We start from the raw sequence: 110,410 nt of genomic DNA on the forward strand, positions 1-110,410 counted from the left end.
TGGAGTTTGCATGTTCTCCCCGTGTCCACGTGGGTTTCCTCCGGGTGCTCCGGTTTCCCCCACAGTCCAAAGACATGCAGGTTAGGCTAACTGGTGACTCTAAATTGACTGTAGGTGTGAATGTGAGTGTGAATGGTTGTCTGTGTCTATGTGTCAGCCCTGTGATGACCTGGTGACTTGTCCAGGGTGTACCCCGCCTTTCGCCCGTAGTCAGCTGGGATAGGCTCCAGCTTGCCTGCGACCCTGTAGAACAGGATAAAGCGGCTAGAGATGATGAGATGAGGTTGTGAATTGGACGCAGTAATCTTAACAGTAGACTTAACATAATGGGAAAACATCTAATGAGTCTCTGTGATCAATGCCATGAAGTTGAGATAGTTGAGCATATTTTCACATCATGCTAAAAATTTAGGTATGAGAGGCAAAAAGTGATGACAGAGCTCCAGAAAATAGGCCAGGTAGAGGACAGTATTAAAAGTATATTGAAATATGGAGACACTGTGAAGGGGAAGAAATGGTTATTTACATTTTCAAGAACAACTGGACTCGAAAGACGGCTTGAAAATGAAGTGATAAGAATATAGAAAAAATCTGTAGATGGCAGTCATGTAACATCGTGGATGCCAGCTGCCGTAAAACCTCGAAGAAGTTGTTGTTGTTGTAGACTTTGTGGGCCACTGTAGTAGGCTGTGGGTATTCGTGGGAAGTGGAGTCCATTGTGGATTCTGGTGCAGCTGTAACAGAGCTCCCCCCTGAGGTGCTCAGATTCTGACATTTTTTTCCCTCAACATTGAGTGATTCCATAATTTCCCCCTCTACTTTATCTGGGGGGAAATGCCATTAATTTCATTTCATGATTTTGAATTATGTTCCATGAAGCCAGAAAGTTCAGCTATTAAAAACTGGTTTTGTGTCATTTCTATGATTTATTTGCTAGAAAATAAAAAAAAAAAAAACTGGGTGAACAGCTGGGTGGACATGAAAGTGATGGCAATATTGGCCTTTCAAGGATTTATTCTGTGGAATAATGATGTTACAACATACATCTTTAACAGAGAAAAAAACCCAATAATTTGGTGCACAGGTTTTAATTTATTTTGGGTTTTCTGAAGTCAACTGTTGAACCTGATCCAGGTTTCAGCCAAGCCATGTTTGGCTGACTTGGCTAAAATTGTAGCAGTTCAGTGTCCAGTTCCTTTCTGTAGACTCATGCACACCTATGAGCAATTTAGAGTAGCCAGTTAACCTAACTGCATATCTTTGGAGGAAACCAGAACACCCAGAAGAGACCCACACAGACACAAAGAGAACATGCGAACTTCACACAGAAAGGCGCCTCCCACCAGCCACTGGGCTTGAACCCAAAACGTTCTTGCTGTGTGGCAACAGCACTAACCACTACACTGCCCTAAAAGTATACCTACAGGGTAATAAATATACATACAGCATACCTATTTATTTCATGAAATATCACCTTGGACAGACATTTTTTTGTAGACATCAACAAGGTTTTGACAGAAAGCTGAGTGGGCAGGTGTGCTTAATTAGTGCAGCAGAAAAGCATTCACCCTGTCATCTGGAGATGGAGTTCAAATCCTGATGTAGTCAAAAGTCAGGAAGGGAGGGGTGTTAGGGCCAATTTATGCTGACAACCCAGTCCTCGCAGATGGCATCTGCGAAGCCCCCCCCCTTCGCAGACGCTCTGCGCGCACCTCCCAAAATTTGTGACCACCACAGACAGCCTCGCAGACAGCATCGCAGACAAGAGGGCTCTGATTGGTCCACTCTACATCCGCTGTACACGCACTTCCGCTTCCCTACTTCCCCGGTTTGGTTTGTTTTCACAACCGCCATTTTTAAAAACATGAGCGAAGATGGAGCAGCACGAAGAGTGGTTGATCGAGGAAGTACGTACATCTATATGACTCCAGTTCAAGTCATTATAAGGACAGCGCATTATAAGGACAGCGGTGTTGAATGACCTGTTGCTCAGTAACCGGAAGATAAACACTCCACTAACCACACCCACCAACTACTCCTAGCGATTTCGCGACTTTGCGCCCCCTTGCATTGTGGCGGTGAATAACATGGCGCATGCCTATACACGCCTATTCTCCCCGCTCAACAATAAATTACAACTGTCTGCGAAAAGCTATCTGCGAAAGCCTTGTCGCAAGAGCATGCAGAGGCCTTTAATCACAAGTAACACTAGCCAAATGTCTGTGAGCTCATACAGTTAGGTCCATATATATTTGGACACTGACACAAATTTTCTTTTTTTACCTGTTTACTGAAACATATTCAAGTTATAGTTATATAATGGACATGGACATAAAGTCCAGACTTTCAGTTTTCATTTGAGGGTATCCACATTAAAATTGGATGAAGGGTTTAGGAGTTTCAGCTCCTTAACATGTGCCACCCTGTTTTTAAAGGGACCAAAAGTAATTGGACAATTGACTCAAAGGCTATTTCATGGGCAGGTGTGGGCAATTGCTTTATGTCATTCTCAATTAAGCAGATAAAAGGCCTGGAGTTGATTTGAGGTGTGGTGCTTGCATTTGGAAGATTTTGCTGTGAAGAAAACATGTGGTCAAAGGAGCTCTCCATACGGGTGAAACAAGCCATCCTTAAGCTGCGAAAACAGAAAAAAAACCATCAGAGAAATTGCTACAATATTAGGAGTGGCAAAATCTACAGTTTGGTACATCCTGAGAAAGAAAGAAAGAAAGCACTGGTGAACTCATCAATGCAAAAAGACCTGGATGCCCACAGAAGACAACAGTAGTGGATGATCGCAGAATAATTTCCATGGTGAAGAGAAACCCCTTCACAACAGCCAACCAAGTGAACAACACTCTCCAGGAGGTAGGCGTATCAATATCCAAATCTACCATAAAGAGAAGACTGCATGAAAGTAAATACAGAGGGTTCACTGCACGGTGCAAGCCACTCATAAGCCTCAAGAATAAAAAGGCTAGCTTGGACTTTGCTAAAAAACATCTAAAAAAGCCAGGACGGTTCTGGAAGAACATTCTTTGGACAGATGAAACCAAGATCAAGCTCTACCAGAATGATGGGAAAAAAAAGTATGGCGAAGGCGTGGTACAGCTCATGATCCAAAGCATACCACATCATCTGTAAAACACGGTGGAGGCAGTGTGATGGCTTGGGCATGCATGGCTGCCAGTGGCACTGGGTCACTAGTGTTTATTGATGATGTGACACAGGACAGAAGCAGCCGGATGAATTCTGAGGTATTCAGAGACATACTGTGTGCTCAAATGCAGCCAAACTGATTGGTCGGCGTTTCATAACACAGATGGACAATGACCCAAAACATAAAGCCAAAGCAACCCAGGAGTTTATTAAAGCAAAGAAGTGGAATATTCTTGAATGGCCAAGTCAGTCACCTGATCTCAACCCAATTGAGCATGCATTTCACTTGTTAAAGACTAAACTTCAGACAGAAAGGCCCACAAACAAACAGCAACTGAAAACCGCTGCAGTAAAGGCCTGGCAGAGCATTAAAAAGGAGGAAATGCAGCGTCTGGTGATGTCCATGAGTTCAAGACTTCAGGCAGTCATTGCCAACAAAGGGTTTTCAACCAAGTATTAGAAATGAACATTTTATTTACAATTATTTAATTTGTCCAATTACTTTTGAGCACATGAAATGAAGGGATTGTGTTTAAAAAATCCTTTAGTTCCTCACATTTTTATGCAATCATTTTGTTCAACCCACTGAATTAAAGCTGAAAGTCTGAACTTCAACTGCATCTGAACTGTTTTGTTCAAAATTCATTGTGGTAATGTACAGAACTAAAATTAGAAAAATGTTGCCTCTGTCCAAATATTTATGGACCTAACTGTACATATGGAAGTAGGTGCATGGGTGCTATGCTGTATGAGCAGCAGTTCAAATAGATGCTGGCTTTCTGTGCCTCAGAGGAGTCTTTATTATTCTGCCCACTTTGTGCTATGCACCAGTTCCACTGGAAGCAAACCAGCCACAGAGAATTTTAACTTCCAGCGGAAAAAAAAGCAGCACAGACGTGTTCAGAACAATCAAACGGGTCCAGGCATGTAATATTACACTTTTTTAAAATGACATTTTCATCTCCCATCTCATTATCTCTAGCCGCTTTATCCTTCTACAGGGTTGCAGGCAAGCTGGAGCCTATCCCAGCTGACTACGGGCGAAAGGCGGGGTACACCCTGGACAAGTCACCAGGTCATCACAGGGCTGACACATAGACACAGACAACCATTCACACTCACATTCACACCTACAGTCAATTTAGAGTCACCAGTTAACCTAACCTGCATGTCTTTGGACTGTGGGGGAAACCGGAGCACCCGGAGGAAACCCACGCGGACACAGGGAGAACATGCAAACTCCACACAGAAAGGCCCTCGCCGGCCCCAGGGCTCGAACCCAGGACCTTCTTGCTGTGAGGCGACAGCGCTAACCACTACACCACCTTGCCGCCTAAAATGACATTTTAATTATGAGTAAAAGTGCGTGAGGGTTGGGATAGGCGTCCTTCACCCTGAAACTCCACTCCAGTCCAGTCCACGTGGTGGCGGTAACGCGTCCAGTAGCTGCTTCTCCAACCGCTAGAAAACACTGGAGAAGAAAAAGCCGCTGCTCGTCTGAGCCGCTTTAGTCCCTCGATTTATAAAAATAAAAACACGTTATTGTGTCTGGCTCTGAGGATTTAAAACCTTGTTCTGCTTTAAAACCCTGAGGTAAGTTAAACTGAAGGTGTGTGGTCGAATCCCAAATATATCTCCACTTTACTGTTTTAGGAACTCCGTTCAGTATGAAATAATGCCATGTGCACCCTAGATAGTGCACTATTTATCCAAGGAGAGATTTGTAGTTTGGCTAACCTGTTTAGTTGTATGTTTAAAGTCTTTAAATAATCTTCACGTCAAGTTAATTTCCATCACGGGTTGTTGTTTTTTTTTCTCTCTTTCTCTAAATTGCGACTTCCTCGCAATTCCAACTTTATTTATCCGAGTTCCAACTTAGAGTAGAGTGGGGGGAAAAAGCCCCCCTTAAAGGAACAGTCCACCGTACTTCCATAATGAAATATGCTCTTATCTGAATTGAGACGAGCTGCTCCGTACCTCTCCTAGGTTTGCGCGACCTCCCAGTCAGTCAGACGCGCTGTCACTCCTGTTAGCAATGTAGCTAGGCTCAGTATGGCCAATGGTATTTTTTGGGGCTGTAGTTAGATGCGACCAAACTCTTCCGCGTTTTTCCTGTTTACATAGGTTTATATGACCAGTGACATGAAACAAGTTCAGTTACACAAATTGAAACGTATTTTCTATGCTATGGAAAGTCCGCACTATAATGACAGGCGTACTAACACCTTCTGCGCGCTTCGGCAGCGCATTGATGCGGAGCTCAGATATCAATGCACTGCTGAAGCACGCAGAAGGTGTTAGTACGCCTGTCATTATAGTGCGGACTTTCCATAGCATAGAAAATCGCTATGTTTCAATTTGTGTAACTGAACTTGTTTCATGTCACTGGTCATATAAACCTAGTCTGTGCCCGGTGACGTAGTTAGAGCGACGAAGAGGCGAAGAAAGACTGTAACGTCAGACGCTGTTCTTTTTTTAAAACGAACTTTCGCTCTAAACTATTCAGAACAGTGTCTAAAGCTTGATCGAAAGTTTGGTTCGTATCGCTCGCCGCCATGTTAAATGTGATCCGTAAACAGTCCCAAATAAACTAAAAGCTTCCGTTTGTCGAGTAGTACGCGTCACTGTCTTTCCACCCCTCCCCACTCTCTGATTGGCTCCCTAACTCAGGCGAGCCTTTAGACCATAGTTTCCATGCTGTCTTTTCAGATCGGAACGATTGTGCAAAGCAGCATGGGATTTCCCAGGCTAATATAAACCTATGTAAACAGGAAAAACGCGGAAGAGTTTGGTCGCATCTGACTACAGCCCCAAAAAATACCATTGGCCATACTGAGCCTAGCTACATTGCTAACAGGAGTGACAGCGTGTCTGACTGCGTCTGACTGACTGGGAGGTCGCGCAAAGCTAGGAGAGGTACGGATCAGCTCGTCTCAATTCAGATAAGAGCATATTTCATTATGGAAGTACGGTGGACTATTCCTTTAAGGAAAATTCAGTTTTTCTCCAAGTTGAAATGAACCATGTGTTTAGTTTTAATCATAGTTTTTGACAACAGTGACATGAACAATAATGACACCTAAAGTTTGCCTAAAGTTAATACTTTTTTTTTTTAACTAAAACAAACATTGTGCCAAGGGGGCCTTTTACCCCCCCCCAGTGGGGTAAAAGGCCCCCTGAGGTGGGGCAATAGGCCCCCTCACTCAAAAAAAGCTGTTTGGATAGCAAAAGTGTTTACTTAAGCCTATAATGTGAAAGAAACAAGAAAATATCCCTGAATTAATGAATAGATGCATTATTTTATTATATTTCGCATTTTAATTTCAATTTTTTTAAAAATTTCAATCATTTTTAATATTAAGTTCAAATTACTTGCTTTACTCAACCAGGTAAGCGAGATGTTATTAAAAACTATGTATCTGCTATTCAGAAATGTATGAAATACAGTAATTATGATAAAAGGAAACGATGCCCCCTGGGGGCCATTTACCCCGCCATTAAGGGGGCGTTTTACCCCACAGATTACACTTTTACAAAAAACGGTCTTACTTTCAAAATGTGATTCAACTTTTTATGCCTAATGTAGTTTTTTTAACGTACTGACTTGTCTACTCATACCACATACACAGCTGTGATATCTGACGAAATAGCAGCTATCTAAATACAGTTTTACTGATATCTGAAAATTATATCACTTACCATGAAATTTGATTTCTCTCCGCTGCGTTGCTGATATGCGATCCACAGTGGATATTTGTATATCCCCGTTGTCAAGCCAGTCCATAGCAACAATAGAAATGTAACTTTGCGCCATCTGGTGGTTATTTTGGGTAAAACAGGCCGGGGGCGTATTACCCCACTCTACTCTATTTCTCAAAATTCCGACTTGATTTCTCAGACTTTTTTCCCTTGGGGTTTTTATTTATTTATTAAAAATGCTGTTGTTATTATTATTATTATTATTATTATTATTATTATTATTATTGTTAAGCTAATAAGGCAGCCTCACCCCCTCAGCAGTGTGTTGAGCAGAAAGCTTTACACACTGAAAATGAAAATGGATGAAATCATAGGGGACTGTTTTAGGCATGGTTTCCTGAACCGGGAGGTCTTGTTGTTGGAAGAATCGTATGGTGTTGAGCTCGAAGCCTCTGATCCCTGGAGAGAGAGAACTGTGTCTAACAATTAGCTCTGGCAGCAATGAAACCTCTTACTTTAACTCAGGGCTAAAGGCCCAACTCACACAGCTCTGCATCCTGTTTTCGCTTTGGTTTTATACACAGAGCCTTTATTTTAAATACATTTCTGAGAGGATAGTATCTCCATCCTTGACTCTTGTATGCTGCATAAATGGGCATTTTAAAAAAAATATATTTTTGAGAGTTAAAATCGACCGCAAAGTTGGCATTCGAGCTGAGCGAGCCAGCCCTGAGTGCGTGATGTCACAGCAATAACCAGTTTTAAAGTGCACATCTTGGGTAAATTCAGGAGCAAGATCAATGTAATTCTCCTATTTTATATTAATCTTTTGTCAAATATCTGTCACATTTTGCATTTTGTGCAATTTTCTTTTACCTTGCATGATACCAGAAAAATTCAGTTGAAATCAAGCCATTTGAGGCGAATTGGTCCGCCTCAGAAAAAACTTGGCATTTGGATTTCCCACCGAACATTGATTTTCGTGACGTCGCGTGCGGGACGCCTCCCTCTGAATCCTACGTCAGCGCTGGTTTGTTTGAGAAACGACCTGGTGGTTTTCTGCAAATTTCTTCAACGTTATCAAGTAATTATTAAAATGGTTAACATGCGTATAGTAACACCAATCATGATGGGATTAGTACTCGTCGTTTTCCAAAAGACCGGACGGTGAGAGAGAAATGGGAGCACTTCACGCGAGGCACGCGGAAAAAGCCGAGGACCAAAGCAGAGCCGAGAAAAAGACCAAGAAAATTGGCAATTCACAAGTCGACTGTTGCCAGGGTAAGAAATGAGAGACTATACTCTAAATTAGGTGTTCCTGTGCTTGTGCGGTACACGGATAATGTTATTTATTGACGCACATGAAAGCGATGGACGATAATACACTTACTTAGATTGGATAGAACTTTATTGATCCCTTTGTGAGGGTTCCCTCAGGGAAATTAAAAAGATACAGTCCACAGCCTGGTAAAAAGCAGTCAAAGTAGAGTCCAAAGTAGCATGGTTAAAGTCCCCAGAAATGATGATAAATGCTTGAGGGTGCTGTGTCTGCAGCCTTGCTGTGACAGAGTGAATCCCCTCACATGCTGCGTCTGCCCTCGGAGGGATGTAAACACAGATGGTGATGCTAGCGGCTCCAAGTCCGGGCAACATAAAACTGTCTTTACGGAGAAATGTCCCGGGTTACACCAGCGGTTGTTCACGTAAATGATGAGTCCCCCACCTTTGCCTTTCCCGCATGCTTTAATGTCTCTGTCGGCTCTCACAGCAGTGAATCCCCGCAGGTCCACGTTAGCATCCAGTACAAGGTGTGTTAGCCTTGTCTCCGTAAAAATCAATAAGCTGGTTGTTCAGTGCGGATAGCTCGTTGACCTTATTCGGCAGCGAGTTCACATTCCCCATGATAATGGAGGGAACGGATGGTTTGTAGCGCTACCGGTTGTCCGCTAGCCTAGCCTTTAGCTTAGCCCCAGCTTTGCAGCCCCTGGGTTTCCTCCTCAGCTCCTCCAGGAGGGGGTGTCGTATCCCGGCTCGTCCCATTGTTTTCAGGGCCAGCATCTCCTCTATCGAATAAGCGAGAAAACTGGCTCCTGGTTGCGTGTTAAAGTTAAAAATATCCATGGGATATGAAGAAAAACACACTGTAAGAAGAGCAGAAAAGTAAAAACATGGAAAAAAAGAGGTTTAAAGAGCTAAAAATTACAGAGCTACTGGAGAGGCAGCCATCTCGCACAGCACCCAAGGTCACATTTTCTTTACATTTTACTTCACATGTATCAAGGGATATGCGTGTCAGGGCTTGAGATCTTGGGACCTGTCAAACACATTAAATGTATATACAACCCTGCTTAGCCGATTCCATGTGTGTAGCTTATGAAATCTTTTTCCTATAGTAGCCAGTACTCTTCTAAATGAAGAAATGTATAAATACATAATAGTAAATAGAAAAAATATGATTTATGTAACAACAGATAGATGAGCATTGATGCATGAATCCATGGGTTTAGAAGCTCAGGCGACAATTCCATATTTCAATGCAAAATCGCTAGCTGCTAAACTTGGTCTACACAGACTGTGCACTGAACCCATGCAAGTTCTCTCAGCCTGCTGGCGGACCCGCACGTGACGTCACGAATCTGGCTCCAGACTCCCTTGGGATTTTTCCAGACGCGTTTTATTTTATTTTTTTCTGCTGTAGACAGATGGCCTTGTGCAAAATTACCCTTCTGGATGAGTGTGTAAAGGGACATACTTTCATATAAAAAAAGCAAAAAAACCCCCATGAAATTGGTCCAGGATATGCACTTTAAGGTCGAGGTCTTTGACAGCTATAGACCAAAGCCAGACTCTGCAGGCGAGAGCGGTTGCAATGGCCTCTTTGCTCGGATTTATTGGAGATTCTTCAGATCCTCAGATAGTAATGCAATAGTCCTGAAATTGGAGTGTGTGTACATGCTACTGCGATACATGTAGAACTGTATCAATTCGAACCATCTGAAAGTGAATCCGATAGGAACACGTCGGCCACGGAGACCCTCACCTTACGAAATAAAGCCAGAGAACAAAGCCGTCTAGAGAACTGGATGGAATTGAACTGACAGTCTTATGTGACTCTCATTAAAACAGGATAGGTGTTATAACTTATGCAATGTACATGCATGCATTTTCACTGAAAACATAAAAGGCTAATTAATCAGATGGACTGAGACAATCACATTCTGAAGCAAATTAAATAATCTTATACCGGTAACTTACACAATACAAGTTACATGGATTAATCTAAATGCAGGTAAACAACATGTTATGAGAGTCGGCGCTTACCCGTCTGTGCTCTCGCTTCTTGAAGGACGATTGTTTCAAAACAATGACTTTCAGTTCTTTGTTCATTCGCTTCTTCCACACAAGGGTAAGAGTGCTGCTCAGGCAAGTATATCCGGTGGAGAAATCTGACGACTGGTCCACTCATTCTCCATTTTCTCCATGCTGAGTACTCCGCCATTACTGCTCGGCTCACACTCCGTGAGAACTGGTGCAACTGAACTTATTTTGTTTTTCTTGTAGTTTTCTTTTCCTTTAATTATTGGTACTGCACCCTCTTTCAATACAAGCTTATAGCCAACGCTCCTCAACAGATCAGAGGTTTTGTACAAGTCATCAGTTAAATGTGCCTGTGAATTTCTCGCAAAATGCGTCCAAATCATTGCCTTTGGGCCATGAATGCAACATGAATCCACCTTCTGTTGTGTTGCTGCACCTACCAGCAACACATCTATGTGGCCTGGTGATAAATGAGCTCAAAATGGAGGATTGAAGTTGCAGTCAGCTCTGTGTTTTAATCCGATAGCCTTCCTGCTGTGATGTCAAGGTCATTCAGTCAGACCTAGGGCCCTATGATTTCCGCGATGTGGAAGACACGGACGGAATCACGGAATCTAGACATAAAAGCGGATTTTTCTGATAAACACGGAATAGCGCGGAATTCGTTCATTTTTCTTTGCCTGAAATAAATTTAATCGCCCTCTTTCTAATTTTAAGACACAAACACTGTTTCTGCCCGATTTTGTCACATCTTTCACTTTCGGTGAGTCCGGGGTTGCCTAGAGACCATATCTTGTTAACCACGTGAGTTTGTTTCCTCACTGATGCGACTGCGAGGGAAATATGTCTAAATGTACAGCCCCTGCTGCAAAACCAGCAGTTTCTAAAAAGTTACGAAATACGCAATTAACTGCCAAGCTTCGAGCAGAGCAATATCCAAACGAAAGGTACAACCCAGCGCTTTCCAGAGATTGCAGCCATTGCCAAATCATACATGTATTTCCCAGTCAGCTCTGTTGACTGTGAAAGGAGCTTTAGCAAATATAAAACACTTCTCACTGACGAGGGACTCTCTGACCGAATACAACACCAAATGCCTCACTGTCCTTTACTTCAATGGCGACGTGTCAAAAAGGTGGGAGATGCCTGGCTGCTCGAGATGTTTAGAATGGACAAATGAATTTTAGCTTGACAGGAGTTGATTAAGTTAAGCTGTATTAAGTTTATTAAGTTATGCTGTATAATTAAGTTGATTACAGCTTTGAGTTGTCATTACTGGGGTCTTAAATTGTTATGCATATCTACTTTTGAATAAACAGTGGCTATAACAAATGTTTCTGTATATGTTAAAATAAAACTGTTAGTTTGACATATGTGGTTGTTTGTCATTGACTTTTAGAGCTAGATATTGATTAAAATTGTAAAAACCCGAAACAACAAAAAACAAATCCGAAAACCCCCCCAAAAAAACGGAATTTGAGAAAACATAAAACGGATTTCATAGGGCCCTACAGACCGCTACCTATATGAATCCTTTTAATCGTAAAAATGACTATTTTAGATTTATTGTTAATGCTTAAAGATCATAGCTGGGATGTGATTTTTCCGCAAATTCGCGGAATTCCGCTTTTATCATCTCAAAACTTGAAAAAAAATTTTTTTTCCGTCATTGAGATGAAACGAGCAGTGTTGCCAGATACTGCTGACGTTTTCTAGCCCAAAATATGTTCAAAACCCGCCGAAATGCACTTAAAACCGCCCAATTAGGCGGCAACCGCCCAATCTGTTACATAGCGATGGGCCAATCATGTACCTCGTTTCAAACGAGGTACGTGATTGGCCCATCGCTCTGTAACAACCAGTGAATGCGCTTGTTAGATAGCTGTACGTAAGCTCGCTTCAAACAAAGAGTTGAAAGATGGCAGCCTCCGTGATCGAGCGTAAAGATACAAATCGAGTTAAAGAAATCAACAGAATAGTGAAAAACAAGTTCCGCTGGGAATGGTTGGAGAAAGAGTTTGCTACAGACGTTGGACATAAGACTGTGAGACATTTGTTCAGCGATTTCGTTCTTTGGGGAGAGGGCAGAGGTCTCTGGCTGTCAAGTTTGGGGATGCTGGGACCTCCCCTGCCCGAGCTACGAGCGTGCAAAGTCGGGCTGGAGCCCGGGATAGAAACGAAACCTAAGCGGAGTGCCGCGGCTTGCCTCGGGGCGAATTACGTCCCGAGGCGCGGGGCTAGCGCGCCCTGCCCGCGCTGGTTCTTTGGGGGGAGGGCAGAGGACTCTGGCTGTCAAGTTTGGGCATGCTGAGACCTCCCCTGCCTGAGCTACGAGCGTGCAAAGTCGGGCTGGAGCCCGGGATAGAAACGAAACCTAAGTGAGTAAACACAGTAGTTGTGAATATCCTTAAGTGAGTGAACACTGTGGAGTTATGATTATCCTTTGGTGAGTGAACACTATAGAGTTATGTATATGAAGTTGACATTGCTAGAGTAGAAACTGCAGAAAAAAAGTGACTGATATGCTGGAACTGGACATGGATGCTAGCATCTTTTTTCTTTGAGAGTTCCTGAAGACTTGTGGATGAATTCTTATGTTGCATCATGTTTGTTTGAAAAGGCACATTTAGGTATGTTCAACTTCTACAGTAATTGAAAGTATAAATTTTGTTTTTCCTTATACAATTTTAATGCAGATGATTTAATTTAGAATGACATTTTTAGGTTTCATGTTTTAGCTTTTTGTCAGTTAATAATCATTGAATTTACTATAGGGGCTCAGAGTTGCATGTTGACCATTAAATTGGCTTGAATTTGTTAATCATGACAAATTTTTTCTTGTGTGTTTGCTTGCCATTTTAGTACAATTTTTAAGTCAGAAAACCCCAGAGCCCAGGAGCTTCGGGGGGCTTCGCCCCCCTTGTCCCCCCACCAGGGCGCTGCCCTGGACCAGCTGGGGGCCTACAGCCCCCAGACCCCCGGCTAAAATTTTCAGATAATTTCACCAGCCCCAAATCACATCCCTGTCATAGGCAACGGTTTTCAATTTATGCATATTTGAAACTTTTATATGTAAAAAAAAAAACCTGTAATTTTCTTCTGGTCCCAAGAAGTATTGTTAATAAGTAATCATTAAAAAAAGTTAGTGCGGGTTGCAGCGAATTTCTGTTCGGTAATTTTCGTGACCACTCGGCGCGTGACGTCATTCAAGACAAACAAACCGCTTGAGTTGAGTCCACTTCCGTTTACTTGCATTGCCGTTTGGCTTGAGTGCAGACATGCATTCGGGAATTTCCAAAGAAAAACCATGCCTTATTGTTGTGCAGTGAACTGTAACAACGGGACTGGTTCAGGAAGAAGTTTTTACTTTTTTCCGAGACAGGAGAAGAGGCTGAGCGAGAGGATTGGCTTTTTCCGAAAAAGAAGAGGCGGAGCGAGTCAAGTCAAGTTTTTGTACAGCGTTTTTAACAATAAACATTGTCGCAAAGCAGCTTTACAGAATTTGAACAACTTAAAACATGAGCTAGTTTTATCCCTAATTTATCCCCAATGAGCAAGCCTGTGGCGACGGTAGCAAGGAAAAACTCCCTCAGATGACATGAGGAAGAAACCTCGAGAGGAACCAGACTCAAAAGGGAACCCATCCTCATTTGGGCAACAACAGACAACATGACTGACGTTAACAGTTTTAACATGAAGTCAGTTTCGTTGATGTTATAAACTCTTCATTGATGGAAACTTGAGTGCAAAACTGTTCATGACAACTGCAGTCCCAAAGTTAGCAAGTCAACTGTAGTCCCAGCGGTCTCAAAAGTAGCCGGTCACCGGCGGCAAATCGCCGGCTGTGGCTTGTTATGCCGCCGGCTATAGATAGTTTTCACATGACGTCACAGAGTCGGGGATTCCCTGGTGGCGGCCATCTTGGAGGGCCAGCTTACCGTACGGGTCACTGAGCACACATTGTAGCGCGCGAGTTACATTGTTATATATTATTTACATTTATAGTTACATTACTACTATTTAAAGCTAGCAATGGTGCACACTTGTATTCACGGCTGTCGTAATAGGTCAGATGATGAAGTCAAGCGGAGCTTTTATCAGGGTGTCCGCGGAGTCTAAAAAAGTCTAAAATTACACATTTTCAATTTTAGGCCTAAAAAAGTCTAAAATGCAGAGATAATTTGCACTGTTGGTCTAAAATCTCATTTGGGTAATTTAAGACCTAGGTTATGTGCAGAATTATTCTGCACGTAGAAAATCTTCCCGGAAGTTCCTTTCAGCACCTAGATGTTACCCGGGATTGGTTAGCATCTAGGTGCTGAAAGGAACTTCCGGGAAGATTTTCTAGTTTCGGTTGTGTTGCCAGATTGGGCGGTTTTAAGTGCGTTTTAGCGGGTTTTGAACATATTTTGGGCTGGAAAACGTCAGGAGTATCTGGCAACACTGCGGAAGATTTCCTGGTTCCGGTTTACAGCGCTGACTCAGTTCGTGCAATTGCTGGTGTTGCGTAGGCTACCGTGTAAGCTCAGTCAATTTCAGCGACAAATTAAAATGGAAGCGGACAAATAGGTTCCTAAAAGAACTAGTAAGGGGTCAGTCATCTGGCATTTTTTGGATATCGCGAGGAGGATGTGGAACAGCAAATGCCAATTTGTAAAGTGTGCAAAAAAAAAAAAACCCTGTCATCACGAAAGGCAGCAGCACTACAAATATGTTCCATCACCTGAAACTCACCCGGTACAGTATGAAGAGTCTCTTAAACTCCGAACTACTTGCACGAGCTAAACAAATGACCATAGTGGCCTCGTTCTCCAAAGCCACCCCATATGAGAAAACGAGTCAGAGATGGAGAGCTATAATGGATGCAATCACTAACGTCATTGCCGAAGACATGATCCCAGTTAGTATAGTGGAAAAACCAGGCTTCCAAAAATTACTAAACACACTCGATCCCAAATATGAGTTGCCTGGTCGTAGACATTTTACAGAGAAGGCAATACCGGAATTATACACATCTGAGAGGCAGAGCCAGAAAACATTCAGTTCAAAAGTGTGCAAAGAGAAAAATTATGTTTTGCAGATCTCGCTCTTCTCTCCCTCTATCTCTCTCTCTATTGTGAATGTTCCAGTGGTTCTCAGTAGTCAGGTTAATAGCTTGGAGATCTATTTTTTTTTTAAATAATTTAATGAATTAGCACTTTTCTTATTTAGGCTAAATGTCTTTCTCAGTGTTGAGCTTGCACTTTATTGATTTGAGCAGCTCTGTATTGTATTGCCCCTTTGTTGCAATTTTCAAGATTGTTTTTGCAGTTTGTGCCACATCTTTGTTGAATAAAAATAGTCTTATTTCAATTCAATTGTGATTAATCACCAACATGAAAATTTAAAATGTGTTGTTGAAAACCACCTGTAAAGTTAACCAAGAATGTTATTTAATCTGCAGGGATTGTAGTGAAAACAGTAAAGAGTAAAAGTTAGATTTCATGGGGTCCTTTAGAGGAGATTTAAATATATCGAGATATATATCGTATATCGTGAAATGGAGAAAATGTATCGGGATATTCATTTTTTCCCATATCGCACAGCCCTATTGTCACGGTTTGTAGCAAAATGGGCAAATGCAAGTTTAACGACTGCTGGCTTGAACGCAATGATTTCGTAGACTGGTTAAAACGTGTACCAAACAATCCGTTTGAGGCATACTGCACATTGTGCAAAAGAACACTCAAACTCTGCACCCTGGGTGTAAAGGTACCGGAATCGCACGCGAAAGCGGAGAAGCACCAGGCTGCCCGTAAAAGTTTGCAACAATCGCATGCCATCACTCAATTTTGTTCCCCGTTGTCAGGTCCAAGCACATCTCGAGACGGTGTATCAGCTAACTCCGTGCAAACTGTAACGCTACAACACGCAAACCGTACGGAATCGAATGCCTCATCCTCAAGTGATTTGCGGGATGTCTTTGGCTCCACTGCAACTTAGTTCCTCATTAATGCAAGAGCGCACCCTAGGGATGTAATGAGTTCATTGGTGAATGATAATAAATTTTGTTATTTCGAAAGTAATTCAGGCTCTCCCAGTTTTCTTTATTTTTTTTGTGCGGCATAAGTCTTAAATTTAACCTGCTATGGTCTTAAAAAGGTCTTAAACAGTCTTAAATTGAACTTGTTCAAGCCTGCAGACACCCTGTTTTATGGAATTCCCACTGTACGGGAGCCCTAAGGCAGCAAACAATCTCAGCATACAAAGGAGAAATCTATGGCTTGCGAGAATCAACCGCAAGAATTATCAGCCTTCCAAACACAGCAAAGTCTGCTCCGATCATTTTATAAGTGGTAAGTTGTTTAAATAAACAATTGTGTTTGTTTGTTTTTGGAAACCAAAACATCATGTGAACACACTCTGGAGAATGCCTAACTGGAACTGCTGAGTGTACATTTACATTGTAATGTACACTTAATATCGCTCGTTAGTCACGTTTCTATTTGACACTTGTCACTTCACTCACGCAAGGGTCATTTTTGAAAAACATTTTAGGTCTATTCTGTATGATTTGATTTGTGTTTGGGATGCAAACAGCGCGCCTTTTGGCGGATGCCACCTGAATCGCGCAGATCCGATCTTTTTTTTGTTTTTTGGGGGGGGCGTTGGAGTGTCTGATTATAATTTCAAAGTAAATTCTGTATTAAAATTACTAAATAAGCAAATCCGTTACAGTCCATGAAACAGGAAGTATAAGGATGAGAAAAAAACAGTTTAAATCGGGAAGCTGTGCACATTTGTGCAACCTGAGCGGTGTGCAGGACTGTGCAAATGTGCGCAGCTTCCCGATTTAAACTTTTTTTTGTTCTGCGCGATTCAGGCGGCATCTGCCAAAAGGCGCGCTGTGAATATATTAAGTTGTATATATCAGACAGCCTTTAAAGTTTGATGAAGTCAGTTTCAGGCTTTGGAGCAGGCTTTGGCAGTTTCAGGCTTTGGCAGCCCTGCATAGTCACTTGAAAATGCATCTTTGTCCACTTCGTAGGGGTCAATTCCCCCAATCAAGGCCAGTTTAGCTGCATACCGTTGTCGTGAGATGTGTATCTATATACTTCTGTTTGCTTGATTTTGCCGACATTGATCTTTATTTTAGAAAACTGACTATATAACTTCATAAATTCGTCCGAGATAACGTAGCCAGTAGTGGTGATGGTCCGTTTTGTTTGCCCACCATCATGGCGGCTGGGGGGCGTTCCCCGGAATGCCGTGACGTCAGTGAAAACTATCTATTGTCAGTCGAGTCGAGAAAAGAAGAGTCAATTTCTCACTTTGACAACGCAACGGCGTGTCGTTTATTGAAACACTCAAAGAAGAAAAAAAACAAAGATGGCGCTCCCCATCAGTTAAACAAACCGAGTTGCCATCCTTAAAGGGGCCGCGTCGCTAATACTCTAACCAGGTAACACATTAAACATGTCGTGCGGAACGCACATCAGATCAGAGGAAAAAGGTATGGTGAATTATGTCCATAATAGATGTCCACTACAACATCAGACTTAAAATTATTATATCATCCATATGTGGATTTCAGTCGGACTACTTATGTGTTTGTTTGCAAATATTTCTGAAATTTGATAAAATGACTGAGGTATGGTTTCATAGGGTTTTTTCTAGAAAAATTTAGTATGAGGGGGCGAAGCGGGGGGGGGGGTGCCGGTTGTCCGCCCCCCCCGCCGTGCCAAGCCTTTGAAAAATTGAGGCTCCAATGGGACATTCTGAGGCTCTCTGAGAGGCAAATTGTAACAAATTGTGTGTCAACATTAAAAAAGAAAGAAGTAATCATCTTCTGCCCCGGACAGTCTTCGCCTTTCTTCCGCTTCGTGCCGCGGGATGACATCTTTAAATGCCCAAGTGTCAACAAAAACAACTTGCGAACTACTTCTGTCAAAAGCTCCCGCGTCAGTGGGTGAAAGGTCATTCAGTCTCGAGAAATCTCGCTCTACAAGTCAGCTGACCTTGTATGTAACCCATGTCAGATCTCGCGAGAGCAGCCGCGACAAGTAAACAACTAAACAACATGGCGCCTCAGTCTGGAAAATGCCAATTTGGATTGTTTTTGCACCGTCTGGCGGTGTATCTACTATGATTGGAATATTTTTGGAGCAATTATAACGTATTTGATGATCAGACACATTGTCACGTGGTGTTGCTGGGATGTTTTCACGGAGTCGGTAAGGGGGCGCACGCCGAGAGTAAGAGGGCGCAGCGCCCCTGTTCCCCCATTTAGACGAAAGCCTGGTTTCATATTTCAAGTTTCCAAATGGTATTGATTACCCTTTATTTTCACTGTTAAAAGTTACCAGAGGCCACCATTTCTCAGTGCATTTCATAATATTTTCCGTGCCCAAAGGGGGGGGGCGCACCCCCTTGAAACCCCCCCTGCACGCTTTGCATGCATTATGTCTGCCGCTGGCAGACATTTTACCATTTTGTACCCTGCTATTCTCCCAAACTTTGAAGCCCCTGTAGTCCTCAGCCATAAAGTAAAAAAAAGTACTGTACTTGATGTACTTGAAAAAAATCAAAACAGGCTATGCATAGCTGCAGTTCTTGCCGTTTCTTAACTCCAGTGACTGCTTTCTGAAACAGAAACACACACCCACAAACAGAGGAAGAACAAGAAGATTAAGAATAAAACAAAAAAAGTGAGGAAAAGCATTAAGAATAACAGCTGTAGTTAAATATACGCAGACTATTGATTTGACAACTTACTGAGCTTAATGTGATGGGTGTGCATGCCTCTGAACACAGTCCTGCAACGTCTGGGTCAATGGTGGTCAGCTTCAGTCTCAGGTTTGGCTCAGCATCCACCCTGCTTCTGTACTTTTGTTTTTATGACAAGTGAAGAGAAGCCTCTCTCGCACAGGTAGGTGGTCACAAAAGGAAGGAGAAATCGCACAGCCTTGTCAGAAAGCACAGGGTATTCACTGTACTGCATTATCCAAAAGTCCAACAGAGTGTGCTTTCTGAAAGATGCCTTCAGTGTTTCGTCACAAGACAGCTCTATTAACCTCTCCTGCTCAACAACAGTTAAGTCCATTAAGGCCATGTGAGAGGTGTCTATGTTGAAAGGGTTTCTCATCCAGCTGCTAGCTTCATATTTAGGCATCACTGGGAAATAATTGCAGAACTGTTGTCTGAGTGATGTGAGGTGTGCAGCGATGTTCACCCTGACTCCATCATCAAGCATCAGGTCATTGTCAGACAAAAAAACTCTCCAAAGCAGGGAAAGCTGAAACATCACCTGTCTTGACTTTGATTTCAAATAACTCCAACTTTTTCAGCAGTGCACTGATTTTGTCCTGCACATCAAAAACATTGGAGAGTCCCTGTAGTCCCAAATTCAGGTCATTTAAACTTGAAAAAATGTCAGACAAGTATGCCAACTGACTGAGCCACACAGTGTCCTCAAAAATGTCTTGCAGGGGGAAATTTGTGTCCTGCAAGAACATCTGGACCTCTCTGTGCAATTCGAAAAGCCTCGAAAGCACCTTTCCTCTTGAAAGCCACCTTACTTCAGTATGAAGCAAGAGTTGGACATGCTCACTGCCCATCTCCTTGCAGAGCACATGAAATAAGCGAGCATTCATCGGTCTGGCCTTGATGAAGTTCAGTTTTTACAGCACAATCCAGCACGGACTTCAGGTCATCAGGCATCTTCTTCACCGTCAGCGCCTCACGATGGATGCTGCAGTGGGTCCAGCGCATCTCGGGTGCCACCTCTCGGATGCGAGCTGCTATCCCGCTGTTGCGACCCGTCATGGCCCTCGCTCTGTCAGTACATACGCCCACATGCTTTTCCCAGTCCAAGCCATGCTCCTGGATGAACTTGTTCAGTAACTGTAATATTTGCTCTGATGTAGTTCTGGTCTCCAGTGATTTACAGAACATAAAGTCCTCTTGCGCCACACCGTCATATTCATTCTCACATAAACAATAAATTGGCCAAATCTGCAACATCTGTAGTCTCATCAAGCTGTATGGCAAAATATCCACTGTTCTTAATGCGCTCAGTGTCTTTTTAACATCGTCAGCCATGTCGTTTATTCTCCTTGACACGATGTCATTTGAAAGCGGCACCAAGTTTAACACTCTGGCAGCTTTCTCTCCACACATGATACGTGTCATCTCTTTGGCTAATGGTAAACACAGCTGTTCCCCGATTGTGTGTGGCTTACCGGCTCTGGCGATCAGGAGGCTGGCACGATATGAAGCTTCCTGTGCTTTGGCTACGGGTGTACCATAGGACAGAGTGGTGGACTTGGACTGCTTCAGTTCATCACGTTTTCGTAAAAAAATAATCCATTGGTTTGTCCTCTAGTGCTGTGTTTTGGTTGTAAGATGCCGTTTGAGATGCGATGGTTTCATGGACTCATTGCTCAGAACGTCGCCACATACAACACACTGCGGCCTGGGCAGCAGCTCTGTCCCGCTCCAAATGAATCCCAGTTTTATGTATTTTTCGTCATACTTCCTCCTCACTGGTTTCTGCCCTTTGCTAGCAATTCTGGGGCTGGTTTTGCCACTGTCGTTAGCATCTGCGCTTGGCTCACACACGTCCTCTTCAGTTCTCCCTCTCTCCTGATCCATGCTCCCATTCGCGGATTTAAGCCACAACAGGAATTTTGTCGTACTCGTCTGTAGTAATCCCTGATGTGGGTGGAGCACGGAAGCACAGCAGGCGAGAGTTGGTGTTCACACAGACACTTTTTATTTTACTTATTTTCATCAGCTTTTCAGCTTCTCACACAATCGCACACGCAACACACGCGTTCTGGTCGGGGGAGACTCTTCTCTGCTCTCCCCCTCCTTTTATACTCCATCCCTGCAACAAACACACACATTAATTGACACCAGGTGTAATGACTTGGCCACTTACCTTCCCTGACCCCGCCCTCTATTCACAGACTGCTGCTTGGCCACGCCCCCGCTGCCACATACCCCCACCGCCCGACTCAGGCCGGGGAGCCGTCCGGCCTGAAGCTGACCCCCCCCTCCCCCGACAGGACAGGAAGTCCGCCACCACCATCTGTGCCCCCGGCCTGTGGATCACCTCGAACTTAAATGGCTGGAGAGCGAGATACCAACGGGTGATCTGCGCATTGGCATCCTTCATGCGGTGGAGCCACTGGAGGGGCGCGTGGTCCGAACAGTGTGAGAAAGTATAGTATCGGAGGGCGAGGACTGCCCACTCGATGGCAAGACGCTCCTTTTCAATTGTGTTGTACTAGCTGTCGATGCGCAAAAGCATTCGGCTGATGTACAGCACCGGGCACTCCTCGCCCTCCACCTCCTGGGACAAAATGGCCCCAACCCCCTGTCTGATGCATCAGTCTGCAAAATAAAGGGGAGAGAGAAGTCAGGGGAGTGTAAAAGTGGCCCCCCAGACAGTGCAGCTTTTACCTCAGAGAAGGCCTGTTGGCACTGCTCCGTCCACTGGACCGCATCTGGAGCCCCCTTTTTAGTGAGGTCGGTTTGCGGGCTGGTGACATCTGAATAGTTGGGTAGAAACCTACGATAATAGCTAGCCAGCCAGCCCCAAGAACAGCCTCACCTCCCTTTTGGTCTTGGGCCTCGGGCAGGCCGCAATCACTGCAGTCTGGTTAATTTGGGGGGACACCTGCCCATGTCCCAAGTGGAACCCCAGATACCGTACTTCCACCCGCCCAATTGCACACTTTTTTGGGTTAGCTGTGAGGCCCGCCCGCCTCAGCAACTTTAGAACAGCCCTCAGGTGTTCCAAGTGTCGCGGCCAATCATGACTGTAGATTAGGGCTGCACGATTATGGAAAAAATGATAATCACGATTATCTTGATCAAAATTGTAATCACGATTATTAATCACGATTATTCTTGATGTTAGGGAAATCACTTACATTTTATTTCACTATATTCAAACAAACAATATGAACAGCTTTCAGTGCAGAATGAAATTTAAAAGAGAAGTTCTGATTTCCAAATGACAAATAAATGAAATTTATCCAAGAAATTACCAAAGGATGAAGGAACTGAAAACTCAATTGCAACAATTACATAGCATTATACTGAGGCCTACAAGTTTTTAGCTAGAAAGACCAGCCTATCAACATGCTCTGGCTTTAAACATGAGCGAAGGCAGGTCACAACATTGCCTCCAGTGCTAAATAGTCTGTTGTTCCGACAGTTAGCTTTTCTCTCTCACCTCAATCTGTTACCTACTCTCACGCCATTAGGGGGCGAACCGACGCATGTAAGGTTTCATTACTCCGCCTAAATAAGCAAGCTTGCTTGCTTATTTAGGCGGAGTAATGAAACCTTACATGCGTCGGTTCGCCCCCTAATGGTTTGGCGGAGTACTGGTCAAAAAGTGCTTGATCAGATGCAGCAGAGCTCGCATTTTAAATGGAAATAAATCGCGATTTTCATTTAATTTAATCGTGGCAGCCAAAATCGCGATTTTCGATTAAATTCAATTAATTGTGCAGCCCTACTGTAGATTAGCATGTCCTCTAGATAGGCGGCCGCGTAGGCAGCATGAGGGCAGAGGACCCTGTCCATAAGCCGCTAGAACATAGCGGGCGCCCCAAACAACCCAAAAGGGAGCGTGACAAATTGGTGTAAGCCAAACGGTATGGAAAAGGCTGTTTTCTCTCGGGATAGAGGAGTCAAGGGGATCTGCCAATATCCCTTTGTTAGATCCAGTGTCGAATAAAAGCGAGCAGCGCCTAACCGATCAAGCAATTCATCAATGCGAGGCATTGGGTACGTGTCAAATTTAGATACTGCATTGACCTTCTATAGTCCACACAGAACCGGACCAACCCATCGGTCTTGGGAACCAGGACCACTGGGCTGCTCCAGTCACTGTGGGACTCCTCGATTATGCCCATTTCGAGCATGGCCTTGAGTTCGTCCCGAACCACCTCTTTCTTTTGTTCGGGCAAGCGGTAAGGGCGGCTACGCACTACCACCCCCGGGAGCGTTTAGATGTGGTGTTTTATGAGGTGGGTATGACCCGGAAGGGGCGAGAACATGTCGGAAAATTCCTTCTGCAACTTGGCTACCTCCGTGAGTTGGGTCAGCGAGAGGTGGTCTCCACAAGGGACCGGAGTGGTCCGAGATGTTATCTTTTTTTACCTCCGGCCCCAGCTCCGCCTTCTCTGGGACTACCGCCGCCAACGCCACGGGGACCCCCTCATTTCCGCGTTTTAAAAGGTTGAGGTGGTAGACTTGCAGTGCCCCACCCCTATCCATTCGTTTCACCTCATAGTCGACGTCCCCGACTCGCCGTGTGACCTCGAAGGGCCCTTGCCACTTGGCGACTAATTTAGAACTCGACGTGGGCAATAATACGAGTACTTTGTCTCCCGGCATGAACTCTCTAAGGCGCGTGCCCCTGTCATACAGCCGGCTTTGATGTTCTTGTGCCTGCTGCAAATTCTCCTGGGTTAGGTGCGTGAGGGTGTGGAGTTTTGCGCGCAGGCCAAGAACGTACTGTATTTCATTTTTACTTGGTGAAGGTCCCTCCTCCCAATTTTCCCGCAGCCCATCCAGAATGCCACGCGGCTTACGCCCATATGATAATTCAAAGGGAGAAAATCCTGTGGAGGCTTGCGGGACCTCTCGTACTGCGAATAACGGGTTCGAGCCACTTATCCCAATTACGCGCATCTTCACTAACGAATTTTCGGATTATGTTTTTGAGTGTCTGGTTAAATCGCTCTACTAATCCATCTGTTTGTGGGTGATAGACACTGGCGCGGATAGACTTGATCCCCAGTAACCCATACAGCTCGCGCAGTGTGCATGACATAAACGAGGTGCCTTGGTCTGTCAGGATTTCTTTCGGAATCCCGACCCGGGAGATAAAGCGGAAGAGCGCTTCCGCAATACTGCATGCTGAGATATTGCGGAGAGGCACTGCTTCCGGATATTGCGTTGCATAGTCTACTAGAACTAAAAGCGATATCCCCATGCTGACCGATCTAATGGCCCGACGAGATCCATCCCGATTTGCTCAAATGGGGTCTCGATTAGAGGAAGAGGGCGCAACGGCACTTTTGGAGCGGCCGCAGGATTTACTAATTGGCATTCACGGCACGCCGCACACCACCGACGGACATCCCCGCGAATCCTTGGCCTATAGAACCGGTCCATTATTCGGGCTAGTGTTTTTTGTCTTGCCCCAAGTGTCCAGCCATGGGATTAAAGTGAGCCGCATGGAACATGAGTTCCCTACGACTCTTTGGGATTAACAACTGGGTTACTTGTTCCTTAGTTTGAGTGTCCTGCGTCACTCGATACAATCTCTCTTTCATAATGGCAAAATAGGGGAAGGTCGGTGCCGCGCGTGGCTGAAGAGTTTGACCATCGATTACTCTCACTTTGTCAAATGCATGCCGCGGAGTCTCGTCTCGCGACTGCTCTAACGGGAAATCCCCGAGAGAGGGAGGAGGAGTGGGTTGCTCCTCACTCTGACGCGGTGTTGACGTAGACGGCTCTGTGACAGCTTCTCCAGCCAATGCCGCACCGGGATCTTCCTGTGACCTACTAGGGCAGGACCCACTACGTGTTAAATACTCCATTAGTTCTTTAAATCCCGGCCAATCAGTACCCAAAATCAACGAGTGGGTAAGACGAGGATTAACCGCCGCCTTTAGTCTATGCGTTTGGCCCTGGAATAGAATATGGACAGACACTAGTGGGTAATGGTGGACATCCCCGTGCATGCACACCTTCACCGCTTATGCTCCCCCCAATGCCTCACCTTGCACCAGGCATTGGTGAATTGAGGTCTGATTACAACCGGAATCCACCAAAGCGTGATATGTATCCCCTTGAATACTCACCAGTATGCGATACGTTCTGGCCCGATCGGGGGCAGTTTCTGGCACGTCTGGGATCTGGATGACAGCACCCATCTCCCTTGTGAAGCTCTGACTCTGGAGATGCTCCGATTCCCCACCGGGGAATCGGAGCATCTCCATCTGGTGGGAGGACACCACGAGTGCGACGGGCCGGCTGGGGAGGAGCCAGCCGCCTTCTTGGCAGGGGAACAGGGTGGAGAGGGGGACAAGAGACAGGAGAGAGAGAAGGAAAAGATAAGTGAGGGGAGACGCCTCATCTACCTGCCGTCGGAGTCGCCTCCAGATGGTCCTCCGCCAGCTCAGTGGCTTGTTCCAGTGACGCCGGACGGTGACACTGGACCCATTCTGCCGTTCTTTCTGGAAGTTGAGGGATAAACTGCTCCAGTGCCGCCAGATTGATGATCTCGGTGTTGCGGTCTTCCGCCCTCACCCACCGGCGGCAGGCGTCCCGGAGTTGCTGACCGAATGCAAATGGCCAGCCGACCTCCTCCAGTGCTAGCGTCCAGGAGCGCTGACGATGTTGCTGCTCTGGGGAGCGGCCGAGCTGCTGCAGATTGGCTTTCTTTAGGTCGGCATAGACCAGTCGGTTGTCAGCAGGGAGCTGCGAGCTGCGCCTCGCCAGTCAGGAGCAGGAGGCAGCCCGCTGCTCCTGCGGCCACCCCCTCGGCTGCCTGCTCAAAGAGAGCGAGAAACGCTTCCGGATCGTCCTGCGGTCCCATCTTCGTGAGGGTGGCGACAGCGGTGGCCGACAGCCCTGCTGACGTGAGCAGGTGCCGGAACGCCTGGTGATCTTCCTGCTGGGCCAGCATCAAGGCTTCGAAGCGCTGCTGCTGCTCCTTCGGGAGGGTGATCAGCGCTTGATGCTGGTTCTGCTGGGCAGCAGCGAGGGCAAGGATGAGCTCTTTGAATGGGGAGGTCTCCATGGGGTGGTTCCCTTCTGTATCTCCCAGGTTTCGGCACCACTGTAGTAATCCCTGATGTGGGTGGAGCACAGAAGCACAGCAGGCGAGAGTTGGTGTTCACAGACACTTTTTTTATTTTGCTTATTTTAATCAGCTTTTCAGCTTCTCTCACTCACACAATCACACACGCGTTCTGGTCTGGGGAGACTCTGCTCTCCCCCTCCTTTTATACTCCATTCCTGCAACAAACAAACGCACATTAATTGACACTAGGTGTAATGACTTGGCCACTTACCTTCCGTGACCCCGCTCTCTATTCACAGACTGCTGCTTGGCCACGCCCCCGCTGCCACATCATCATAATTAGCAAAGCCACCTCCACGTTTTCCTATCACAGCCTCGTCTGTAGCTACCAATGGCGGATAACCGTCTATCAGCAGAACCGGCAGGAATGCGTATGTACGCTACGTATGGCTACCCAGAAGCACTTGCAAACTTTTTTTTAAATTATTAACTTAATTTGTATCACCTTTCATTTTCTTGTCATCGGTTGATAAGATATTTTCATCCGTTCAGATATTATGGATAGTATTTCTCATTTTATTTTCATCTCATCATCTCTAGCCGCTATATCCTGTTCTACAGGGTCGCAGGCAAGCTGGAGCCTATCCCAGCTGACTACGGGCGAAATGCAGGGTACACCCTGGACAAGTCGCCAGGTCATCACAGGGCTGACGCATACACAGACAACCATTCACACACACATTCGCACTTGCGGTCAATTTAGAGTCACCAGTTAACTTAACCTGCATGTCTTTGGACTGTGGGGGAAACCGGAGCACCTGGAGGAAACCCACGCAGTCGTTCTATTTATTTTTTTATTTATATTTAATGAAGTAATTCTTTGGCGTACCACTCGAATGGAGCCCGCGTACCACAGTTTGAGAATCACTGATTTATAGGATAGATTTTACCAGTGTTTCAATGATTTCTGACCTAAATAGTATTAATGTATACACATTTGAAATTTCACCTTAAAGTTCAATATGCAAGTTAAACTGTTTTGTTATCGATTACTTGGGTATATGATAGATTGAAAAATCTACGGGATACCTTAATTATCTATGATCAAGTAGTGTTGTAACAAAAATGTGCATGAAAATATGACCAGTGGTTTGCTCCATCTTATGCAATCCAATGAAGAGAATCGATCATCATGACCTCCTGTTGATCACAAAGGGATCTGAACCCAAGAACTGCCACCTTAAAATAAGTTGCTGTATTACTATAACTAATTTTAGAATGTTTCTGATGCAATTACCGTAACACGTATAACTAATACACTGAAAAGAAAAGTAAGGCAACTGCATATTAAAGTTTAAATTTTGGCACTTTGTTAAATGGACTAGATTAAGAGTAAAACATATTTAAAGGAAAAGAAAACTTAAATGTATGAATTAAGTTTGCAGAAAGAATATGTACAACCCTGATTCCAAAAAAGTTGGGACAAAGTACAAATTGTAAATAAAAACGGAATGCAGTAATTTACAAATCTCAAAAACTGATATTGTATTCACAATAGAACATGGACGACATATCAAATGTTGAAAGTGAGACATTTTGAAATTTCATGCCAAATATTGGCTCATTTGAAGTTTCATGGCAGCAACACATCTCAAAACCGTTGGGACAGGGGCAATAAGAGGCTGGAAAAGTTAAAGGTACAAAAAAGGAACAGCTGGAGGACCAAATTGCAACTCCTCAGGTCAGTTGGCAGTAGGTCATTAACATGACTGGGTATAAAAAAGAGCATCTTGGAGGGGCAGCGGCTCTCAGAAGTAAAGATGGGAAGAGGATCACCAATCCCCCTAATTTTGCGCCGACAAATAGTGGAGCAATATCAGAAAGGAGATCGACAGTGTAAAATTGCAGAGAGTTTGAACATATCATCTCCAGTGCATAATATCAAAAGATTCAGAGAATCTGGAAGAATCTCTGTGCGTAAGGGTCAAGGCCGGAAAACCATACCGGGTGCCCGTGATCTTCGGGCCCTTAGACAGCACTGCATCACATTCAGGCATGCTTCTGTACTGGAAATCACAAAATGGGCTCAGGAATATTTCCAGAGAACGTTATCTGTGAACGCAATTCACCGTGCCAGCCGCCGTTGCCAGCTAAAACTCCTTAGTTCAAAGAAGCAGCCGTATCTAAACATGATCCAGAAGCGCAGACGTCTTCTCTGGGCCAAGGCTCATTTAAAATGGACTGTGGCAAAGTGGAAAACTGTTGTGGTCAGACGAATCAAAATTTGAAGTTCTTTATGGAAATCAGGGACGCCGTGTCATTCGGACTAAAGAGAAGGACGACCCAAGTTGTTGTCGGCGCTCAGTTCAGAAGCCTGCATCTCTGATGGTATGGGGTTGCATTAGTGCGTGTGGCATGGGCAGCTTACACATCTGGAAAGACACCATCAATGCTGAAAGGTATATCCAGGTTCTAGAGCAACATATGCTCCCATCCAGACGACGTCTCTTTCAGGGAAGACCTTGCATTTTCCAACATGACAATGCCAAACCACATACTGCATCAATTACAGCATCATGGCTGCATAGAAGAAGGGTCCGGGTACTGAACTGGCCAGCCTGCAGTCCAGATCTTTCACCCATAGAAAACATTTGGCGCACCATAAAACGGAAGATACGACAAAAAAGACCTAAGACAATTGAGCAACTAGAATCCTACATGAGACAAGAATGGGTTAACATTCCTATCCCTAAACTTGAGCAACTTGTCTCCTCAGTCCCCAGACGTTTACAGACTGTTGTAAAGAGAAAAGGGGATGTCTCTCAGTGGTAAACATGGCCTTGTCCCAACTTTTTTGAGATGTGTTGTTGTCATGAAATTTAAAATCACCTAATTTTTCTCTTTAAATGAAACATTTTCTCAGTTTAAACATTTGATATGTCATCTATGTTCTATTCTGAATAAAATATGGAATTTTGAAACTTCCACATCATTGCATTGTTTTTATTTACAATTTGTACTTTGTCCTAACTTTTTTGGAATCGGGGTTTTGTGTGCGTCTGTGTGAGATCAGTAAGAAGTTCATTAACAGTTCATGCTTCAATGTAATGGTACCTGTGTGATGACTCTGTGCAGGTAGCAGGCAGACAGTTTAGTCTGTCTGTCTGCTCCCTGGCCTTGGCACTGGATTGTCACAGATTAACTAGGCCTGTTGTGAAACTATGAGCTATGCTGTGAGAAATGAGAGCAGCACCTTCCCGAGTGGGATGGATACCGTCCTGCCCTAACAGGTTTGTTGTTTGATCTTTAGCTGTGTGAGGACATGAAAACCGAGACATCCATGGATGGAGAGACCTCAGAAGCCTGTGTGAAGAAAGAGGAGACGCTGGAGCTGAATATTTACAACTATGGAGACGATCTCGACAACCCACCTGAAGGTCTCTCCGTTAAAGTGGAAGATCCTGACGATAAAGACTATCTCTGTAAGACATTAGGCCACTCTGGTGCTCAGTAACACTCACTGTTTATTCTACCCTGCACACTATCTGGTGCACTAAAAGTGCAATACAGTACATTTGGGATGTAGCCTCAGTCTCTCTCATTTTAATCAACAAATTGTGACCTTTAGATTTTTTACTGATTAAAGTATGAACTTTGTTTATAGAGCGTGTAACATGGTAGCGAGGAGTGAGAGAAACTTATTTAAAATACTTTAGTCATTATAAACTGATGTTAACCTGAACAAAATAAGTATGGAATATCACACGATGGGTGTGTGTAAAAATCTATGCCGCGTGATTTTATTTTCATATAACAGCATGGCCCAAAGTGTAGGATTCCCCTCAAACCATCGTGATTTGTTTGTTATTGCAATTTTTAATTTATTAATGAATGACACATTGAATGAATGTTTAATTTGTTTCTGTTTACATTTAATGTGGCCTAATGTCTGTCATTCTCTCCAGCCACTCCTGTGTTCTATTCTGAGACCAAAAAAAAAAAGTGGGATGTCGTGTGACTGAGAAACCAGAAAGCACAAAGTCCTCTGTCTTGAAGATTCTTCCATCTTGGGGAAACGTACTGACTGATATCTGGGTCTCCTTCCATAAATGTTAAATAAATGTGTCCTAACGTCTTCACCACATTAGATGATTATAGTTTTTTGTTTTGTTTTCCTCTTTCTTCCACCTGTTTTTTGTCCAGTGTGGTCACCTGCTAGTATCCACCCACTAGCCAGGTCTCTCTAACTATGTGAGTGAAGGCTAACATGTACTTCCTCCAAGACATGTAAAGGCATCAAACTCCTCTTTTTCAACTGAAGCTCATGCTGTGTGTAAATGACTTATTGACGGTATATAAGCAAGTTAACTACTTCCTGTAAGTTTTATTTTTGTTAGTGCCTTTTACGTTTTCGGGTCTTTTATTTTGAAGCTCTTCTGGCGTACTCTCATCTGAGAGTCAGCAACTTGGCCATAGGTGTTCACACGTGAACGGCAGCTAATTGAAGTGTGTACGGAAGGAAAAGGTGTTTTGAAGACGTTGCCTTGCAATGTAAAGTTTCATTATGGATAATTAATGCCTAGCTGGAAATGGGAACAAGGTATTGTGTGTTTCAACTTGTTTTATGACTGTTTGCTGTGATGTGTTATCCTAATTAACTGCCGAAAGGGTGTTTACGTATATCGTTGTTGTATTAGCCATGCTAAGGTTAGCTTATGCGAAAGGGTGCTACATGGATCAGCTGTAATGTCGGGTTAATGCTGGTTTTCTAGCTTTTCATGTGCTTTGACCGATTTATATGTGAGTGAATATTTGATAAATGTCCACGTGTGGTTAACTGGCATTATGGAAACGTTTATGCTTGTGAGAGCTAATTTTATTTTATTTATCCATATGCAGCTCTTATGGTGTTTGTGAAGAAAGGTTGTGAAGGAAAGGAAGTATATTTGTATTCAAATAAGGGATGACAGCTGAACATAATAAATGCTTCTTGAAACATCAGTAAGCTTCAACATTGGCTGGCTGGGGTTCGCTATAGTAAGAGCTTGCCCTCATCAATCTGACGACTTGCTGCCATTATGATGGGCCATGATGGAGGGTCTTCACGGCGTGCCTGCTGCTACTACTCCACCATGTGCTGTCTACATGGATTCATCATGAACATGTCCCGACGTGTCAGCATGTGATCCACTTCGGCAATCCAGGCAGCGGTTTCATGGATTCGATGCAATGGTCAAGTACGGTCACATTCACTGACATTGAAGCAGAACTGAGAGTACACACCTATAATTACACAGTCTACAGACTGCAACAAGGTGAGCTCCACATGAACAGCCCTTTTAGACTGAACCAGTGAACTTTTCATACTCCTCTTCTCATCTACAGCAAAGGAAAGAAACTGTTGCTTACACTCGCACATGGACACATTCACATACACACTTTTTTTTTATTAAGGATATTTTATATTTTTTGCATGCCAAGTACTTTGAGAAGTGTGTTCGTTACAGTACTTACCTGGACATTTACAGTTGTTTGAGTGTCTGCATGTTAATGCAGCTCTGCTAGTTGTTCATGCTCATATTCTGATATTTGCATTTCAAGTACTTTAAGGTTTGCCTTTATTGTAATACTTTCCTGGATATCTACAGCAACTTTCTGTTTATTGCAAAGGTTCGATCATACTTGAGGTTTCTTCTGACTTAATAATTTCAAATTGAGTTGATAATGTCAAAGTCCGGTAGCTTCAAGGAGACAGAGGAGCAGAGGCCTGGTTCCCAGCACAAAGTTCAAGACTTCCAGAGTGAGCTCCACTCAGTGGCAATTGTATCTGAGACACCTGAGGAACCTGAAGGGCCTCGATGCTCTGAACATGCGTGGAACCTGACAGAGAAAATGCGTGCACTACAAGATGAAGAGGCCAAGAAAAAGGAGAAACGGCTGCTCTCCATGTACAAAAAATGGAAGCTCGACATATGCAAAGCAAGAGATCAGCTGAAGACGTACATGCCAGAGAGTGAGCTCTTGCCTCTCATTGAAGAGCTTAAGAAAGTGAAGGAAGACGTAATGAGCCTGTATTTTGGAATTCGAGATCTTGCCACACTTTTTCCACCGGCGTGAGAAGAGGAGTTGACACTTGATTTCTCTGGTAACTGATTCGCATCGCCATTGCCTACGGCAGAGCAATAGACGAAGAAGGTGAGTTTAATGAGGACATGGAAAGACGCCGCCTTCATGAACTGCTCCACCGTGACTATGCAAAGTCTGTCTATGGATCTGCTGCTTCCTTGACAAGTCACAGCAAGTCTGACCAACACTCCACAGCTTCGTCCATGGCAGCCAAGCGTGCAGCTGCAGAGCTAGCAGTGAAGGAAGCAAATTATGAAATGATGGGGGCAGAAGAAAGACAAAGAGAAGTCATCCGAGTGTTAGAGGAACAACAACAGAAGGCTCTGGAGGCACAAAGGCATGAGTTGGAGCGATTACTGGCAGTGAAGGAAGTGCGGGCAGCTCAAGCTAAGCTAAAGGTATACGATAAAGAGACGGAACATGAAGCTGCTGACTGCGGTAACGATGAAAGGAAACAGTGTGTGCCTGTAACTGCAGTCCCTCTATCTCACGTTGCAACACCCCCTCACACAGATGATTCCCCTCTTGTTCGGGTCTTTCAAGACAGCATAGCCTTAAGTAGGCTCCCTGTTCCAGAGCCATTTGTCTTCAATGGTGATGCAATTCCATTGAATGGAAAGCAGCGTTTACCTCACTCATTGACCAAAGAGCAATCACACCAGTTGAAAAACTATTATTTGAAGAAATACGTTTGTGGTCCAGCATGCCAGGTGCTAGAAGGCACTTTCTTCCGGAATGATGATGAAGCCTATCAGGAGGCCTGGAACAAGCCAAATCGTCGCTTTGGCCAGCCATTCGCCATTCAGAGAGAAGCTCACCAATTGGCCAAGGATTCAACCTAAGGATGTTCAAGGACTCAGAAACTTCTCAGATTTTCTGAATGCCTGTCAAGATGCCATGCCTCACGTCAAGGGTCTTCAGGGTTTTTTCTAGAAAAATTTAGTATGAGGGCGCTCACCATGGCGAGGGAGCGAAGCAGGGGGGTGCCGGTTGTCCCCCCCCCCGCCGCCGTGCAAAGCCTTGGAAAAATGCTCCAATGGGACATTCTGAGGCTATCTGAGAGGGAAATTGTAGCAAATTGTCTGTCAACATTGAAAAAGAAAGAAGTAATCATCTTCTGCCCTGGACAGTCTTTGGCTTTCTTCCGCTTCGTGCCACGGGATGACATCTTTAAATGCCCTAGTGTCAACAAAAAACAACTCACGAACTACTTCTGTCAAATACTCCCGTGCCGGTGGGTGAAAGGTCATTCAGTCTCGAGAAATCTCGCTCTACAAGTCAGCTGACCTTGTATGTTACCCATGTCAAATCTTGCGAGAGCAGCCGCGACAAGTAAACAAACAACATGGCGCCTCAGTCTGGAAAACGCCAATTTGGATTGTTTTTGCACCGTCTGGCAGTGTATCTACTATGATTGGAATATTTTTGGAGCAATTATAACGTATTTGATGATCAGACACATTGTCACGTAGTGTTGCTGGGATGTTTTCACGGAGTCGGTAAGGGGGCGCACGCCGAGAGTAAGAGGGCGCAGCGCCCCTGTTCCCCCGTTTAGACGAAAGCCTGGTCTTGACATACTAAATGACTGTGAGGAGAGCCAGAAGCTTGCGCACAAACTACCAGACTGGGCAGCTTCACACTGGAACCGACAAGTCACCCAGTGCCTGAACGAGAAGCAAGAATTTCCAAGTTTCGAGGACTGTGCAACATTTGTGTCAACTGAAGCTGAGATTGCCTGCAATCCAATTACATCGCTTCATGCTCTTCCTTCATCAGACTCGAACACTGAGAAGAGAAATCTGAGACACAAAGAGAAACAAGGCCAGTGTTCTCACCACTCGCACAGCTACAGACAACACAAATCAAAGGTCAGACCAGAAAAGGGCTAAAGCTCCATGCATCCTTTGTCAAGATAACAGACACCAACTTCATGCATGTCCCAAGTTCACAGGGATGTTGGCAGAATGACGGAACCACGTAAAGGAGAAGAAACCATGTTACGGATGCTTAAAATCTGGACACGGCGCAAAAGATTGTCGTCATAGTCACTTCTGTGACAACTGCAAAGGAAGGCATCCTACAGTCCTCCATGATTACAACCATGGAAAGGAAAGGTGTTCATCTGAAACAGGGATGACTCCAAGTGCTGCTGCTGCAACATCACTCAGTGTAACAAGCGAAGGCTCATCCTACACATCGATGGTAATACCAGTGTGGGTGTCAACTAAAAACAGTTCAACAGCTGAGAAGCTTGTCTATGCTCTACTTGACACTCAAAGTGATAGAACATTCGTCGACCAAGAAGTGAGTGATCGTCTAATTGCTGACAAGTATCCAGTGAAGTTGAAGTTGACCACCATGAGTGGAAAAAACAGTTCTCCAAAGTGAGTGTGTCTCCGGCCTTCGTGTTAGGGGATACAGTTCTGCTATTCAGGTTGATCTTCCAGTTGCCTACACGAAGGATTGCATATCCGTTAACCATGCTCGCATTCCCACTTGTGAGATGGCTAAACAATGGAGTCATCTCAGAGAAATGGCAGACGAAATCCAACCACTAAAGGACTGAAGTAGGACTTCTTATAGGCTACAACTGCTCCAGAGCCATGGCACCAAGGCAGGTCATCCTAGGAGGAGATGAGGAACCCTGTGCAATACGGACAGACTTAGGATGGACTATTGTGGGGCGCTCAGCCCAAGGCCATGATCCGTTGAGCACAAGTTGCCTGTGTCACAAAATCACGGTTAAAGAGCTGCCTCTGGTAACTTCTGCCAATGCTATTCGCATTCTAGAATCTGACTTCAAGGATGGCAGTGAAGACAGCAAAGCAATGTCACAAGACGACATTGCCTTCCTCCATAAGCTAGATGAGGGTATACGGAAAAACACGCATGGCCACTATGAAATGCCCCTGCCTTTCAAAAACGGACCTAGCTTGCCTGATGATAAAGACTCAGCCATGATACGCCTCAACCACCTGAAAAGGAAACTGCAACGTGACGAAAGGTATAAGGAGCAGTATGTCGATTTCATGGATGAGGTAATCGAGAAGGGAGATGCAGAGCAGGTTGAAGATGGTGGGAGTGAAGGTGAGATGGTACGTTCCTCTGCTTCCTCTCCTGGATGCGCAAACTACGGGCTGAAGCATCTAGCTAAAGAGAATAGCAACCTCTACCTTAAAGGCTCCTGGTTCATCATGAGGGATTTTTATGTAGACGATGGGCTTGCCAGTGTTGAAAGCACTGAAGATGCTATTCAGCTTGCCAGAGAAGCTCGCAAACTGTGCACCACGGGTGGTCTGCGACTACACAAGTTTGTGTCGAACGACAGAGACGTCCTAGAGAGTATACCACCCTCAGAACGAGCAACTAATGTGAAAAATATGGACCTCCCCTTCGACAACCTGCCACTTGAGAGAGTCCTAGGGATTCAATGGGATGTGGAATCCAACCAGTTCCGGCTTAACGTTAGCCTAAAGGATCAGCCTGCAACACGCCACAGCATCCTGTCTGTAGTGGCTTCCTTGTATGACCCTCTCGGGTTTGTGGTGCCTGTTCTGCTCAAAGCGAAGATCCATTCTTCAGGAGATGTATAGGCGAGGCACAGGCTGGGACAGTCCTCTCCCAGATGAACTTTGTTCAAAATGGGAACAGTGGAGAAGTGATCTAGCCCAATTAGATAATGTTACCATGTCCCGTACCTACTCACTTGCTGGATTTGGAAAGGTCACAAAGACAGAGCTGCATCATTTCTCGGATGCTAGCCTTAAGGGTTATGGCCAGTGCTCATACTTGAGACTTCAAAATGAAGAGGGACATGTTCACTGTGCCTTAGTTGTAGGAAAGGCACGCGTCTTACCATCCAAGGTTACAAATGTTCCAAGATTGGAACTAACAGCCGCAGTTGTTTCTGTGAAGATGAGCAACATGCTCAAGGACGAATTTGCATCTACTGGGATTGAGGAGTTCTTCTGGACTGATTGTAAGGTGAACTTGGGATACATCAACAATGAAGCATGACGATTCCACACCTTTTGTGGCTAATCGCGTTCAGAAGATTAATCTCGGCTCGGCCCCTCAGCAATGGAGATACGTCCCAACCAATGAGAATCCTGCTGACCATGCTTCTAGGGGCTTGACTCCCAGCGAGCTTCGTTCATCCGCCTGGCTCACTGGACCCAAGTTCTTATGGAACAAGGAAATGAAGCTGCCTGTTGCTGAGATTCCAGAGTTAATGATCGGAGATCCAGAGGTCAGAAGTGCTCTAGTGCTTGGCACAAGAACCACAGAATGTGTAAGCCTTGTTGATCGCTTATCTAAGCTCTCAGCTTGGTCACTGGCTACTCGAGCTGTTGCACGCATACTAAGGTGCATCAGCAAGAACAGATCAAACAGTCTCACCACTGTAACAGAACGAGAACATGCAGAACATTGCATAATCATAGACCTGCAGAAAAATGTGTACCAAGAGGAGTTGAAACGGCTGAGCAAAGGGATCCCCCTACCATCTCAAAATCCATTATACTCACTTGATGCCTTCCTTGACAAAGATGGCATCCTCAGGGTGGGAGGTAGGCCGTGCAGCTCTTCTCTTCCTGACTCCATCAAGCACCCTGCAATCGTCCCCGAGGATCATCACATTGCAAAGATGATCATTGCTCATCACCACGAAAGGATGAAACATCAAGGCAAAGGTCTTGCCATTAATGACCTCAGGTCCCATGGCTACTGGATTCCTGGCATCAATCAGGCAGTAGCATCCTACATTTATCAATGCGTTACCTGTAGACTGCTTCGGAAACCAACGGAAGAGCAAAGGATGGCTGATCTACCCCCCCTGAACGTGTGGAACCATCACCCCCCCTTTACCTTCTGTGGAATGGGCTACTTTGATCCATTTTTCACAAAGCAGGGTAGAAAGGAGAACGAGGTGTATGGTCTTCTCTTCACTTGCCTTAGCTCCAGCGCCATCCATATTGAGATGCTTGATGACATGTCCACCGACGCCCTCATAAATGAGCTATGATGCTTTATTGCCATAAGTGGCACTGTTCGTCAAATCAAGTCTGATCAAGGAAGCAACTTTGTTGGAGCCAAAAATGAACTCAAAGAAGTCAGTGCAGACTGGCTGGCTGCATTTCTTGCTGAGAAACAATGCGAGTTCAGCATGAATGCACCCTATTCAAGCCATGTCGGAGGGGTGTGGGAGAGACAGATTAGTACAGTGAAAGGCATCCTAAGGCCACGCTTGCTCTTTCTTCTGGTAGGCTAAACAATGCTTCACTACGAGCTTTCCTCTATGAAGCTATGGCAGTTGTCAACAGCCGTCCACTGACTGTTAACAACCTCAGTGACCCCACACATACATGCATGCATACATACATACACACACACACACACACACACACAGCCTCAAGCCACTCACCCCAATCATCTCCCAACTATAAAATATGTCAAGGCGTTGCCTCCTCCAGGTGAGTTCATCAGAGAAGACATGTATAGCAAGAAAAGGTGGCAACATGTTCAGTACCTGGCAGAACAGTTTTGGAGTCTATGCCCTCAGACAGCGCTGGCATACTCCCAGGAGAAATCTGCAAGTTGGAGATATCGTAATGATGAAAGGAGAGGATGTGCACAGGAACGAGTGGAGGTTGAGCAGAGTTTCAGAAATCACTACTGACAAAGACGGACCAATAAGGAGAGTTAAGGTCTGCCTTGGTGACAGCGAGCTTGGCAAGAAAGAGGAGTGTCTCACGATGTCTGAAGTGGAGCGCCCAGTCCAGAAGCTAGTCTTGCTGCTGGAGACTGATTAAGCCTGTTCACCCGATAGTTAATAATACCTTCCAGCTATAGCTTGTAAGCTCATAGTTCATGGTTTAAAAGGGTTTTCCACCTTCTAAAGTTATTTCTATAGGGAAGGTCATTTTCAGTTTGAAATCATTTGTGCCTAATGTAAACCGTATACTGTTCCATTATTTACTCATGATTTGGTGGGAGTGTAAATGACTCTTACTGATGGTATATAAGCAAGTTAACTACTTCCTGTAAGTTTTATTTTTGTTAGTGCCTTTTACGTTTTCGGGGTTTTTTATTTTGAAGCCCTTCTGGCGTACTCTCATCTGAGAGTCAGCAACTTGTGCATAGGTGTTCACACGTGAACGGCAGCTAATTGAAGAGTGTACGGAAGGAAAAGGTGTTTTGAAGATGTTGCCTTGCAACGTAAAGTTTTTTTATGGATAATTAAGCGCCTAGCTGGAAATGGGAACAAGGTATTGTGTGTGTGTGTTTCAACTTGTTTTATGACTGTTTGCTGTGATGTGTTATCCTAATTAACTGCCGAAAGGGTGTTTACATGTACAGGGCTCGAAATTTGCGGTGGTCCGGTCGCCCGAGGCGACTTAATTTCTCATTTGGCAAGTAATTCCTGTCGCTAGCCAGCCCGGCTGGCTAGTTGAAAATAAAAAGATGATGTATGAAGCGAAGATTCAGACACACCGTCAACTAAAGCCGCCACATATTAAGCGCGTGCCGTGTCCGTGTTCATCAGGCTGTCGTTTTTTTCACTACTGTGCATGCATATAACAAACATCCCAAATCTCCCGGAAGTTCCGAGAGTCTCCCGCATATTGATGGTGGCTCCCTGACCGTGTTGCCAGATTGGGCGGTTTTAAGTGCATTTTGGTGGGTTTTGAACATATTTTGGGCTGGAAAATGTCAGCAGTATCTGGCAACACTGCTCCCTGATGCCTGCAAATTGGTGAATATCTCCCGGAATCTAGAGCAAGCGAGCAAGAGCGTGCACGCGAAACAATGTCTGTATCGCGTATATGATGGAGTGCGCGAGGGAGACTGCGTGTGTTCCTGTTCATGAAGTGCATGCTAGACAAAGAGCATCCTGATTGGTTTACAGACATCCCAACCTGCAAACCGGGGGGAGAAAAAGTCCAATATATTTATTATTTGTTGATTATTATATTATGGTGCTATGTGTTGTTCTCATTTATGTATTTAACAACAGTATCAAAATACTCCGGCTCTTGAAATAAATGCACATTAGTCATGAACAATGTAGACAGGTCATGACGGGGGATAATCAGAAAAAATTTGGGGTCAGAATTTTTATTGTTGATTATAGTTCTGTAAACAATCCAGAATTTATTTCAATTTGGGGACAGTCAAAATTTTCAATATGGCCACCAAAATCCAAGATGGCCGATTTTCGCTAAAACTTCTCATTTTTTCAAACAATAATTTATATTTTGCCATATTTTAACAGGGTATGGGGGCCTTGTATGATTCCTGAACATTTTATAATATTGTATAATAATTATTAGGCCTATAGCAAAACTTAGTCATCAAATTTGTAATTGTGGAAATAGTTTCACTTTAGGGTGAGCATGTGAGCATAGGGTGAGCAATGATAACATCTTTAATTAAGTTCAATGACATGGACAGTCTGGGCCCTATAATGTTAGATAGCCTACCTGTGACAATTACGGTGTGAAGTGGACTTAAAGACGCTGCACAGTTTGCTATATATTGTCTAGTGAGGGTGAATTCGAAACTTTCCCCTAAGATATGCAATAGCAACCACATGATAGCGATTTAAAAGGTAAGAAAGTATTATTAACATTTGTATATGCCCAGATCTAGGTGGGGTTAGCCACCTGCAGGGATGTGATTTTTCCGCAAATTCACGGAATTCTGCTTTTTTCACCTCAAAATTTAAAAAAAAAAATCCGATTTTTCGCTCAAAAATCCGCATTCATATCCTATTCGTTCTGACTTACAGTAATTCCGTCATTGAGATGAAACGAGGTACGTGATTGGCCCATCGCTCTGTAACAACCAATGAACGCGCTTGTTAGATAGCTGTACGTAAGCTCGCTTCAAACAAAGAGTTGAAAGATGGCAGCCTCCGTGATCGAGCGTAAAGATGCACCTCATCATCATTTTGGTGTGTGTTTTTAAAGTAAATAAACATGGGGAAGAAGAAAAAACAACCCAGCTCATTTCTTTCCCCATAATAAGCCTGTGAGTGGTGATGGTGTCACTGCACGTGCGACGGAGTGACGAAGGTTGCCGTGGCAACGGGGCCTCGCGCCATCTGTTGCTTCCTGGATGCGCATGCGCACGCTATGAAAGCTGTGGCGAAAAGGTTAGCATCGGAGGCTAAACCTTCTGAGGAGAAAAGAAGGGGCGGTTTTTATTTCAGTTTGTTTTAGTTACGTCCGAAGAAACAGCAGTTTAAATCATGGCTCTAGTTTACAAATCAAAATGGTTACTCAGTGAAAACAAAACAAAAGCTGGAGCGAGGGGGAGTGGTGGGAGTTTAACCTGGGAAAGTGAGTCTGTGAGGCGGCAGTGATGCTTGACCACTCCCGCCTCCTCTCACTTTACCTCAGAGTCTCTGCCAACTTCATCACAGATTATTTCACCTTTTTCACTCGAAGTTAGTTTTAATTTTCGCTCAAAACTTTTCCCACAGCGTGGATGTAAGGTAATCATACACAATTTTGATTTGTTTATTCAATATTAAAATGTTAGTGCAAACAATACATACTTGCCAACTTTTCAAAATTCTCATGAGGGAGATAAGTGCATGAAAGACATTTTCAATTGGCCGAGGGTCTGATGCGCGGTTGAAATGATAAAAACAGTGGATCCCAATTAATTGCAAACACATTTTTTGTGAATGTTGTTTAGTGAAAGTGATTTTTATTCTTGCATATGAAAATCCTCAAGTGAGTGAACACTGTACAATTCTGTATATGAGTCAATTTCACAGAAAACGTATCTTTTTTTTGTCCGGACGTGTTTTGTTTACATTTTTAGATTTCTAAAACCTTTTTATGGTCTCATATGATAAAACATTATCAGTTCTACCTTGCATTTCAAAATTTGACTACTTTGGTTCATAAATGTGTATTTTGTAGCAAATTTTAGGGTCGAAAATGAGCAAAAATGGCTGTCCCACTGAAAAGAGACTTTTTTTTTTTTCAGACATGATTCTTAATGTTAGCCAAAGGTGGAATTGAAACTTTTTCATGTTCAACGACAAGACAGTGGAAACCACAATGGACATATGATGTCACAAATTGAAAATGCCATTAAGAAAAGATATTTTTGGATTTTTTGTTAATTTTTGTACCTGTCCCAGAGGTTTGTGTCAGTTCTGTTACTGTGATTAATCACATAACAAAAATAAATGCTCCCAAAAGCTATTATTGAAATTATTTGTTGCCAAGGATCTACATATTCTCACCTTTTATATGGATGGCAGAATGAACTGAATCTGAGAATATTTACTTAAAAATTTCAGTTTTGGTAAGTAGTCTATGCATGACTAATTTTTTTGTGTCAATCCTGTTACCTTGTCTAAACGGGGTGTGCAGTAACTTAATCAAATATTAGAAGTTGCCATACATAAGAAGCAAACCGGGAGACTACCAGAAGCAATAGAGTTTAATAAATAATGGTGGATGAATTCTTATGTTGCATCATGTTTGTTTGAAAAGGCACATTTAGGTATGTTCAACTTCTACAGTAATTGAAAGTATAAATTTTGTTTTTCCTTATACAATTTTCTATTTATTCTAATGCAGATGATTTAATTTAGAATGACATTTTTAGGTTTCATGTTTTGGCTTTTTGTCAGTTAAGAATCATTGAATTTACTATAGGGGCTCAGAGTTGCATGTTGACCATTAAATTGGCTTGAATTTGTTAATCATGACAAGTTTTTTCTTCTGTGTTTGCTTGCCATTTTAGTACAATTTTTAAGTCAGAAAACCCCAGAACCCAGGACCTTCGGGGGGCTTCGCCCTCCCTTGTCCCCCCCCACCAGGGCACTGCCCTGGACCAGCTGGGGGCCTGCGCCCCCCAGACCCCCGGCTAAAATTTTCAGATAATTTCACCAGCCCCAAATCACATCCCTGCACCTGGGGGACCCTGGTCTGGAAAATTTTCATTTTCAGGCCTGTTCTCTTAGAGTTCTTTGTAGGCCTATAAATAGGCTTGTATACACAGGTGTATATGTATGAAGTTAAAATTATATTAATCTAATAAGGTAAACATTTTTATTACATACTGATTTGTAGGCCTGTCAATATTGCATTTTTGAGAGGGTGCATTTTCCATGTTTCAGCAAAACAATGTCATCATCTGGACCATTTTTATCTCTGTCTCCTGAGGAGAAATGCTTACTCTGCAACTGTGAATTGTCTGGAAAGGATGTAAAACCTATTCAGCAGACTGGCTTTCAGACCCTAAAAGAGACTGCAAAACTGTGGTCTGAATGTGATGGAGTTTGCAAAGATGAGCCATGCAGGTCGTTCCATGGGGCCTTGCAAAGGTAGGCTATCTAACATTATAGGGCCCAGACTGTCCATGTCATTGAACTTAAAGATGTTATCATTGCTCACCCTATGCTCACATGCTCACCCTAAAGTGAAAGTGAAACTATTTCCACAATTACAAATTTGATGACTAAGTTTTGCTATAGGCCTAATAATTATTATACAATATTATAAAATGTTCAGGAATCATACAAGGCCCCCATACCCTGTTAAAATATGGCAAAATATAAATTATTGTTTGAAAAAATGAGAAGTTTTAGCGAAAATCGGCCATCTTGGATTTTGGCGGCCATATTGAAAATTTTGACCGTCCCCAAATTTAAATAAATTCTGGATTGTTTACAGAACTATAATCAACAATAAAAATTCTGACCCCAAATTTTTTCTGATTATCCCCTGTCATGACCTGTCTAATGGTAACTACTCTCTTTTGTGTTATTTTTGAGAGAAGTAAAATCAGGGGTGAAAGTTGGCTGGTCCGGCGTACCACTAAAAGATTTGGCCGTACCGGAAAGAAAAATATACTGTTGCTGAAAAAAAATGCACTTTCAGCGTAACAACACACCTGCTAACGTCAATTTACCAAAAGCAACACGTTTTCCTCAATATATATTGCATATAACTCATTCTGACCTGTCTCTGAATTATGTCTGAAGTGAATTCCTTCCGTGTTTCACTCGACAGACAACGTGCGAGATAAGCAGTGGGCTCCACGCACTAACCATCTTGCGCCAACGTGCGCAGCTGGTATCCAAAGTGTTTTAGTAGACAGAATGTCCAAAATGAAAAGTTAGTTTTCAACTGTTCAGCTAAAAAAAAGTTATTGAAACGATTGTGCTGTTGAAATGATGTTTGCAATTTATTTATAATCAAAAACTGATACAGGTGGATGAAAGAGTGATAGTGTGATTAAAAAAAAAGTACTATACTAGTACTACTGACTGATAAGAAGTCCTAGTGAATGCTTGATAAGTAGACAATAATAAATGATTAGGTGTATTTTTCGGCGCGCGCGCACTGACTCAAAACATTAGTATCGGCAAGAAATAAATTACTTTCATCCCTGAGTAAAATTCATATATGAACAAATTTTGGCGAGTTGATTCTCTGTTTGGCTAGTTACTTTGGAAGGCAACTAGTCCGGCTGGCTGGTGGAAAAAATATACGATTTTCGAGCCCTGATATATTGTTGTTGTATTAGCCATGCTAAGGTTAGCTTATGCGAAAGGGTGCTATATGGATAAGCTGTAATGTTGTGTTAATGCTGGTTTTCTAGCTTTTCATGTGCTTTGACCGATTTATATGTGAGTGAATATTTGATAAATGTCCACGTGTGGTTAACTGGCATTATGGAAATGTTTATGCTTGTGAGAGCTAATTTTATTTTATTTGTCCATCTGCAGCTCTTACGATGTTTGTGAAGAAAGGAAGTATATTTGTGTTTAAATTAAGGATGACTCCTGAACAAAAAAAATGCTTTTGAAACATCAGTAAGCTTCATCATTGTCTGGCTGGGGTTAGCTATACTGTGTCACATGATGGCAAAACACACCTGGAGGACAGTGCTATGTGCTCTGTTCCCCACATGCATAAACTTGCAGAAGATCCCAACCAGCTGTGATTTTAATAGGGGACAGAGAGTATGCCCTCATTATGCCCCTGGAATGGGATGTTCAATAAGAGACCGTGGGTGTGAGAGGAGTCCAAATATACGGATTTCGGGGCATCACAGTGGCGCAGCTCCAGGGTCCTGGATTCGATTCTAAGCTCGGGTTGCTGTCTGTGTGAAGTTTTGCAAGTTCTCCCCCCGTCAGTGTAGGTTTCCTCTGGGTCCAATGGTTTCTTCTTCAGCAAATTAGTTATGCTTAAATTGCCATTTGGTGTGTGTGTGTGTGGGGGGGGGGGGGTTGTTGTGGGTTTTTTTTTATTATTTTATATTTTTTTTTTAATTAAATATGAATCCGATATGTATGGCATTGGGAGGAAAAATGTCTAGATTTAGAAATGCAATTGTCAGCAAGCTCAAATAGAGATGTGCATTGGACTATTTTTATTTATTTACTTACTTTCTTACTTATTGTGTGGACAGTTAATTTTGTTTGTACCTGCATGTAATTTCATAACAAATTTGGGAAATTCTGTTCCCCAGAAGATAAGCAAACAAGTAGCTGAATTTAAAACAACCCTGACCAAGCAAGTCCTAAGAGAATACTGTAAATACATCATGCAGTGCCACAGTCATGTTAATAAACATTCGTTTTATTTTGCCCTGCAAGCTTCATATCTGACCATTTCTTTACTCCCACAAGGAAGTAAAAAAACTCATACTCGTATCCAGTACTGGCACAAAATATGGAAATGCCTAGGAAAAGATCAATTTTGTATACTTAATCCATGCAAATGACATAAGAATCTGCACTGAAGGCAGCTGAAATACATTGAGGATACAGAGACACTTTTTTTTAACCACAATTTTATACTTTAACGATGAAAACGCTAGCAGTTTTGGCCATCGTTGTGTGATAAACATCATAAAAATATTGGAAATAGTATCTTTTTGTTTAGTTTAGCCCCAAAACCCACCTTAATCTCTCCTTGTTGGGCAATCCTACCATGATGTGCTAATTATTCCACTGGTGAAAACCATTAACTAAATCATGTGGTCTCTACAAATAATTCATTAGAAAAAATATTTATCCTCTGACTACAGCCAGGCAACAGGCAGAAATGGCATCAGAGAGAGAAACTACAGAAGAGCAGGGTATTGGGATGAAAGTTTTGCGGGAGGAGGGCCATTCATAATGAGCCATAGCAAAGAATGTTGCATGTGACCCACAGTGCTGTCTGGAAATGCTTCAAGCATAACCAGAAGACTGGGAACTTCAAGAACATTTCAGGCAGAGTAACGAAGAAAAAGTTGACTAAAGCCGATGTCCAGCACCTCATGACTACATCCCTACGAGAGAGGAAGAAATCCAGCAAGGAACTGGCACAGGACCTCCAAGATGCTACAGGCAAGGATGTCTCCCCACACCTGGTTAGGAAGACGCTCTCAGCAGAAGGCCTCAAAGGTCATGTGTCAGTGCGCAAAACTTTTGTTGAGAGGTGGAAATAAGCAGAAGAGACTTAACTGGGCAAAAATTCATAGGAGTTGGACTTCTGAGCAGTGGAAAAGGGTCATGTTCTCAGATGAGAAGAAATTTGAATTATTTGGCAATGCTATACAACAGTAAGTCAGGTGTAAAAAGGGAGAAAGATACAAGGCAAACTGTGTTTCTCCCACAGTAAAACATGGTGGAGGGGTCCTGCAAGTATGGGGGGCAATCACCTACAATGGAGTTGGTCATCTCTACAAAATAGATGGGACCCTCACTGCTGACAAGTACAGACAAATCCTTATTTGATTTGTATAAATCAAATGGCTCAAGATGGCGGCGCGCGTGGTTGCAGCGGCTTACGGGTCTCCTTTTCAGTGCTCTTTGTTTTTGTATTTCTTTTTTGCTTGTTTGTGCACCATTGGTTCTGCGAACATCCAGTACACCCGCCAGACACTTTTAGCCATCGGTGACCAACACCAGATATCTGTTTTGAGCGACTTTCTCTTCACGCATAACATCCCAGATGACATAGCGAGATCGCCGGGCTCTCCGTGGATTGTTGTCGGGTCTAGGAGGCGGCGCAGACGGAGGAGGGAGAGGAAGCAGAAGCGGGGCTGCAGGTCCGGTGCTATGCTAAGGCAAAGAAAACAACCACACAAGCCACCTCTACCGAGCCTGTATCTCTCCAATGCTAGATCCCTGGTACATAAAACGGATGATCTGGAATTACAACTCGCTGGAAATCGCTATGTTTGGGACTGCTGTGTTTTAATTATCACAGAAACCTGGCTTCATCCGGAAATACCCGATGCTAGCTTGCAGCTAGCAGGCCGCACTCTGCTCCGCTAGGATAGAAATGAGAACTCCGGTAAGAATAGAGGAGGGGGGCTCTGTATTTACGTGAATGACATTTGGTGTAACGATGGAACAATTATATATAAACACTGTTCCCCATACCTCGAGTACATGTCTGTAAGATGCCGGCTGTTTTTTTTTTCTACCAAGAGAGCTAACTGTAGTGATTTGTCACAGCTGTGTACATTCCACCTGATGCCAGTGTAAACACAGTGCTCTCTCTCCTGCTGAACACCGTTAACAAACAGCAGCGAGCCCACCCTGACGGTGTTCACATAATAGCAGGAGACTTTTAATAAGGCCAACACGAAGACTGTACTGCCGAAGTTTTACCAACATGTTAAGTGTTCTACTAGAGGGGAGAACACTCTGGATCATGTTTACTCCAACATCAAGCATGCGTACAGACCCATACCCCTCCCCCACCTTGGCCAGTCAGACCATCTTTCCCTCCTGCTCTCCCCAGCCTACACCCCCTCAGGCGCAGAGCCAGGCCCACCACAAGGACCATCACAACCTGGCCTGACAATGCACTCTCCAAACTACAGGACTGCTTTAAACAGACAGGTTGGGACTTATTTGAACACCAGGAGCTGGAGACATTCACAGGAACGGTGCTGGACTATATCAAGTTCTGCATCGGGAATGTGACGATGGATAAAAACATCCGGGTCTTCCCAAACCAGAAACCCTGGATAACCAGCCAGGTCCGCTCGCTCCTCAGGGCTCGCGATGCTGCCTTCAGGTCAGATGATAGAGCTGCTCGAGCTGATCTGAAAAGAGGAATAAATAAAGCCAAGGCGGACCACAGGCTGCGCATAGAATCCCACCTGTCCAGCAACAACACATGGGAGGTGTGACAGGGCATTCAGGACATCACAAACTTCAGAGACTGTGATGCGCCAACAGGAGACTGGAGTGCGCCGCTAGCAGAGGAGCTAAATCGCTTCTTTGCTCGCTTTGAAACATCTCAGCAGCACTCATCTGCTCCTGCCCTGCCCCCACCACCACACAGTTCCTACACCACTCCTTTAACTGTACAGGAGCACGATGTCAGATGGGTGCTCCTGGCAGTGAACCCCAAGAAAGCTGCTGGCCCAGATGGTGTACCTGGTAAGGTGCTTGGAGCATGCGCCCACCAGCTCACCCCTACCTTCACCAGGATCTTCAACCTCTCCCTGGCTCAGGCAGTCATCCCGCCCTGCCTAAAATCTGCAACAATAATCCCAGTGCCGAAGAAGTCTCCCGTCACCAGCCTGAATGATTGATTACTGTCCTGTGGCCCTCACCCCGGTAATCATGAAGTGCTTCGAGAGGCTAGTTCTTCAGCACATCAAGGACCACCTCCCCCCAGACTTTGACCCCTACCAGTTTGCATATTGCACAAACAGATCCATGGAGGACGCCATCGCCGTAGCTCTCCACTCTGCGCTAAATCACCTGGAGCAGCAGCAGAGCTACGTCCGCATACTCTGTGGATTACAGTTCAGCTTTTAATGCAATAATCTTGGACATCCTTATTAGAAAACTGGACACTCTCGGCCTCCCCCCTCTCACATGTGCCTGGTTAAAGGACTTTCTTACTAACCGGCCCCAGACTGTGAGACTAGGCCCCCACTTCTCCTCCACCCACACGTTGAGCACCGGCTCTCCACAGGGCTGTGTGCTGAGCCCCCTCCTGTACTGCCTCTACACCCACGACTGTAGTTTGACCCACAACCATTTCACTGGTACATGTGACTAGTGACAATAAAGGGCATCGTCATCATCAACAACCTCGTCGTCAAGTTTGCTGACGACACCACAGTGGTCGGACTCTTCTTAAAGGGAGACGAGGCAGCCTACAGAGAGGAGGTCCTGAAGTTGGCAGCCTGGTGTTCAGAAAATAACCTCGCTCTGAACACCAAGAAAACCAAAGAGCTCATTGTTGACTTGAGGAAGCACAGTACCGACCTAGGCCCCCTCTACATCAACAACGTGTATGTGGAGAGGGTCCACACCTTCCGGTTTCTCAGCGTCCTCATCTCCGCCGACGTTTCCTGGTCAGTAAACATCACAGCAGTCATTAAGAAGGCTCAGCAGCAGCTACACTTCCTGAGAGTCCTCAGGAAGTACATCCTAAACTCCAACCTGCTGCTGACCTTCTACTGCTCATCCATCGAGAGCTTGCTGATGTACTGTATTACGGTATGGTACGGCAGCTGCACTGCTGTAGACAGGGAGAGGCTCCAGAGGGTAGTTAAAGGAACAGTCCACCGTACTTCCATAATGAAATATGTTCTTCTCTGAATTGAGACGAGCTGATCCGTACCTCTCTGAGCTTTGCGCGACCTCCCAGTCAGTCAGACGCGCTGTTACTCCTGTTAGCAATGTAGCTAGGCTCAGCATGGCCAATGGTATTTTTTGGGGCTGTAGTTAGATGCGACCAAACTCTTCCACGTTTTTCCTGTTTACATAGGTTTATATGACCAGTGACATGAAACAAAGTTCAGTTACACAAATTGAAACGTGGCGATTTTCTATGCTATGGAAAGTCCGCACTATAATGACAGGCGTACTAACACCTTCTGCGCGCTTCGACAGCGCATTGATACCTTCACTCCTTTTTGGGCACGGCCAGGCGGGCGAATGCCCTGGTCTGTCCGCCTTGTCTAAAAAAAAAAATGGTACAACTCGAGCCCCATGGTAAAACTGGGACTTTGTCATTTTTCTGCATGAGGCCCATGGTAAAACTGCACTTCCAGGAGGGGCTGCCGTCTGCCTCCCAAGCCGGCCGAGAGCGCTCCTCGTCGGGTGCGCCAGGTGGGCGAATGCCCTGGTCCGTCCGCCCTGTCTAAAAAAAAAAAAAAAAAAAATGGTACAACTCCGAGTGAAGGTATCAATGCGCTGTCGAAGCACGCAGAAGGTGTTAGTACGCCTGTCATTATAGTGCAGACTTTCCATAGCATAGAAAATCGCCACGTTTCAATTTGTGTAACTGAACTTTGTTTCATGTCACTGGTCATATAAACCTATGTAAACAGGAAAAACGTGGAAGAGTTTGGTCGCATCTAACTACAGCCCCAAAAAATACCATTGGCCATGCTGAGCCGAGCTACATTGCTAACAGGAGTAACAGCGCGTCTGACTGACTGGGAGGTCGCGCAAAGCTCGGAGAGGTACGGATCAGCTCGTCTCAATTCAGAGAAGAACATATTTCATTATGGAAGTACGGTGGACTGTTCCTTTAAGGCAGCACAGAAGATCATTGGTTGCCCTCTCCCCTCCCTGAAGGATATTTACACCTCCCGCTGCCTTAGCAGAGCTAAAAACATCATCAAGGACAGCTTCCACCCTGGCTTTGATCTGTTTGACCTGTTGCCCTCAGGGAGGCGCTACAGGTGCATCAGGTCAAAGACAAACCGATTCAAAAACAGCTTTCCAAAAGCCATAACCGCCCTGAACTTGAATATGCTCTGACTTTATAGTCTCTTTATTTTACCATGTGACTCTCCTCGTGCAATAATTTATAATGTGCAGTACTTTATCAGGGACTGTCTCTGTGCAATACCTCACTCCATAATGTGAAACACAACACATTCACCTCACCTCAGGACTGTGCACCTTACATACAGCACATGCACCTCAGGACTGTGCACCTTACAGCACACGCACCTCAAGTCTGTGTACCTACCTTACCTTGCAGTACTTCATAAATGTGTAATATTTTATTTTATAATGTGAATCTCTCTGTGCAATAATTTATATGTGCAATGAGCAATACCTCACTCCATAATGTGTAACACAACACGCACACCTCAGGACTGTGCACCTTACCCCCCTTACACACTCCCCCTTCCCCCCTTCCCCCCCCCCTCTGCTGTTTTGCACTGTAATTGGAGACGCTTTAATCTCATTGTACATGTGTATAGTGACAATAAAGGCATTCTATTCTATTATCTATCATGCTGTGCCTTTTGGAAGAGCTCTCATTGGCAACAACTTTATCTTCCAGCAAGATAATGACCCAAAACACACAGCCAGGATGGTTAAACAGTATTTACAAAACAAAGAACAAGATGGCAGCTTGACAATTCTTGATTGGCCAGCCCAAAGTCCTGACATGAATATAATTGAGCAAGTCTGGAATTACATGGAGCAAGAGAAGGTGAAAAGGGCTCCTTCAAACCTGCCACAGCTCTGGGAAGTGTTGCAAGACATATGGAGACCAATTCCACTTGATTTTATTCATAAACTTTGATTGCATGCCTGATCATGTCAGTGCACTTCAGTGTCAAGGGGTTCCATACCAAATATTGATAATATTTTAGAATGATTTACTCTGGTTACTTGTAACATTTGTTTATGATGCAAATGTTTAGTTTATTAAGAGAACTTGAGAACAAAAGGTCAAATTGTGTTTTGTCATTTTGGTAGGTGTTTCCATATATTTTGCCAATACTGGTACCTTGTTGTGTCCTGTGTGATCCCAGTCCTGATGGACACCTCTAGACTCAACCAGATGCTCAGTGAACCTTACTGGCAAGCTTTCTTAGGATAATCTTTATACAGTACTAATGTACCGTATATGGTCTTAGATAGACACACAGATTGCACACACATTTGGGTCTCATTTCTTCCTGTTGTGTTTTCTCTACTCCCAGACTGTGAAGTTTGCAAATCCTTCTTCCTCAACAAATGCGAGGTTCATGGACCACCCCTCTTCATTCCCGATACTCCTGTTCCCATGGGAGTCCCTGACCGAGCCAGACAAACTCTTCCTCCTGGGCTAGAAATCCAGAAGTCCAGTATTCCTGATGCAGGCCTGGGAGTGTTTAATAAGGGGGAGACTGTTCCAGTAGGTGCACACTTCGGACCCTGCCAGGGAGAGCTGGTGAACCGAGAGGAAGCCAAGAACAGTGGAGACTCCTCGGTTGTGAGTTTGTCATAATTTTTATTATAAAGATTGTATATTTTTATGTTACAAAATATGATGACTAGATGAAGGTAGCTCCAATTAATATCAGTTTCTTCTCGCAGATATGTGGAGTAGTGGTGTAAATCGCAAGTTTGAGCACAATGCGATCCGACATCGGTTCTTTTAGCCAGTGTGGTGGAACTTACCTGTTAATAAAAATACTAGTAACACCTCAGTGCTCAAGTAAATAAAGTAATGCTCAAGCAAATATTTCTTTATTGTATAATTATTCATGAAAGTCCCATAAAATCACAAGCCCAAGTAGTCACCAACATAGGTCCTCCCATAACGACTCCTAAACATGGTCAGCTTCCTGTATTACACAAAATATTAGTTGTCGTCATTATCAACATTCCATTATAGTCTGTTTTCCCAAATGCAGTTGAGAAAAACTGTACCAAGTTTTCCTTGACTCTGCTGCATGCACATGGTAGCCTCTCTCTCCACTCACTCACTCACTCACTCACTCACTCACTCACTCACTCACTCACTCACACACACGCACCCAAAAACAAGAAATGTATTCATTTACACTTGGTTTGTTTCTTTTCTAAATGTCGAGGATAAACAGAGAAGCATGACACTACAGGATCTGAACAGATACTGTTAGCTATAATTAATGCTAAAGTTAATATAAAACTTGTTACCACACCAACAAGCCAATGGTTTTCGATGCCACAAAATTTGCCACCTATGCGAGTTGGTTTGATGCTGAGGTCTACAGTTGGTGTGACGACGTTTCATTTCCGTGAATTCACAAATGCAGACAAAATATAATTTGAACATCGGTTCAGTGAGGGTTGATTTAGATATGTACAGTATATACCGGGTGTGCTGTGAGACAAAGTGAAGTGTGCTGTGGAATTTTGAGCAACCCCATGCATTTTTATGCAGGCTCATAAAATATTTTTTAAAATACAACAATGACTGTACTTTTTCATTAAAAATGTTTGTAGGTAGTCACTTTTTTAACTTTTTTTTTTAATCTAAATGGCCTTTAATTCCATTTTGAAAATAAATTTGGGTCCAGGGAGGAGGATTATTATTGTAGCGACCAGAAAAGGCAGTCGCTTTTAGTTGTTGCCAGTTCCACGGAGCCTTGCCAATGTTAAAGCTTGTGAAACATTAGGGGCTAAATAGCAATGAGCCACCTTGACCAAGACTCCTGCAGTAATTGACCACCTCTGTCCAGTATTTCTGATCGGCATGTATCTTGTAGTGAAATAAAACAACATCTAGAACCATGTTATGTACAGAGCATAGGATGTCACATAAGTCAATCAGTCCCTATCCCAGTCCACCATCCCACCCTGCCTGAAGTCCTCTACCGTCTTCCATTGCCAAAAAAAGACCATTAGCAGCCTGAATGACCACTGTCCAGTGGCAGTTACTCCCGTCATCATGAAGCGCTTTGAGCAACTGGTTCAGACTTGCATCATTGCAAGTCCCCCACCCATGTTAGACACCAGTATGCTTATAGAGCTAACGGGTCTACAGAGGACTCCATAGCTACAACTCTCCACACTGCCCTCATTCACCTTGAGCATCAGGAGAGCTATGCTAGGCTGTTCTTTGTGGACTTTAGCTCAGCATTCAACACCGTTCTCCCTCACAGACTGGTGTCCAACCTGACAGACCTGGGACTGTGTTAATCCATCTGCCTCTGGATAAAGGACTTCCTGTCTGATCGCTCACAGAGGGTGAGAGAAGGCCCCCACATCGCCTCAGCAATGGCTCCAAACTCTTCACCCTCTAGTCAAGTTTATTTTTATAGTGCTTTGAACAATAGACATTGTCGCAAAGCAGCTTTACAGAATTTGAATGACTTAAAACATGAGCTAATTTTATCCCTAATCTGTCCCCAATGAGCAAACCTGTGGCAACAGTGGCAAGGAAAAACTCCCTCAGACGACACGAGAGAGAAACCTCGAGAGGAACCAGACTCAAAAGGGAATCCATCCTCATTTGGGTGATAAGAGACAATGTGATAACATTTTTAACATGAAGTCAGTTTTGTTGATGTTCTAACTCTTCATTGATGGAAACTTGAGTGCAAAACTGTTAATGACAACTGCAGTCCTAAAGTTAGCAAGTCAGCTGTAGTCCTCAGCCATAAAAGCATTACTGTAAGTGTCCAGAGCATCTTCCAAGTGTGACTTTCAACTGTCCATATGGGGCCGTCCTCCACAGGAGCGATATGATGAGACTCCAGCCAGATGTAGGGCATCAGAATGGATGTCAAGTGTATGTGAGCATCAGGGTTTCCCACACTTGAAAGGGAAGGACTCGGACACAGGATTCCACTCGTCTTGTATTTTATTGGTTTTCAGTGGAACTGACACTAGAATCAGAAGTAGAATCAGAGGTAGAATCAGAAGTAGAAGCTAGAAGCTTGGAGCTTGAAGCCGAAGCTAGAAGGTGAACAACCTTTAAAACATACAAACATAAAATAAATGTATGAATAAATGCTTGTTTTTCTATAACAAAGCATGTATGAATAAATGCTTGTTTTTCTATAACAAAACCCAAGTTAATTAGGCAACAATATATAAATATTTATGTATAAGGTAAATTAGGTATATTTTAACCATTTTTAATAATTCAGGTAATATGTTGCTGAACAAATATAAATGAACAGAAAAACAGTTTTAAACTAAGAACCATTTTAACCATTAGCCCTTTCACAGGCAGTTTGTTCACTTTAACTGAAGATCTTTTACTACACGCCACTGAGAAAGGAAGTTTAAACCAATCACATTAAACCAATCACAGGTAAGGAACAAACATTTCTCATGCCCACGGATTACTGCGAGCGCAGCGTTTGCATATAAAAAAGTTCAGTGGGTTTACCGGTAGCCTTTTTTGTCCTTTTTTCCCTGATGTGCTGTAAAGTTTGTGTTAGTAGCGAAGTTCTCTTTGCAACTGCTGCGCTGCTGCTTCGTTACAAACTGAATGTTAATTCTGCCTAGCGTTCTAGAACGACCGCTGCCCTGCTAACTAGCGTTGTGATTGGCTGCCCTGCTAACTAGCGTTGTGATTGGCTGCCTGTTCAGCGCAGCGTGCGCGCGCTGGTAGCGCAGCGATTCAGCGTAGCAGGAAGTGGCGGAGGCAGCTGTCAATCATGTGAGCCTGCGTTCAGGCACTCCTTGTGGCAGGTCGCCGCAACACCTCCCACTCGATCTTGGTGTGGCGCGACACGGGAAGATCGCACCCATCAGGCGAGCTGGTCTCTGCTGACTTGTTCCTCCACTGGGAGGAGGACAATGAGGCGTCGCACATCCCGATGCAGTGTGGTACCCTGTGGGTCCCAGGACTTTTCGGTTGGCTTTGGAGTCTTCACTCGAGCACGTCCACCTAGGGGGACTTTCACATGAACATCCCGGACAATGCCTTTGGAGTCTGCACTCACGCTGACCACTCTTGCAAGCTTGAATTGCCCCCTCAGTGCGTTTTGGTCGCAGAGCCACACTATGTCTCCGACGGCAACATTCCTTTTTGCAGTGTGCCACTTGCTGCGGATGAACAGGTTCGGACCTGCAAGTTGGCTCCAGGACCTCCAGAAGTGGCTAACTTGTGTTTGCATTTCTTGCAGTCTCTTGAAGGGGTAGGTGGTGTAGTCTACTGTTTTGAAGTCTCCAGTTTGTGTGGCTTGGCCAAGCAACAGTGTGTTTGGGGTTACGTAGTTGATGCGGTCCTCACGGCTCTGAACTCTGGCATCGATTGGCCTTTCGTTGGCAAGGTTAGCAGCTAGCTTAAGCACTTTCAGGAACTCACTGAAGGTAAGGCCTCCTCCACCACCAAGGCTTTGCAGAGCTCTTTCCTTCTTGCAGATGATGCAGTTGTCGACAACTTTTTGGGCCAGAATTCTTCCTCTGATCACCCAGGCTCTCTTTCGCATCCGCAGCAGAGTTCCTGCCACTCCGTCATGTCCCTCACTGTGTGCTTCACAGGCCAGGAGAGTGGAGACCCAGGCTTGGTATGGTAGCAGGGGAACAGCATTATGGTCCTCTTTGAAGGCCTGTATCCGCCCTCCACACATCAGGATCCCAGTTACTTGGTCTTTGTATACAACGAGCCTGTCAGTAGTTGTATTTGGGAAGTTCACACCTTCTTGCGCTGCCAGACATAGTTTCAGGAACACGTTTTTCCTTTCGCTGACAGTGATGACGCCAGATGAAGGTATTGCCTCCCACTTTGCTTCATCTCCCCTCTTGGCACGCAAGAACTTCTTAGCCGCCCTCCAAATCCATGCAACCGTCCCGACCAGCCGTCTTAGACTGCTGAAGCGCCTTTCGTCCAATAGATTTTGGACTGCTGCTACTGTTGGTGGCGGGTTTCTGGACTTGGATTGTGCTTCGTCCTGGACTGCAATTGGGCTTTGTGTCTTCAGCTGACTTCGGGTGAGTACAGCAGTGAATGTTTTCTTCTGCATTTTTGTGACGTTGTCTCTTGCCTGTGCAGCAACATCTTTCGCTGACTTTTTTGGCCACTCACTCTCAGGAAGCTGAAGGAACTGCGGACCTGACTGCCACTTGGATTTCTCGATTAGGTCATCAGGACTGGCCCCTCGGGTGATAATATCTGCAATGTTCTCAGCACCTGGAATCCACCACCAATCTCGGATGTCAGTGCTGCTCTGGATCTCACCAACTCTGTTTGCGTAGAAGGTTTGGTATCCATAACTTTCACGCTGTATGGCACCCAAGATGGTCTGGCTGTCGACTAGATGATACCACCTCTTGACCTTGATTCGGCAGTGCTTTTGGAAGTAATTCTTCAGCCGTGCTGCAAAGACTGCTCCGCACATTTCTGCTTTCACAGGGTCACCTTTATGGTCAAGGGGGGTTTGTTCTCTCACTTGTTCTTTCAATAAGTCCTGGCCGAGGTGCATTTTCTTCTTCTTCTTGGAGAAGTTCACTGCAACCATGACATGTAACTTGTCATCGTCGACGGTGTAGCCGAGGCCCAGGGCTTTGTTATCCTCTTCGGTGAGTTGGTTTGGCAGGATCATGGTGTTTGACTCGATCTTCTTACCTCTCGACTCGCTCCTCCCACTTTGATCGAGTAGATCCAGGGCTTCATGAAGAACCCTCCTGCTCGAAGGATCTGCTCAATGTTGGATGTGAGGCATTTCAGGTGGTCGAGGTTGTTGTGGGAAGTCAATATGTCATCGACATAGGCATCCTCTTCGAGGACACGTCTCTCCTCTTTGAAGTGGTTGAATGAAGGCAGGCTGGCAGTCTCTCGCATGGCAACTTGGGCTATGCAACCAGCAGGCTTGTCTCCAATGACAGCTGCAGTGCGCATGGATCTTGCGAAGTGAGTCTTGGAGGTGTGGGCCATTAAGGTGACTTCCTCAAAGAGGTCCGGGTGTGTGCCTCCAATGGTTTTGCCAAGCGGGCCATCCCAGAGCACCAGGTCACCGACGAAACGAACCTTCTGGGGTACCAGCTGCCCTTCTTTGTGGCTGATGAGGAGTTGGATCTCCTTTGGTCTTGCCAGATCTTCCAGGGAGATGTCTGAGAAGATTTTCTGCAGTTTTTTCGCCGGGACATGTCTGTGGACTTCTGCTATTTTGTCAAGTCCATAGCAGATGAGGTGGTGTGCTTTGAGTGTCCCTCTTGGGGTGCTGACTCGTATCTTCAGCAAATAACGCTTGGTTGCAACAGACACCTTCATCCCTCCAACGCCATGAACCACCAGTGTAACGTCTTCACTTCTCAGGTTCAACTTGCTTGCAGCTTTGTGCGTTATGTAGTTTGTGTCTGATGCCAGGTCGATGAGGGTCCCGACACTCTGTCCATCATTAGCAGTGACATTGAGGAGCATTAGGATGACTGGGTACTCGGTGAGGCAGTGTTCATCTAGAAGACCTCTCTCAGCAGCACTGGAGTTGAATGCCCTGGACGCTATGTTGCAGAAGGCATCTCGACACTGTTGTGCCAGCTCTGGTGTGAGTTTGGAGAGGAACTGCTCCTGGGTTTCAGTGAGTCTTCTGCCCTCAGCCCTCACTGGACAGAACTTGGGTGTTCTTTGGGACTGGGGTCTGGTAACTGGACAGAGGAGGAAGTGGTGTTGGTCTTTGCATTCTGGATTCCCGCACAGGTAAGTGGTTTTCTTGCAGCTTTCACCAGTGTGGACTTCGAGGCATCTCTTGCAGGCACCGAGTTGTTGTGCTGCATCCCTCTTCTCCGATGGCTTTAGGTTGGTTCTAAACTTTCTGCAGAAGTACAGTTTTCTTCTGTGCTTTGGGTCACCACAGACGATGCAGCCTGCTGCGTCACTGTTGGATGACACTGCCGGACTGTTGGTTGCTTTTGTTCTGGCTTGCTTCAGGAACTTGGTCTTGTCCTTGGCAGGTTCAACGCCATCTGGAAGCTTGCCCTCAATGGATTTGGTCACAATGGGGTTCTTTATGGCCTCGGCATTGTCCAGTTCATTTAAGTCATAGAGAGCCTTTTCCACTGTTTGGATGAGCTCGATGACTCTTCTTGGCTGGCCGGCTTTGACTGCAGGAGTTGCTTGTAGATCTTCAATGATCTCGAGAGCAATTTTGGCTTGGTTCCCAAACCGGTTATCCAGGACTCTGAAGATTTCGTTTGAGGAGCTGTAGGTCGACAGGTGTAGGTTTTCGGCCACCTTTTCATCGATGCTGTCGAGCAGCTGGAATTTCTTGACCTCTCTAGACCCTGTCGGTTCACCCTGCTTCTGTAGAGCTTCCCACTCCTTCTTCCACCTGTAGTAACTTCGCTGGTTGCCAGCAAACTTTGGAAGGGCTGTGGCTTTCAGCTTTATTGCTGGCACTGGAGCTGTACGGTGGACAGTGGGCTCTTCAGATTCTGTCTTGATCTTTGCAGCTTTGATGAAGGCGGCCTTGCGTGACACCAGCTGGGGAAGTTGCACTTCGAGCTCTGCCATGCGGTGATCAAAGTCTCTTTGCTCTGCAGCGGGAGCCCAGCGGTTCCAGTCACGGTGCGCTTCTTTGGCCTTCAGCACCAACATCTCAAAGTGCTTCAGCATGAACTCATATGCCTCCAGAGTCACGTCGAGCTGGGCAGAGGAGACATTCTTGCAGTCAGCTTCAGCGATGTATAGAGCAAGGGGCAGCTCTTTCTCCCCATACGATTCCCAGAGTGTTCGTTGAATTAGGAGCTTTGCTTCTTTAGTCCTCTGCTTACAGTATGCCTCTATCTTCTCCAGGTCGGCTTTCTTCTCGGCGCCCAGGTCCTCTACAGCGGCTGCGGCTGCTTCTGCCATGTAGGCGGCCTCAATCTCTTCGTTCGCCTCCATGAGTCTCGAGCTTTCTGCTGTAAGCTTGTTGAAGTTTTGCTTTAGCTCCTCCACAGTCATCTCTGAGTGTGTTCTTGCAATGCAGTTAGCAAGACGGGAGAAAAGTCTTTTGGCTGTGGTTCGCTCTGTTTTCAGTTCTTCTAATGACTTCGCCATTTCGTTTTTTTTCCAGATGACTTCAAGCTTTATCCTCCAGGCCCCCAGGTGAAGTGTCTTCCCTCTCTGTTGGGTTGTGGCACGAGTGGAGTCTTGCTTCTTGGTCACTGGTTTTGGTTTGATGCACTGGTGCAGCGGTGATTCACTGTCAGTCGTCTGGCAGTCGTCAGTTTCCACTGGTGCATCGGTTTTTCACTGTCAAGTGTATGTGAGCATCAGGGTTTCCCACACTTGAAAGGGAAGGACTCGGACACAGGATTCCACTCGTATTTTATTGGTTTTCAGTGGAACTGACGTTAGAATCAGAAGTAGAATCAGAGGTAGAATCAGAAGTAGAAGCTAGAAGCTTGGAGCTTGAAGTCGAAGCTAGAAGGTGAAAAACCTTTAAAACATACAAACATAAAATAAATGTATGAATAAATGCTTGTTTTTCTATAACAAAGCATGTATGAATAAATGCTTGTTTTTCTATAACAAAACCCAAGTTAATTAGGCAACAATATATAAATATTTATGTATAAGGTAAATTAGGTATATTTTAACCATTTTTAATAATTCAGGTAATATGTTGCTGAACAAATATAAATGAACAGAAAAACAGTTTTAAACTAAGAACCATTTTAACCATTAGCCCTTTCACAGGCAGTTTGTTCACTTTAACTGAAGATCTTTTACTACACGCCACTGAGAAAGGAAGTTTAAACCAATCACATTAAACCAATCACAGGTAAGGAACAAACATTTCTCATGCCCACGGATTACTGCGAGCGCAGCGTTTGCATATAAAAAAGTTCAGTGGGTTTACCGGTAGCCTTTTTTGTCCTTTTTTCCCTGATGTGCTGTAAAGTTTGTGTTAGTAGCGAAGTTCTCTTTGCAACTGCTGCGCTGCTGCTTCGTTACAAACTGAATGTTAATTCTGCCTAGCGTTCTAGAACGACCGCTGCCCTGCTAACTAGCGTTGTGATTGGCTGCCCTGCTAACTAGCGTTGTGATTGGCTGCCTGTTCAGCGCAGCGTGCGCGCGCTGGTAGCGCAGCGATTCAGCGTAGCAGGAAGTGGCGGAGGCAGCTGTCAATCATGTGAGCCTGCGTTCAGGCACTCCTTGTGGCAGGTCGCCGCAACAATGGATCAGGCAGGTCTGAGGAGCAGAAGAGGCCAGGATTGCCATGTAACTCAGAGGGACGGAGGGGAGAGAGAAAACACAGGTTGTTGGGTATGCCCAATGTCACCTGATGAGTAGGAACAGTATACGTTTTGCCAGAGTCCCAAGCAGGGACACTGGCAAAACTATGACGGCATAACTAAAAGGGGAGAGCCAGAAGGTAACACAGGCATGAGGGCGCCCCTTGACATAAAGCAGCAGCCACTACAGGATCAACAAACTCGAGCGAGCAAGCGAGTGGGGGACTGACAGCATCCACACATCCCAGTTTACCAAAACACTGTCTGAGGACTCTCCAGATCTACTCCTTTCCCTCATAAACACTCTTAACAAAAGGCTTGGCTAAACAGATATGCGTTCAGCCTAGACTTAAACATGGACTGTTTCTGATTCCCGAACACTACTTGGAAGGCTATTCCATAACTGTGGGGCTTTGTAAGAAAAGGCTCTGCCCCCTGATGTAACCTTCACTATAAAAGGTATCAGCAGATAGCCTGCACCTTTTGATCTAAGTAGGCGTGGTGGGTCAGAGAGGAGCAGAAGTTCACTCAGGTACTGTGGTGCGAGACCATTCAGTGCTTTAAAGGTCAATAGTAGTACTTTATAATCAATACGAAATTTGATTGGGAGCCAATGCAGTGTGGATAAGACAGGGGTGATGTGGTCATATTTTCTAGTTCTAATAAGGATTCTTGCTGCTGCATTTAGAACTAACTGGAGCTTGTTTATGCACTTATTGGAACATCCAGACAGTAAGGCATTACAATAATCCAACCTGGAGGTAACAAAAGCATGAACTAATTTTTCTGCGTCGTGTAGTGACATTGAATTTCTTCTCTTAGAAATATTTCTGAGATGAAAGAAAGCTATCCGGGTAATGTTATTGATGTGAGTGTCGAATGAAAGTCCAGGGTCAATAATCACCCCGAGGTCTTTTACTGCTGCAAGTAAAGAAACAGAAAGGCCATCCAGAGTTACTGTGTAATCAGAAAACTTACTTCTAGCTGCATGTGGTCCTAGTACAAGTACGTCAGTCTTGTCAGAGTGAAGCAGAAGGAAGTTAATAAGCATCCAGTGTCTGTCCTTTACACATTTCTCAATTCTATTAAGCTGGTGTCTCTCATCAGGTTTTGTAGAAACATACAACTGTGTCTCATCAGCATAACAGTGGAAACTAATGTTTATGAAGAATATCACCCAGAGGTTTTTATTTTTATATAATATATAAAATGTTTTGTTTTGTTTTTTAGAAAAAAGATATATATAAAGAAAAATGCAGTGGACCCAAGACAGAACCTTGTGGAACACCAAACTTTACCTCAGTATGTCTAGAAATATCACCATTTATATCAACATACTGATAGCGATCAGTTAAATAAGAGCTGTGCCAGGAGCCGGCCGTTTCCTTAACTCCCACAACATTTTCTAATCTATCCAGAAGAATGGAATGATCAATGGTATCAAATGCTGAACTAAGGTCAAGCAGCGAGACACAGCCCTGATCAGATGCCAACAGTAGGTTGTTTTACTACTTTAACCAGAGCTGTCTCTTTGCTATGATGAGGTCTAAATCCTGACTGATACATTTAATGGATGTTATTCCTTTGTAAATATGAGCATAACTGCTGTGCCATGGCTTTTTCTAAGATTAAAAAAGTAGTAGTTCTACACTTAGAACTGCACCCTGCTCACTTCTGTAATGGCATCATATTTGCGGATCATACTACCATAGTGTGGCTCATCCCTGAGGGGAAGGAGTCTGCTTATCAGCACAAGGTGGAGCAGCTGTCTGGGTGGTGCTGAGACAACAAACCTGGGCCTCAACCACCAAAACCAAGGCGCTGATCATAGACTTCAGGAAGAAGAAAACAGACTTTCAGCCTATTCTCATCAGTGCGCAATGTGTGGAGAGGATCCTGGACTTCTGGTTCCTTGGGGTGCATGCAGAGGAGGAGCTGACCTGGAGCTCTAATGCCACACAAGTGATAAAGAACACACAGCAGAGACTTTACTTCCTGATGATCCTCAGGATGAATGACCTCCCTCAAAAACTGCTTGTGTCCTTCTACTGTTGCTCCAGAGAGAGCATACTTACATACTGCATCAGTGTGTGGTTTGTCAGCTGCACAGGAGCAGAGAGAAAAGTGCTCCAGAGGGTTGTCACCACCACCCAGAAGATTATCAAATGTGGATCTATGGGTGCTGTGTGAGACGGCTGCCTCTCCAGTAGCTCTGTATTTTTTAGCTCTTTAAACCTCCCCCCCCCCCCCACTTTTTTTTTTTTACTTTTCTGCTCGTCTTATGAAGACAGTGTGTTTTACTTATATAACATGGATATTTTTAACTTTAACACACAACCAGGAGCCAGTTTTCTCACTTATTCGAGAGAGGAGCTGCTGGCCCTTACAACAATGGGACGAGCCAGGATACGACACTCCATCCCGGCCGAGCTGAGGAGGAAACCCAGGGGCTGCAAGGCTGGAGCTAAGCTAAAGGCTAGGCTAGCGGGCAACCGGCGGCGCTACAAACCATCCATTTCCTCCGTTATCATGGGGAATGTGAACTCGCTGCCGAATAAAGTCGACGAGCTTTCCGCTCTGAACAATCAGCGGATTTGCTGGGAGAGCAGCTTATTTATCTTTACAGAGACATGGCTAACACACCTTGTACTGGATGCTAACATGGACCTGCGGGGATTCACTGCTGTGAGAGCCGACAGAGACACTAACACGTGCGGGAAAAGCAAAGGTGGGGGACTCATCATTTATGTTAACAACCGCTGGTGTAACCTGGGACATATCTCTCCGTGCTTCCACGGAAGGCGGTCGCATTTTCTGCTCTCCCTCTCCCTCCTTTTTTTCCCTGCTTGTGCTTCTGTGTCTTGTCTCGTCTGCTGTACTTTTTGAAGAGACTCTCCCTGCATTACTTTCTAAACTAAAAAAAGCATGGAATTGATAAACTGGTCTCCTAACGAAATTGACACGGTTTTCTCAACGAGAAGCCTGGGTTCGGGGGAACCCGTCTGTCCTGCCGGAACGTTTGCGGCTGGTTACACGATGGACGCGTGGGAGCGGTGGCGGGTCGTGTGCCTGGCAATTCTTTCTGTGGAGGACATTGAAGATATCTACCTATTCGGAACCATGATTACAGGACTTTTGCTGATTGGATTAGGCATTGCCCTGGTATATCGAGGAAATCAGACAATGGTGACAGCTGTTCAAAGCCCCACAAAGCTGCCCGATATGATTGGAGTGGTGGGCAAAGCTGTTGGCACTCGGACTGTGGACATTCAGAATTTTAACCACAAAATGGTTGTCTCGGAGCAGCTTTCAGCTTTGCAAGGAATACGTTTTTCGGAGATCAATTTGAATAGAATGGATGGAATGGACAGATATGGACGAGTGGTGTGGACGTGCAAAGACTGCATCTGGAAAGACCAAACAATTTGTATCTTATCGACATTCGGCTCCCTGAGACAGCACCGGCCTCAGTTCAGGCCGTTGCTGAGGCAACATTTCCTCCTGAAGGTCACTTCCGGGAGACACTCTCGCATTCCTTCTCTAATTTTCCGCGGTCGCCATTTTTACCCCCAGTGTGACAAGCGGGTGCGTGACCAGCGCCTTCATGGCTGCAGGAGCGGACGGCTGCTTGCTTGCGCTGGATTACCTCCTCCCCTCCCCCCTCAAGTCCCGTGTTTAAAGTGTACTTGTGTTGTTGTGTGCTTATGTGCAAAGGTTTTTTTTAAATGTTGCCACACTGTACTCCTGACAGGAGCATAGTGGGGGGGGTTCTTTTTTTCCTTATCTCTCCTCATGCTGTGTTTCCTTTTTATCTTCATCCCTGTCTTCCTGTCCTGTCTACCCGATGTCAATTGTATGTTGTATATGTACGGACAGGTTGACGGCTAATTTCGCTGGTACATGTGACTAGTGACAATAAAGGGCATCATCATCAGCATCTCCGTAAAGACAGTTTTATGTTACCCGGACTTGGAGCTGCTAGCCATTAGCCTGCGGCCATGTTATCTGCCAAGGGAGTTCAGTCACGTGATCACCATCTGTGTTTACATCCCTCCGAGGGCAGACGCAACCACTGCATGTGAGAGGATTCACTCTCTCACAGCAAGGCTGCAGACACAGCACCCTGAGGCATTTATGATCATTTCTAGGGACTTTAATCGTGCTACTTTGGACTCTACTTTGGCTGCTTTTTACCAGGCTGTGGATTGTCCACCAAGGATCAACAGGACAATTGACTTGCTGTATGCTAATGTGAGGGATGCATACAGAGCCACACCCCTCCCCCCACTGGGGGAGTCTGACCACAACCTGGTTCTTCTACAGCTGAAGTACACCCCCCTGGTTCAAAGGCAGCCTGCAACAACTAGCTCCATCAGGAGGTGGTCCCCTGAAATGGAAGATGCCCTCAGGCATCAGAACTGTTATGACATCATGGACTGGGATGTGCTGCTTAGCCCACACTGTGAGGACATAGAGGGGCTGTCACACTGTCTGACGGATTACTTTAACTTCTGTGCAGATGTGATCTCCCCCGCTAAGACTGTACGGTGTTACCCTAATAACAAGCCATGGGTAACACAGGAAGTCAAAGCTGTCCTTAACAGGAAGAAGGCCGCCTTCAGGAGCAGGGATAGGGAGGCGATGAAAGCAGCACAGCAGGAGGTAAGACGCTGCGTGAGGGAAACTAAGGACAGCTGCAGGAGGAAGGTGGAGCAGAAGCTGAAGGAGAACAGCATGAGGAAGGTCTGGGAAGGTGTGAAAACCATTACAGGCCACAATACAAAGACCAGAGTCGTTGAGGTGATAGTGGAGAGGGCGAATGAGTTGAATGACTTTTTCAATCGGTTCAACCAGCCCACATCCCCCCCCCACCCTCTCCCTCACTGCAGCCATCTCTCTTTCTTCCCTCAACATACCTCCCCCCAGTCATCACAGCAGCCAGCCGGACTAGTTACCTTCCAAAGTAACTAGCCAAACAGAAAATCAACTCGCCAAAATGTGTTCATGTATGAATTTTACTTCTGTCAAAAATAATGCAAAAGAGAGTAGTTACCATTGTTCATGACTAATGTGCATTTATTTCACTACCCGAGTATTTTGATACTGTTGTTAAATACATAAATGAGAACAGCACAGAGCACCATAATATAATATCAACAAATAATAATATATTGGAAAACTTGGCAACTTGGTGCATGAGTATTGAAAACAAATATACTTACTATCATGACTATAGCACCCAAAATATGTCCAACATGCTTTATGTATTTAACCATTTGAGAGCGAAAGCATTAGGAGCATCATATTGACAAAGAATCAACTTGAAAAAAATTAATTATTCCATAAAAATCGTATCGCAGCCAAGGCCTACCCTGCTCCCACGTTTGCTAAGTCCTTTGTCATTTCTCCTTCTCGTACGCTTTATCGGCGGCCTTTTTCTCCTCTTCAGACCGAGGTCGCTTTGTCCCCATCTCTGGCGGTTTCTGTACACCTTTCAGAAAATTCCACATCGCAACGTAGCTTTGGCAGATGTAGATGTAAACAACAGCAAAAACATACGTGTTTAAATGGGCGATAATGTGGCTACATCTATTGAATTTGATAACGTGACGTGACAGCGGGGGCGTGGCCAAGCGGCGGTCTGTGAATGGAGGGCGGAGTCAGGGAAGGTAAATGGTGGAATCATTGCACCTGATGGGGATTAACCTGTTTGTGCATCTTCCCCAGTGACCACGCCCTTTAAAAGGAGAGGAGAGCAGAGAAAGGGAGCGCTCCTCAACCAGAACACGTGCGCGCGCGCACACGGCTGGGAAGTGATAAAAGGCTGAAAAGCTAGCAATAAATAGTTCATTGAGAACTTAGTTCTGGCCTGCCGTGCTTCTGTGCTCCACCCACCTGGTCCAATACTACACGTGATTTACCGCGATATTCAACGAGATGCGTTGTATGAATGCGCTGTAGTGAAAAAACTGACAGCCTGACTCGTACACGATATGATTCGGAATTCTTCGGTAGTTTCCGTTCTGCCGATAAACACATCGATTAACACAGACACGGCACACGCTTAATATGTGGTGGCTTTAGTTGACGGTGTGTCTGAATCTTCGCTTCATATATATTTATTATTTTCAACTAGCCAGCGGGGCTGGCTAGTGACAGGAATGACCTGCCAAATGACTAATTAAGTCACCTCAGGTGACCAGACCACCGCGAATTTCAAGCCCTGAAGGGGGTTTACTCATTTACGCTGAGTACTGTAACTTCTGCATAGTGACAAAACCAGCCATATGGTGGGGGGGAATCCGGCTAAACCCCTGATGCAACAGGCCCTCTTAAAACTGCAGGGCATATTTTACAAGTACCATGCAACTATCTGAGGAAATTATGATTAAAACATTGATAGAATTAGACTAAAATTAAAATTGAGTTCCATTGATGTAATCTTGACCAAAAAAAAAAAAAAGACTAAAATGTAACTACTATTTTCAGGACACAAGACTAAAAGTAAACTTAAAATCATTTAAATTAAAGATGAGCACTGCTACACTGAACTAAAACAACGTTGGCGCCCAAATAAATATTACTTGTACAGATTAAAAATATTTTATATGAAACCCATTTAGGGACAGAACTGAATTTTAAAGTTGTGTATTTTTGTAGCTGTCTGTTTAGAGACCAAAACACAAGGGACATATATTTATCGGAGAGGTCTGATTCACAGCACAGCTTTGCCATGTCAGAAGTAAAGCCTTTTATGAGAAACCTTTCCTTTGCCTAAATTCTGATAAAGCCTTGCCTGCATTTTCCTATAGTTACTAAATTCATCTCGGAGCTTGTCAGCTGTTTTGTGAATCTTACGATACAGTCAAAAACCTTTAATTCAGCCTTCATGAGGCTTAATAATATTGGCATGAGCCATTGTTCTTGTTTCTGTAAACCCCCCATTTAAAGCCATATATTGATTTCGTGTAAAAAAAAAAAAAGTAAATGTGGTATTTTTCTACAGGTATACAGGAGCATGCAGTGTGAAGAATACATCGATGTCAAAAGAGAGACGCATGTGAATTGGATGAGGTGAGCAGTACACCAGCTGTTGGGTCGTTTTAGTGATTTGATTTTACAGCTCCTCATTTGTTGGAAGAACTTTATCTTCATGTCATTGATATCTCCGCCATGCTTTCTCCGAGTCTGTAACTCTGATCTGATTTTTACCTTTTTCTGAAACGTTGCCTCACTCTTTTAGGTATGTGAATTGTGCCCGTAATGAAGAAGAACAGAATCTTGTGGCATTTGAGTATCAAGGGGGAATTCTGTATCGTTGCTGTCGATCCATTAACCCAGGACAGGAGCTCTTGGTGTGGTATGAAGAGGAGTACACCAAAGAACTCAGTCCTGCACCTACAGGAACAACCAGACAGCAAGGTGTTACTTTTGTCTAAGAGGTTATAGAGGTTATTTTCTGCAACATTTTGTGACGTGTTTCTGGGACGAAAGCTGTTGTACAATGCAGTCTGCAATAACTAGAACATTTCCCAGACAACTCATTTTGGCCTGTTCCACTAACCAGGTAGGTCTTCTTGATCATATGACCATGACCAACCAGAGAGGGTGAAGTCTATCAGCTTCCTTTGAGACACGTGAAGTCCGCCCACTGCATATCTTGCTATTGCGAAACTGACTACAGTGGTGCTTGAAAGTTTGTGAACCCTTTAGAATTTTCTATATTTCTGCATAAATATGACCCAAAACATCATCAGATTTTCACACAAGTCCTAAAAGTAGTAAAAGAGAACCCAGTTAAACAAATGAGACAAAAATATTATACTTGGTCATTTATTTATTGAGGAAAATGATCCAATATTACATATGTGAGTGGCAAAAATATGTGAACCTTTGCTTTCAGTATCTGGTGTGACCCCCTTGTGCAGCAATAACTGCAACTAAACGTTTGCGGTAACTGTTGATCAGTCCTGCACACCGGCTTGGAGGAATTTTAGCCCATTCCTCCGTACAGAACAGCTTCAACTCTGGAATGTTGGTGGGTTTCCTCACATGAACTGCTCGTTTCAGGTCCTTCCACAACATTGATTGGATTAAGGTCAGGACTTTGACTTGGCCATTCCAAAACATTAACTTTATTCTTCTTTACCCATTCTTTGGTAGAACCACTTGTGTGCTTAGGGTCGTTGTCTTGCTACATGACCCACCTTCTCTTGAGATTCAGTTCATGGACCGATGTCCTGACATTTTCCTTTAGAATTCACTGGTATAATTCAGAATTCATTGTTCCATCAATGATGGCAAGCTGTCTTGGCCCAGATGCAGCAAAACAGGCCCAAACCATGATAGTACCACCACCATGTTTCACAGATAGGATAATGTTCTTATGCTGGAATGCAGTGTTTTCCTTTCTCCAAACATAACATTTCTCATTTAAACCAAAAAGTTCTATTTTGGTCTCATCCATCCACAAAACATTTTTCCAATAGCTTTCTGGCTTGTCCACATGATCTTTAGCAAACTGCAGACGAGCAGCAATATTCTTTTTGGAGAGCAGTGGCTTTCTCCTTGCAGCCCTACCATGCACACCATTGTTCAGTGTTCTCCTGATGGTGGACTCATGAACAGTAACATTAGCCGATGTGAGAGAGGCTTCAGTTGCTTAGAAGTTACTCTGGGGTCCTTTGTGACCTCGCCGACTATTACACGCCTTGCTCTTGGAGTGATCTTTGTTGGTCGACCGCTCCTGGGGAAGGTAACAACGGTCTTGAATTTCCTCTACTTGTACACAATCTGTCTGACTGTGGATTGGTGGAGTCCAAACTCTTTAGAGATGGTTTTGTAACCTTTTCCAGCCTGATGAGCATCAACAATGCTTTTTCTGAGGTCCTCAGAAATCTCCTTTGTTCATGTCATGATACACTTCCACAAACGTGTGTTTTGAAGATCAGACTTTAATAGATCCCTGTTTTTTTTTTTTTAAATAAAACAGGGTGCCCACTCACACCTGATTGTCATCCCATTGATTGAAAACACCTGACTCTAATTTCACCTTCAAATTCACTGCTAATCGTAGAGGTTCACATACTTTTGCCACTCAGATATGTAATATTGGATCATTTTCCTCAATAAATAAATGAGCAAGTATAGTATTTTTGTCTCATTTGTTTAACTGGGTTCTCTTTATCGACTTGTGTGAAAATCTGATGTTTTAGGCAGGGCTTTGAACCGGTTCAAGGAACGAAAACCGGGAACTTTTTCTATTTCACATGGAACAGAAACGAAACCAGAAACTTGATTATTTTTTATGTTCCGGAACAGAAACGCTTATTAAAAATAATGGTAACCGGTTAATACCGGTTTTTATTTCGTTCCTCAAAGTTTCTGTAGCCTACAAATAAAGTCATTCTTCTCCTGCGCAAGTTTCTATGACCCGCTGGGGTTCACTTCCTGTGTGACGTTTGCTGACTGAATGGAGAGAGCGGGAAGGTGGACTACTATCACGTCTCCACATCTTAAGTAAGAGGTAAATATTGCAGTCTATCGTTATTCAAAAACGTCAATTTCAAACACGATATCAGTATATTTGTCCACGTTAATGAGAGGCTCGCGAACATTAAATGACGTTAACCTCTGTTAGCCTATCAATGCATAGGGCCTGACTAGACTTTGGTAAAACACTAAACGAATTATCTTTCATTTTTGGCACTTTTTCTGTTTGTGTAGATGGGAAGACATACTGAGAATCCAAATCGCCAACATTTGAAATAATAATTGTTTTGAATTATTTCTTGTCTTATTTAATGAAGGTTGTAATAGAATTAGCCTACATTTGGCTTAAGCTGGATGAGACAGAGACATAATTTTATAGCCATTTGTTAAACAGCTGACAGGGAACGTAATTAACCATTCCGGGAACGAAATTTTTTTGTTCTAACCGGTTCGGGAACGTCTATTTAACGGTGGAACCCAAAACCGGAAACGTTAAAATTCTGTTTCTGTTCGGAACGAACCAATAGGAAAAAAATTCTGGTTCAAAGCCCTGATTTTAGGTCATATTCATGCAGAAATATAGAAAATTCTAAAGGGTTCACAAACTTTCAAGCACCACTGTATATAGTAAACCACAAGATATTGTTGTTTTATTCATCATGCCCAGTTTAACCAGAAGTGGCGTAAAATGCATGCCCTGTGGATCCCGAGTGGCACAGCAGAAAGGTGTTGTCCTTGTCATCCTCCCCATCATCCAGATATTGCCACTTTCAAATCCTGATGATGCCACAATCATCTGTGGTTGGGAGCTCAAGAGAGCAAAATTGTCTGGGCTCTCTGGGAGGGAGAGATGGCATGCTCTCTCTTCTCTGCCCTGTCAGTTACACTGGCCAGTCATGGGTGTGAGAGAGCACATTTAATAGGAAGTAAGTGGATTGGGCTTTCGTCCGAGTGTGCTTTGCAGCCCCCTGACATTGTATGAGTAAAACGTGCTCAACTGGTGTTTCTTGTCTTGGAGGAAGCACATGATAGCCCTCCCTGGTTGGTAGCTGTTATGTGATACAGGAGAGGAGTCTGATGGGTGGGAATTGGCCATGGCTAAATTAGGGAGAAAATTGGGGAGAAATTTGGGGGGTGATGCCCTGTCATAGCAAACACATAATATAGGATAACGTCAGACCTCCCCATATTACAGAAACACTGGGGGGGGTGCGGCGGCATTATAATACCTTTATTGCAATATAACCAGCTGGCTGGAAAGAAGTTAGTTGAACACACACATGCAGTGTGTCTGAACCAAGCAAAGTTGTTAATTGGATCATGCAGATGTCAGTCAAACCCATCAACCATTATACAAATCAATTGCAACACATTTGCTTTATTTCAGGAGCATATGTGATGATTATCAAGCAACTTAACAAGCAATAACAATTTTAGTATTTTTATGGAATTCGATAATTCCACAAGTCATACCATGGAGAACTTATCTTTTTAATTCTGTTAAATTTTAGCTCCTTAAAGTGCATATCACGGGTAAATTCAGGAGCAAGATCAATGTAATTTTTTTTTTTTTTACCTTGCACAATACCAGAAAAATTCAGTTGAAATCAAGCCATTTGAGGCGAATTGGTCCACCTCTGAAAAAACTTGGCATTTGGATTTCCCGCCAAACATTGATTTTCGTGACGTCGCATGCGGGACGCCTCCCTCTGAATCCTATGTCAGCGCTGGTTTGTTTATGAGAAAACGACCTGGTGGTTTTATGCAAATTTCTTCAACGTTATCACATAATTATTAGAATGGTTAACAGATGTATCGTAGGAGGGTGTAGCAACACCAGTCATGATGGGATTAGTACTCATCGTTTTCCAGAAGACCGGACAATGAGGGAGAAATGGGAGCGCTTGGTCTACACAGGCTGTGCACTGAAACCATGCAAAGCTTGCACAGCCTGCTGGCGCTTCCGCAGGTGACGTCACAAATCTGGCTCCAGACTCCCTTGGGATTTTTCCAGACGCATTTTATTTTATTTTTTTTCTGCTGTCGACAGATGGCCTTGTGCAAAATTACCCTTCTGGATGAGTGTGTAAAGGGACATACTTTTATATTAAAAAAAAAAAAGAAATTGGTCCAGGATATGCACTTTAAACTCTTGCAGCTGAAGAACTTCAACATGTTAAGGAACAAATAGGGTCCGATTGAATTGATGAACAATTAAACACATGGAGATTTGACTGCTTTATTACTACAAATCACACCATGGCATTCTTCAAATACTGCAGGAAGGAAATTCCTATACTACTGCAGAACTACTTGAATGCCATCTGAACCGATGCAGTGTCCCTTTTTTTTTTTAATACACCTACATTAATTTAAATGACTATTGTTATATGTCTTAATTTATGGATGTTGGCTTGCTTTCATCAATTACTTTAATATGAATCAACTGGTTTTCACAAAATCCCACAAAACTTAATTTCATGAAATTTGTGTGTAATTGAAATTAAAGGTCTCATTGCATCGTTTTTTCATTAATTTTTCGGTGGTCTCTAGTATGAATGAATGCCCTGTGAGCCGGTTTTGGTGAAAAAAAAGTGCTGTGGTTCTCCTGTTTCAGGCTGTTCTAGTTTGCTGGAGGAGTGGGTGGCGGGAGAACGACAGGATTTCAGCTCTTACTCATTAATATTCATGACATGTAAACATGTTACCTCTGATTGGCTAACAGCACTGTGACGCTACCTCCAGTGGGTCAGAACAAGCGGATGTGGGTGTCTTTGTAAAAACTGTTTTGATTGGCTATTATGGTCTCGACATCGATGTTTTGACGAATAACAATGTAGATAACACGAATTTTACATCACATTCAACGAGATTTAAACGAGGCTAAAGATGGCGACTTACAAATAATGTGTAAACATCGTTGGAGTTAATGAAGTTTGGACAGCATGAAGGAACAAACCCCAACCCCCCGAAATTAATAAAAAAAAATTCTCAACAGATTTGGCATAATATAAAAAGGTCGTTTTTTACTCAGAAAAAGCAGAAATCCGCTGAAAAGCGGAAAACTCTCATCCCTGCCTAGCTTGTGACCATGTCATGCATGCTAACGTGGAGAATATGAACATGCTATTTTGTAACAAAAACCTTCAAACAAAAAGTTCATGTTTTACTTACAGCTTGTGAGCTGGTGGTCGATCGTCTTGACGGCACAGATCCAGGGATTAAATGCAACCTCGAAGCAAAACCACTACTGAAGGCACCGAAGTTTGAAAAGTCACTGTGGTTGAAATGATCAGAACACAGTACTAACGTTGTATTATACTTCGCTGGTGGTGTTCCAAAGATAAATTCCAAACCATTTATTCTTCACCTCTTCTATCTTGGGCAAGAAATGCAACGTTGATGTGTTACTGCCACAAATAACACAGGCACGAATTTGTTCAGCCATGTTTTCAACTTGCTGTTAGGTCCTCTTCGTTAGCTACTGACGAGATGGGCTCTGCTATCTCTCCTTGCGCTTAAATCCAAACTTTCTTCCCGTGGGCGGTCGTAAGCCAAGGTGGGCGAGGCCATGACTACGAATTTTCGAACTTATGCAAGTTCGTAGGGATTTTTCAGATTCGCTCGTTTTCCCAACTATTTTCTTTCATGAGCTAATACAGGGAATGGGAGTAGAATTACATTTTCACATGCATATGCAACTCGGAGTGAACTATGGTATTTCAAAAAGAGCCAGTATTAAACGTTTTTGGTGGAATGGCACCTTTAATAAGTGTTTTAAACTTGACAACCTAATCCATATATAAAATCCAGATAGAAAATATATAGATTTGCTTGTGTCAGTGCTACTAGAAACTATTTGCAAATAAATCTATTCATATCCAGTTTGATAAATAAGGCCCCTTTTTGGATCTTTCAGAACCTTGAATGTGAGGGCTGAGTTTCCTTCTCAATCCTGGATGAGATGTAAATAAGGCTAGGCTTTCCATTACCTAGACTTGACATGATGTCCAACAGGAACCAACAACTCCCCTTTGGTCTCTCAGACCCACAGGGCTATGGCCAATGCTGTGCATAGCTGCTGTTCCAGGACCTTATTGAATCTCCCAGTATTCCAAGCTAGAGGCTGCTGTATCTTAGTCCGCAACCTTTTGTTTTTGTCTCAGTCTTAATTCATGTAGAATCTTGATTAAGTTTCAGTAAAAACACTCCTTACATTGGGTTAGTGGCGTTATATTTTATAATCTTGTTGCATTTCATGTTCAATTTGTTATTTTTGTCCTTTCGTTTCTCCAGAAGTAAAGAACGCTCTGCTGCAAGTCTTTTCCTGCTCCACATGCCCTTGTTCCGATGCATCTCAAATTTACCTCGACAAACACATCCAGAGATGCCACGATGAAGAGGATGCGAGACTGCGAGAATCAGGAGAGATTAAATATGAGCTTCAGATCCCCTCCAAATGCTCCAGTCGTCAGCCGACATCAACTGATATCCATTCTGATACTTCCCATAATGATATACAGAAGGAAATTCACCACTGCTCAGATTGTGAAAAGAGTTTTAGTTATCAGAATGCACTCAAAACACAACAGCGCATTCACACAGGAGAGAAGCCGTATCACTGCTCACAGTGTGGGAAGAGTTTTACTGAACAGAGTGCTCTCCAACAACACCAGCGCATTCACACAGGAGAGAAGCCGTATCACTGCTCACAGTGTGGGAAGAGTTTTACTCATCAGAGTACTCTCCAACGACACCAGCGCATTCACACAGGAGAGAAGCCGTATCACTGCTCACAGTGTGGAAAGAGTTTTACTGAACAGAGTACTCTCCAAAAACACCAGCGCATTCACACAGGAGAGAAGCCGTATCACTGCTCACAGTGTGGGAAGAGTTTTACTCATCAGAGTGCTCTCCAACGACACCGGCGCATTCACACAGGAGAGAAGCCGTATCACTGCTTACAGTGTGGGAAGAGTTTTACTCAGCAGAGTACTCTCCAAAAACACCAGCGCATTCACACAGGAGAGAAGCCGTATCACTGCTCACAGTGTGGAAAGAGTTTTACTCATCAGAGTGCTCTCCAACGACACCAGCGCATTCACACAGGAGAGAAGCCGTATCACTGCTCACAGTGTGGGAAGAGTTTTACTGAACAGAGTGCTCTCCAAAAACACCAGCGCATTCACACAGGAGAGAGGCCGTATCACTGCTCACAGTGTGGGAAGAGTTTTACTCATCAGAGTGCTCTCCAAACACACCAGCGCATTCACACAGGAGAGAAGCCGTATCACTGCTCACAGTGTGGGAAGAGTTTTACTGAACAGAGTGCTCTCCAAAAACACCAGCGCATTCACACAGGAGAGAGGCCGTATCACTGCTCACAGTGTGGAAAGAGTTTTACTCATCAGAGTACTCTCCGACGACACCAGCGCATTCACACAGGAGAGAAGCCGTATCACTGCTCACAGTGTGGGAAGAGTTTTACTGAACAGAGTGCTCTCCAAAAACACCAGCTCATTCACACAGGAGAGAAGCCGTATCACTGCTCACAGTGTGGAAAGAGTTTTACTCGTCAGAGTACTCTCCGACGACACCAGCGCATTCACACAGGAGAGAAGCCGTATCACTGCTCACAGTGTGGGAAGAGTTTTACTGAACAGAGTGCTCTCCAAATACACCAGCGCATTCACACAGGAGAAAAGCCGTATCATTGCTCACAGTGTGGGAAGAGTTTTACTCAGCAGAGTAATCTCCAAAAACACCGGCGCATTCACACAGGAGAGAAGCCGTATCACTGCTCACAGTGTGGGAAGAGTTTTACTCATCAGAGCGTTCTCCAAACACACCAGTGCATTCACACAGGAGAGAAGCCGTATCACTGCTCACAGTGTGGAAAGAGTTTTACTCGTCAGAGTACTCTCCAACGACACCGGCGCATTCACACAGGAGAGAAGCCGTATCACTGCTCACAGTGTGGGAAGAGTTTTACTCAGCAGAGTAATCTCCAAAAACACCAGCGCATTCACACAGGAGAGAAGCCGTATCACTGCTCACAGTGTGGGAAGAGTTTTACTCATCAGAGTGCTCTCCAAACACACCAGTGCATTCACACAGGAGAGAAGCCGTATCACTGCTCACAGTGTGGGAAGAGTTTTACTCATCAGAGTGCTCTCCAAACACACCAGTGCATTCACACAGGAGAGAAGCCGTATCACTGCTCACAGTGTGGAAAGAGTTTTACTCGTCAGAGTGCTCTCCAACGACACCAGCGCATTCACACTGGAGAGAAGCCGTATCACTGCTCACAGTGTGGGAAGAGTTTTACTCAGCAGAGTAATCTCCAAAAACACCAGCGCATTCACACAGGAGAGAAGCCGTATCACTGCACACAGTGTTGGAGAGTGCTCTCCAACGACACCAGCGCATTCACGTAGGACAGAAGCCGTATAACTGATCATGGTGTGGAAAGACGTTTGCTTATTTAGTTACATTTAAGACCTTAAGGTGCACTAACTGGGAGACATTGCATAATTTAAAGTTGTCAAATTAAATATGGTTATTACAGTTTTGACTGAAAATAACCTGTACTTTTTGAACTTTATTCATGTTACACTGGTCAGCAATTTTTCAGAAGTTGTCTGCATCAGCGATGAAATTGTCTATTATGAAATTTGGTGTGTTGAATTAGACGTGACAGTTAATCAGCTGATTGGCTGGGGCTTGCAAGATATTTAAAATTTTAGATTTTATACTTGTGTACATTGTGTAGATCGTAATGTTTTAAGTATAAATTGTAAAACTAGGTCTCGTGTGTTTATGGTTGGTTTACATGATATTTCACCTGTTCTCCTTATGTAATACTAGAAAATCAGCTAAAAGTTTATATAAATAAAATGTATTATGAACCAAATTGCAAAAAACAATTATAAGTACTGAATAGGTTTAGTCCTTGTTCTGTGTGTATGCAATGGGTTTTTTTTATTTTATTTATTTTTTTAGCAGCTTGTCTCTTGTATTCATGAAACGGAGCATCTCTTATCAAGCAAAGACTTGATCTCGAGTGCATAGCACTGTATGAATTTTTTTTGAGCTGATATGACCGTTTGTTCAGCAGTGTGATGTCAGTTGACTTATGATTGCATCATTCATTGTTTTGCCAAAAAAAGTAAGTACTATCCAAACCCACTCATAGATTTATTCATCGAGCCAATCTTGAAAACGAGCCAATGAACACTATTCTTTTAAGTTCGTTTCTTAAGACACGTATTTTTAAGTATGTTACCTCGCTTGTTGACAGTTTCGGCGAACACTTCCGCCTTCTTCAAAACAGTCACCAGATGTCGAGTGGTGACGTGCCTTATCAGCTGATGTTACTCTATGGAGGCGTGAACGTCCTGCCCAATTTGACAGGTAGTCCACGCCTCCTGCTGTCAGGTCGCTGCCCCAGGACGGCGCGCCAGGTATGTGACAGCATGTACGCTCCCTCATCCCGGTTCATGGTCCTCTGCGCCCGCTTACGTATCTTCACTGCCTCCAAAATCCAACGCTGATATCTATTCTCTTCAGCGCGAATGACTCTGGCCTCTTCCCAATTCATTATATGATTTTTTCGTTTGCAGTGGTCTGAAATGGCTGATTTTAAGTTTTCTTGGCTTGCTTTTTCTTTTTCGGATCTTGTGAGTCTTTTTGTTGTTTCTTTTCTATCACTCTTTTCGATCACATTCTAATTGGTGTTCTTTCCTGTGAGTGTGGAAGCATCTGCCCGTTTCACCAATATAGACTTTATTGCATGAACGGCAAGGGATTTCATATATGATATTGCATTTATTGTCCAGTTGTATTTTATCTTTGGGGTGAACTAGCAGCTGTCTGAGGTTCTTGTATGGTTTGACCGGGGTGTTGATGTGGTATTTCCTCATGGATCGTTGGATGCGTTCTGTAACTCCTTTTATGTATGGTAATGTGATAAAGCCCCGGTTTGTTTTTTCTGTGTTTTTTCTTGTTTGTTTGTTTCTTTCCTTTTTTTGTGTCTGTGATTTTCCTTTTCGAATTGCCCACGGTGGATATTGGCAGTTTTTTAATGCCTGTTGGATGTGTTGTTCCTCCTCCTGTCTGTCTTTCTCCTCCGTGATGTTCTGTGTTCGGTCGTATAGTGTTCTGATTACTGACATTTTGTGTGCGATGGGATGTTCAGATGTCCAGAGAAGATATTGGTCGGTATGTGTAGGTTTTCTGTATGTTGTAATTCTGATGTTCCCTTCTTCTGTGTGGTGTATTTTTAGGTCCAGAAATGCTATTGTCTTGTCCGTTTCCTCTTTGTGTGTGAATTTGATGTTGCCTGTCTTGTCTATGGAGTTTAGATGATCCGTGAGTAGTTGTGTGTGGCCTGTTTTGGTTATTTCAAGAATGTCATCAACATATCTTTTCCAGAAGATAGGTTTGCAGTCATCCGGTGCTGTTTCTATGGCTCGGGTTTCCAGATCGTCCATAAAAAAGTTGCATAGAGTGGCAGATAGCGGGTCCCCCATTGCAAATCCCTCTTTTTGTCTATAGATTGTACCTCTGTATTGGAAATATGTGGACGTGGAAATGAAATGTAATAGTTTTATGTCCTGTGCTGAAAGTTTTGTACGTTTTTTCAGGGTTCTGTCTGCTTTTAACCAGTTTTCTACTATGTTAAGAGTGTTTGTGACCGGTGTTTTTGTAAAGAGGGATATGACGTCATGTGATACAAAGATTTCATCCTTTTTTATCTTGATTTCCTTTAGTTCTTTCGCCAGTTGTTTTGAGTTTTTGCAGTGGTATTCCGTGAGTCCGAGGAGTGGTTTAATTATGTCTGCCAGCGTCTTGGAAAGGTTGTAAGTAACTGATCCTATACTGTCTACTATGGGTCTTAGTGGTGCTCCGGGTTTATGAATTTTCGGTGTGCCGTATATCCGGGGGGTGATGTCTGCTGTGGGGATGAGGTGGTTGTATGTTTGTTTATCAATTTTGTTGTCATCCATTAACGGTTTGAGTAATAGTTTTAGTCTTTTTTTCTTTTCCTCCGTCGGGTCTTTTTTGAGTATTTCATATGTGTTTGGGTCCGTGAGCATTTCAGAGGACCATGAACCGGGATGAGGGAGCGTACGCACTGTCACATACCTGGAGCGCCGTCCTGGGGCAGCGACCTGACAGCAGGAGGCGTGGACTACCTGTCAAATTGGGCAGGACGTTCACGCCTCCATAGAGTAACATCAGCTGATAAGGCACGTCACCACTCGACATCTGGTGACTGTTTTGAAGAAGGCGGAAGTGTTCGCCGAAACTGTCAACAAGCGAGGTAACATACTTAAAAATACGTGTCTTAAGAAACGAACTTAAAAGAATAGTTATAATTATCAGACATAATGAATTTTCACTACATAGAGCCAATGAACAATTTTAAATTTCATTTTTGTTCTCCGCAATCTTGAATTAGTAAAGCTTGACTATATTTCAGAAGCATTTTGGCTGTAGACCAGTGTTCTATGACTTTTAAAATATGTAACCTTATAGTGATGTTTAAAATGAGACTATTAATGTTTTCTTTTGCTTTTAAGTAGTCATTAATTACCACCATACAATAATATCTGTAACACTATTATCAGTGTAGTACTGCAGCATGAGACTAATTGTTCATGGAATTATAACTGATCAGGATTTTAATGTTTAATGGAAATGTCGATCAAACCAAATGAGTACGGAGCACTTAAACGAAGCTCGTCCAACTACATGCATCCACCTTGTCTCACTGGTTGAGGAGAAGGCATCAAAGTTGTTTATAATAATCTAGGAATTGTACAAAAACCTGAACAAAAATTCAGTATGCTTGAAGTTCTTTATCCTAATGTATGTAGCTAAAAAAAAAATCTATGCAGTTGATTCAACTAATTATTTACAGACCCGTGGTTTATATTCTGAAGTTCTTTCTGAATTTGCGGAATTTCTCAAACCTGGTTGTATCTTTAGACAACAAATTAATTGTTAGAGATATTGTTTTGATCACTTGGAAGACTCTGAGAACAGCATCCGTGTCCATTCTAGATTCAGTAGGCGTGAATCAGAATGTCATAGGACCTAACCCTATTTTTGTTCAGGTTTTTGTATGATTCCTAGTGGTCACACTCTCGATCTAGCACTTGCATTTGTATTAAATATAGAAAATATAGTCATACTTCCACAGTCTGATGCTCCCTCAGACCATTACCTCATCTTTTTTGAAATGTCTTAACAATAATATATGCACCTTTTACACTATCACATCAAAAGTACATTCACAGCAACTACTGCATAAAGTTTTATCAGTAGTTTCCCAGTTATCAATTATGATTGGATCCCCGTTAGACCTCACAGAACTTGATCAGACAACTGAATGCTTCGAGTCAACATTCTGCTTTACTTTAGATAATGTAGCTCCACTTAAAAGAAAATAATTCAGGAGAAAAAAAAACTAGCACCTTGGTATAACAATCACACATGCACCTTAAAACATACAAAATACATGTAAAACTAGAAATTGGTGTCAAACAAAATTGATAGTATTCCAATTATCATGGAATGAGAGCCACTGGAACTCCAGAGACAAGCTTCTAATGCTGTTTGTTCAATGTTTCTCTCCACCATAATAGAAGATAACAAAAATAATCTTAAATTTTTATGGAATACTTTAGCAAAATTAACTAGGAATAAGACCACCACAGAAACATGCAAACCTTCATTATGTAGTAGCGATGGCTTCATGAAGGTTTTTCAATGGCAAAATTGAAAATATCAGGCAAAACTATCAAACTATTAATTTGAAACTAGACAATTTGATAAGTATCTAACATTATGACTATGAGCAATTATTTGTTTTACACTCCTTAAAGATACCGAACTATTTTGAGTTAGTATTCAATCAAAATCTTCAACTTGTGTACTTGCCTATATGATTTTTTTCACCCCTTACCTATATGATTCTTTAAACAGATAACACCAGAAGCAATCAAACCTCTTTTTGAAAAACAATGTTATTCTTTTAGCAATGGCTATGTACATAAATCCTTTTACCTAGCAGTTGTCAGACTCTTGATTAAAGAACCTAACCTCAACCCTTGTCAGCTGTCCCATTATAGGCCAATATCAAACCTCCCTTTTATCTCCAAAATCCTAGAAAAAACTGTGGCATAACAGTTATGCTCATATCTACATGGGAATAACATCCATAAAAGGTATCAATCAGGATTTAGATCTCATCATAGCAGAGCCACAGCACTGGTTAAAGTCGTAAATGACCAACTACTGGCTCCTGATCAGGGGTGTGTCAACTTGCTTGTGCTGGTTAACCTTAGTGCAGCTTTTGACACCACTGATCATTCCATTCTGCTGGATAGACAAGAAAATGTCATTGGAGGTAAAGGAATGGTCCTCTGCTGGCTCAGGTCTTCTTTAACTGATCATTGTCAGTTTGTATATGTAAATGGCGACTTTCGTATGCATGCTAAAGTAAAGTTTGGTGTTCCAGAAGGTTCTATATTTGGCCCACTCCCCAAAATAGGCTACCTCTAGGTAACATTATTGATAAGCATAGTATTACTTTCCACTGTTATGCTGGGGGAGACAGCTGTATCTTTCAGCAAAACCAGATGAGAAACACCAGCTTAATAAAACTGAGGAATGTGTAAAAGACATTAGATGCTGGATGCTTATTAACTTCCTTCTACTTAATTCTGACAAGACATTGCTAGTACTAGTATGTGTACTAGGACCATATGTTGCTAGAAGTAAGTTCTCTCATTAAATAGTAGTTCTAGATGACTCCTCTGTTTCTTCATGGGCAGCAGTAAAAGACTGGTGTGATGATTGGCTCCAGTCTTTACATGAGCTTCAAATGAGATATTACTTGGGTAGCCTTCTTTCAGCTCAGAAATATTGCAAACATAAATACTGTAACTACATGATGCAGAAAGACTAGTTCATGCTTTTATTACCTCTAGGTTGGATTATTGTAATGCCTTACTGTCTGGATGTTCCAGGAGGAGCATAAGCATGCTCCAGTTAGTTCAAAATGCAGCAGCAAGAGTCCTTACAAGAACTAGATGTAACCACATCACTCCTGTCTAATCCACACTGCACTGGCTCCCAATCAATTTTGTATTGATTATAAAATACTACCACTTTAAATCACTGAATGGTCTCGAGCCACAGTACCTGAGTGAATACCTGCCATGCCTACTAAGATCAATAGATATAGGCTATTTTTGGCACCTCAAATAGTAAAGGCTACATCAGGGGCAGAGCTTTCACTTACAAAGCCCCACATTTATGGATCAGCCTTCCAAGTCGTGTTCATGACTCAGACATGGTCTCAGTGTTTAAGACTAGGGTTAAGGTTCGGTTTCATGGAGGCCATGTTATGCACTGTCCTTCCTAGGACCTTTCCTTGACATTCCACCAATGCCAGGCAGTCATCCCCATGTTGCATTTGGGTTTTCTTGGGGAAGGGTTTAAAATTAGCAGTGGGGGTAAGACTTATTTTAAGATTGTGGTTAGGGAAAGAGTGAAGGTTGGGTGCTGAGGTGATGGTAAGGTTTTAATGGTGAGGGTTAATTTCGGGGTTAGGTATAGAGTTAATGTAGGGTAGGGTTAGTGGAATAACTATGTTCAGGCCTATTGGAGTTTGGGGGTGGAAAGAGAGGACCTGGTGAGGTGAAGGCCTGGCATGAAACCCATGACCTTCTGGTGGATGGGCTACCATTTAGCCTGTTGAGCTAAAGATCCTCTCTTGAGATACATGCTTACTAAGTGATAAAAGAGAGAGGTTAGGGTTATGGTTGGGAGGTAATGCAAATTCTGTTTCATAATAATAATAACTTCAATTTATATAGTGCCTTTCACAAACCCAAGGATGCTTTACACAGGAGTTACACACACCAACAACAAAAAAAAAAAAACACACTAGTAGTGTGAGGTAAAGAGGAAAGTTTTCAGGTTAGCTTTGAAGGAAGAGAGAGTGGAACAGTCACGAAGCAATTGTGGTAAGGAATTCCAAAGTTTAGGAGCAGCAACACTGAATAATGAGTGGGGCGCTGTGTGAGACGGCTGCCTCTCCAGTAGCTCTGTATTTTTTTAGCTCTAAACCTCTTTTTTCCACTTTTTTTTTTTTTTACTTTTCTCAGAGCCTAATCTAGGGCACATAATACGCGTTTTTTTATCTGTCTGTCTCACATCCACTTTTTGGGCACGAGAGTGATATCGTGTATCTATTCATTTTGTCGCGCATTTATAAGTAGAGTGTGTAGTCGCGTTTTACTGAATCTTGTGCGTATCAATTTGTCAGCACCAGTTAGCAAGCACTGCGGTAAATATAGCGTAGTTTACACACCAATCGGAAAATATCGGAAAGGACTGAAGTATTCCGAATGGTTTATTTAGTGGGTAAAACAGTTTTGTGAACTATTATATCATTGGTCACTGAACTGGAAGACAGTGTATCTCAACCAATTGTGTGAAGTGTTTTCAAAATACCCAAAAGCACATGGCATATCGTTCTGTCTCATCCAAACATAACAATGTCAAAACGCGTGGTCACGTTGAAAGACCTTTGGACGAAAAAAGGAAACAAAACGAAGACAGAAGTGACAGGTACTGATCCAGCTGACATTACACAACCCGATACAAGTACTACCGATGAACCAACCAAGAAGAAAACGAAATATGAAACTGAAGTCGAGGATGTTACCACCGAAGTGACAGTCCAGGCAGATACGAGTTCAGCTGTCGTTATCGTCGATGAACCTGAGCCTGAGGCAACGGGGACGAAATCGAAACGCGATGAAACTAAAGACAATGCAATGAAGAAAAAAATGAAGTATGAACACACATTTCAAAAGAAATGGCTAACCACATGGCCATGGCTTGAATTTGAAACGAGTGATGGGGCGATGAAATGCACGCTATGCTTGAAGCACCGTAAAGACAATGTTTTCACACAGGGGTGTACAAATTACAGAACAACAACATTAGAACGACATGTCCAGTCGGTAGACCATGTGAATTCGTTCGGGCCGAGTCTCTCAGCAAAGATTACCAAAAGGTATGTGCCTTTACTAATATTTAATATATTTCGTGTATATTTATATTCAAAAATTACAATTTAAATAATAAATGACATAAGTGACATATTTGGGATACTGAATAGATCAACATAACTATTTGTTCTATTAATTATGCTCTTGCATAACTTTTAGGACAAACAGTTTGTGTTGTGCTGTTCTTTTATTGAGGGAAGGCGGGCTAAAAATTTCTGGGCTTGGCCCTAGGGGAAGTTCTGACCAATTTTTTTTTTTAGGTCAGGACTTAGAATATTTTTATGATTTTTTTTATTCCTTTGATTTCTAGATATTATTTAATTTTATTGTAATGTGAATGCTACATTGTTATTATTTGTGATACTGAATAGATCTACTTGTTCTATTAGTTATGCTTTTGCATACCTTTTTGAATAAATAGTTTGTAGTATATAATAAATAGTTTGTAGTGTAGTTATGTGTGCCGGGCATGCCACCATAGGGCGGAAGAGGTCTTTCTGCAGTCCCAACGGCCAGCATGCCTAAGGTCAGTCCCTGCCTGGGTCGGCCCACTGACCTTTGCCTTTCTGACCGCTCCTGGACATACGATGTTGTGATATGTGTCTCCCTGAGGCCACTCTGCATCAACTGCCCACGGAGGACGTGAGCACGGAAGAGGGCAGCCTGCTCACCCTCAGCCTGAGGCCAGCACCCTTTGGCTGAGGATCTTGATACCCGCTACAGACCCATCACAGTATAATTCGATTCAGCGTCGTACGCATGGGCAGCGACACCGCACATATGACGGACCAAGGGCAAAGCCGCAAGGACCCCCTGGCTCTGACTTACCCATGCGTGCCAGCAACACGATAAAATCAATCAAGCTTGCCTCCTGGAACATCAGAACCCTATCTGACAGAACCACCTCCAGACGCCAAGCCCCTGAAAAAAGAACCGCGTTAGTCACAGACGAACTGAAGAGATTCAACATCGACATCTGTGGACTCAGTGAGTGTCGCATCCCTGAGGAGGGGGAGTTTATTGAGGGCAACTTTACTTTTCTCCACTCAGGCAGACCAAGTGTCCAGCCTAGACAGGAAGGAGTCGGGATTGCAATCAAGACCTCCCTGCGCCCGCTGGTAACCAAGTGGAAGGGTATCAACTCCCGCATCATGTTGATGAGGATCAAGCTCAATAAGTCCTGCCAAGCAACTGTAATAAGTGCCTACGCACCTACATTTAAAAGACCCCTCGAAGAAAAAACAACCAACTGTCTGAAGCCCTTTCATCAGTGCCCAGTTATGACCGACTCTTTGTACTTGGTGACTTCAATGCTAGAGTTGGCAAGGACACCACAACGTGGCCAGACGTCATCGGAAACCACGGATTAGGAGACTCAAATGAACAAGGAATCATGCTTCTTGAGCTTTGCGCGCGTTATGGACTCACAATCTCCAACACCCTTTTTGAACATCGGGACATTCACAAAGGCACTTGGATGCATCCACGATCGCAACGCTGGCACATGATCGATTTCATCATCGTACGCAACTACTACAAAAGCGACTTGATCGATGCCCGGGTAAAATGCTCAGCTGATTGTTGGAGGGATCACAGAATGGTGTGTGCGTGCTTGAAGCTACGTTTCCATATCTCCACTCAAAGACGTTGGTATCCCGGTGCTAAGCGCCTAAACACAACCAGGCTCAAAGATCCGGAGGTCATGAAAATACTTGAGGGATCAATCACGCAAAGGCTTGGAGACATCAACTCATCATCCCTAGAAGATCATTGGGAATCCTTGAGAGATGTTTTGTACTCCACATCCAAGGACATTCTCGGGCTACAGAAGAGACGTCATCGCAAGTGGTTTGACGAAAACGACCTAACCATCCAGGACCTCTTGAAGAGGAAGCATGACAGTTTCCAAGCGGTCTTACAGAATGAAACCCCCGAGAACCGCCAGAGATACAGGAAGGTACGTAGCGAGTGCCAGAGAGCTTTGCGCAAACTCCAGAACCAATGGTGGCTTGACAGAGCTAGCGAGATAGAACACGCGGAGAAACATGACTCACAGAGTTTCTTTAAGGCAGTGAAGATGGTTCAGCAGAGGCGTTCATCTGGCCTTGGTCCCATCAACAATGTTAACGGTATTCGCCTTACCGAGAAAGACGACATACTAGCTCGCTGGAAAGAACATTTTGCCACTTTGCTCAACCAACCGAGCAGCACTGATCCATCAGTTCTCAATGACGTTCCCCAAGAGCCAATCCTACATGAGCTTGCTGAACCACCGCTCCTTGATGAAGTGCAGAAGGCATTAAAACACTTAAAGAATGACAAATCACCTGGCCTGGATTGTATCCCTGCGGAAGTTCTTAAAGCTGGTGGCATCGCTCTCACCAACAAGCTCCACAAGCTTCTGCTCACAATCTGGCAAGAAGAGAGAGTGCTCCAAGACTTCAAAGATGGCAACATCATGACACTCTTCAAGAAGAACTGCAGGTTTACATGTGGAAACCATCGTGGCATCTCGTTATCTATTGTCGGAAAATTGTTTGCACGAGTGATCCTGAATCGTATCTGGCCAAGCATAGAAAAGCACATCCCAGAGGCACAGTGTAGCTTCAGAGAAGGGTGCTCAACCAATGACATGATCTTTGCCCTGCGCCAATTGATTGAGAAGAGCCGCGAGCAGAACCAGCAGCTCCATATCATCTTCATTGACCTTGTCAAAGCGTTTGACACAGTGGATAGGTCTCTCACATGGGATATCCTGTGCAAGATTGGAATCCCCCCTAAGCTGGTGGCCATCAGCAGCAGCTTCCATGACAGCATGCAGGCCAAAGTCTCTATCAAAGGTGAACTCACTGAAGCATTCGAAGTCTCCTCTGGACTACGGCAAGGTTGTGTTCTCACACCTACGCTGTTTATCCTTTTCTTTTCCTTCATGCTTTGCCATGCACATAAGGAAATGCAAGACTGTGGAGTTGAGATATGACACAAGTTGGACGGCAAGCTTTTCCAACTTCGCCGCAAGTCTAAATCAGCATCCAAAACGACACTGAGCGACTTCCTGTATGCTGACGATGCAGCCTTAGCCACTGCAGACCTTAACTCTCTACAGAATGTCACAACAGCCCTTAACAACGCATGTAACGACTATGGCCTCACCATCAGCAAACCCAAGATCGAGGTAATGCACATTCAGTGCCCAGAACCACCACCGATCCTCCTAGATGGCTTCAAACTCAAGCGGGCACACAATTTTGTGTACCTGGGTAGCAACCTCAGCGACGATGGGAGCCTTCAAGCCGAGGTCAAAAAGAGAATTAGCCGAGCAGCTCACTCATTCCGCAGTCTAGCTACGAGATGTTGGGACAGAAATGGACTGTCCACCACCACCAAGCTGACAGTGTACAGAGCCGTTATACTACCGATTCTGCTCTATGGCAGTGAGACATGGCCAACTCTCTCAAAGCAACTGCAAATGCTAGAAAGTTTCCATCAACGATCCTTGCGGAAACTCCTCAGAGTTAAATGGTGGCATCACATCACGAACGCAGAGGTCCTGTCACGTGTCAACTCAACTACAGTGGAAACTATGATTCGAGCTAATAGACTCTGCTGGCTGGGTCACGTCTGTAGGATGGGTGACAACAGGATCCCAAAGCAGCTCCTCTTCTTCGAACTCTCTCACGGCACCTGACCGAGAGGCCGTCCCATTAAAAGATGGAAAGACTGCGCGAAAGAAGACCTGAAAATCTTCGGCTTCGGCAACAATTGGTTTGAGGTGGCGGCTGACAGAACGGCATGGCGTGCCCAGGTGAAGCTTGGTCGAATCCTGTCAGAGCATCAGCTCATGGAACGAGCAGCAGTGAGGCGTCGACGACGTCATGAAAAGGGTCCCCGATCATCTTCCTAGATGCGGACCATAGTGAGTGAGTGAGTAATGCTATTCTTTTATTGAGGTAAGGGGGTTTAAAATTTAAAAATTTCTGGTCTTGGCCCTAGGGGAAGTTCTGGCCAATTTTTTTTTTTTTTGGTCAGTACTAAGAATATTTTATTATTTTGTAAATTTCCACAACCTCGGGCACACACACTAATATATATATACACACACACGCATGCATGCATGCGTGTTACCATTTTTTTTATTTTATTTGTATTTCATTTGTTTTTTTATTTGTGTTTCAGGCTGCTAAGAATGCTTATGTGAATTCTGCTGATGATGCCCCATTGCGAGCAGTCATGCACACAGTCTTTTGGATGGCAAAAGAAGACTTGCCAATGCAAAAATATTCAAGCTTGATGAACTTCCAGCAGTTACAGGAAGTGCCACATTTGAAACATCTCTCCGTCGGTGGTAATGCTACCTATACATCAAGAATCTCTGGAGAAGATTTGCAAGAATGTGTCGCAGAATCTATCCAACAGGACATCAAAGATAACATACGCAAAGCAGGCATGTACAGCGTCCTCATTGATGAGACCACTGATATTTCAGTATCAAAAATGATGGTGGTATTTGTCAGGATTGTAGACCAGCAATTCATACCACGCACATACTTTGTGAGGAACATATGTATCAAAGATCCTAAATCTGATGCAGAAGTATTGTTCAGTGCACTTACTGGATTCCTCGATGCACACGGATTAAAGTTAAAGGATATGAGGGGATTTGGCAGTGATGGAGCGTCAGTGATGGTTGGCCATCACAGAGGTGTTTCAGCGAAGTTAAGAGGACACTCGCCACACCTCATCAACATTCACTGCATGGCTCATTGCTTTAACTTGAGCACCTCGCAGGCGTCAAAGGATGTTATCTACTTGGAGGAATTTGAGAAAATTCTGAGGGATCTATGCTACCATTTTGGGGGCAGCAAATCCGGCAATCGCAAATGCGAACTAGAATCAATACAGAAGGTATCAGATGAGCCACACATCCAGCTGAAGGAATGCCACGAAATCCGGTGGATAGCATTTTACAAAGCTGTTTATGCTATCTACCATTCATGGACACCTCTTGTGACATACTTCACAGCTCATGACAAAGTTTCAACCAAGTCTGGAACCCCGTTCATCAAAGCGCTGTGTGACTTCAGATTTGTTTCTGTAGTTCATTTACTGATGGATATTCTACCACCCATCGCAAATATGTCAACCATACTACAGAAACAAGACCTGGATATTGCAGCTGTTCGCCCGGCATTGACAAACATCATGCACAACATAACTCAGGCTAAGAAGGGGAAGACACATTATCAGACTGAGCTGACAGAGAAGATCACCAAAATCAAAGACAGTGAAGGCAACACAACACATGTCAAATACAAAGGCCATAAACTTTCTCTAATAGATGGCGATGCTAAGAAAACAGCCAAAGAAGTTGAAGAAACGCGTGGACAGTTTTGTGATAATCTCAAAAAAAAACATTAACAACAGGTTTCCAAAGGAGTCGACTGACGTAGCCACCAGTTTCCATGTTCTTGGCATGAGAGGTCTGTTGTTGATGTCTCAAGAAGAACAGGCTGCGTTTGGTAACAAAGAGATTGGAATTCTTGTTGACCATTATGGTAAAGATGTTAGTCAGGATGCAGTTGTCAGTGAAAAACTGATTGATGGACCCCGGTGTAGAGATGAATGGGAAACTGCAAAACAGCTGGTAATACAACAAAAGTACCCAACGAACAGCACACAAGCTCTATGGAAATTGATTCATCAATACCATGCAGATTCGCTTCCAAACATGATGGTTCTAGCTCAGCTAGCACTTATAATGCCGTACCAGATTGTCGACTGTGAGAGAGGCTTTAGTGCACAGAATCTGATCAAGACTGCACGAAGATCAACCATCAGTGAACAACGCTTGAATGTCGCCATGACAATCAAATATGAAGGTGGACCAGTAGATAACTTTGACTTTACTAATGCCATCAACATCTGGAAACTTAAGAAGAACAGAAGACATGATAGGAAGTAGATGTTATATGGCAGTTAGACACTTTTTCTGTACTGAAAGTGTTTTTTGTTATAAAATCTATCTGTGCCATATTTTGTGGTTATGTAATACAGCTAAAGCTGTAGCTAGTTGCTATAAATCAGTTTGAATATATTACTATTAATACTCTATATGCCTACACATTCTACATGATTGCTAGGTTTTTTTTTTTAGTAATTTGTTTAATTTTTCTTGTTAAAAGTTCAATTTAGTATTATGTTGTTAATGATATTCTAAAAGTAAAGATATTAATAAAACTGTTCTGTTTATAGATGTACTCTTGAAAATATCTACCAATGTATTACTTATTTTTCTGTCCCCACTAACTGGAACAAATGAGGGATATTTTTACCCATGTTAATATTTTCTGTCCCCTGTTTCTACAACTAGTGAGGGATCTGTCCCCTATTTTCAAATTCCTAGATTAGGCTCTGTTTTCAGCTCTTCTAATGAAGACATAGTGTATTTTACTTGTATCACTTGGATATTTTTAATTTTGACATGCAACCAGTTTTCTCGCTTATTCAAGAGAGGAGCTGCTGGCCCTGAAAACAATGGGACGAGCTGGGATATGACGCCCCATCCCGGCCGAGCTGAGAAGGAAACCCAGGGGCTGCAAAGCCGGAGCTAAGCTAAAGGCTAGGCTAGTGGACAACTGGCAGCGCTACAAACCATCCATTCCCTCCGTTATTATGGGGAATGTGAACTCGCTGCCAAATAAAGTCGACGAGCTATCCGCACTGAACAATCAGCTGATTTATCGGGAGAGCAGCTTATTCATCTTTACGGAGACCTGGCTAACACACCTTGTACTGGATGCTAACGTGGACCTGTGGGGATTCACTGCTGTGAGAGCCGACAGAGATACTAACGCATGCGGGAAAAGCAAAGGTGGGGGACTCATTTATGTTAACAACTGCTGGTGTAACCCAGGACATATCTCCGTAAAGACAGTTTTATGTTGCCCGGACTTGGAGCTGCTAGCCATTAGCCTGCGGCCATGTTATCTGCCAAGGGAGTTCAGTCACGTGATCACCATCGGTGTTTACATCCCTCCGAGGGCAGACGCAGCCACTGCATGTGAGAGGATTCTCTGTCACAGCAAGGCTGCAGACACAGCACCCTGATGCATTTATGATCATTTCTGGGGACTTTAATCATGCTACTTTGGACTCTACTTTGGCTGCTTTTTACCAGGTTGTGGACTGTCCAACAAGAAACAAAAGGACAATTGACTTGCTGTATGCTAATGTGAGGGATGCATACAGAGTCACACCCCTCCCCCCACTTGGTTCGTTTGCAGCTGAAGTACACCCCCCTGGATCAAAGGCAGTCTACAACAACTAGCTCCGTCAGGAGGTGGTCCCCTGAAATGGAAGATGCCCTCAGAGACTGCTATGATATCACGGACTGGGATGTGCTGCTTAGCCCACACTGTGAGGACATAGAGGGGCCGTCACACTGTCTGACAGATTACCTCAACTTCTGTGCAGACGTGGTCTCCCCCGCTAAGACTGTATGGTGTTACCCTAATAACAAGCCATGGGTAACACAGGAAGTCAAAGCTGTCCTCAACAGGAAGAAGGCTGCCTTCAGGAGCAGGGACAGGGAGGCGATGAAAGCAGCACAGCAGGAGGTGAAACGTTGCATGAGGGAAGCTAAGAACAGCTACATGAGAAAGGTGGAGCAGAAGCTGAAGGAGAACAGCATGAGGGAGGTCTGCGAAGGTGTGAAAACCATCACAGGCCACAAAACAAAGACCAGAGTCGTTGAGGGGACAGTGGAGAGGGCGAATGAGTTGAATGACTTCTTCAACCGGTTCAACCAGCCCACGTCCCCCCCACCCTCCCCCTCACTGCAGCCATCCCTCCTTGGGCGGCACGGTGGTGTAGTGGTTAGCACGGTTGCCTCACAGTAAGAAGGTTCCGGGTTCAAACCCAGCGGCCGGCAAGGGCCTTTCTGTGTGGAGTTTGCATGTTCTCCCCGTGTCTGCGTGGGTTTCCTCCGGGTGCTCCGGTTTCCCCCACAATCCAAAGGCATGCATTTAGGTTGACGTGGGGCGGCCTTGGGCTGAGGTGCCCTTGAGCAAGCTACCTGACCCCTGACTGCTCCCCGGGTGCTCTGGTGTGGCTGCCCACTGCTCTGAGTGTGTGCGTGTGTTCACTGCTTCAGATGGGTTAAATGCAGAGGATGAATTTCACTGTGCTTGAAGTGTGCATGTGACGAATAAAGGTTTCTTCTTCTTCCCTCAACACACCTCCCCCCAGTCATCACAGCAGCCCCCTCCTCCCCCACCTCAACACAGACTCTTCCATGCATTACTGCAGACCAGGTCAGAGGTCAACTGAGGAAGCTTCACCCCAGGAAAGCAGCAGGCCCAGACAAGGTGTGTCCCTGATTACTGAAGACCTGCGCTGCCATCATTGGGTGCATCAGTGATGACAGAGAGGAGGAGTAAAGGAACCTGGTGAGGGACTTTGCTGTGTGGTGCAATAGGAACCATCTGCAGCTCAACACCTCAAAGACCAAGGAGCTGGTCATTGACTTTGGGAGGTCCAGACCAAGGTCACGACCAGTTCTGATCGAGGGAGTCGAGGTGGAGGCTGTGGATTCCTACAACTACCTCGGGCTGTGACTGGACAGCAAACTGGACTGGACTTGCAAAACCAATCACTTATACAGGAAGGGATAGAGCAGACTATACTTTCTTAGGAGGCTGTGGTCCTTTAACATCTGCAGGAAACTCCTGTGGATGTTCTATCAGTCTGTGGTCGCCAGTGTCCTGTTTTACACTGTGGTGTGCTGGGGGGGCAGCACATCCAAGAAGGATACATCCAGGCTGGACAAACTGATCAGGCGGGCCGGCTCTGTGGTCGGCATGAAGCTGGAGTCTCTGGTGATGGTGGCAGAGAAGAGGTCTATGGACAAACTATTGAACATCATGGACGATGCCAGTCACCCTCTGCACACCGTCATCAGCAACCAGAGGAGCCTGTTCAGTGACCGAATGCTCCTTCCCAAGTGCAGGATGAACAGACTTAAAAACTCCTTTGTCCCTCATGCCATCAGACTGTACAACTCCTCTCTGGGGGGAGGAGGGGTAACAGGAGGACAGAGGACGGGAAGGAGCAGTAGCCTAGCCTAACAATAAGCAATACTGGACAATGTGCAATATAATGTGCAATATAAAGTGCAATATCTCTCCCGACTTATGAGTGTGGGCGTGTATGTGTGGCTGGGAGATTGCGAAGACACTGAAAAGTGCAAAAACAAAGAGTTCTGAAAACTCAGTTCTGGCCTGCCGTACTTCTGTGCTCCACCCACCCGCTCAAAGTTCTACAGTGGTGCTGAAACCCAGGACTCGGAGCACAGACGAGAACAGCCCCATGGAGTCCTCCCCCTTCGCAGACCTGATCCACGCCCTCGCCATGGCCCAACAGAGCCAGCACCAGGCGCTGGTCGCCCTCCGAAAGGAGCAAGAGCAAAGGTTTGAGGCCCTGGTGCTGGCACAACAGGAAGATCGTCAGGCATTCCGGCACCTCCTCACGTCGGCGGGGTCCACCACCTCCACCACCGCGGGCCCTCCCCACCTCACCCTAACGAAGATGGGCCCGCACAACAACCCCGAGGCCTTCCTCGTGCTCTTTGAGCAAGCAGCAGAGGCCTGGGACTGGCTGGTGGAACAACGCGCGGTGCGCCTCCTCCCCCTGCTAACGGGCGAGGTGCAGCTGGCCGCACTACAGCTCCCCACCGACAGCGGGCTGGTCTATGCAGACCTGCGCCGGGCCGTCCTCCAGCGTGTGGAGCACACCCCAGAACAACAACGCCAGCTCTTCTGCACTCCTGTGCCTAGAGGAGGTAGGCCAGCTGTTCACATTTGGCCAGCAACTCCGGGACGCCTGCCAGTGGTGGCTGAGGGCTGACAACCGTGACGCCGAGGGAATCGTCGATTTGGTGGTAATGAAGCAGTTCATCACCCGACTTCCCGAAGGGACCGTGGAGTGGGTCCAGTGCCATCGCCCGGCATCGCTGGATCAGGCCATCGAGCTGGCGGAGGACCACTTGGTGGCTGTTCCAGCGGCAGGACAGTAGATCTCCGCTTCTTCTCTCTCTCTCCCCCCCTCCCCTTCTGTTCCTCGTCCTCGCCCCGTTCCCCCACCGCGGAGGCGGGGGCCAGATCCACCCCATCCGGCCCACCGCACCTGCGGTGCCCTCCCATCTCCCACTTCCATGTCTGTCTCTCCCCCCCTCAGGTGAGTGAGCCCCAGAACGCCGGTGCAGAGAGCGAGCTCAGGACGGTTTGCTGGCGCTGCGGGGAGCCGGGGCACCTCCAGCATCAGTGCTCGGTAATAGAGGTGGCCGCGGTGGTCCGGATCCCCGATGCGCCAGGCACCGCCCTCGATCAGGCCAGAGCGTATCGCATACCGGTGAGTATCCAAGGGGATACGTATCAGGCTTTGGTGGACTCCGGCTGTAATCAGACCTCAATCCACCAAAGCCTGGTGCAAGACGAGGCATTGGGGAGAGCACAATTGGTGAAGGTGTTGTGTGTGCATGGGGATGTTCACAACTATCCTTTAGTGTCAGTCCACATTCTATTTCAAGGGGAGAAATTTAGTGTAAAGCTGGCGGTTAATCCTCGCCTTACCCAGTCGATAATTTTGGGGACTGATTGCCCGGGATTTTGGGAATTAATGACTCATTTAGTGAAGAGTGGGGCCTGCCATAGTTCAGCAGGGGGAGGTCCTGGTGTGGCATTGGCGGGAGCAGCTGTCACAGAGCCATCTACATCATCACCGCGTCAGAGTGAGGAGCAGCCGGCTCCTCCTCCTTCTCTCGGGGAATCCCTTGTGGATTTCCCATTAGAACAGTTGCGAGACGAGACTCTGCAGCATGCGTTTGACCAAGTGAGAGTAATTGATGGTCAAATGCTCCAGCTAAACGCCACCCCATCCTGCCCCTATTTTTCCATTATGAAGGATAGATTGTACTGAGTGATGCAGGACACTCAGACTTAAGAGCCAATCACACAACTTTTGATCCCAAAGAGCCACTGGGAATTGGTATTCCAGGTGGCTCACTTTAATCCCATGGCTGGACACTTGGGGCAGGATAGGACACTAGCCCAAATAATGGCCCGGTTCTATTGGCCAGGGCTTTGCGCTGATGTCCGTAGGTGGTGTACGGCGTGCTGCGAATGCCAGTTAGTAAACCCAGTGGCCATCCCAAAAGTGCCTTTGCGCCCTCTACCATTAATCGAGACCCCGTTCGAAAGAATTGGGATGGATCTCGTCGGGCCATTAGATCGGTCAACACGAGGGTATCGCTTTATTTTAGTTCTGGTGGACTATGCAACGCGATACCCGGAAGCAGTGCCTCTTCACAATATCTCTGCACGTAGTGTTGCGGAAGCACTCTTCCACATCATCTCCCGAGTTGGAATCCCCAAAGAGATTCTGACTGATCAAGGCACTCCGTTTATGTCACGCACACTGTGTGAACTGTATGGGTTACTGGGAATTAAGCCGATCCACACCAGCGTTTATCACCCACAAACAGACGGTTTAGTCAAACGGTTCAATCGCACCCTCAAGAACATAATTAAAAAGTTTGTACATGAGGACACGCGTAACTGTGATAAATGGCTCGAACTCCTGTTATTCGCAGTGCGAGAGGTACCACAAGCCTCCACGGGGTTCTCCCTGTTCGAATTATTATCTGGGCGTAAGCCACATGGCATCCTAGATGTACTGCGGGAAAATTGGGAGGAGGGACCTTCAATAAGCAAAAATGAAATTCAATACATTATCGACCTGCACGCAAAACTCCACACACACCTAACCCAGGAGAATTTACGGCAGGTCCAAGAATGGCAAATCCGCCTGTATGACAGGGGTACGTGCCTTAGGGAGTTCGCACCGGGAGATAAAGTACTCGTGCTGTTGCCCACGTCGAGCTCCAAATTGATCGCCAAGTGGCAAGGACCCTTTGAGGTCACACGGCAAGTCAAGGATGTCGACTATGAGGTGAGGCGAATGGACAGGGGTGGGGCATTAAAGATTTACCATCTCAATCTGCTCAAACTTTGGAACGAGGAGGTCCCCATGGCGTTGGTGTCGTTGGTTCTGGAGAAGGTGGAGCTGGGGCCGGAGATTCAAGAGGGAACATTGACATCGCTTACCTCTCCGGTCCCCTGTGAAGACCACCTCTCCCTGACCCAACTCATGGAGGTTGCCCAGTTGCAGACCGAATTTTCGGACGTGTTCTCGCCCCTGCCCGGCTGCACCCGCCTCATAGAACACCACATTGAGACGCCCCCGCGGGTGGTAGTGCGCAGCCGCCCTTTCAGGCTGCCCGAACACAAAAAAAAAGGTGGTTCGGGAAGAACTCGAGGCCATGCTCGACATGGGCATCGTCGAGGAGTCCCACAGTGACCGAAGCAGCCCGGTGGTCTTGGTTCCCAAGGCCGACCGGTCTGTCCGGTTCTGTGTAGACTATAGAAAAGTCAACGCAGTGTCTAAAGTCGATGCGTACCCAATGCCTCGTATTGACGAGTTGCTGGATCGACTAGGCACGGCTCGCTTTTATTCGACACTGGATTTGACAAAGGGTTATTGGCAGATCCCCTTGACTCCATTATCCCGAGAAAAAACGGCCTTTTCCACACCATTTGGCTTCCACCAATTTGTCACACTTCCTTTTGGGCTGCTTGGGGTGCCCGCTACGTTCCAGCGGCTTATGGACAGGGTCCTCCACCCTGACGCCACCTATGCGGCCGCATACTTAGATGATGCAAATAAATGAATGAATGAATGAATGAAACCTTCATTGCCCCAAGGGGAATTTGTCTTGCACTTAGGAGCCATAAATTACATAAAACAAAACAACACTTAAATATGCAGACTTGCACAATAATACATAGAATAACAAACAAATCTAAAAAAACCAAAACAAAAAAAACAATATGTATATAAAAGGTGCATACTTTAGAATGGTGTCAACTTGTCTGAATTTAGCCTGTTTAGCAGCTGAATGCTCCTTGGCACAAAAGATGTTATAGCTCTGTTTGTTTTTACATGTGGCATTCTATAACGGAGTCCTGAGGGGAGAGGGGAATACTCGGGGAAGAGGGGGTGGGATGGATCATCCAGTATCTTCAAGGCCAAATTAATGGTGTATTCATCAGAAATCTGCATGATACTTTTCACTTCTGATCCAGTTATTTTCCTACCAAGTTTTGTAATCTTATCCAGCATATTCCTGTTTTGAACAGATAACCCCCCCAACACTGAATTACAAAGGTCACAACACTCTGTATAAAAGTTAAATAAAACAATCCCAAAATCACTGTATCAGCCTTAAAGCTACGCAGTTTCCTTAAAATAATAAAGTCTTTGTTGTGCCTTTGTATATCTTGCAAGAGTATTTGCCCTCCATGTGAGCTTATTGTCTATAATAGTACCTAAGTACTTGTACTCTTCCACTATGTCAATATCACTCCCGTGTACAGAAACTGGTTTAAGAGCGCGCCTTTTCCTAAAGTTGATAACCATTTCTTTGGTTTTCAAAATATTTAAAATCAAGGAATGTTCATTACACCATTTATAGAACTGGTCTATTTCCTGTCTGTAGCCAGTCTCATCACCTGTTAAGAAACCCACTATGGCAGTATCATCAGCAAACTTAAAAAGAGAGCATTCAGGGGTGTGGCTCACACAGTCATTTGTGTACAGTGTATATATAATAGGGGTGATAGGACACTCCCCTTGGGGACACCCCTATTTATACTAATGACAGATGACTGACCATTACCTGCCTTAACATATTGAACTCTGTCAGTTAAAAAGTGAAAAATCCATTTCAAAAGTGAATGGTTAACTCCCATTGTTCTCAACTTCTCAATAAGGGTGTGTGACTGAATAGTGTTAAAAGCTGATGAGAAATCAGCAAACAGGATGCGTACATATGATGAAGGTAATTCCAAGTGCTTGTATATCCCATTTAACATGGTAGTAATTGCATCTTCCACACCCCTTTTCTGTCTATATGCAAACTGAAGTGTGTCCATTTGAGTTACTGTTTGTTTTTTTTAAGTGGGTCAAAACGATCCGCTCCAAACACTTCATTGCTACGGAGGTAAGAGCTACAGGCCTAAAATAATTTAAAAGTTTCGGTTTCGGTTTTTTTGGCAGAGGCAGAATTTCAGCTGTTTTCCAAATTTTAGGTACCATGTGTGTGTCCAATGACTTTTGGAACAAGTCACAGAAAACATGGCTGAGTTGTTCATGACATGTCCTGAGAACCATACTCAGCAGCTTGTCAGGGCCAGCCGCATTACGGGGTTTGACTTGCGAGAACACCCGCTCGACTTCCCTGCTACAGACACTGATTGATGCGCTTTCTGTTACGTTGTCCGGCCAGTTTGGAAAAGGCCGCAGACCGCTCTCCCACCTAGCGAAATGTTTATTCAAGGCATTTGCCTCTTCGACTGAGTGCTCAGGAATTTTTGGCTGATTACTTTGTCCAATCATAGTTTTAATTCCTCTCCACACCATCCATGAGTCGTTATTCATCAACAGTTGTTCCACGTTTGACTTATATATTCCCTTGCTATGATTAATTTCCACCTGTATCTCCCTTTGAATCAACTTCTCCCTGCGCCGATCATTTGATTTAAACACCCGCTCTTTTTCCACCAACAGTTTCTTAATATCACTTGTGATCCATGGTTTTGAGTTGGCAAACATTTTTTTTTCATAGGGATCAGACTATCCACACAGAAGTTGATGTAGGCTGTAACTGTCTCAACGTGATTGTCCAAGTCCTCACAGTCAAAGACCTCCCAGTCCGTACAGTCAAAACAGCCTTGCAGAGCTGTCAAACTGTCAGGGTCCCATACAGGCACTGATCTTACTTTGGGCTTCTCTTTTTTAAGTCTCTGGCGGTACGAGGACAGTAAGTAGACAGTATTATGCTCTGACCCACCTACTGGTGGCTTATTGATGGCTTGGTAGGCATTTCTTATGTTGCCATAGCACAGATCAATGGTTTTTGAACTGCGCGTGGCGCATTTAACATATTGCTGATAATGGGGCAATGCAGTTGACATGGAGCAGCCATGAAAATCACCCAGAATTAACTTGGGTGTATCTGGGGAGGCTGTCTCCAGATCTTATACCGGTACGTGTTGATGTATAACCTCTGCAGCCGCTTTATAATTTGCATCGGGGGGGATATAAACCAAGCACACAAAGAGCTGCCCAAACTCCCGTGGCAAGTACATGGGTCTAAGGGAAATGGAGAGAAGTTCTAAGTTTGGGGAACTGACAGTGTGTCTGATGACATAGTGTTTACACCACTGTGTGTTAATATACATACAGAGACCGCCACCGATTGATTTCCCAGTGGCTCGCTGGTCTCTGTCGAGTCTTACTGGTGTCCCAAACCCCGGTGTAGGTGCATTTGGTAATTATTAAGTGATCAATCTCATTAAATCAGTCTCATATTAATTAATACCATTAATTTTGGTGCTTAATAATAAATTACCAACCAGCTAAATTATGGTATATTCCAAATTATTATGATCACTTACCATATTACATAAATCATATGCACCTTTGAATTCTTGGAGATTGGGTACTTCAAAGATATTGGAACACAAATAAACACACAGTTTCAATAATAAATGAATTTATTATAACAAAGATAAAAATGCATAATAACAGTTGAAATATATACAAATATGATATACACTTGATGAGATGTGTGGATATGTGTGTGTGTTGTGGTGAAGACAAAAGATTAGCTTTGTGTGCTAATTAAGATATGTTTGTGTGTGTGTAAGTGAGAGGCCTTGTGTGTGTGGCCTACAAAAAAGGATTCCCTCTGGTAGCTAACTCCACGTGTGTTTGTGGGTGGGAGGCCTTGTGACCACGTGGTATAGGCCTTGTGTAGCTAAGCTAAGACAAAGGAAAACTAGCTAAGGTGTGTTTGTGAGTGGCCACGTGGCCTGAACAAAGAGTTAGCATGGATTGCTAGCTAAGGTGTGTTGGCCACGTGGTGGACAAAGAGTTAGCCCGTGTGTGGCCTGAACAAAGAGTTAGCATGGATTGCTAGCTAAGGTGTGTTTGTGTGTGTCAGGCCTGGTGACCATGTGTTTGTGTAGGCCTAGATTAGCCTCATGTGGCTAAGCTAAGACAAAGGGAAGCTAGCTCATAACACTACTAAATCCACTGAAATCTTGATGAGGTCAAGATATGTATAAGAATGGAATTAAAGTGTTAGAAAAGATAGAGAAGCATGCACAGCCTATCTATTAAACAATTGAGAGATTAAACAATAATTAATTCAACATGCTCCGTGTCTACAGTGTAAACAATTAAACCGTTCCTGAGTTTAAATTCACACTAGTTCAATAAAAGCTAATTCCTAAGACTAGGTTTAATTATGCCCAAAAATGCCAGTCTTACATCCGTATTTTGCTTCTACGCGAGATTATGAGATGTCCCGAGACTTTTGGAGTTTTCACCATTGTGGAGATCTCCACGAAGCACGGGGAATTTCTTGGAGAGGCTGAGTTCACAGGAGCCCGTAGATACTTCTGTAGAAACAAAGAATTCTTGGAGAAGCTTCATAGCTCGTCGGAAGAAAATCTTTTGTCAAACAAGGTGCACAGCGCTTTGGTTAAATAAAGGAAGGGTCCAGCCGCTTTCCTAACTTTGAATTAAAACTGCTTTTGGGCGGCAGTCGTGACGTCACTTCTAATACGAATAAAACTGGTTCTAACTCGACTGAGTTAAAAATTGCGCGACTCTGGAGTCTACCTTGGCCAAGGGTAGCAAAGAAATTACGCCAAACTGTGGATCTTGCAAGAAAGAGGTCTTTTTCTGGATTGCTCGGGTGAGCAGCCTCTTTGTGTCCAGACAGCTTGGAGTCCGGAACGGAAAGAGGAAGACGGAAGCGTTGTTCCGTTATTTATGCCTTCAGAGAGGAAGTAACGTTGGTGCTCCCGCCCAGGCGTGACGCAGGTCAACGCGGAAGTTGGCTGATGGGAAATGTAGTTTCAGAAAGGGACTGTACCTACACCGGAAGGGAAATACTATCATCATTTACCGTGTTATTCAGCCACGTTTCGCTGAAGCATAAAATACAACTTTCCGTGTATTCAAACAGGTGTTGTGTGGCAGCGTGTAGTTCGTCGACTTTGTCCCTCAGTGCCATCATGTTAGGTAAGATGATAGTTGGGAGTGGAGGTTTGAACCCCCTTGCACGAACTCACCGGCGGATTCCTCCTCTCGATCCTCGCTTTCTCCGACTGAATCTCCATGCTGTAGACCTAATACATTCCAGGGGAATATCTGATGCAGGTATCCTGTCATGTTGTAGTAGTAGGCCCAGCTGCAGTAACTCCACTCTCCCATAGGTAATCTTAGAAGACTCCGTATGTATCATTAGAGGACAGAGCAGAGTGATCGCCAATAAAAGTCTGAAACAAGACATGTTTTAACCACTGTTCATGCAAAATATAGCGTTCTAATTTATAAAGCGCAAACAAGAACACGTTAACACACAACACTTAGTACCGCATCTAACAAACAAATTTAAAAAAAAACACAGACAAACGAAGCTCCCGCACACGTGTCAGCCGCAGAGCAGCGCCACCAGGACTGGGTGTTAGTACATTACACCACCTACAGTAATACTATACTATACTATATAACCTATAGTAATGACTGGCTGCGGCATCTGCAACACCTGAGGGCCGTCCTTGGGTCGCTGAGGCGACTGGGTCTCACAGCCAACCTGAATAAGTGTGCGATTGGGCAGGTGGAAGTACGGTATCTGGGCTTCCACTTGGGCAATGGGCAGATGCGTCCCCAAATTAATAAGACAGCAGCGATTGCGGCCTGCCCGAGGCCCAAGACCAAAAAGGGGGTGAGACAGTTCCTGGGGCTGGCTGGCTACTATCGTAGGTTTATAACTAATTATTCAGACGTCACCAGCACGCTGACTGATCTCACTAAAAAGGGGGCACCAGATCCGGTCCAGTGGACGGAGCAATGCCAGCAGGCTTTCTCTGAGGTGAAGGCTGCACTGAGTGGGGGGCCACTGTTACACTCCCCTGACTTTTCTCTCCCCTTTATGTTGCAGACGGACGCGTCGGACAGAGGGCTGGGGGCCATTCTGTCCCAGGAGGTGGAGGGGGAGGATGGCCCAGTGCTGTACATAAGCAGTCCCTATACGAACGGAGCAGGAGTCTGGTTCGCATTGCCGGCAGTAAGTCAGACCTGTTCCTACTGCATGTTGGACTCCGGCAGGGCTGCCCTTTGTCACCGGTTCTGTTCATAATTTTTATGGACAGAATTTCTAGGCGCAGCCAGGGGCCGGAAGGAATCCTGTTTGGGAACCACAGGATTTCATCTCTGCTTTTTGTGGATGATGATGTCCTGTTGGCTTCTTCAAACCAGGACCTTCAGCATGCACTGGGGTGGTTTGCAGTCGAGTGTGAAGTGGCTGGGATGAGAATCAGTACCTTCAAGTCCGAGGCCATGGTTCTCGACCGGAAAAGGGTGGCTTGCCCTCTCCAGGTTGGTGGAGAAGTCCTGCCTCAAGTGGAGGAGTTTAAGTATCTCAGGATCTTGTTCACGAGTGAGGGAAGGATAGAGCGTGAGATCGACAGGCAGATCGGTGCAGCCTCCGCAGTGATGCGGTCTCTTTACCGGTCCGTTGTGGTGAAGAAGAAGCTGAGCCAAAAGGCAAAGCTCTCGATTTACCGGTCGATCTACGTTCCGACTCTCACCTATGGTCATGAGCTTTGGGCAATGACCGAAAGAACAAGATCGCGGATACAAGCGGCCGAAATGAGTTTCCTTCGCAGGGTGGCTGGGCGCTCCCTTAGAGATAGGGTGAGAAGCACAGTCACTCAGGAGGAGCTCGGGGTAGAGCCACTGCTCCTCCACATCGAGAGGAATCAGCTGAGGTGGCTCGGGCATCTCTTTTGGATGCTTCCTGGACGCCTCCCTGGGGAGGTGTTCCAGGCATGTCCCCCCAGGAGGAGGCCCCGGGGAAGACCCAGGACACGCTGGAGGGGCTACATCTCTCGGCTGGCCTGGGAACGCCTCGGTGTTCTTCCCGAGGAGCTGGCCGAGGTGTCTGGGGAAAGGGAAGTTTGGGCTTCCATGCTCAGACTGCTGCCTCCGCGACCCGGCCCCGGATAAGCGGACGAAGTCAAGACGAGACAAAAAGAACTAGGGACTGGGCAGCTAAGAAGATGCAAAAGCCAGTGAGTAGAGGTGAGTTTTGAGCCTGGATTTAAAAGAGGAGATAAAGGGGGTGAATCTAATGTCTGGGGGCAAACAGTTCCACAGACTTGGAGCCGCTACTGCAAATGCCTATTACCTTTGTTTGAGGTGAGTCCGGGGCACATGGAGGAGACCTTTATCAGCAGATCTGAGGGACCTAGGTGCAGGGGGTGGTTTCAGAAGGTCTGAGATGTAAATAGGGGCTTGACCATGCAGTGCCTTGTAGACTATTAGTAGGACTTTAAATTGGATCCTAAACCTAATGGGGAGCCAGTGTAAAGAAGCCAGGACAGGGGTAATGTGCTCTCTCTTCTTGGTACCTGTCAGCAGTCTAGCAGCTGCATTTTGCACCAACTGTAAATGCATTAATTGAGACTGGGGGAGACCAAGATAGAGGGAATTGCAGTAATCTAGCTGGGATGTAATAAAGGTATGGATGACTTTTTTTAGGTCTTCAAAGGATAAAGAAAGTTTGAGATGGGAGCTCATTCTCAGCTGGAAGAAGCTATTCTTAATAACAGTACTAATCTGCTTTTTAAAGCAGAGTTCTGAATCAAGAGTGACACCTAGGTTTTTAGCATATGACTTAACGTATGGAAAGAGATGAGCAAGCTTGTTAGCCGCTGAGGATCTAGATTTGGGAGGACCAGAAATGATAACCTCAGTTTTGTCATTATTTAGCTGGAGGAAGTTGTTGGTCATCCAGCACTTAATGTCCTCAAGACAATCCAATAGTGGCTGTATGGAATCCCTAGATTTAAAGGTGAGGTACAGTTGTGTATTATATGTATAGAAGTGAAAGGAGATATCGTACTTTCTAATAATGTTACCTAGGGGGAGCATATACAAACAGAAAAGTACTGGACCCAAAATAGATCCCTGCGGGACCCCATAGGAGGCTGAGGAAGAGGAAAAATGACCGAGAGATACGGAAAAGGTTCTGTGTTTTAGATAGGATCTGAACCAAAGCAGTGGTGTCCCATTAATGCCTACCCACTCCTCAAGATGAGAGAGGAGGATGTCATGGTCCACAGTATCAAAGGCCGCACTAAGGTCCAATAGGACCAAGATTGCAGTCTTGCCTGAGTCTAGAGTGAGCAGTAGATCGTTAGTCACTTTGAGCAGAGCTGTTTCAGTACTGTGGAGTGCTCTAAAACCTGACTGGAACAGCTCTAAAATGTTGTGCTCAGACAGGAAGGGAAGCAGCTGGGACAGCACGACTTTCTCCAGCACCTTGGAAATGAAAGGGAGCTTAGAGATAGGGCGGTAATTACTCAAGCATTTACCATCCAGGTTATGCTTTTTAAGGAGGGGTTGGACAACCGCATGCTTAAAACATGCAGGAACAACACCAGATGACAGACACGAATTAATAATTACCTGTATGGAGGGACGAACTACATCAAAAGCTTCTTTAATAATATAAGAGGGGACAACATCACCAGGAGAGGAGGTTGGTTTCATGCATAGGATTAAGTCCTTCAAATCTGCAAGGGGAATATTATGAAATTGACTGAAACTAGGTATAGGTCCAGGGCCAATTGTGTGCCAAAACTTGTTTTGCACAAGCTGGCTTAACCTACCAAATTATGTGCACCTGCAATATGCGACGCAATGAAATAATTGAGAAAATCTATTATAAATAGTGATTTCTCTTCAGTATTTTAAGGCTGATGAAAAGCTCAGTTTCGAAAGAATAGAAACAAATGAATGGACCTCGTTTGTTTTGGGCATTTTGTCAAATGTGAACGCAAACTCCAGAGAAGTTGTGTTGACAATGACTGTGATACTCTGTACACAAAACTCCAGTCGAACTCCAGGTTCTATTCAAACAGTATTCATTTTTAGTATTCCGGACCTTGAGGCTTTATTTCCTATTCTGATTTATTCAAATGGATTTATTCAAACGTTGTAGGCTTGTCCTCACCAATTTACCAGTGGCCTTCTCAGAGATAAGAGCATGAAGAGAATTGCTCAGTCAGGGCAAAGTGCAAGGGCAGGAACAGCTTGTTGGTACTTTACTGACATCTTGTGGCCGTACAGTGTAATTGCTTCTAGATATTCTCAAAAAAGATCTGAAAATTGATCTCTGCTCATGCTGATAATGAAGTTACTTAAAGTTAAAATGCTGACTCGTGTTTTTATTTTGTTTTTCTTTTTGCGGCTGAGGAACCACGTGACCGCGTATCACTATCATCACCATTGTTGTTTCCACAGTCAGATCTACAATTATTGTCCTAGCTCAGTAAAGAAGGTTTGTGTGATTGTCCTGTGGCTTGCCGGGATTGATTGAATGATTGATTTTTCTTTTCTTTTTAATGTATGTATAATGGCAGTTTTTGTTTGCATGTTTTGGTTGATGGATCTTTCTCCTAACTTTCTCCTAACATTTGTAAAGTGGGAACCTCGGTAGAGCTTTTGGAGAACGTTCCTTTTTGGTTGTATTAAAGTTCCCCTTACTATTGCAATACAAGAAAACTTTGGAAAACCTGATGACAATGTTCTGGTTGGGTTCTTTGAGCGTTAGCTACAAACATACAGTCAAGAGTGAATTTGAGTAAATAAAAGTCAAATTTGAGGGTTAGATGAGGACATACAGTCAGTAGTAAACTGTTATGCAACTTAGCAAGAGTTAACTGCCTTGGTGAATGAATATCACTAAATTCACATTTGTTTGCTCGTTGTGGTATCAGCACAATAAGCTGGCATCAAAAGGAGCAACCTGCCAGAAAAACTGCAATAACATTGGGCGAGATATCAAGGTCAGTCAAACTTGTAAAAATGACAGAACCCTATCCCAGAGAATAATTTGTGAAGATGTAACTTAAAATTTGCCTTATTTTTGCAGATGCCCCATGGGTATTGTGCCCAGCCAAAAGTACTGCACTCAGCCGTGAGAAGCACCAGAGGGACATCCACCGGAGGGCCTCGGAGGAACTGCGCCCAGAAACGAGAAGCTTGTAAGGTACCGGACACAGACGTGACGACAGGTTCACAAAGGTACCGCCCCAAGCCACTCGAGGACCGCAGAAGTACTTTGCCCAGACCGTACATAGAGCCTCAAAGGTATTACACCCAGCCACGGGTGGTCCTCAGAGATCCTGTGGCCATTCCTGTTGGTCACTGGGCACTACCTGGTGGTCTAGTGGCTAGGATTCAGTGCTCTCACTGCCGCGGCCTGGGTTCGATTCCCGGTCAGATAAAAGTCTTGGCTCGGGGGTGTTTTCTTCCCCCCCCCGACAGTATTACTAAAATAACATCAGATGCTCTGTCGGAACAAATGCTTCCTTCGAGCCGGATTCTAACCAGGGACCTAAGTATGGCCATCATAAGCAACTACAGTCTTCCACGCTTCCAACAGAGCTATCGAAGGGTACCCTGAAGTGCTTTTCTGCTAAGTGAGCCATCAAGCAACATCTCTAACAGCGCTTGCTTTTAACACTAGCAGACCCACTGATTTTCACTTCTGCTCCATGCCCCTTCCCCTCTGCAAAAATCGTATATTCCTCTCAAGGTGCTAACTGTCTCCATTGTATTGTGAACAGCCACTCCACCCCCCACTGAGGTTGCTGCTTGTCAAAGGCCAAACTGCTGTTTGAATGAACCCTGATCAGCCCAACATACTGTGTGTTGAGTTGTGTGTGTTGTACTAAGAGTAACCATTTTTGATTTTATATTTTATTTAGCCAACAAACAGATGTACACATTCACCTTGTTTTGTCAGGTGATCCGAGAAACGCTTTCTATTTTTCATAAAAACACTTATTTTAATAATGGCCTGTCATTTTAGGAAGGGACATACTAAATCCTTCATGAATGGTAATTTGGTTGTAGGTTACACCCCAATTTCAATGCCAATTTACTCTGCCAAGCTCACAATGTCAGAGGACAGAGGACTGGAATTAGCGCCCCAAAAAACACAATTTCAGCTTGGAAAAACTACAAACAGACGATATAACTTCAGGAAGAAAATAAATGTTTATTTCACACTAAGAAAAGCAGGTTCACTACATATGGAGGCTATACAAAGCACAGAAATGTAGCATACAGTTGTCCCATCTAGCAGTTTCCACATTCCCATGGTGAGTCTTTCCTACATTTGCCACAGGTGTATTTGCAGCAGCTTACACAAAGTTTGGTGCTTCTGTTATTATTGCAGAGTATGCGCACCTGGCACTGTGTCTTTTTCTTCTGAGAAACTCTCATCTCACGACGCTGCTGTTTGTGTTCTTCCCCTTGTGCCTTTTCCTGCAAAAGCCTGTTTTGAAGTTCCTCTGCAAGCTCCAGCATGAACAATTGGCAACTTTCTTTGGATCCTGTACATGCTGTGTACAAGACATGTGCATTTGTGACAGCCATGTCAAGCAGGTTGTAAAACACAGCCATGGGCCATCTCCGTGTTCCTGCACGCACTGAGTAGTTGCGTAATTTCTGGTCCATGATATCAGTGCCGCATTTGAAATGGTTGTAATCAACAACAGTGTTTGGTTTTTGTTTTTGGGTGTCCACAATTTCCATTTTCTGATGCATGGTGCTCAGAAGACAAACAGATTTCTTTTTTTTTTTTGCAAACACTGTCAACAAGGCACTTCCAGATGTGAACACCTGTGTGGAGTACAACTGGTGCCCCGAGGTTTCCTTTGCAGTTGCTGGTAGCTCCCGATGATTTTTGTTGATGGTGCCAAGCAGAGTTGTTTTTCGTTGAAGAAGCCTGTTAGCCAAAGACAGAGAGGTGAAGAAATTGTCCATAGCTACAGTCCTTCCCAGGTCCATAAATGGTTCCATCAATTTCAAAACAACATTCTTTGACAGCCTCTCTCCTGTCGGACGAGTGGTATCTTTTCCCAAGTAAGGGATGGCATTACACATGTATTTTGTGTCCAGATCTGCTGCAATCCAAAACTTGATTCCATACTTGTCAGGCTTGGATGCAGTGTACCACAGAAAGGGACAACGAACCTTTGAAGGAAATAACTGCTCATCCACGGTAACATGTTGCCCTGGACTGTAGGACGACACACAATTCTGAACAAACCGCTGCCAGATGCAGAAATTGCTGCAAATTTGTCCATTTGTATGCGCTCCTTGTGGGTGTCCTTGTTGTCGAAGCGAAGGTACCGCTTTATTTCAAGAAAGCGGTTATGGGGCATTATGACTTTGATATCTGGGTTGCCAAATCTATTGGCCCACATGAGTCGCATGGCACCAATGTAGCCCTTGGCAGCCCTGTGAAAAAGGATTGCGAGGAACGCCATCAGCTCGAAGACACTCATCTGCCAGCTGGGATTTGTCCTACAGCCCTCCTGGACTGTGCAGTCTCTGATGGTCAACAACATGCTGATATCCAACAAACACAGGAAGCTTTGAAGGTGACTCGTGATTTTGCGTGTTGCAAACTCTGTTGGCCCTCCAGATCCATTGAATGCTGTTTGTGGAGTTTCATAAGCAGAAAAGTCTCCAACTTTGTGGTGGAACCACACAGTGCCATTTTTCGCCTTCTCTGTGGATCCAGGTGTTATGCCCACATCTGCAACTTTTTGTTTTTTATTACAAGGGGGGTTGACATGCGTTGTGTCTTCCTCCTCATCTGACGTGGCCTCTGTGTCTGAACTGTCCTGCTCAATCACATACTTGAACACCCGTCTCCTGGTGCATCTTTGGAGGGGAGGATTTACTGGTGCAAGAGCAGTCGCATCCTCATCACTTGACGAATCGGTGACGACGTTTTCATTCTGAAATGTGAGGTCCACTTCTCCACCATCAGATTCACAGTCCGACATGCTCTGTAGAATTGTTAAAGCCTCCTGAGCACTGATCCTTCTTGGGTGGCTTGGTTGTGACATTGTGAAGTCTGGGTCTGCATGCCAGACATTCCCTATTTATGGTTGTTTCTCACCCATAACATTCACACCTTTTACGACACTCCCTTCCCCTCGCTTCCTTCATTGAATCTAAATTGTATGATGTCCATTGAGGCTTACAAAAGGGCACATCAGAGGCTATTTCTCAGGTAACACAATTTGTCTTATGCCCTTGTCAAATGCCAGCACGGTCTTTGTTACAAATGTTATAGTGGAAAAATGGCAAATATTTTGGTTATGTGCCTTTGGTATGTGCCTTTTATGGCCAGTGATTCTTACAGAATCACTGGCCATAAACCATAATCACTGGCACATCAGAGTTGCTGGCCTGCAGAATATCCTGTGTGGGGGGGTGGGTGCTGGCAGGGACACACCTCAATAATTAGGCTTCTTTACACAACAATGGGAGGCAGTTAGTGGTCTCGTCTCGTCTCGTCTTCTTCCGCTTATCCAGGACCGGGTCGCGGAGGCAGCAGTCTAAGCATGGAAGCCCAAACTTCCCTTTCCCCAGACACCTCGGCCAGCTCCTCGGGAAGAACACCGAGGCGTTCCCAGGCCAGCCGAGAGACATAGTCCCTCCAGCGTGTCCTGGGTCTTCCCCGGGGCCTCCTCCCGGGGGGACATGCCTGGAACACCTCCCCAGGGAGGCGTCCAGGAGGCATCCGAAAAAGATGCCCGAGCCACCTCAGCTGGTTCCTCTCGATGTGGAGGAGCAGCGGCTCTACTCCGAGCTCCTCCCGAGTGACTGTGCTTCTCACCCTATCTCTAAGGGAGCGCCCAGCCACCCTGCGAAGGAAACTCATTTCAGCCGCTTGTATCCGCGATCTTGTTCTTTCTGTCATTACCCAAAGCTCATGACCATAGGTGAGAGTCGGAACGTAGATCGACCGGTAAATTGAGAGCTTCGCCTTTTGGCTCAGCTCCTTCTTCACCACGACGGACCGGTAAAGCGACCGCATCACTGCGGAGGCTGCACCGATCCGCCTGTCGATCTCACGCTCCATCCTTCCCTCACTCGTGAACAAGATCCCGAGATACTTAAACTCCTCCACTTGAGGCAGGACTTCTCCACCAACCTGGAGAGGGCAAGCCACCCTTTTCCGGTCGAGAACCATGGCCTCGGACTTGGAGGTGCTGATTCTCATCCCAGCCGCTTCACACTCGACTGCAAACCGCCCCAGTGCATGCTGAAGGTCCTGGTTTGAAGAAGCCAACAGGACAACATCATCCGCAAAAAGCAGAGATGAAATCCTGTGGTTCCCAAACAGGATTCCTTCCGGCCCCTGGCTGCGCCTAGAAATTCTGTCCATAAAAATTATGAACAGAACCGGTGACAAAGGGCAGCCCTGACGGAGTCCAACATGCACTGGGAACAGGTCTGACTTACTGCCGGCAATGCGAACCAGACTCCTGCTCCGTTCGTACAGGGACCGGACAGCCCTTAGCAAAGAGCCCCGAACCCCATACTCCCGAAGCACCCCCCACAGAATACCACGGGGGACACGGTCGAATGCCTTCTCCAGATCCACAAAGCACATGTGGACTGGTTGGGCAAACTCCCATGAACCCTCGAGCACCCTATGAAGGGTATAGAGCTGGTCCAGTGTTCCGCGACCAGGACGAAAACCGCATTGTTCCTCCTGGATCCGAGGTTCGACTATCGGTCGAATTCTCC

At 44.6% G+C, this 110,410-nt stretch overlaps 1 protein-coding gene across 1 annotated transcript; it reads left to right on the plus strand.

The window, feature by feature from the left end:
* Positions 1-4,631: 4,631 nt before the first annotated feature.
* LOC132874174 (zinc finger protein 271-like) lies at positions 4,632-76,426 on the plus strand. Its single transcript, XM_060910151.1, has 6 exons — positions 4,632-4,752; positions 29,301-29,472; positions 51,068-51,339; positions 67,015-67,082; positions 67,252-67,430; positions 73,797-76,426. Exons 2-6 carry the CDS (start codon positions 29,313-29,315, stop codon positions 75,935-75,937), a joined length of 2,820 nt encoding a protein of 939 aa, XP_060766134.1. The 5' UTR covers positions 4,632-4,752; positions 29,301-29,312; the 3' UTR covers positions 75,938-76,426.
* The last annotated feature ends 33,984 nt before the right edge of the window (positions 76,427-110,410 follow it).

The sequence above is a fragment of the Neoarius graeffei genome, chromosome 26 (assembly GCF_027579695.1).
Source record: "Neoarius graeffei isolate fNeoGra1 chromosome 26, fNeoGra1.pri, whole genome shotgun sequence".
NCBI classification, from domain to species: Eukaryota; Metazoa; Chordata; class Actinopteri; order Siluriformes; family Ariidae; genus Neoarius; species Neoarius graeffei.

Bases quoted from the DNA above. Each gene is read 5' to 3' on its own strand.
- LOC132874174 (XM_060910151.1), top strand. From the start codon at position 29,313: ATGAAAACCGAGACATCCATGGATGGAGAGACCTCAGAAGCCTGTGTG. The intron at 67,083-67,251 runs GTGAGCAGTACA...TCACTCTTTTAG, and splicing joins ACGCATGTGAATTGGATGAG to GTATGTGAATTGTGCCCGTA. The intron at 67,431-73,796 runs GTGTTACTTTTG...TCGTTTCTCCAG, and splicing joins AGGAACAACCAGACAGCAAG to AAGTAAAGAACGCTCTGCTG.